The 131,507-nt window shown below is 40.8% G+C and overlaps 3 protein-coding genes across 11 annotated transcripts; all 3 read right to left on the bottom strand.

The window, feature by feature from the left end:
* Positions 1 to 5,080: 5,080 nt before the first annotated feature.
* On the bottom strand, positions 5,081 to 16,235 carry cdk1 (cyclin-dependent kinase 1). The gene is made up of 8 exons (XM_044213061.1): positions 16,118 to 16,235; positions 15,316 to 15,358; positions 14,961 to 15,117; positions 13,960 to 14,083; positions 12,874 to 13,044; positions 12,522 to 12,685; positions 7,514 to 7,655; positions 5,081 to 5,337 (listed from the first exon to the last, which is right to left on the bottom strand). The coding sequence occupies exons 2-8, from the start codon at positions 15,350 to 15,352 to the stop codon at positions 5,221 to 5,223; spliced, it is 912 nt and encodes a 303-aa protein (XP_044068996.1). The 5' UTR covers positions 15,353 to 15,358; positions 16,118 to 16,235; the 3' UTR covers positions 5,081 to 5,220.
* A 1,689-nt stretch (positions 16,236 to 17,924) lies between these two features.
* On the bottom strand, positions 17,925 to 87,925 carry LOC122883923 (heterogeneous nuclear ribonucleoprotein L-like). 3 transcript variants are annotated; one of them, XM_044213058.1, is made up of 15 exons: positions 87,437 to 87,552; positions 63,976 to 64,210; positions 55,187 to 55,305; positions 53,082 to 53,191; positions 51,401 to 51,528; positions 49,623 to 49,708; positions 49,429 to 49,525; positions 43,405 to 43,477; positions 32,654 to 32,725; positions 28,593 to 28,810; positions 24,745 to 24,866; positions 23,886 to 24,087; positions 22,755 to 22,812; positions 22,432 to 22,530; positions 17,925 to 21,281 (listed from the first exon to the last, which is right to left on the bottom strand). In XM_044213058.1, exons 2-15 carry the CDS (start codon positions 64,090 to 64,092, stop codon positions 21,226 to 21,228), a joined length of 1,557 nt encoding a protein of 518 aa, XP_044068993.1. In that variant the 5' UTR covers positions 64,093 to 64,210; positions 87,437 to 87,552; the 3' UTR covers positions 17,925 to 21,225. The 3 variants fall into 3 exon arrangements, with proteins under 3 accessions (XP_044068993.1, XP_044068994.1, XP_044068995.1); XM_044213059.1 differs by lacking the exon at positions 87,437 to 87,552 and adding an exon at positions 68,598 to 68,618; XM_044213060.1 differs by lacking the exon at positions 63,976 to 64,210 and having other exon boundaries at positions 87,437 to 87,925.
* A 15,881-nt stretch (positions 87,926 to 103,806) lies between these two features.
* Positions 103,807 to 121,736, bottom strand: galm (galactose mutarotase). Of its 7 annotated transcripts, none has more exons than XM_044213050.1 (10): positions 121,609 to 121,735; positions 119,329 to 119,522; positions 118,506 to 118,660; positions 118,401 to 118,406; positions 117,500 to 117,613; positions 116,927 to 117,019; positions 115,145 to 115,226; positions 113,554 to 113,704; positions 113,262 to 113,436; positions 103,807 to 104,213 (listed from the first exon to the last, which is right to left on the bottom strand). In XM_044213050.1, the coding sequence occupies exons 2-10, from the start codon at positions 119,513 to 119,515 to the stop codon at positions 104,136 to 104,138; spliced, it is 1,041 nt and encodes a 346-aa protein (XP_044068985.1). In that variant the 5' UTR covers positions 119,516 to 119,522; positions 121,609 to 121,735; the 3' UTR covers positions 103,807 to 104,135. The 7 variants fall into 7 exon arrangements, with proteins under 7 accessions (XP_044068985.1, XP_044068986.1, XP_044068987.1 ...); XM_044213051.1 differs by lacking the exons at positions 113,262 to 113,436; positions 113,554 to 113,704 and adding exons at positions 110,607 to 110,781; positions 110,899 to 111,049; XM_044213055.1 differs by lacking the exon at positions 103,807 to 104,213 and adding an exon at positions 112,670 to 112,699.
* Positions 121,737 to 131,507: the final 9,771 nt, after the last annotated feature.

Raw genomic sequence — 131,507 nt, 5'->3', positions numbered from 1 at the left:
GCAGGTTGCAGTGCATCTCCAGCTTGATGTGCTGTCTGAAGCAGAGAAGTCATCACTGGGACGGTGGAGCTGCATCCTGTAAGCTACTTCACATCGTGCTGGACACCTGCTGGGACGCCCTGACTGGGTATCAAGCTTAATGACAGCTGGCTGAGTGCGCACATCATCTGCAAACATAGTGTCTCACTCATTATTCACAGAAATTTTCTGTGCAATTATAATTTTCACACAATATGATGCGCTCAGACACCCATTTCTTCTCTAACTTGAGCTGAATGTGGCAGTCAAACTTCCATCACGGTCTTGGACATCTGTAGCCTGTCAGAAGAAGCAAGAGCATGAAATGCTGAATAAACAGTGAGACGGGGAATAAAACATGAAAATCACAACAAAAGCTAAATTCATATAATCGCTGCTGCTGAACACCTCCGAACCTTTCTATCTCTAACATCTTTACCGGCTTTGATGGCACGCGACAGCAGGTCAGAGGTCACAGACGGCGTTAGGATGATATTCATACCAGGTTTATGGCCATTTGGCGGGCCAGACTGACGACCTGCACCGCCACACTGTCATAGTCTGAAAATAAGGCTGGTTGTAGATCAGTGTAACAATATTAATTATCTTCTGATATTGATATAGCACAAAAGGGGAAATGTACTGCATGCAAACTTGCACATAGAATAATTCAACTCATTCACCATAAATATGGTCAGATATTTTCAGACCAAAGCTTTATGCAGACTTCAACTATCAGACTCCGTCCTTAAAATAGATAAAGTAACGTGGGTATTAATATTGGCAATTTGTGAGGGAGATTTCCATATGTAATGAAAGTTAAGAGATTCAGTTCATAGATTACTCTCCAGCTTCGACGCAGAATGAATCCAAACGTGACGGAAACGTGCTCGCATCGCTGAGGTGCCAATAATGACGTTAAAGTCACCCTCGAGTGTAATGTTGCGATTTATTCAACAGTTACCAACAAAATTAAAGATACAACAAAAATGTTCAAGTGTTCGTTTTTCTGCTAAGTTTGCTTCTAATTAGTTATTTGATGTTAGAACGGAGGATGGGCCGAACAGTTTCCACGTGATCCAATCATTTCCACCGACTCCAGAGCGTTGTAAAGTCCAAAAGTCAACATTTATTGAAAACACATAGATTAATCATTTCCACAATTCCCAACATGCTTTCATCGAACGGAATATTCTGCTGGTTTGTTGGCGTTTCACCTTTCAAAAGCAACATTTTCACTGCTCTCCGCAAACAAGGAGGCAGCACCTGGAGGACTCATGTTTTGGTGACGAGCACGTCCTAAATGTCTAGTTGACCAATCAGATTGCTTGGTCGGAACTACTTGTTGTATAATAAGGTGTACTGGGGAGTAAAACTAGAGCAACATTCTAGCTGAAGTCGACACACATCCTCCGTGCGTTCTTCTGAGTTTAGTCCTTACATAAGGTTCTCATTAATGAACAGTGTTCAGTAGTCTTTCATTTTCTGCCTGTAAAATGTATTGCTCAAATGGACTGATAATACACCACCAGCTTCAACTGTGGATGGCGTAGGTGTAAAATCAGTGGTGGTGTACCTTTTCTTGTGGAGCTCTGCAGTGTTTGTTTGTTAAGAAGCATACTAGCTCACAACACACAGCTCTGTAAAATGATACTATGATGCTGACTTGCTGCCTAGCCCTACCTGTAGTCTTGTTTTCGTCAAAGTCAACAGCTGGTTTGTTGCTAGGCTTTAATAATACAGCAGAATAGCGTACTGAAAACTGGAGAGAGAGAAAAACAAGTGATGCTGCGTTAGACTGCTGGCTTAAACTTGTATGTTGGATTCCTGTGCTGTAAAAAAACAAATCTTTGTTTAGCCTGTTCAAAGGTTTATCTTCTGCTCCACCTGTGTCCACCTGGATCAGGTGTGCAATGTTCTGTACTTACATTCAAATTTAACAGAGTTAATGTCCTTTCCGGCTCATCGTGATCACACGATGCTTTCTGTGCCAAAGTGTGCAGAGGAGCAGAAGGCTGCGAGCAGGTCAGGACCCAGTTCACACCACAAGAGGGGTGGTGTGGGGGTGGCAGTGAAGGTTGAGAAGTGGGTAGAGGTGGTTAAAAGAGAACACCCCCCCCCGTATGATGTACAGACAATAATCCATTTCAAACACACAGGACATTCTACGAAGATGAAGCCGTGTGCAGTGTTCTATAAGCATGTTAATAAAAGCATACAGAAATCAATTACTGTCATGGCACAGAGTCTGAAGGCCTCTCCACATGCCCCCCTCAGAGGCCCCCTCCTCCCACACCACAGTGACGACTCTCTCCATCCAGGAGGGGCACGTTAACAGGCTTTTCAAAGCAGCCGGGCCAGACTCTGTCTCTCCGTCCACCCTGAAGCGCTGCGCCGATCAGCTGATCTCTGGTGTTCGTCTCGAACTCCTCTTCAAATCCTCCTCCGTCATCCCTGTCCCCAAAAAACCAAGGGCCACAGACCTCTGTGGTAATGAAGTCTTTTGAGCGCCTTGTGCTGTCCCACCTCAGATCCATCACAGACCCACTCCTGGACCTGCTGCAGTTCGCCTACAGAGCCAACAGGTCTGTAGACCATGCAGTAAACATGGCCCTCCAGTACCTGGACTCATCAGGAACCTACGCCAGGATCCTGTTTGTGGACTTCAGCTCCCAGCTGAGCGTGCCTGACACCAGCTGGATCAGACTTCCTGTCCGACAGGAGGCAGCACGTGAAAGGTTGTGGCTGACCCCTCCACCCCGGACACAAACTGTTCCAGACTCTCTCCTCCGGCAGGAGGCTGCGGTCCGCCAGGCCGTCGTCCCCTGTTGTTTTTCCCAAGGCCGTCTTCATGATGGCAGTCTCACTCTCAGCCCGTGTAACAGGGGCATCAAGCACATCGCTATCGACCGGACTGACTGTCCGATTCAGCTTCATTTACATTATTTACTGTCCCGTAGAGTTTGGAGCAATACTTCTTTAATTATAGCCGCATCACACTGTAACATCATTGTTGTCTCTAATTGCTGGAAGTGTTTGTCTGTTTTCTATTTGCTTTAATCTATGAGCTAGCATCCTCCCTGCCTGTCCGTTTCAAAATACAGCCAACGCAAAGAGCAAATGCTGTCCCTCACGTAGAAGCCTCTGCTTTACTTTCAATACATAATGTCACTTAATACATACAAGCAATCTGTATACCTCAGGACAGTACTGCCCGTATGAATTGTTTATGTATTCATTTACGATAAACGATTTACTGTCTTAGTAAAAAGCTGTTAGCTAAGAATTATTTTATATAAGGAACTGCTGGAGCGGTCAGCAACACATCTGCGACTTGGCAGAAGATTTGTTTTCCAAGAAGACTGCGAGCCCAAACATAAAGCCGGAGCTGCGCGGGAACGGCTTGAGAACAACAGTGTGAATGTCCTACAGTGGCCTTGAAAAGGGCTGTTCGCCCGCCATATCATCGCAACCGGGCTGAGCTGGAGCAGTTTTGCAAAGAAGAATGGGGGAAAATTCCAGTGTCCAGATGTGCAAAGCCAGTGGAGACCTATCCACGCAGACTCAAGGCTGGAATTGCTGCAAAAGGTGCGTCTACTGAAGTACTGGCTTAAAAGGGGTGAATACTTTTGCAAGCAATTCTTTTATTTATTTATTAAAAAAATAAAGCAATGTGTAGAAATGTTTCAGTTTGACACGATCCTTTTCTGTTGCTAATAGTAGAAAAAACTAAGTTCACTGTGTGAAGACGTGAAAACGTTTATAGGCACATTTTGCTGATAATACTTTTGTACTTTTACTCAACTAAGTATTTTTACTGTATTGGTACTTTCACTCACTTGTATTAATATAGAATATTACAAAGAGTTCGGTCTAGACCTGCTCTATAGGAAAAGCGCAATGAGATAACTTCTGTTATGAACCGGCGCTATATAAATAAAATTGAATTGAATTATGGGATCTGAGTACTTCTTCCACCACTGACAGTTTCCTCTGGCAGAAAGTACACAAAGAACAGAAGGCAGTCCTGCTCGGCTTCCGGGAGCTGCATCATGAAGTCAGTCCAGTTCTGGGACGGCTGGCGTCACTGATCCTGGTCTACTGCTCTCACAAATCTGCTTATCAACCGGAATCAATAAGTGGAAATGACTTCAGACCTTAAATATGCCTTCAGTTAGATGTGCTCAACACTTCCAACATGTTGTGTGACACTTGTGCTCTCATGTGTCTAGTTGTATTCAGCTGTTCTGAACTTCAAGTTAGCAGCAAAGTAAGCCTGTTTCTGCTGCCAAAGCAACAGAGGAAAACTAGTTTTTATTTAGAATTACAATCTGAGTTTAAATGGATAGAATTGTTCATGTCACCCCACGTTCTCCTCAGGGTATCTGCAGGTCTTGGAAAGTCTTAAAGAGCATGACATTTATTTTATATAAGAGGCCTTAGGTCTGAAATATTGTTTCTTGCCTGCCACAGGCAGCAACGTTGCTTCTAAGATGTTTCTGTATGGGACTGTGGCGACAGTGGATTGTGCTGCAGGAGGCTGTTCCATGAGTTTCAGTCAGCACCGTCAGACACACTGTCACTAAAATGAGCTACAGCAGCTAGGAAGCTCTGTCTCACAATGGGCAAGTGCAAAAACTGAAATGATTTTTAATCCATCAGTTTCTGCCGCTTGTCCAGCTCCTGTTCTTTTAATGAATTATAATATAAGAGAATAAAGAGAGATTCATTCCAGACCATATCAGCCCTACTGGTTTTCAGTCCTACTTTGGACGGTATGACTGTGAAAGGTGGAGTTAAAAAGGTCTTTCAGTCTTCGATGTAGCTTGGCTAACCCTGCAGAAGTGCTATACACGGAGGGCAAGCCAGTGAGGTTTTTCAAACCCATAGCTGAAGACTTTATCTCTTGGATGAACGGATCCAGGCCACGTACCATTAGGGTGTCCTGGCTCATAAAGAAGAGAAACGTTCCAAGCATGTCATGCACTGTACAGCCTTTTACCATTTAGGAAATTCAGACACTTCAGCTTATATTTTCAGGAAAATGACATTAAGTTTAAAGTCTTGAGAATCACAGAAAGTGCAGTTTTATTGAAAGAAAACTTTACCAAAAGGTCTACAACAATTTTCACACACAAATATTTACAGAATGATCATTCACAATGGATATGAATGTGTTGGTATGTAAGGTCAGTATGTGTTTTAGATTTTGTTGATGCTGGCAGCAGGCAGGGTGGATTTGTCCAAGTCGTCAAAGTAAGGGTGAGTCATGGCCTCACGCGCTGAGATCCTCTTGGGAGGATTGTAGGTCAACATTTTCTACAGCAGAGAAACAAAACAGCAGCAGAGGAGGCAGCGTCATTAAGGATATTTTTGTGTGATAACATTTGGTGATTACAACCCGTTTTATAGTGAGGACAGCCTGAAAGACTCAAAGAGGTCCAAGGCTCTAAATGCTGACTGATTGACGTGCCTGTCGTGATTATACAGGAACGTTTTTGAAAGACAATACTAGTCCACATGACTAACACTAGTTAGTTGTTAGGTGTTTTCTTGGGGAAAAGTGCTTCAAAAAACTAATGACCAGATTTAACAAAAGTCCCAATCCTTCATTTTACAGTTTTTCTGTCTTGAGAAGTGGAATTTTCATTAGACGACTGTGCCAAAGCAACTGAGTGCAATTCTCAAATCCATTGTTCATTTTCTCACAACAGTGTGCATTTCTTGTTGCTGCCACACAGAATCAAGCGTACGAATATCTTCAAATGACCCAGTGCCGCACTGAGTTAGTCTCGGTGACCAAAATGGATTACCTGCCTTTCTATTGAAGTGTATTACTCTCGGACGTGTTCATCAACACGCTCATTGTGTAAAACCTCACACTCAAAATATCTGTCAAAAAAAAAAGAACTGACAACATGACATGTAACTTCTTTTACGTCAAGGATAATGGTGATGCACAGTATTTGCACCTGATAATACCAAATAATAATGTCATAAAAGTAATAAACAGGCTAATTTATTGAATCTCATCACATTGCAACTGATATGAAATGTAAATAACAACCATGAAGTTAAAACAGCGACGCTGGGCCTAAATTACACCAATAAGGTACATTATATTATGTCATTAAAATATTTTATATCTAGGCTTTTTGGACAATATATAATTATTTTACTGAAACATATTGCACAATAAAATCTACATTTAATGCAGCACCTCTGAACAAAGGCAATACAGACTTAATGGTAACAAGCAGGCTCCCTGGACCTTTATTGCACATATAACTAACCAAACTATTCAAATCAGAGGTGTTGTAGTGCTTCGGCCCAGGTCTTGAAGAGCTTGAAGTTTATCAAGTCTCCAGCCGCACTGTGCTGCGTTTGAAGCTCCGGCACTGCAAATCTTTTTTCAGCGCAACTAGAAAGCCCCCCAAAGCTTCATCCACCCATCACTACAGGACACCTCCAACTGCAACAAGGCCAGTTATTACTCTGTGTATTCTGACTGAAATCCACGAAGGTTTTATATTAATAATATATGGAGTCTGTGGGCCCAGCTGGAGAAACACTAATGTGCATGTAAAGTGGAGCGTGTGTTCATTCAGTCCGCTGTATATCTGACTTTATTATTGGGTTAGTGTATGAAAGGCTCGTCCATTGTCCCTGTCCCCAAAAAGACCAAACCCCTCATCACGATGCTTCGAGCAGCTGTCGAAACCTTCACCTCCTCTCTTCCTGACCCACTGCAATTTGCATTCAGGCCAAACCGATCAACGGACGACGCCATCGCCCAAGACCTCCACCTGAACTTCCTGATGGGCAGACCTCAGGCTGTGCAGATAGGCACCGCCACGTCCTGCACCCCGACTCAACACCGGCGCTCTCCTGTACTCCCTGTAACCGCCCACAGCTCCAACACCATCAGCAAGTTTGCTCACAGCACGACCGCCATCGGCCCACAGAGAGGAGGTCAGAGCCCCGACATCGAGGGGCCAGCACGTCAACAAAACAAAGGAGCTGACTGTGGACTACAGGAAGAGACAGGGAGAAGGACACGCCCCCCTCACCAGGCCCACAGTGGAGAGTCAGCAGCCAATCAGGACGGAGCTGCCAGCTGCATCCCACAGGACATAAGACTGTTGAATTCTTGGGCTCTCAAGCTCTATATTATGTGTATATATATCTGTGTGTGTGTTTATACGTATATTTGTGTGTACATATGTGTGTACACACACACACACACGGGTACAGCTGACAGGAGAAAGCAACATGAAGTGTGTTAGTGTCTCCAGAACAGCTTCAGAGCTCCTGGCCAGGTGTGTGGAGCTCTGCTGGAGCTAAATTCTTCTTCTACTGCTGCTGCTGCTGCTGCTACTTGGAGAAACTAAGTTAATCTGTACTGACTTTTATCTCACTGACAAGTTGGAAGAAGAGAACCCTGTGTCAAAAAAGGCAGAATTAAGATGTTAAATGGTTCAGCCCTAGTCCTTACCGCCAGCAGGTCCAGGCCATTCTTATCCACGTTTTTCACCATTGATGACAGGTTGCCAGACTTCCATTTAGGGAAGGTGTTTTTGTAGTCAGGCAGGCTCTCTACATCAGGCCACACATCATTGTTTGGGGTTCCCAGAGTCCTGAAAGAGCAGAAACAGACAGAAGGATTCAAAGAGGGAACTGCAGGGAAGGACAGTTAAAGGGCTTTTCCACCTCAGGAACTAAACCAGGGTTACGACCAGAGAAACCAGGGACTAAAGCCTCATTTCCACTGCATGGTACGGCTCGGCTCGGCTCGCTTGTGGTACTGCTCTCGATTTTGTTTTCCACTGCAGATAGTACCCCCTCAATGTAGGCGGGATTCGTAGCTGAGCGTCATAGAGCCGCTGCATGAAACTGCCATGACAAACTTCAACGCAACACAAATACACAAACACAGGAACAATGGAGGACATCGAGGGGATGGTGTTCTCGAAATGAGGCTGAATGTAGTTCCTGTATGATGGTTCCAGGTGCAGAACAAACATATCCTGCTCTGGATACAGTGTTTTCTGATAGCTCAGGAACTTTCAGGGAGGGGCTTGCAGGAAGAGAGAGAGCACGTGCTAGCAAATGAAAGAGAAGGAGTGGTGAGAAATAAAAGTTTATTTGCTAGTGCTAGTCTACAACGACGCACAGTGTCGACGAGTGCTTTTGATAACTGTTCAGTGGGTTTAGCTCGGTGCAGTAATAAAGCAGTGGCAATTCATCTACAGCAGACATGCAGCTGGGGGCGCTGCGAGTAGTTGTTGACAAGTCCTAGTTGTCATGCTTGCTTGACTAACATTGTGCAGTGTGGGGCGCTAAGCAGCAGCGACATGCAGCAAGATCAAGAGGCAGAAAGAACCATGGCTGCGCGCCCCAATGCTCGACTGCAATCAACAGTGTAGAAATTCTTACAGAGTTGTAAGACGTGCCGTGAAGTACCACAACAGTACCTGCACTGTGCATAACCATAGAAGCTACACCTGCCAGTATGCGCTGTATGGCCAGCGCTAACATCTTTGGGCCTGTGCCGGTAAGTCTCGTCCCCAGTAGGACCTCCGCTGTGGAGCCCTCACGGGTAAGTCTCACCCTGCGTCACTGCATGCTTACTACACCAAAGACAGTAGCATTTACACCTGTCACGTCTACTTTTACCGTTTCTTTTCCCCAGCGACCACTACCTGACCGGATCATCATGCCTCCACTGCCCTCACCATCCGGATGAGCAGCTGGAAGGGAGAACATCCATCCTGTACCAGATTTCAGATGAAGAGCGGACCCTTGACTCTTTGATCACCAAGCCGTCCATCTCTCCTGTTGACCATCGCTCTCAACAACATGCCCCCTCTTCTTGACCTGGCTGTGTGCAGTTCACGCCTCGCCCTGTAACCAGCTCTCCGGTTCAGAGGGCACGCTCCCTCTTCACGATCCGGCTGCGAGCAGTTCAACGCTTGTCCATTAATTCCCCCTCTGGTTCAGACCTCCAAACCCCTTCCTCCTGCATCAATGATTATCAGTGATTCCATAATCAGAAACATTAAATCAAAAACCGCTGCAACGTATTGCTTCCGCGGCGCCAAGGTTCTGGATATCGTTGAACAGATCCCATTTCTTATAAGTAAATATCCTCATGCCGTTATCCACGTTGGCACCAACGATACCGCCTATCAACAGTCCGAAGTATTAAAGCGCGATTTTAACAGTCTTTTTAAATTACTCAAGGACTGCAAAAAGTCTGTTTTTATCTCTGGAGCGATCCCCTCTCCACCAAGGTGTAGGGCGTTTTAGCAGGCTGTTCAGTCTCAACACATGGCTACAGACGGTTTGCTACTCACACAAAACCGTCTCCTCCCAGCACTGTTATACATAGTTTTGATATTCCTGTAATCAAAAGGAGTAGGTCTGTCAACCGAAATGCGCACATCTCACACAGAAATATTAATAATCTATTAAAGATTCAGAGAATGCACCAACTTTAGCTCCCAGCACAAATACAATTAAAATGGCATAATCTCTATCCTGTAAGACTTTCATTTTAAATGATTTTATTTCATCTGCAAATCTAGATTGTGTTTTTAACAAACTAACGGCCAGCTTAATGAACTGCCCAGGGTCAGTGGTGTTGGTGGTGGCCTAGTGAGTATAGGAAGAGCTTTAAATGTCATCAAGTAGCTTGTGGTGAATTTTCTTCCTTTGAAGATCTCACTTTTAAACTTGCCGATCTCCATCCGACCATATTTGCTGTCATTTATCGACCCGAAAAACCAGCTGCCAGTTTTTCACCCTGATTTTTTATCCACTCTTGTTTTAAAATTATGACAGGGTTGTTCTTTGCGGTGATTTTAAGATCCATGTTGATGACTCCACTAATGTTGATGCGAGTGATTTTTTTTAACATTGCTACTACTTTTAACTTTAAACAGTATGTGTGCGGACAAACCGTGGTCTTACATTGGACCTGGTATTTACCCTGGGTGTAAAAATATCTTCTGTGGAATTACTGGATCTAGTTTTTAACTGAATCACCAGTTATTCATACAGTCTTACCCCGCTCCTCCTGCACTCGCATCTTTAATGAGCAAAGCGTCTCAAAGTTCTGTGCCTTGTTTGATAGTCAAAGCCTACACCTGTCTGATTATTCCCACGCCAATGATATGGCCGAACATTTCATTTCCACCTGCTTGTCTTGACTAAATATTATTGCACCCCTTAAGGATGGGTCTAAGTCCTCAGCAAGAAAGCAGCCTTGGATAAACAACAATAGTCGCAGCTGTAAAAGGGAATGTAGGAAAGCAGAGCGCAGAAGAAAATCCAGTCTCCCAGTATGTTACACTGTTACGAAGTAGTTATTGTTACACTATAATAATAATAATAATAATAATAATGTTAAGGATGAGAGAACACGCTATTTTTCAGAACTTATTTCTACTCATCAACAGAACCCTAGATTTTTATTAAGACTGTGGATCAGCTGGTAAATCCAGCGCCTCCCTGTTCCCCAGCTGAAAGTGCTGCTGATTGGGAACTGTACCGGGACTTTCGGGGCCGTCTGGAGCGATGCGTTGATGCCGGGTCACAGGGCGGCCTTCTCTGTTGAAGCCGAGGTGGTTGAAGGTGAATCACATGCTGTTTGTTAAATCTGTTGTCATGCTATTGCAACCCTAACCAAAAGCTAACGTTTGCTACATGCTAACGTTAATGTCGTCGCAGTGAGACAACATTCATTTTTGTGCTGATGACACACAGATGCAGCCTGTTAGATCAACAGACCCTGCACTGCTGAGTTCACTTAACGACTGCCTCTGATGTCAAAAGCTTTCCTGCAGCTGAACCCAAACAAAACAGAGATCCCAGCACATGGCAAAACACATTCTGCCATCTGCTGGTTACCTCTTGGATCACATTATGCCTGTTGCAAGGAATCTTGGCATCTGGTTTGATAATAATTTAACTTTTGAGTAGCACACCACAAAGCTTGTGCAATGGTGTTTTTTAAATCATGTTGGAAATATTTCAAAAATTCTCTCTCTTAACTTTAAAAAAAAGACAGACCATTTTACACGCCTTCATCTCGCCACGTCTGGATTACTGCAACATCATTTTTGCTTGACTGAACCAAAAATCTATTGATCGACCAGACTGTACAGAACTCAGCTGCCAGGCTTTTAACCAGAACCAAGAAACGCGATCACATAACTCCTGTTTTAGCCTCTTTACACTGGCTCCCAGTTTGTTTTAGAATAGATTTTACTGATTACTTTTAAAGGCTCTTAATGGCCTCCCGCTACATCTGTGACGTCTTAGTACCGTACGGGCCGGTGCGAGGTCTTTTGTCTGTTCCAGAGACCCGGCTGAAAACTAAAGGGGACAGCGTTTGCAGCCTCTCTTGATTTTACTTGAGTTTGAAATTTTCTTTAAACTGTCTTTTACTTTAAAATGTTTCTTGTTTTTAATCTGTTTTCTTTTAAAACCAGATGGTGTTATGACTTTTCTTTGCTTATTTTGCTGCTTTTGTGAAGCAAAAGTGCTCTATAAATAAAGATTATTATGTTATTATTTCACCTATCCCAGGTTGGTCCCGCCTACATTATTTTACCCTTACTGGTTGTATTTGAGACCTTTGACGAGAACTGATCGTTGTTATTGGGTGAAAAAAATATGATATATCTACCGCAACTACTTTTTGGGAGTAGTTGATGACTACTAAAATGCAGCAGCCGTGACAGCCCTACAGCAAACGCAGTCATTTGACAGGAAAACACATAGCTGTGAAATAAACAGTCGGAAGAGCCATCTTGATACAAAGATAGTAGTTATTCCACATGCACGATTGTTTTTATTTTTGCCTTACTATGCTTGAGGGCCACCGTGACGCGAGACAGGTGTCAATCTCAAAGACAACTGACAGATTCCCTCACAGAGATATAAACATTACACATTATTTGGATAGGACTCCCTTAAAAAAGTTATTTTATCATTGAAAATGTCAATAATTGTTGTAAAGGCTAAATCTCGAGACATTTCCCTCGCTCGTTACTGTGCACAAATGTACTGGCCTCATGAGCCCTTCTGGGGCCGGCAGACACAGAATCCAGCAGGGTGCGCTTTGCAAGCACACAAAAACATTTTCGGACACGTGCTTCACTCCCCTGCTACAATTCCATCCCAGGGGAAACACCGAACTCTGAACGCAACGGCAGCATCGCTCACATGAAAAAGAATGTGGTGGTGGTAAATAGTGCGACCCATGTTGGAAACAGGAATGTAACACTATAAATGCCTTACCGTTGACTTTTGGCAAACATTCTTCCAGTTTGGCCATTTTTATCAGAAGAGAGGGCTACCTGTAAATGCTATTTAAATTTACATTATTTTCTGTAGCCTTAGTTTACTGATCTCTTGTATCAACAACTATTTCACTACTTTACATGTTTTAATTGACAAGGATTGCACTGCATGTAGGTATGCTCTGGTGCGTCTACCTGAAGATCCTGAAGAGCTGGTCTATCTCTGAGTCTCCATGAAACAGAGGCTTCTTGGTGGCGAGTTCAGCAAAGATGGTCCCAGTGCTCCAAACGTCGACAGGGGTTGAGTATCGGGGTGAACCTAGGAGGACCTCTGGAGCACGGTACCAAAGAGTTACAACCTGGGAACACACACACACACACACACACACGGTTTCATTCAGCTCAATGGTCATTTTAGAGCCTTTTTGTTTGTTGCCGTTGTCAAATATCCCCTTATGCATCTTCCACTTAGTGTTGGTGAACCTCCACCACTGTGTCAATGCAGTTTTAGTCCATGAACCCCAGTGGTGTGTGAATGGATTCTCACCTCATGGGTGTAGACCCTGACAGGAACACCAAAGGCCCGAGCCAGGCCAAAGTCTGCCAGTTTGATAACTCCCTTGTTGTCGATCAGGAGGTTTTGCGGTTTCAGGTCCCGGTGAAGAACTCGACGACAGTGACAGAAGTAAATGCCCTCCAAGATCTGGTAAAGGTAGCTCTAAAAAGGCAGTGAAGGGTGAGAATGAACACTGAGATGGACACATGTTTAGAGTTGTGAAACTGAATGGGCAGAAGACAAATGGCACATTAATCTGTTTGAAGAGCAGTGGTTGCAGAACTTTTTTAAACCTGAGCACCCCTTCATAGATTTTTCTTCATGACACCGGCCTTTCACTATAGGTGACTCATGAAGATGGTGAACCTGGAAAACTCATGCACCAGAAAACGTGATACTATGACAACCAGCACGCATGAACCATCGTGTCATCAATCTTCGCTGCAAAATGACTGCATGTTGAACCGGGTTTTTAAGCTTGTAATTCTTACTTTTATTGCATATTTCTTCCGTTTTGATGTGTTTGAAAATGTAAAATAAAAAACAGTTGACTGTTATGGCTAACCTGTTAGCAATCAACCGCCTACTTTGGTGTTTGCTGAAGCAGACAGGATGCTGCTGTATTACAGATTGTTTTCTGAATGAATTTATGAATGACATTTTGTGGCAGCAAAGGTTTAATTGTGGTAAAGAAATTACCTATAGAGCTGGAATCATTACAGACCAAGAATTTACATTTAGATCATTTAAGATTTAAAGAAGAATTTCTTGTTTTTACTGCCAAACATTTTATAACAGACTCTACCAGCATGCTACATTTCAAGAATAACACCCCCCCCAGGGGGACAAACTGCCTCAAAGCAATAGATGTGCCCAGATAGTCGAAGTACATGACGTGTTACTGTTCAAGCATTTTAGGTCACCGTGTTCCTTGAGATATATTATGTGATTCCTTAATCCAATTCAAAATCAACTCAACTGCAATACTACAGCTGTCACACTATTGTCACAAAGAAAGAGACGCAAGATCCCCAAGATTAACTGTTGAGAGAGTTTATGAATCACAGACACAATTACCTTGACCAGCATAGGGTCCATGTACTGGCCTGAGGGGATGGAGTCCAGGTACTTCTTCAGGTCCATTGACAGGAACTCAAAGATGAGGTAGAGACGAGACTCCTGCATCAGGACATCCAGGAGTCTGGCATACACACAAACACACACTAAGTTTATACTGTATTTATGTATGCATTCACACATCTCATAGGCTGTGACTCATAATTCCCATTTGCTCACGTACTGTATGTGAAGGGTTTGGCTGGTTATTTATACTGTAAGCAGTTGCCATGAACAGAAGCTGAAAACATCATCTGGCAACACACCTTGCTGGGAAATCAAACATGTGCGAGTGCAGAATCTGGGTAAATTATTTGGTCACCTGCTATTCTATTGTTTATCTTGCAACTGTCAGGACAGTGGATACAATGATTGTCACTGTGATAAGTTTCAGGACTCGTAAACTCCACCACTGTGTGGTGTTTTTACTCAAACTGGACTTCCTGGATCATATTTCACCTTCTCACTGGAACCTTTAGCAACCCGAAGCCCCTTGAGTTTTTTTAAATCTTCGTTGTTCAGTAACAGAGCAGATAAAATCTACTAGTAGTATGAGTAGAATCAACACTTTGCTGACATAGTGTCAACAAAAACTGATTATAGACCATTATAGGATTCAAAAAGAAAGCATTTTATGCAGGGCTATTTTACCAGATGGCAATATTTGGTGCTACATGTTGAGGTCCTCTTTATGATTTCGAAATTCACTTGGTGACATTATTTAGGAGCATACCAAAACCGACAACGACATACCACTGAGAATCGACACATGCCACTAGAACAACAGTGGCACACCATCACACACTTTTCAATCTCGGCACTGCTGTTATTTTGGGGCCCATTTCACCGGGATGCAATGTGCGACTGTTCTCTGCAAGTTTTCATAAGCTGGAAAATCGGATTTTACTTAACCCGACAGAATTTGCAGACACCCCATTCTGTAACACACAAAGCGAGCGTACCGTACAACGTTGGGATGCTTCAGCTCTTGAAGCAGAGAGACCTCTCTGACAGCGGTGCTGGGAACCCCCTCCTCCTCACTCTCCAGACGGATCTTCTTCATAGCCACAACCTGCCCCGTGGCCTTGTGCCTGCCCTTATACACTACCCCATAGGTACCTGCAAGAACAACAAGGTACCAAAGTAATTCTAAATTGTATTAAGCAAAGCACCTATAATCATGATGGATGAACAATTTGACAATGTAACTATACTATCCATGAAGCCAAAACCTGCCATAATTTCAGCAGCATACTATTGTATTGTAGCAATATGTTTGAATAATTTATATTGAGACAGGAAACCATTAAGACCAACCTTCCCCAATTTTCTCTATTTTCAAGTAGTCTTCCATTGTTGCCTGAAAGAAAAAACATGCTGTCATGTCAAGAGTGCTATTTCAACGATCATTATTAGTTTCCAGTAGCTTCAGCTAATGCTTACCTTTTCATTGCAAACTTAGATTTTATTACTGCGACATGTTAGCTAATGGCATTAAGTTAAAGGACCTATTTTACTCACAATTTAAAATGTGGCCTAAAAAGTATCAAGGCTGTGAAAGGCTAACGTAACGTTAACTTGCATAGACATAACGTTAAGTAACAGCTTGAATTAGGCACATCATAACTAACTGTTAGTTCAACCATTTACAGGAACGTACCATAGGCTCTTTCACCGAGAGATAACGTTACTAAGTTCGTATTAGTAACTGTAAGTCAGGACCAAAGAAAATGAACGTTAACGTTACGTTGCCTACATAATGCTGTATTATAGATTTTCGGTGGCTCATATCTCCTTTTACACAGAACTTTAGCGTCAGTTCACTGTTGACTAGTTAGTGTTTTCGTTTCGCCTGCGACAGCAACGTTTATAGATGGCAATGACATAAACTTGTTACCCAGCCGTTAAAGTTGCTGTTTTCTTCATGCTAAGCGAGCAAGTTAAGGTCTCCAGCGTTAGCTTATTAGCTAATGCTAAATCATCAAGGCTAACGTTAGCTTCTATTGATTTTCTAGTGGCAGCTGACCCACTTCCTATCCAGATTGAATGGCCCACGTTATCAACTACCCTGACAAATCATTTAATTCATATTTAAACCTGTGTAAAAATGAATAATTACCTGGCTGTGCCTCGTTTCGTATCGTATGTAACGTTACTCTCTGCGCACAGACTGCCGCTGGAATGCTGACAGACTCTTTTGAATTCACCGGCAGTACAGCAGCAGTTCAAAACAGACCAATGAGCTCACGCGATGTATTTCAAAACCGCCAATCAGGGAACGGAAGGCTGTCATGTGGGCTGAGCGGGAGAGAACGCGCCGGCGTAGCTCACAAACATTTAGTCCCGAGTTTCGTCTTCCAGGCAGGGATCACCTTCCTCTCCTGTAGCTACAGTGTGTCCTGCTCACAGTTAGTATGGGCAGTAGACGCCTTTAGCTCGATGCGAAACTGCGAACTGAACTTATTGTTCACATCACAATTTAACACTAATGTACTTGCGTAGCCTATCTACACTATACTATAGTTTACATAGAAGAAATGGTGATTTGGAACACGAGAGATTTCCTTGTGAATGTCCAATTAATTCATAACTGTTTCATTCATAACAAAGACTGATTCTGTACTCTACTGTACTCCAGCTGCGCCGTTCCAGACGGACCTCCTCACCACCACACTTCTGGTTCTGTCATGGTGCTCTTCTGGGGGACTGAGAGCAGAAGCTGCCGTAAGGCCCGATGTTTACCTGATACACAACATTACAACTGGGAGACGACAAAACCACATTCACCAAATACACACGCGATACAAGAATGAGGTGTACAGTAGATACATTGTAGAATAGTAATAATGTAATGGTAGTGGTAGCATTAATATTATGGGAACAGAGCCAGTAACAGCTGTAGCAGCAGCTGGCCAGCAGGTGGCCCACTACCACAGATCCGGTCTCCATGCCATGCTGTCCCTCCGCAAAACATTCTGCCAGTCACAGCGCTGCTGGCTGACTGCGCATGTTCCTGACTGGTCCGTCACGATGGGTTCAGGTGTGCATGTGGGCATACTGGTGTGTGTGTGTGTGTGTAGGGGGGGCTCAACAATGCTGGTTGCAAAATATGGAGTGTAGAGTGTGCCACTGCGTAGCGAACTCGTGCTGCCGTGAGTTCACGCGAGACCCGCCTGCAGGCAGTGCTCTTTACTGCCCCCCCCAACCTGCCCTTCAGCCGTGCCAGTTACCGCTCCCTGCTCACCTGAGCCCCCCCCACACTGGAATAAAGGATATTAAATTGATTACTTGAATTTGCATATTCGCGCAGTTCCACGCAGGGCTGGCAGTAGGAGGATGCTGAGCTTTGACTTGGGGGCCATCAATAAATTACTGTTTCAATGACAAAAAAACTTATTAATACTCCATATTAGTGAAAATTATGATTCGAAAAGTATACTGTCATGTGACCCAGTGACTCCAAATCAATACCAGAAATGATTATTACACTGGACAATTAAGACACACCTCTTTTTATTGGATATTAGTGCTTCTTCTATTTTATATTAAAAAATAGCTTCCATCTAATGACCCAGTGACTCAGCAGTATTTTACTTTGAGCTCATCAATATATAAATTAAATGCACATTTACTGAAACCATTTATAATAGCTTTTTCAAATGTATCAGCTTATTCATTGATTATATGCGCTTAAAAGTCTGTAATTATAACAGCGGCACAGTCCAGACTCCACACAAACCAGCAATTCACAAGAAAACCTCTGGTGTAGTCATTTAAAAAAATTACACTGCCTATGCCTAAAGAATGAAAATGGCCATTTTGACGTCACAAAGTGACCGCGAATGTGGTTCAAAAAGTGAACAACATCGTATTTCTGTGAAAACAGCATGCTTAGCTGTCAGTGAAGACGAGTGAGAGACGGCGAGTTGAGTTGTGTGTAGCTGACCTTCCAGCCCCAAACCTGGATTTATTCAATTTGAACATGTACATATAAGTTACAACCACAGAAATTCTTAAATGAATGGAACAATATAGATGTAAGTGCTTTATTAGTGATTACTGACTATTAACAACATTAAACCTTTACAGCCTGAAAATCACGAGATGTGGATACTGTCCTGTGATTAATAACTCACATCAGCTTCAGAATAACAACAGCCCTCATTTATCAACCCTTAAAGGCTTAAAAAACTTAAAAAAGAATAAATAAAACCTCCTTAGAAATACAGTAAGATCCATGTGATGTAAGAGACATACAAACGACATCTAAATGAGCAATAATTTAACAGCAGAATGAGGGATTCATCTGTCGAAACGTTTCACACCTTTTCCTTATTTACATATTATGTACAAAAAGCATGCCTTAATTAACGAGTGTGATGGATCCCGGCGTACTAAAAGAAAAATCTGCATGTCCTATATGAGACACGTGATCTAACAGAGACAATATGCGTTCTGTGCTTCACCAAAGAACTGGCCTCCAAGAAGCCCAGTGTCTCTGCGCCGCCATAAGGAGCCTATGCATCTCCCAGAGTTTAGGTAGCCTATTTAGTCACATATTTTATGTATTATTATAAAAAATAAAATATTGCAAGAAAAAATGAATATGCTGTTTAATATGACAAAGCAAAACGTCCTTTGATATTATGTAATTCCAGTAGTTTTCCATGCGCAGTGCAAATAGGTATATATTTATATCTTTGAAACGAGCAGAAACATTTTCCGCACAGACGTGACGCTGATTTTAACGTACGACAAAGATGGAATTTAAACGTACTAAGTTGGAAGGTAAGATTGGCCTATTTCTCAGGAACCCAAACTGGAGAGCTACTTCCTGGTTCTACTTTGACACACTGGTCTTACAGTAGTTGTGCACTCCATTTTAAAAAGCAGCACATATGTGTAATAGATATCTCAGGAGCATTCACCCCTCTTTTAAAAAGTTAAACTGAACTTGTGTCAGCTCTAGTCAAAGCATGAAGCAAACACTGGCTGTGTTTACATGCAGGCAGAACTCTGGTCTCAAGCCCATAATTCCTCTAATATGGTTTTTGGCTCTACACATATTAAGATCAACACTGGGTTAGGACAACAAGCTGAGCTCATGCTCAGATTCTAATGCCTGACTTGCCATGGAGACATCCTACTGCTTTCACTTCTGGTTTTTAACTAAACACGTGTCATTCAAACAGCAATGACTGGTAATCACTGAAGGACCAGCAACTCTAATGTGACATTAACCTGTTTCTGGAATGACCAGCAGCAAGTGATGCTGCAAAAGGACCACAGACAGGAAGTGACGTGCAGACAGGAAGCAGCTGAGAACTAAAACCCACCAACATGTATCTGTTATATTTAGTGAAAACCCAACATGTAGCATGTACAACACAACGAGCAGGGCAGTGTGGAGAAAACCGCACTACCTCCCACTGAATCCACTGAGTATATGAGCGGTCTGTTTTTACACTGTTGGAATTCTACTCCAGTCCACCAAATCATTTCTCGGCTGCTGGTCTGACGGCAGTAAAGGGGCACAGTCTCTGCCGCTGTGTTTTCACTCAGGCAGTAAAGTCGGTGCCATGTCACCACTGTGTTTGGTGTGGTCATTCTGATGTGGGTGTGTGTTATGAATATTCTGCAGACAATTTTTTTAACTTTGCCTAATACATATATCTTTAGACATGGGCAAAATCAAATTCAAACAGTCCCTCTAATATCATACTGATACCATGTGAGCCAGGGTTCACTGTGTGCTACAGCATGTAATAAGGAAATACTCAGGTTAATATGATCAGTTGTGTCTACAGGCTGCTGAAACTTACTTACCCTTCTGAAATAGTATTATGGAAAGCTGAGATAAATGTTCATGGCATCAGTAGTTTATATGGCTAGTGCATGGACTACCCTCGCTGCTCATTGTTTTCAATTAGCTCAGTGCATTAACTGTGACCTCACACATCGCTCTTTTGTGCTGCCAATAACATGTAGTGCTTCTGCCGTCAAACAGCAGCCTCAGTCTAAAACCCTGAGAGCGGCTGTACTTTGATTACAACCCACACTTTGAAAGACAGGACAAAAAAATAATAACTTTGCTGTTCTTAGAGCCTCACATTTGTCCTGAGGGTGGTTCTAGAGCAAAGGTCATAGAAGCGTTCAAATCAAGGGTTCATCTCTTTGGGAACATGAATGTGACTGGGCCACTTTCATGGCAATCTGCCAGTTACATTATCAGATGTCTTGTGAGCAAAGTTAATACTTTGGCCTGAGGCGCTAAAGGGACGATCACAGAGTGTCCAAAACCAGGGAAAGGTTATCCTCTGAGAAGAATGAATGTGCTCAGTAAATTTCATGACAATCTGCCCATTAGAGTTTGATATTTCTTGTGTCTAGGTTAGAACATTTGGAGATGCTGAAGTTGGGGCTAAAAGAAATGACAGTGAGCTTCATTAAATGGTAAATGGACTGTACTTGTATATATAGCGCCTTTCTAGTCTTTTCTGACTACTCAAAGCGCTTCATTAGAATTCATCCTCTTGGAAACATGAATATTCATGGAAAATTTCATGGAAATCCTGCCACTAGTTTTCCAGATGCTATGTCATAGACCAAAGCGTTAGCTGAAAATTCTGACCTCATGCTGCCGGCAGGGAAAAAGTCAGGTCAGAGGGTCTCCAAAACCACTAAGAGTCTCCGTCTGGGGACCATGAATATCTCTGTAGGCCTCGCTGCTGAGGGCAAACATTTCACAAAGCACTAAATGAGAACCTTAAATGAGAACTTACTGTATATGTTCAATGGCAATTCAAAACAACACACTGTATCTATCCATTTTTTAAACATTAAAATATCATTTCAGTCACCATGTGCACAGATCATGATCTTGAACACTTGAGCAGTGTCCTCCAGATGTCCCACATGACAATATAAACACATTATTAGAGTATGTCAGACAGTCACTAGTCTGTCAGCTTGTTGGGTTGTGATTGGATGGTGGGATGCCGGGTGTGCCTCTGATGTACAGTTTGGAGATAGTGACAGTGTCTTCTCTCTCTTTAACACATTTCTTTCCATCTTCTTTATCTCCTTTAAAGGCCATCTCTCTCATTCCCTTCTTCTTTCATTTCTTTGTGTTTCTCTCTCCTCCTCTCCTCGTCTGTGTGTCTGTCTCTCAGGTCAGAGGTCAGCCACCATCAGGCTCAGCAGCCTCTTCTTGTGCTCTGCAGCTTTTTATAGATGAGACGAGGTGGAGAAACACAGTTTCAGGGTGTATGGGTTGGACCCATCTGAAACCACACACACACACACACACACACAAAGTTAGCCGAACGTTTTTAAAAAATGAACTGATGGTTTTTATAATGCCAGGTTTTAGGGGGTGCTGCAGCCCCCTCAGCATCCCAATTTCCATGGATACTTGGAAAATGTTTCTATATGTTATATGTTTTGTTTATGTAAAAAAAAATCATGTTAAAAAATATACAATTATATTTTTTAAGGTCTCAAATATAAAATATTGGCAATTTACAAAATGGTAATGAAAAACAGCTAGTAGAAAACCAACACTAACACATCATCACAAAATATATACGGAACACCAAGACTGTTAGCTAGGAGCACAACACTGTGTGAGTAAACTGAAACAAAATATAATCTGCATGCTAACTGTGGTTAATGACACTAGATTCAAGCTAGCTTATAGTTAGGGCTGGCTTTGGTGAGTCCTGAACCATCCCTTAGTTATGCTGCTCTAGGCCTAGACTGCCGGGAGACTTCCCATGATGCACCTCTTTCCTCTCTCCTCCTCTCCCTCTGTATGCATTTTTATCCCATTACTGCATGTTACTAACTCAACATCTTCTCTCTCCCGTAGTTCTGTACTTTCTTGTTTCTCTCCTCTCTCCTTCTGTTGCTTTCAGCAGGTATTTCTGCCTCTTGAGCTGCAGGGTCTGGATCTGTGGTTGTGGGCCACCTGCTGCCCCCGTGTTAATGCTCGACAACTGCTACTACAGTTGTTGTTATTGGCTCTGTTATTATTATTGTCATTATTATTCCTTTGACTATCATTCCTATTATTATTACTTTCTTAATATTAATATTACCACTACCATTACATTATTACCATTTTAAAATTCTAAGTGGAATTTGCATTGTGGTCCCCTCCCCCCTTCACTCTCTCTCTCTCTGGATGGCCGCCCACCATTGAGTCTGATTCTGCTCGAGTTTTTCCTTGCCACTGTGGCCAAATGCTTGCTCATGGTGGGATTTGTTGGGTCTCTGTAATTAATATTATAAAGAGTTCGGTCTAGACCTGCTCTATAGGAAAAGTGCAATGAGATAACTTCTGTTATGAATTGGCGCTATATAAATAAAATTGAACACTGAATATATGAATGCTTGTAGGACTTGTCTGGCTTGTCTGTCAGACAGACTTACTGGGTATCCTGATCTGGTAGTGGTTGAGAACAGTAAGAACCTCCACAGCCTCCGTCTTACTGTCAAACTCCAACAAGCCAGAGATGGTCTTAGAGGAGGCTGACAGAGCGATACACAAGGCAAGAGGAGAAGGATAGACACAGAGGGAATAGAAGGAGGGAGTAATGTGTAATTAATAAAATGATATCACTTTCAAATTCATCAGTTCACACAGAGAAGTGAAAGAATCAATCTTTTCACAGGCTGACTACAAAAGGAGAACATGTACTTTATAAACTTGAACAAGAACCTAATAAAAAGTTACACATTTATGTTCTACTTACGTTTGGCATCAAACATCTTGAATTTGACGAAGCCAGGCACGTCATGCTCCGTGCACAGCTGTCAAAACACACGCACACACACACACACACACACACACACACACACACACACACACAAGCAGCTAACGTATGAGAACAGCTGCATTAGGCAAGACTTCGATGTAAAACGTGAGTCATCCTATGGCCTGATCTGGAGGTGGGCTTCAACACAGACAAGACTTCATCTGTCCCCAGCAGGACATTTAGCCGCTGCTCCGCCCTGCATCACGATATTTCTGATATCAGTTCAAAACCATTTCCAAAGCTGATAATATGAAATAGTGCCATGCTCATTTGGCTTGATTATGAACCTGCAAGAACATGTTATTCAGGATGATACTTAAAATAATTATATGGACATATATTTTAATCCAATATCTGCTTTTCACATATATTAAAAACCATTATGTAATATCATGTATATCATATAATATGTACATTATAATATTTATGAAGGTGCATTTCTAATATGCAATAAATACATTTCTAAATTTCTAATAAATGCAATATATACTCATAAGTAAGGAAAATTACATATTTTTGGCATATTTGTCTTGCACAGTGGGTCAGTGATTACGGTGAGTTTGACTCAGCCAGTCAGCTGGAATGTAAGACACAATGTGTCCATGCTTTATATGTGAACACACACATATATATATGTGTGTATATCTGTTAAAATATATTGGATATTTATGAAGATGGCCATTTTTGTTATATTTAGAAATATAGGTACACATATGTGATTTATATGTTTTGGATGTTGGTGAGAGACACACATTGACATATTACATATGTAATTCAATCAGATTAATATGAGATGTTGATACATTAATTAATACATTCTTAATGTAAAAGTTAGAGTTTTGTTTGAATCCAACCCTGGATTGACAAATAAATCAACAGCCATTATTCCATAATGTAAAGAGTGCAATGGACTTAACATTGTAAAGCCCAAGAACTGTTTAAGTTGACTGACATTCACTCCTTCCAAAGAGACAGAGGGAGAGGGACAGGTGTCTTGTAGTGAAGTACTTTCATTGTATTTTAAACTAAAACTTAAAACAGGACATTTATCAGACAGAAGTACCTTACCCTCAGTAAATGGTCCTGTGATATGCATGGAGGAACGTTGTAGTAGTGTAGCACTGCAGACGGAGGCTGGATGATATTTTTGGAGGCCTGTCCAGCGCTGCTGAAGCGGTTGTTCCTGGTCATGGCAAAGTCCTTATAGCTACTGCTGCCATCCTCTAACTCAAACACCTGACTGGGGATCACTGCGTGCTGCTTAGACACGCTGCACACAACACAACACATGTGTAACCTATCCCATCAAATCCATGCATGTCAAATCTGCTTTGCATAAAAGAGCAAAAAGGCTCCAAACTCCCTCTTAGGAATGTTTATACAAGCTCATACATACTGATGAGGCATTCAAGTGTTATTAATCCAATTTATTAGCCTACAGAAATCTGCAGTGGGAATTGGCCTTATTGTTTATATAGTTCATATATTAAAATGTTAAAATTATTTGTTGATTAAATGATACGTTGACTGACCTCAAATTGATCAACAACAGTTTTTTTTATTTATGGATCTCCAACACACATGTTAAAGTGAGAAAACTTGTTATCAACATGGTCCCAATTATTATTAAAGTCATTTATCAAGTGAAAAAGCCAAACTTTCTCTGACTCCAGATTCTCCAGTGTCCATTTAATACTATTTGGTTTCTGTGAACTGGCCTTTTCAGTTTGCCAGATAATCAGTAATCTTCTCTCTATTTCTAACACTGATTTAGATAAATGAGACACATTTTGGCTCTACAATTTAGCAATACATTTGACTCACATTTGCATGAGCCTTTACAACAACACACATGGTGAAAGATATGAAACTTCAGAAATAATAAAATAACGTATTGTGTGTGTGTGTGTATTGAGCTACTTCTCACCAGACATTGAGTCTCTTGCCAAACACCTTGATGCTGTTGAGGTGTGTGATGGCTCTGTCCACAGCATACTCATCTCCCATCTCAACCAACGCGGTACCAGGAACACTCTTCATGAACTTTACCTACAACCACACACACACACACACTCACAGTTAACAGCTATCTTATAAAAGAAACATTATGATTGAGCTGTACTCACCTTTTCAGATCAGAATCAGAATCAGAAATCCTTTATTGATCCCCGAGGGGAAACTCTTTTGCTACAGCAGCTCACTGTCACGTCAGTGCACACAGGATATAACACTAATAAACACATTTGTAATGTGCATCCAGCATGGCAGCAGCATAGAAAGAGCTCCCCGACATTGAGATAAAAAGCCCTGTATAATCAATATTTAAAAAAGTGTGGGACATTGTAAAATCTTATTAGAAAGGATGCTGATTATGACTAGAGAAGACAAAGGAAACTGTTTAATACAGAGGAGGACAGTGAGAAAACTAAGCTAGCGGCAGAGCTAGCTGAACCAGTGGCAGACCTGGCAAAGCTAGCGGGAGAGACCAGCCTGAGTAGCTGATACGAAGAGGAAATAGAACAGGTCACCCAAAGCAGTGGAATCGGAGGAACGTATTCAAAACATAGACGCTACATTGGAGCTCCTGGAACTACAAAAGCTGTTTGGAACCATACTGACGGACCAAGAGGGACGTTCGAGAAGGGAAAATATTAGGATTCACGGGGTGAAGGAAGGAGCGGTGGAGAACGCTCAGTCGATGATGGTTTTCGTTGAGACCCTCCTCAGGGAGAAACTGGAACTACCCCCGTCCTTTGAACTCAAGCTTGAAAGAGCTCATCGTGCTCTGGTTTCACGACCACCCAAAGATTTCCCACCAAGGTCCATTGTGATGAGACTATTCAGTTTCAGAAATAAAGAAGAACTTATCAAGATAGCATGGCAGAAAAAAGGCTTCAAGTACGAGGGGAGGACAGTGTTTTTAGATCAAGACTATGCACCGGAGGTATTGAGAAAACGGAAGGAATACAGAGAGGCAAAAAAAGTACTGAAAGAGAAGAAAATACGCTTCCAGACGCAGCGAAACTTCTGGTGTTTTACGAGGGAGAACCCTGCACCTACTTTATGTTTAGATTTGAGTATTTCACACAGGTTTTACGTTGATAGTGTTATATCCTCAAAGCAAGTTAAAAAAAAGTCAGGGCCACCTTTACGGAGCTGTTGGGGACATATGGATCTAGCTAACATTAGCAGCGAGGGCCCTATGCCCCCAGCGGTTAGAGGTCATCCCTCTGAGCCGACTAGTCAACAGGGCTCGGATTAGGTCGAAAAGCAGACCTCACTAAAGGAAGTTCCTTTATTTTACTGTAGAGTGTTTACTCCAAACTTTTGTTAGACTTTGAAAAATGGTGACAAAAAAATGTGATTAAGGTAGCCTCTTACAATGTAAATGGAGTGTTCAATCCAATTAAATGGTGTACGATACTAAATAAGATGAAGAAGGACAGGGTAGGAGTAGTATTCTTACAAGAGACAGAGAATGAATGGATACAGAGAATGAACATGAAAAGCTTAAGAGAAATGGTTTCAACCAAATATATTCCTCATCATATAAATCAGGAAGGGGTGGCTATTCTAATATCAGGGAGTAGAAACTATCTGAAACTGGAGATAAAGTGGATAGATACATCTTGGTTAAGGGGAGACTAGAGGGAGAGTTGGTCACCCTTTTTAATACCTACACCACCCCAGGCTCAAATTGGACATTTTACAGACAGGTGTTTGATCTGATGACATGAGAGATGAAAGGCATTCTGATAAGTGGAGGAGATCTGAATCTAAGACTAAACCCACAACTAGACTCCTCTGCAGGAGGAATACAGAAAACTACAATTAGTCCATAGTCCAGTATATAGAACTTTACATCTGACAAATGAAAAGAAAGCAACGCTCTGGAGACTGAATTTGAATGTACTGAAAGGACATATGAAGGAGGAAATCGAGGAAATCAAGGAGGATATCTTTGCAGAATTGTTGTAATTCAGCCACATTGGAGGGTTTTCGGGCATGAACTGCCTTTTTAAGGTCATGCCACAGCATCTCAATAGGATTCAGGTCAGGACTTTGACTAGGCCACCCCAAAGTCTTCATTTTGTTCTTCTTCAGCCATTCAGAGGTGGACTTGCTGGTATGTTTTGGATCATTGTCCTGCTGCAGAACCCAAGTTTGCTTCAGCTTGAGGTCATGAACAGATTTGGTAGACAGCAGAATTCATGGTTCCATTTATCACAGCAAGTCTTCCAGGTCCTGAAGCAGCAAAACAGCCCCAGACCATCACACTACCACCACGATATTTTACTGTTGGTATGATGTTCTTTTTCTGAAATGCGGTGTTACTTTTACGCCAGATGTAATGGGACACACACCTTCCAAAAAGTTCAGCTTTTGTCTCGTCAGTCCACAGAGTATTTTCAAGATGTTTTCTGGCAAAAATGAGACGAGCCTTAATGTTCTTTTTGCTCAGCAGTGGTTTTCATCTTGGAGCTCTGCCATGCAGACCATTTTTGCCCAGTCTATTTCTTATGGTGGAGTCATGAACACTGACCTTAACTGAGGCAAGTGACCTTAACTGTTCCATGTTTTCGCCATTTGTGGATAATGGCTCTCACTGTGGTTCGCTGGAGTCCCAAAACTTTAGAAATGGCTTTATAACCTTTTCCAGACGGATAGATCTCAATTACTTTCTTTCTCATTTGTTCCTGAATTTCTTTGGATCTCGGAATGATGTCTAGCTTTTGAAGATCTTTTGGGATACTTCACTTCAGGCAGGTCCTATTTAAGTGATTTCTTGATTGAGACCAGGTGTAGCAGTAATCAGGCCTGGGTGTGGCTAGAGAAATTGAACTCAGGTGTGATAAACCACAGTTATGTTTTAACAGGTGTGGCAATCACTATTTCACACAGGGCCATGTAGGTTTGGATTTTGTTTTCCCTTAATAATAACAACCTTCATTTAAAAACTGCATTTTGTGTTTACCTGTGTTATCTTTGACTAATATTTAAATTAGTTTGATGATCTGAAATATTTAAGTGTGACAAACATGCAAAAAAATAAGGAATCAGGAAGGGGGCAAACACTTTTTCACACCACTGTATGTGTGGATGTATATACAGCATCTTGAAATCAGTCATTTGATTATATTCTATATTTCCTGGGTTGTTTTTTTTCATGTTTAAAAAAACCGGAAAGATGAAGTGTTTGGTGGATATATATATATATATCAATAAAAAGAAAACTGAAAAAGAAAAAAGAAGAAGAAGTCAGATGCCCATATGAACACTAAAACAAGTCTTGTTTGCTATAACCATTCCTTCATAGTGGCCATTAAAACATCCCTTCCTAATGCACGATCAATGTAAGTGATGTAGTCACAATCCACAGTCCTCCTGCTGTGTAAAAATACATTCCAAAGTTAATCTGAAGCTAACATGAGGAAAATGTTTTTTTAATTTGTATTTATCAATTAAATGAGGTGGAAATTTTCACAGGGTCCTTATAGAATTTAGGTATAACTGTAATCAGAGCTGCATTGAGGTTTTATAAAATTACCATGTTTTATGGTCCAGTTCAGTGTTTCTTACCATATTGGAACAAGGATGTCCAAAAAAGTTACATAGTTCTACAGTGGATCATCAGTCATTCATGTGTAATTCCTGCACCCCAAACAGCAGTGACTGGTGTGAAGCCACATTTACAACAGTGTCTTTTGTTTCTATAATAGATATGAAACAGCAAAACCTGTCAAACATGTTAAGAATACACACACACACACCTACCTTCTCAATGTTGCCGTAGAGGCAGAAAAGGTTGAAGATGCGGGTGCAGTTCATCTTGGATGGATGGAGGCCGCTCACCATGGCAACAGAGCTGGGGGCATGGCCAGAGTATGAGGAGGATGACTGGGGCAGAGGGTAGGACACCATGTCTGGAACGTCCACTGAGGTGAGCTTGTACCTGCTGTTGCCAGGCAGAGGCAGCAGGGGGCAGGGGGGACCTGAGGAGGCAGAGATAATAGAAGCTGAGATTCTCAGTTCAACAAAGTTTACTGAAATGAATGTCATAAGAACAATACTGCCTGTTATAGTTAGATGTGGCTGTGCTGTCTTCAGGAGGGTTCCCACAATTTGCAAGAAATCCTTTTACCAGGAACCTGACCTACACTGAAATTAAATGTGTTGTATAAAGTAAGAGTATTATAGGATGCAAGTTAAGCATCACACTGTTGTCACATGACCGTGGCCGTTTACAGTATAATTAGTTCTGCATGCGCATTTCCTTCAGTCCAACTGTAACCAAGACACTGAGAGCTTTTATATACCTTCTGCACCATGATCTTTGTATGAGGTTCTGCTCCTGGGAACCCCAGGGATGACCTATATCTGACCTAAGCTGAGGGGACACAGCCTTGATGACTGACAAGCTTGGTGATAAATTCCTCAAGTGTTGTGCCGTTTTGTGACACCACTCTCTCATGTTCTTTTATCTTGGTCATCTCAGTGCTGACATATAAGCCCAAGACAAGACAACTTTATAGTTGCAAGATCCAACTGCAAAGGCTTTGCCTTTATCCACATAGCACATGTCCAGTTTGAGGTTTCTCAAGCCAATGTCATCAAAGCAACTTCAATTCTGCACAAAGCCCAGGCATTAAATGCCAGGCCAGCAGAGCTCCTGGAGATGGCCATTCGTAACCTGAAAGCTGGGGAGAAACAGCTTGTGCCCACCAGGGAGCAGGAACACCCCACAGATTTGTGAGTTATATATTTCAAGTTATAAAACTTGAAAGGAAATGGCGTTCCAACAATCTGGAAGAATCTCGTTTAGTCTGGCAAGATAGTCTTAAAACATATAGGAAGGCCCTCCGTAATGCCAGAGCAGCTTACTACTCATCATTAACCCCAGGTTTCTTTTCAGCACTGTAGCCAGGCTGACAGAGTGAGCTGTCGCTCAGTGCTTGCACCATGTATTCCTATAGTACTCAGTAGTAATGACTTTATGAATTTCTTTAATAATAAAATTTTAACTATTAGAGAAAAAAATTCATCAATCAATTCAATTCATCAAGTCCTGCCCTCAACCAGTACAGATTTATCTTCAAACACAGGAACCTTAGAAACAACTGTAAAAACTGATATATATTTAGACTGCTTTGCTCCTATCGACCTTCTCGAACTAACTTCGACGATTAATTCATCTAAGCCATCAACCTGTCTCTTAGATCCCATTCCAACTAGGCTGCTTAAAGACGTTTTACCCTTAGTTAGCACTTCTTTACTGGATATGATCAATCTGTCTTTATTAACAGGCTATGCACCACAATCCTTTAAACTAGCTGTAATTAAACACCTTCTTAAAAAGCCCACTCTTGATCCAGGGGCTTTAGCCAACTATAGACCTATACCTTTTCGCTCTAAGATCCATGAGAAAGCAGTCACCAATCAGTTGTGTGACTTTCTAAATAACAATAGTTTATTTGAGGATTTTCAGTCAGGATTTAGAGTGCATCATAGCACAGAGACAGCACTGATGAAAATTACAAATGACCTTCTAAACTCCATCAGATAATGGGCTTGTCTCTGTCTTGTTAGATCTTAGTGCTCCATTCGACACCATTGACCATCACGTCCTATTACAGAGACTGGAACATTCAAATGGCATTAAAGGAACCGCACTAAGCTGGTTTAAATCCTATCTATCAGATCGATCTCAGTTTGTACATGTTAACAGTGAGTCCTTCGTGCACGCCAAAGTTAGTCACAGAGTTCCACAAGGTTCTGTGCTTGGACCGATTCTATTTACCTTATATATGCTTCCTCTAGGCAGTATTATTAGGAAACACTCCATAAACTTTCATTGTTATGCGGATGATACATAATTATATCTATCGATCAAGCCAGATGAAACTAACCAGTTAGCTAAACTTCAAGCATGCCTTAAGGACATAAAGACCTGGAGGACCTGCAATTTTCTGATGTTAAACTCTGACAAAACTGAAGTTATTGTGCTTGGTCCCAAACACCTCCGAGACACATTATCTAAAGATATAGTTGCTCTAGATGGCATTGTCCTGGCCTCCAGCACCATCGTAAGGAACCTCGGAGTTATCTTTGATCAGGATTCATCCTTTAACTCCCACATGAAACAAACGTCAAGGACTGCCTTCTTTCACCTACATAACATTGCAAAAATCAGACACATCCTGTCTCAAAATGATGCTGAAAAAATAGTCCATGCATTTGTTACTTCTAGTTCGGACTATTGCAATTCCTTAATAAGTCCCTTAAGAGTCTCCAGTTGATCCAGAATGCTGCGGCACGTGTACTGACAAGAACCAGGAAAAGAGATCATATTTCTCCATTATTAGCTTCTCTGCACTGGCTCCCTGTAAAATCCAGAATAGAATGTAAAATCCTTCTCCTCACCTACAAAGCTCTTAATGGTCAGGCACCATCGTATCTTAAAGATCTCATAATACCATGTTATCCCACTAGAACCCTGCGCTCCCAGGATGCAGGGTTACTTGTGGTTTCTAGAGTCTCCAAAAGTAGACCGGGAGCCAGAGCCTTCAGTTATCAAGCTCCTCTCCTGTGGCATCAGGTCTAATTTGGGTTCAGGAGGCAACAAAAATCTTGGGTCATCTGTGTCGATTTCACTTCCTCAGCTACAGTGGTAACTGTATCTGTTTATGTCACCATGCGTGCTCACCGGACAATAGAGTTTTTCAAGTCAAGGGGAGAGTCCAAAGAAAATGTGAATAGTGCTGGGGAGAAATGAAACATGAGATTCAGCCCAGCTCCCCACCCCAATACATTTTGTGCTGTCCCTTATCATGTTGTAACATATGTTTCATTATTGCCACTCAACAGTGAGTTTGTGATATTTTTCTCAGTATTATAGGCCTACATATTACCTGTTAGTCTGTGCATCCTGTCCAGAGTCTCTCACACCAAACTACAGGACCCATACAGCCAAAAGTGTGGAGGCGCGCATCATTCCTCGGATGACATCGTACCCCATATAAGGACACCTTTGCTGCGGGGCTTGACTAGCCTATGACTCACTCAGGCAGCTTTATCATAGTAGACATAGGTATTTAAGTAAGTAAGTATTTTAATGCACATGCCTGCAATACTGTAAATATCGGCATGGACGTTACGTTTCACTTCATTGTTATTACTAATGATGGTATAATACCATTTAAACCTTGGTACTGGAATCTACTTAATGGAGCAAATATTTTCAAAATAGCAACCAATGCTTAGAAGAAGTGATCGGCTAATTACAAAATTGCTAGGAAACTTAACTAAATATTGAATATTCCAGTCGTTCACTATTTTAGTATGGAAGATTTAAAATACCTGATTAAAAACAAATGAAACAAAGAAATAAAGTGAAATACAATACACACTGTTATGTGTATTTCCTTTTTATGTATGCATTTACTGTGTTATAATTAAATGAAAAACATTTAAAGGAAAACGTTTTGTCTTTATTAACTGAAAGAATTGCCTTTCATTGGGACATGAATTTTCAATGCCATGTCAAAATCAAATCTGTATGTGTGTATGTATGTGTGTTGTGAGACAACTTAAATTAAAGACAGAGTCTAATTGGCAGGGATCAGTTTCCAAATGCAGGTACATACTGCTACACCTCTGGCCATTACACATGACTGGCAATCTACACCTATGCTGAGTGAATGTGTGTGTGTGTGTGTGTGTGTGTTTAGGAGAGTGTCAAGTTTCACCTCTGAGTTTGGGGACTGTAGATGAAGTAGCAGCCTCGTGTAAGGCAGCAGATTCAGTTACCAGTAAGTGTGTGTGTGTCTTAGTCTTACCATAGCCGTTATCACTGTAGGATGATGGGTGTTCTCCTAAAATGGCCTGCCTCTGCCTGCCCTTTCCACGGTCTGAAACACACACACACACACACACACACACCACACATTATTAGATTGTGTGCAGGGCTCACAGTAATTCACTTAAAAACAATGGGTTTCTTTCACAGATGAAGACTTTGCATTTACTTCTTATTTACTTCTGAAGGCTCCACAGTATAATTGAAAAAGGTATTTAATCCAGAACAAGGCCACATCAGTGTCTACTATATGAAACTGCCTCTTTAGATGGCTGTTAGTCCGAGACAGAGCTAAAATGAACTCTTGGGGCTGGATGATTACAACAGACAGTTTGGGTAATAGTTTTACTGTTCACCTTTGTTTTCTCTTCCAAACAAGTTTGACTAACCTGGGGGTTTGTTTACAACCAGTCTGACTGTCTGACTGCTTGTGTTTCTTGGCGCATTAGACCTACTGTATCTTTAGCGATGTTGATGTGTTCCCAGATCTCAGCAATTAACTCGGTCATTACAATGTTAATTTTGTTGAAAGAAATGACACACAAAACAACAGGAATAAGACCCAAGTTGTTTAAAAGACAGCCACAAGGTTACACCACAGTAGCATAATGGCACAAGATCATGTTTGAGGTTGAATCTTGAAGGTAAACTGTGATGTTGTAGCATAATGTGGAGGGGGAGCTGTCAGTTATTAGTCAAGCTCTATAACATGGAAACGAGGAATACTAACAGACCATTCCTATAAGCAACCCATATAACCATCTTATTAACCGTAATCAGATTATTGTGTAAACGTTGCCAGGGGTTTGAGCGCACAGCACAGTCAAAGATGCCAGAAATACAAGATGCATTCAAAATTCCTTGCCCTTGAACAACATGCAAAAATACAAGAATCAAAGGGAAATCCCAGTTTCACACAACTTGGGTCTTATTTTCATGATTTTGTCTATCATGTCTACCCATCCAGCCAAACATTTTCAGACGTTGCCTTGGCAACAGGCTAAGTAATCCATACATCCTTCGCAGCCACGTACTCCAGCTCCTCCTGGGGATCCCAAGACATTCCCAGGCCAGATGGGATATGTAATCCCTCCAGCATGTTCTGGGTCAGCCCTTGGGTCTCCTCCCAGATGGACATGAAAACCTCTGGAGGGGGGCTACCAGGAGGCATTCTAATTAGATGCCAGAACCACTTCAACTGGCTTCCTTCGAAGCGAAGGAGTAGCAGTTCTACTTCGAGTGACTTCCAGATGTCTGAGCTCCTCACCTTGTCTCTAAGACTGAGCCCAGCAACCCTACGAAGGAAACTCATTTCCTCCGCTTGTATCCACAATGTCATTCATTTGGTCACTACCCAAAGCTCCCGACCATAGGTGAGGGTCGGTAAACTGAGAGCGTTGCCTTCCGCCTTAGCTCTCTTATCAACACAACGGTCCAGTGCAACACCCACATTACTGCAGAAGCACCAGTCCACCTGCTGATCTTGTGTTCCATCTTACCCTCACTTGTGAGCAAGAACCTTGACATACATTGCTCAACAACTGAAAATCCCCCTTGTCCAGCAGAGTACTATGCCATGACCAGCTTGAAGGGCCATGACAAACCAAAGGAAGAAAAAAAAATACAAAACATAAATAAAATTGCAAAAAGAGATGTAACGTGGAAGTCAGTGGTGTAAGTGAGTGGAGGTGTGGTAAATGTGGTGTGTGGATGATAAAAGAACCAAACAAAGCGCATGGAGAGAGTCTCCCCAAGAGGGCTAAGGTGGCAGCTTATGTAGTGACTGGGAACATTGGGCCCAGGTGCTCCCAGTCTGCCCAAGTGAATGGCCCCGCCTACCAATTTCCTATACCTGCAAGAAACAAGGCACAAGCAACCGGGCCAGAGGGCCGTCACAACAACCAGTATGGTGGAGGTCACAGGTCAATGAAGCCAACATCTGCAAAAAGCAGAGATGCAATTCTGAGGCCACCATACTGGAAACAGACCAAGCACAATCCTGGCTGAGCTCAGTGGCCACTGCGAATGTTGTTCTCACCTAGCTAATAGCTGAGATCTGAGACACAATAACTTGCCACTTTTTTGGTACAAATATCTGCCATACAGCATCCCAAAAACAGAGCCCTTGGAGTGCACCAAATCCCAACAGTTTTAAACATTATCCAAGTATACTGGAATAGGGATGGACAGCAAGGATAATGCTGCAGGAGTGGTTTGAGAAGTTTTTATGGATGTTTTCATAATCTGAAAACTTGTCACAATAGAATCCACTGTAACAGCTGTGAATCCAGCTGACCACAGCCTGTATTCTCTGTGGTGGAGCAAATGACATTTTTCAGCCACTGTTGAAGCCAACAGGGGGCATTTAGTTATACATTTTGTTCTTTGGAATATTTTGGTTGAATAAAAAAAACCACACGCAATGAAGCCCCAACAGAGATGGCCTTATTTAACAACTCATATAATGTACATGATGGCTCAAGAAAAAGATGGACTTTTAAACAGTGTGTAATTTCTGTCTCTGTGCTGTTATCTATAATTCAGAGATTAGAATTGCAAAAGCAAATTGAAATGGTTATTTTCCAAAGGAGTGTGAGGCAAGAAAGTCAGGTCTGCTGCTTCATTCACAAACACTCTGTAGTCCCTCTACAAAGCACTACAGATAGCTACTTGTTTTGTCATTTTTTGTGTGTTGAAAGTATGTGAGTTCATTTCAAATTGCATTCATTTCTATAAACCACATTCATGAGTAATGATTCTACAGCCCGGAAAAATAAAACGTCAAGACACTCTATGGTAATGATGGTGAGTAAATAAGAAATAAACAGCTTTAAGGTGGTTTTATTTAGAGAGAGGCAGGTATAATGATACAGAGAGGGTCATGTGAGCAGAGATATGAAAGAGACAGTACCTGTGAGGCATCAAGCTTTCTCTTTTTTCTCCCTCAGCACGAAAGAACATCAACCTGCATTACATTATCATCATAATGATAAAAACATCACCATCACTGTGGCTGTCAAACACATTTAATCACTGTGTCTCATCCACAACGCAGTTAAAGCATTACAAACTGCAGTAAATATGCTACATACAAGCTATATACTACAATGGAGGCACATTGAAATGACACTGACTTTTTTCCCAGCTCATAGGAAGAGAGAGAAGTATCCCTCCCCTCACCCCTCACACACTGGTCAGCAGGTCAGCAGTTATGTGGCAGAGTGCTGATGCACTGCTGTGTTGTGTCCTGAAGACAGGCGCACGCACACACACACACACACACACACACACACACACACACACACACATCAACACACACAACTATTTAGAGGAGAGATGCTACAGCAGTGAAAAGTGAGAAGGCCTGGTGATAGTTCAGACAGCAGGATGGCCATCCAAACTGACCTTCGCACCTCAGATTAGCAGCACACACAGACAGCGTGCATGTTTCTGTGGTATGTTCAGGGAACCCTGTAAGTCACAGAGGCAGCTGAGCTACTGTGTGCATCAGCTAGTTGATGCCACCAAGACCAGCTTCGTCATTTGATGTGACCATTTGATCTTCACTGCAATGAACACGACCAACTGAGACGAAACACTGTCATTAAATGTTTCAGCTCTTCAATTATACAGTCATAACGTTTTATAAAGCTCCAAAAGTGTGTCCACTTCCCTCAGCTAGGGACGCAAACTAGACACAAGAGTTATTTGAGCTGGTCCTGAACCTCCTTGAATATGGGGACCTTCAGCTCAAGTCCTTGAGTTTCGGAGATATTCAGGAATCTTAAATATGCAAAAAATAAACACATCAGACAAGAACCAAATCAACAGCAACCTACAGTCACTTTGCGACTCCAGTAGAGCCAGAGGGACCTGCTGTACATGTAGACTTTTAGCTGACTGTACGACAAAAATACAGCTGTACAGTGTTTATATGACTATGGCTTCTTCTCCGTCCTTGGCCGTAACTTTGTGAAAGCTGATCTGAAGCAACATGAGCCATACAATGCCTCAACACACACACACACACACACACACTGTGGATAATGTCAGTGACAGTTTCAAATACTGAAGCCAAAAGAGGAGAGTAAAGGAAGAGATAGAAGGAGAAAAGGGGAGGAGAAGAGAAGAGTAAAAGAGAGGAGAGCGTGACAAAAAAGGGAAGGAAGCTGCGGAAGGCAAAGGGAGGAGAAAATGGATGTGGGTTGAACAGCAAATGAAGGAGTAAGTGAAAGAGGAAGGAGAGAATAGACGAGATGATGTGGATGGAGGAAAGAGGATAAAGAGATTGTTGAGGAGTAGGAGGGAGAAGTGGAGGGAGAGGTATGTTGGAGGAAAGATGAGAAGGAAATGACAGAGGAAGAGGATTAGCAGAAACAAGATGATGAGAGTGCAAAAGATGAAGAGGTAGCAGCAGCATGAGAAGGTAAGCAGAGAGGTGGAGGTGGATGGAAAGGTAGATGAGCTGAAAGGAGAAGCGGAAGATGAAGAGGAGAAGAGTGACATGGTGGTATGAAAGCTTTTACTAAAGAGATGAGGATGAAAACAGGAGACCTGTTATTTTGTCCTCTACACTGTAAGTAAGTTAGCATGAACATCTTAGACAACAGTATAAAAACATGAAATATTATAAGCCTCATAAAATACTAAATACAATGGCTACGGAAGTTTTTATTGGACTTTATTATTTGTAACCCACAGACGACAATCCACAAATGTGTACCATAAAACACAAATATCTCACTATCCACAAACATGTATTTTTTTATTTGAGTTGTGTAAAGTCAGAGCCTCAATAATACAGAGCGATTTGCAAATACGCATAACTTACTCTGTAAAAACATATTTTAATTTCACATAAATAATATAGGTTTTACAAATGTAAATCGTTTCACCACAACAAATACATGTAAAGTGATATATACACATTTGTGGATCCATTTTTGCACGTGAAACGAGTTTTGCACATTTGCAGATTGCAAATCTGCAAATGTGGGCCACGTGACATTGGTGACTTCCCTCCTGTTTATTCGTCCAATTCGTACTGCAGCAGATCTGTACAAAGGAAATCTGTAAATTGAGGTGCAGTTACTAGCTACACCAGCAGGTGGCGAGATCCCCTCACATGAGCTGATGGGACTACAGTCTGTAAGCTACTGGAAGAAGGCTGAACAAGAGTCATCGTACAACAGGAGAAAACCAGCTGGCTTCTACCAGGAGATGAAAGACAAGGTGGAGCATCTTTATTTAACCCAACGGTCATGATTCAGCATCGGGTTCATTACTGTCATCTCCAGGTGAGTGTGCTGTGCTGTGCTTGCTTACTTACTGGCATTACCTACAGTTTGCTAACGTTAGTGTTAGCTAGCTGTGGCAGTGGTGTTAATAAGATCTGGTATCACCCCCAACCCTTTTTAGATGTGGATCACCCACTCAGGGATTCTTTGAGCAATTTTTCTGCTGTTACTCTGCCTGAACTCGCAGTCATCATGTCTCTTATGAGAGTATCCTCCAGCCCTCTGGACAAAATCCCAACTAGGTTTTTATTGGAAGTTATGCATTTTATTTTGCCCCTTTTGCTAATTATTTTAACAGCTTGCTGTCTACTGGCTGCGTCCCAGATTTCTTTAAAACTGCTCGTGTCCAGCCAGTCCTAAAAAAACCTGGGCTTGATCCCACCCTCCTGGACAACTATTGTCCAATCTCCAAACTGCCTTTTATTTAGAAGAGTCTCAAAAAACTTGTATCTAAGCAGCTTCTCGCTGCTGTGGGGAACAATAATACCTTTGAAAAGTTCCAATCTGGCTTTCCTCAGCACCACAGCACTGAGACAGCTCTCCTCAAAGTCACCATTGACCTTTTAATGAATGCAGTTCATGCATGCAGGCATGTGTTCAATTCTTGTGCTGCTGGACTTAAGTGCTGCCTTTGACACAATTGATCATGGCATTCTTTTAGAATGCTGGGTGGGCATATCTGACACTGCACTAGACTGGTTCTCATCATATTTGTCCAATAGAAAATTCTGTGCCAGCATTAATAACTTCATGTCATCCTTTTCCTATATCAAGTACGGTGTGCCTCAAGGTTCAATTCTGGGACCAAAACTGTTCTCCTTATACATGCTTCCCTTGGGTGATGTCATCCGCAGACATGGTATTTCTTTTCATTGTTATGCAGATGACACTCAGTTGTACCACCCTGTCAAGCCCACTGACCTTAGTACGCTGAGTTCTCTGCAGGACTGCCTATCTGACATAAAAAATTGGATGTCGATAAATTTTCTTCAGCTCAACTCAAATAAAACTGAAATCCTTGTTATTGGGCCCCAACATATCACTAAACAAATACTGCCATCCACTGGTAACCTGTCACAACATATCAAGCCTGTTGCAAGAAATCTTGGTGTTCTGTTTGATAGCAATTTATGTTTTGAGCAACATATCACTAAGCTTGTCCAATCATGTTTCTATCACCTCAGAAATATTGCAAAAATCTGATCTATTCTAAATCTTAGTGATGCAGAAACTGTTGTACATGCTTTTATCTCCTCACGCCTTGATTATTGTAACAGCCTGTTCACTTGTCTTAATCTAAAAACTTTGACACGACTGCAGACTGTACAAAACTCAGCTGCTCGGCTGTAAACCAGGACTAAGAGGTACGATCACATCACACCTGTTTTAGCCTCTTTACATTGGCTCCCTGTTTGTTTTAGGATTGATTTAAGATCTTATTGATTAAGGCTCTTCATGGGCTGGCTCCAGACTATATTTTAGACCTTATAATCCCTTATGAACCTTTACGTAGTTTGAGATCTTCGGGCAGGGGTCTTCTGTCTGTTCCTGAGTCCAGGATGAAAACTAAGGGGGACAGAGCTTTTGCTATCAGGGCCCCGAGGCTCTGGAACAACCTGCCCGAACTGTCTGTTTATTTTATTACTTTATATTTCATCATTCACTGGTATTTTATTTCTCTTGTTGTGAAGCACTTTGTACTTTGTTTTGATAAGTGCTCTATAAATAAAGTTTTATTATTATTATTATTATTATTATTATTGTTACTCAGAAAGTGACACTAAGAGATTTTGAAGCCACAAATTGTGTTTGTCCTCATTTACTAAAGAACCACACCAGGTTTTGTGCAGGTAAAATGGCAGAGAAGCAGCACAGCTGATGTTGTCATTAGGCTCCTTCAATATGCAATTTATGTTTTTTCTGTTTAGAGGTGCAAAATATGGGAGGGGGAATGGACATTTATATAAATAGCCACTGAACCTGATTTATCACCGCACACTGACCACTGCAGCAGAGGAAACTGTGTCACTCACAGAGTGAGAGAGACTAGCCAGACAGTGAGGGAGAAAAGGTGACTGATGAGACAACTTTGGTCAGTCTTTGTAGTTGAGACAATGAAAACACTTCAGTAACAGGAGCAAAGATCATAAGGTCAGTGGAGCTCTTCATTAAGCACCACCAGACAAGACAAAAGAGCAGAAATGTAATAGCCTGTTATTTTTTACATGACTGCTTGTTCCTGACTTTTAATGGCTCACAGCAAGTCTAGTCTAGTGATCGCAACATTGGGGGTCCTTTTTATTTTTAATCACTGACCCTTTTATTGAGTATCAGGCTATTAAATGATTTATTTCCTCACATACAGTGTTCCTCTTGTGCAAAGAATGCACGCTTGCAGTTCCAAAAGTGTCGCCCCCCTTGCGTGAAGCATAAATCTGGCTTTAGTAAATATCCTCCAAAGAGTCTCACTTGAAGAGAATATACTGTATTTCATGTATTTGGTTAATATGCTGGATTCAAAAAATTCAAACAATCGTTGTATACAATGCCCACCTCTCCCTCCCCCCCTTTCTGTCTGTGACGAGCTTTCATTTAAAAAAAACACTCTAATAAACTGTGTGTGACCAGTGATTCCCATTACAACTCAAAGACAATGTTCAGTCATGAATTTTCCCTGTCTGTGCCCTTGCAATGTGCCTCCATCGAAAACATATAACACTGAAAATATGCATTTATTTAGTGAATATTTCATATATAACAGAGTTGGGACCAGTTCACAATGCTATCAATCATTTCATGAATCATTTTGAAACAAGACAGTCTAAGGCTGCATCAGTGAGCCCTACAGGCTCCAGTGTTCATTATACACCCCATAATATCTCATCCTTAAAGGTTCCCTGTGGAGTTTTAGACCTCTAGCAGTGCTATGGAGCCTTTTTTTCTATGAGCGGGTCCACGTTTTGTTTATCTCGTGCACGAGGATGCACATGCACACCCACGCGGGTGATGCAATACACAGTCCTACCACTGGCGTCACAATATCTCGGTGATTGCTATAGATATCTTGCTCTGGAACAGTGCTGGTTAGAAACATAGACAGAGCGTCATCACTGTCCTTGGCCTCACCGCTAGTGAGACAAAAAACTGTGTCTTCCTTATTTAAATGCATTTTTTAATAGTTTGACTATAAAGAAGTTTTATATGTCACATATTTTCATTCATGTTGTCTGAAAGTTAATGACTTCCTGAACTGATTGAATTAAGAATGAACTGACCCCAACATTAATCTCATCACACAGTTTAAGACTTCAGAAAGAATCCTCAGTTACACACCACATACAGTACAAAGAATGCAAGAAAGCATTTATGGTAGTTCACTGTACACAGGACCGTGCATAGATTACAGTGATTGTCATTGGTCATATTACAGTAGGCTGTTTGGCTTAGTGTTAAACAAGGCACTGATACATTCCAATGAGTCTTTATATCAAAAATATACCAATCAACATTCTAAGAGCTACATTATGTGAAACGCACATCCACGCACGTGTCTGAATGTACAGCTAGTGGAATCAGGGGATTCAGATTAGGGGTGTCACGATATACTGGTTTTCACCATTATCACGTACACATTTACAAACGTATGAAAAAGGCGTTACTTTTCAAACTTGCTTGACTTTGTGTTTAATTTTTCTCAAAAATCAATCCTTTACGCATTCACTGAAAGTGAATGTGGAGTCACGGGAATGGTCAGAGGAAACATCTAACCTCCCAACAATTCTCAGCAGACATGATCCTGCTGTACGTTGTTTTTTTCTCATTACTGCATTCATCCAGTTTGTATTACATTAGTTTAGCAGGACAGCCTTCCATAAAATATCCAAGTGATAAAAACAAGAGGGACTTTTATAGGTCAGATCAGTAATATCTTATTAATGGAGTAAGGTGAAATTAGATTTTTTGGTTTGCACTGATGTAGCCTTGCTTTTAAGGGTGTTTCCCTTTGTCTCTCTCTCACACACACACACACAGGCAAACACAGACACACACACATGCATGTTGGGACGTTAACACATGCATACACACACTGCCTCCACACTCTCTGTCTCCCAAGTTCATTTACAAAACCAACTCCAAGTCTATTCAACTGTACCTATCCACTGTAACTGTCTAGATTTATAGTGCAGTTTTTCTGCAGTTTGCTGTGCGTTTGCACAAAAGAGGATGTCCTTTTGAATTTGGCAGTGAAACGCTAAGTGAAATGTTAAATATTCATTTTCAATTATATTTTTAATGATGGTTCATAATATTGCCTTATTTGTAGTATGGAGATATTATTATTGTGATGTTTCGTGCCACAATAAAGGTCCACTGAAAATCGTGACAGCCCTAATTCAGATGGAGTAAAGTGACAGAGAGCAGAGATTAGACCAGACTTTTGACTATCAACATGTTAAGTCTGGTCCACCATGTTGAGCGTTTAACCAGAAAGATCTTTTAATCAGATTTTGCAGTGAAAACAAATCAAAAAAGGCAGTTTAGTGCATGCAGTAAATGTTCACTTGTTTGTTGGAAGACCTGCATGATTGTCATTAAAGAACCACTGAAATCTAGAGTCTAGAGGCCCCGTAGAGCTTAATGCACAGTGTGGACCAGACATCAGGCCCTGCGAGACTACTTCTCCAGACAGAGGAGAACATTAAAAACTGTGGGTGTAGTAGCTAGATAGGAAGGAAGTGCTACTGGAGTCCTGCAGACAGAAGAGGGGCTGAGGCCTCCTGGGCATGTTGACGCAGCAGCTGCATGGTGGTCAGCAGGAGTGAGATCCATCTCTTTTTCTCCCTCCCTCTCTCCCTCTCTCTCTCTCTCTTTGCTGGGTTGCAGAAGGTGAAGATGGAAGAAAGCTGCTATGTATGGTCAGCCTGACGTCCATCCCTCTTTCTCTGTTCTCTCTCTCTCCCTCAATGATTCTCTCTCTCCTCATGGTAAGCGGAGGTGCAGGCTTGTGAGAGGCCGGTGATTGGCTGGTGTGAGAGTGTTTTGATTGGAGATGGAGAGACGGGAGGCAGAGGAGTCTTGGTGTGATGGAGGTCTACGGTCCAAACGGTTTATGGCTACACTCTTAATCCACAGATGGAGACTGACCCGTAATGACTGAAGATCTGGACACAGTTTCACAAATTACTGTGAAAACTAAGACCATTCTCATCTATGGGTGTAATGTGAATCAAGGATGGCTGGAGTGGAGGGAAATGTGCCACAACAGAGAATTCAGACTAAAAACAGAGTCCTACGGTCCACATCACAGGATCTGCCGTATTGGAAATAATAAGGGTCACCCCAAACGGCCCAGTGGTCACAGCCTGACTTTAGTGTAAATATTAAATAGAGACAAAAGAGAAAGAGAGACAGAAGGAGACAGTGTATGTCTTACCTCGTCTGACCAGGTATGGTTTAGTGTAGTCCCAGCTCTCGTTGTCGTTCTTAATCACGTTCAGGCGCGTTGGCTGTGACACAAAGATGAAAGAACTCATCAGGAACCCTTTAAATGTATCCCAGTTATACATGATCTGCATTCTTGGTCCACTTCTATTCACTATATACATAAATAATATCATGTCTGCCACTCCACATTGTACAGTACTATTTTATGCAGATGACAATTTTATATGCAACAGGCTCTAAATGTGGACACTGTAAACCTAGTCTGCTTTTGATACATTTCAGATCTCTCTCATTCAACATAAGCTTGTCTGTTGAAAAAAACAAAAGGTATGCTATTTTCAAGAACACAGAGGAGAATTCTGCCCAGTGCCCATATCCAAACCCGTCAGGATTCTCAAAGTGACATTTTTGAATGCTACAAATATGTAGGTATCTGGCTAGATAACAGACTCACTTTTAAGACCCATGTGGAACACCTGACCAATTTTCACCTGCAAATTGAATATCAAAACTGGATTTCTGCACAGAAACTTCAATCTGTGATATTGTATATACAATAGTTACTCTTTTTTTGCCACTTTGTTGTCGCATGAATGCTGCAAAGTGTAACAGAGGCACTTCAGGGCAGCAGAGCGCCAGAATAGTACCGCCAGCTGGATTTCCAATATGGCAATGTCATCTCAGACTGTAAAGTAGTGTTTACAGGATATAACACTATTTAAGATGAACACATTCTTCCTCTAACCTTAACCATGGGGCTGCCTTAACTTAACCATAATCACACGAGAGGGAGAGAGAGAAGGCTGCACAGGTAAAAGAATGGGAGAAATATAAGTCAGATTGTTTTTTTATCTTGCTTTATGGTTTGCAATGTTTTGTATGATGGAATGCAAAACTAAGTGAAAGAGACTCACAACCAAGGTACGCTTATTCCATAGTGAGAGAGACTTTATTATGCTACCACCGCCTCCAATACAAACTGTTACAAAAAGTAAAAAATAAACTCACCAGTTGAAATTTGTTCCTACATAACCAATTTGTCACTAATTATGAGACGCTGCAGAACTCTGCAACAAAATGATAGCTCAGGATCTAATGATAACTGATGTGTAGAATAACTCAGTTACCATTACATCCAGATTATTTTGCTGTCGTGATAATTAAGAACTATAAATAATAAATGAAGTTACCGCTGCTGTGCCTCGTGCGTGATTATTTGGAGATGCACACGTGATGTACAATTCTATTGATGGTAAACATGTAAAATTTTACAAAAACAGCAAAAGTAACAGCAAGATACTCTTTTGTCGCACAGGAAGAGTCCCTGAACTCCCTTCAAAAATCGTGCAGTTTTAGCGATTTATTGAGTTAGGAGAAATTTATATACTCTGAGAAATGCTGTCAGCTCAAATTCTTAATTATTTGTTCTTGTGATTTTAGCATTAAATTAATACTTCAACTTATTTCTTTCTTTATGCAAAAAAACAAAACAAAAAAACAACCCACATGTATCCTCAAACTGCCATTTTATAACATTCGCCCATCCTTTTCTTGGCTTCCTACTGCACGTTACTCAAAGTATGTTTCATGTTCCCCGTGTACTGTACCTCCCGGTTTCAGTCAAAATTTTGCAGTGCCACAAGTTTTACAAGTGCCTATTACTGTAGGACTAGCATCATCAGCACCGTCATTGGGGATCCCTGTGAAGGTATTACTGGAGCAGAACAACCGAGCGCCTGTGACAGTGGAATCTGTAGCTGTAGAAAATAGTCACACGTGTGTGTCAGTAAATCCTGTGCTACCAATCACAAATTAAGAAACTCATACGCTCATAGTTTTGTTACAGTTGCTGCAGTGAATATGGTGCAAAACACATTCACACACCCGTATCAAAAATGTAAAGTCTTAAAATGTGAACTTATTTACTAATTGATTCATCGTGGCTATATACTTGGAAGCAGAAATGAATAACCATCAGCAACATTCAGCAGATTGTCTACTTTGGAACAGCCAAAGTTTTCAGTCTCCTTTTTCACCTCTTCATATCTCCTTTACATTCATTCGATAAATCCGTTGAGACAACATGATGAGTCTGTGTTGCTGTTTCCTCATGTAAAAATGACGTCTCAAACAACACCATTGTTTTTCATCTGTTATCACAACAATTTGCCAATTTTTCACAATGCAAACAGGAATTTGTAAAAGGACCTTTTAATTCACGATTTAGTTCATTAGTTTAGTTCCTGAAACTATTTGGTCGAAGACAAGCATCCGACTGCTCAGAGGACAACAGCAATTGATCTATCACAATTAGAGCAGCTTGTTGCAAAGTCAAGAACGCAAAAAAAACTAGAGGCTGACCGATTTATCGCTCGGTATCGGCGTATATGTTTTCCGATATGAGCCGATATTTTCTTTTCAGTATATTAGGCAGAAAGAAGGGCTTGTGTTAATATATTAATGTCACTACAAAGTTTATCCAGCAGAGTGCGCTGTCACTACAGTGGCAAGCAGTGTAACACGAGAAAGAAGAAGCAGCTCTCAAGAACTCACGTCATGTTCTAGGATCTAAGAGATCATGAGCCTGGAGGGACAGCCCAGGGCTTGTACCCTTTTCTATCCATAAGTGGTGGTCTTATGTCTTATTTGGTCTAAGGTGGTGAAAGGAGAGGCAGAAGGGACCAGGGGACTGCTGAGCTTGAAGGATGCATGTGGACCAAGGCACAAACAAATAAACAAAGAAACAAACAAAACTTGTGCGTGGTGTGTGTCACTTACATTAAAGTGTGTGCGTGGGGCAGGGCTGTTTGTTGCTGTCTGGACGGACTTCAGTGCTACTGCATGATATCTTTGTCTGACAGATTGGATGCCTGTTATGGTGGTCATGGTTGCTGATGTAGAATGGGAGTCTGTGTACCAGTTTGAGTGCTTTGTACTGAATTATTTGCAGGCGTTGTAGCTGGTTGCCAGAAATGGTGATCCAGGCAGGGACAGAGTATTCAAAGAGTGGTCGGATACATGCCATGTAAACTTTGACGACTGTAGAGGGTGATGCACCATGCTTTCCACAGAGGCCTTTGAGATGGTTAAGTCTGTTATTTGCCTTTTGTTCCAGGTCATTGATGTGTTTTGTCCATGTCATGTTGCTCTGAAGTGTTACTCCGAGGAATGTTACTTCTTTATTGATATTGATCTTCTGGTTGTATGGTGTTTGGTTGGCACTGTTGCTGAGCTGGAGGTGTGAAAAGGATGCATTGTGTCTTGGCAGGGTTCAGTTTAATTCTACATGAGTTTGACCACTTTTCTATTTCTTTAATGCATTTTTAATTTTTAATTTTTTTTGGCTGCCAATTCATTACAACACCATGCTAATAAAATACAGCTGGAGTGAAGAAATTAAACTGCCACCTCACTAATGGTTAAAACTATAAACCAGCACAAAAATGACAAAGACCAACATAAACCATGTTCTGAACAGACACATTACAAACACTAACAAACAGTAACATTTGCATTTTGGAACATGAGGCAGCTAAACTTGAACTGTTTGTAGCACTAGGTAGTGCATGCTGGGCCGTCACTATCACTACAATACTCTCAGCACCAGCACATGTAGTAGAGTGCCGTGTTACCACCTTGGCAACTATGTCACTAGATTAGTGACTTTTCAGACCCTCTTAGCGACTTTATTTCTAAAAAGCAACTAGCAACAGCCCATCAGGGAAAAGGCGAGAAATATATTCATTGCAGTGCATGGTGCGACAGGCAGTCAGTGTGTGGCGTGTGGGGCAACTTCACTCTTTCTCTCCGGATCTCTGGATCAGGATGTTATAACTTGGAAATATGTAAATAGTTTGTTTGATCTTCTCTCTCCCTTTAAAAAAAAAAGTTTTTACTTCAAATGTCCACTATGGGGGACATCGTGTAGTGAGTTTGTGATTATTTGGCCAAATCTTTCTCTATCTACTCTTAAATTAAGGTGATCGCTCCCTCACTGCACTAAGCTGTATGCAAATGAATGCATGATGACGTCATTTAGCAACTTTGTAGCAGAGGCGCTGATTATCTCTTGACTCGGCAGCAGCGAACCATGAATTAATGTTAGTGAGCGTTACATTAACAGCCAAATATTGCTACAGATGTTCTGATTAGCAAGAAAAAAGCGTTTCTGATTGGTCCTTTGAAATAATGGTTCAGAATCGGAACAAAGCTGCAGCATGAATCTCATGGCTTGATAGAGTAAGTTAGAGAATATGTGGTTTAGTAGAGAGCAGTGGTGGAATACAACTAAGTACATTTAGGACTGTACTTTAGTACAATATAAAAAGGTACTTGAGTATTTCCATGGCATTTCTGCTACTTCAGCAAATGACTGATACTGAACAGTACGGATATTTATTTATTTAGCGATTTTATTTTTACTTATTCTTTATTTTCTCAGTGTTCATCTCTAGAATTGGTTTACAATGTATGTTAAATTATTCTTATTCTGATCTTAAACAAATAACTTTATTAAAGAATATTTAAATTAAATATTCTTTAATAAAGTTATTTGTTTAAGAAAACAGCCTTCTGAGTACCTTTGCATAGGAATATCAGTGCAAAATTGGTGCAAAATCCACATAGAAAAGGTCTATTTTCATTCCAGCTCAAAAATTCAACATATCAGCCGCCATACTGGTAATTGGTAAATTCATCTAAAGTCGGTATTGGACCCTATATTGGTCGGGCTCTAAAAAAACATTTTGAGTTTTGGATTTTTCCAGCTAAAGGCAAATGTTTTTAGCTGGGTCAAACCCCTTTCATACAGGGACAGCTATATTGGCCCACTTTGTACCCGTTCATATTCAATTCAATTTTATTTATATAGCGCCAATTCATAACAGAAGTTATCTCTCTTTCCTATAGAGCAGGTCTAGACCGTACTCTTTATAATATTATTTACAGAGGCCCAACAAATCCCACCATGAGCAAGCATTTGGTGACAGTGGCAAGGAAAAACTTCCTTTAAGGAGGCAGAAACCTTGGACAGAACCAGACTCAATGGTGGGCTGCCATCCGCCACTGCCGTGTTAGGTTTTGAGACAGTTGTCACAGGTTAATCTCGTCTCTTATCAATGTTAGCATTGTAGATCCATGACATGATTGCCAAATGAAGTTTTCAATTTTACTTATTTTCTTCTGTCCATACACATGCCAACACATGCACACTTTGTCTTTCTCTTTCTCTCCCTCCTTTCTTTCTCTCTCTCTTTTTTGGGGACTTGGTCGATTGACATTTAAACATCACTATCAACAAATGAATTTTCATGCCTAATATAGACGCCTGATCTCCAAAGTCCGACACTGCGTGATCCAAGTTCAATGCCGGTCGGAGGAATATCGCGAAGGATAGCCAGCTGACGTGTGTTGACCCCTTCAGATAAATCATCTAGTCAGTGTGTCAGTATTAATGGGGTACCAGTCACAATCAGGTGGGGAGTTCTGTCTAAGGCTAATGTTCAGTGCTGGGCCCCATTCTTTTCTGTCTGTACATTCTGTTTCTGTCTGTATCAACTGCAACATGGTGACTGTTTCCATTGCTACGCAGATAACACACAGCTCTATATCTCAGCTGCCCCTGATGATCTGAACCCTGTCCACAATCTTGTACATTGCATCTGTGTTATCGGGAAGTCCAAACCAGAGAACTTCATTTCACATCTTCCTCCGCATTCTCTCAACATTACATCTGTGGCAAAAATCTAGGGGGTAATCTTTGATAGGTCATTGTCATTGTCAAGGTCACACCATTTCTCTTGTGGGACAACTGTGAAAAACGTATTCATGCTGTTATTTACACTTGTCTTAATTACTGTAATGCAATGTTCACGGGCTTTCCTAAGAACCTACAATTTAATTTATTTCTGTGATTTCCTGGAAGAAACCTTGCACTTGCAGCACATCAGTGCTGATATCAACATTACAGAATGACACCAGGCATGTGACTGCTGACATGTTTTGTGTCTCTTACTCTTGCATATTCAATCTTGAGCGTACAGCAGCCAGCGTAGATGTCAGCTCCATTCAGAGCAGCTTTGGCCTTCTGAGCACACTGAATGGACTCAAACCTGGAGGAGTGGGGTCAAGGAGAGAACACTGCACATTCCAATGCACAGATACAACAGCATGTAAAGACACACACGTTCACACACTCAGTAAGGATACTCCACCATGGCCTGGATTCCATTTCGTTTAAAGATGACGATCCTCAGCACACTGCCAATGGGGTTACACACTGTGTACAGAACATCCTGGACCAAAAAAGGAACGAAAGACAGAAATTCAAAATTTAACACAATCTAAAAGTTTCTAATGCTGCAGTGTGTCTTAACCTGCATGAAGCGCAGCCTCGGGCCACTGTGCATTTCATGAGTACCATAAAGGTATTGCAGTAAGAGAGAAATATAGCTCCATGCTGACACATCTCCAGGTCTTTTTTTAGGGATCTGGTGAATTCTCAAAATTCATATTCTTGACAAACTATTTTTGGTAACAGCTGTTTGTTTGACATTTTGTAAATCAACAATTCACTCCCAGATAATGCAAACACACCTCAAGAGAGTTTCAAGCACATAGTACTGTTTGTGTTTTATTACTCTTGTCCCACAAAGTACCTCAGACAATGTAACACTCAAATAAGTTACAGCTTACAGAAAGGTTGAAAATTTCAAGCAACAAAAACTTTACCACTATATATTGCTATAACAAGTAACCTTGTATTTTGGTCAATACCGTCTACAAAAAAGCACAATTTTCTTTAAAAAAAAAACTAACAAAAAAAAAAACGGCATTGTGTCAAGCAGGAAATTCTGCCAAATTAAATTTTGTATCATTTTGGATTTCCTAAGAACATTTTTTGTAAAGCCCTCCTAAACCACTCATCCAGTCTCCCTCAGATTTGGCAAGAAGTGTTCCTGATTCCCACTGAGTGATAAACTTTATGAAGCATGTCTTAAAAACTGACTGAAAAATGAATCTTTGCTCATCTAATGAACAGGTTACTGTAGTGTAGCTTGCAAAATTATATGAAATTCAACCCATAAGGTTGCCACAATGGAAAATAGTAGAAACTATTAAATGAATTACTTAGTTGTTATATTATCTACCTCAGGTTGATGGTTGAAAACCATTTTGAAAAAAAGCTATGATCCGCCGTTCAAATGTCAGCTCATCTTCTTGAAACTAGGCAGCTTCTTTACATTTGTTTCAAATTATAGTTGTCAGTGGTACCCCTGTAATTTGTTCATGACTGGCTGATGGGCTTCCTTTTCTGAGAAAAAAAATGGTGTGAAATTTGGTGAGCTGTGTCTTGTACTGTATTGGCCCACTGTCCTAACAAATACCATTATGTTAAATGTAAATATTCACTAAGACCACATCGATTGTGCTTTTAAGATATAATTTACATACCACATTTAGCAACATATAAAAGGCAGGCAAAACATTTCCTTGACAGTTATTTGAATCCAATAATATATACTGAGAGGCAGTATAGAAAGAGATAGATAGCCTGATGGTGGGGAATGAGAGATGAGGAAAAACCCCAAAGGAGTGAGTCTAGACAGACACTTATTGCTTTTAAGGGATGCTTAATAAATCTAGTTTGTACAACAAACGACCAACAGTTTTTTAGACTCTTCAATGTGTTTTTCTACATTCCAGGCAGCCATTGAAAATCAACTGGTAGGGAATTGAAACTAGCTCCAGATCAACTCATTACAATGAACATTTATTTTCCTTTTGTGTTTACTGTAAAAGTTACATCAACATTGTGATGTAGTGCAAATTGACTTGTGGGTAGTAAGATCATGCTGATAATCACCGAAAATGTAACTATCAAAAACATATAAAAAAATATGATAGATGCCCTGGAGAAGTTTTCCACTAATGATATGATAGAAATAAGTCCACATGTCCAGATGCCAGTGTGTGTGTGTGTTTACCGTGGTTATAGGATAGAGGGGGTTCTGTATGGACAGCAGGAGGACCTTGTTGCCACTGTTGGGGTTGTCAGCGTTGGTCGGCCTGGTGATTCTCTTGGATGTGGAGTAATTAAAGTATGCCTGTTGGCCTAATGAACAGATGGATGAAAATATGAACACATACAGTATGCTACATACAAGCATGTGTAACTAATCAATCTCATATGTACAGTTGTGGTCAAAAGTTTTGAGAATGACACAAGTATTGGTTTTCATAGTTTCAAGTTTGCTGTTTCAGTTTTTATGATGGCACTTTGCATGTACTCCAGAATGTTATGAAGAGTGATCAGATGAATTCCAATTAACTGCAAAGTCCTTCTTTGCCATGAAAATGAACGTAATCCCAAAAAATATTTCCACTGCATTTCAGCCCTGCCACAAAAGGACCAGCTGACATCATGTCAGTGATTCTCTCATTAACACAGGTGAGAGTGCTGACCAGGACAAGGCTGGAGATCACTCTGTCATGCTGATTGAGTTAGAATAACAGACTGGAAGCTTTAAAAGGAGGGTGATGCTTGAAATCATTGTTCTTCCTCTGTTAACCATGGTTAGGGTCAAGGAAACACGTGCCGGCATAATTGCTTTGCACAAAAAGGGCTTCACAAGCAAGGATATTGCTGCTAGTAAGATCGCACCTAAATCAACCATTTATCGGATCAACAAGAACTTCAAGGAGAGAGGTTCAACTGTTTTGAAGAAGGCTTCAGGGCGCCCAAGAAAGTCCAGCAAGCACCAGTACCGTCTCCTAAAGTTGATTCAGCTACGGGATCGGGGCACCACCAGTGCAGAGCTTGCTCGGGAATGGCAGCAGGCAGGTGTGAGTGCATCTGCGCGCACAGTGAGGCGAAGACTTTTGGAGGATGGCCTGGTGTCAAGAAGGGCAGCAAATAAGCCACTTCTCTCCAGGAAAAACATCAGGGACAGACTGATATTCTGCAAAAGGTACAGGGATTGGACTGCTGAGGACTGGGGTAAAGTCATTTTCTGTGTTACGCCAACAGTAAAGCATCCTGAGAACATTCATGTGTGGGGTTGCTTCTCAGCCAAGGGAGTGGGCTCACTCAAAATTTTGCCTAAGAACACAGCCATGAATAAAGAATGGTACCAAAACATCCTCCAAGAGCAACTTCTCCCAACCATCCAAGAACAGTTTGGTGACAAACAATGGCTTTTCCAGCATGATGGAGCACCTTGCCATAAGGCAAAAGTGATAACTAAGTGGCTCGGGGAACAAAACATTGAAATTTTGGGTCCATGGCCAGGAAACTCCCCAGACCTTAATCCCATGGAGAACTTGTGGTCAATCCTCAAGAGGCGGGTGGACAAACAAAAACCCACAAATTCTGACAAACTCCAAGCATTGATTATGCAAGAATGGGCTGCCATCAGTCAGGATGTGGCCCAGAAGTTAATTGACAGCATGCCAGGGCTCTTTGTATAAACTTAATGTAATTGTCAATAAAAGCCTTTGACACTTATGAAATGCTTGTAATTATACTTCAGTATACCATACTAACATCTGACAAAAATATCTAAAAACACTGACGCAGCAAACTTTGTGAAAACCAATACTTGTGTCATTCTCAAAACCTTTGACCACAACTGTAAGTCTTTACAGTGAAAGGCCTAGGAATCAAACCTGCGATGTATACAGGCTCCTTGGCTCCACAGGACACACAGCGGTCAGCGCTCTCCACTGCTGAGAACTCCACCAGTGCCTGACGCTTGAATGGCATCATCATCACATAACTGAGAAAAGATAGGACATACGCATGCTGCTCATTCAAATCTTTTCCACCTAATGGACTTTCACTGGACACATCGCCTCCTCTGCCAGCCACACTGCAGGTCCTCCACTCTTTGGCAACATCTCAGAACAGCTGATTGTGTTTCAATCCTCAGTACTTAATATTCAACAGATCTGAATAGGAATGGGTCAGCCTTTCCAACCCCAGTAAGGAGGTAAAGGAGTTCACTGCCTTCTTTTCATTAAAGACAAAAGTAATGAATGATGAAACAATGTGAGCGTGAAGGCCTTTAAAGAACCAGCCAAATCAGTGCAATAAGATAATACCTGTGTCTATATGTGTGTGTGTGTGCGTGCGTGCGTGCGTGCGTGCGTCTTCTACAGTATGCTTTTCTCTGCAGCTCCATTCAGGTGAAAGAGAGGTTAATGAATACTGCACCATGCAGGGAGTGTAAATAATGGAGAAGGAGTCGTTTAGAGTGGAAACTGCAGTATCACAAAATGTTTACTTCAATTATTCAGCATCTGTAACTATCTTTGCACTAAAGCTACTGAAAGTGACTTCATGTGGTTTAATTTTTTACTTCATGTGTCCCCTATAAATACTAATTTTCAAATGTTCAAAAAAAGGTTAGTATATACCGAACACTGAAAAAAACAAACAAGAAATACAATGTTAAAGTACTGGTTATGGTGGTGAGTGAGTGATGAGTGAGGTGCTTCTGGGAAACTTGGAATTGTAACAGCCAAGTTATAATGATTTGTTTATTATTTAGTTTTATATGTGGGACTTGGAGTGAATTTATTGATGATGATATAGGTATTTATTGTGTATTTATTGCCGATAGTATGATGTCACATACTCACCTGGACTCAACTGCATATTTGCTATCTCTACATCAAGGACCACAATGGAAACAATACTTTGAATCTATTGTTTCATCCTTGATATCCTTTTGTAGAATTATTAAGTTGATAAACTTCATAATTCATATGATATGTGTAAAAGTTGAACTGGAAATTCAGCTGATTATTTCTCCAGTGAAAACCTGCCACTCAGCTGCTTTCAAAGAACTACAAAAACACTCAGTCCACTTCGAATCGTATTGGGTGAGGTTTCTTCTTCCTCACGAAGAATCTTTGGCTGAGTGCAGACACCGGCTTGCAGAGGCATCAAGTCAAGTTACTAATGGACTAACGTTCATTAGCGACAGCTGATATAATCTGCGTAGTGGCGACGTTTGTCATTTTAACCACTGAAAGCAATGGTCCATGCCAGATAAAAATGAGCAACATAAATGTGTTGTTCATTAATCTTTGCTAATTAGGAGGAGGGAGGAGAGATAAAAGATTTGATAACAGATTTGTTAGCCACTGAGTAAATCCAGTGTATTTTGCCAACCTGAGTGTCAGAACTAAAGAGTCACTTGCACTGGTGTACATAAATAATATTTCACGTTTGCACACTATAATTTTCCCTTTCATATGCAAGTAAAATGCTCAAACTGTAGAGTCCTGCCAGTATCCTTCTGTTCTCTCTGGTGCTGTTATGGGTCTCGAAAGCTCACCAAGACTAAACTTGACTGAACTTGTCTCTGAATGTGTATCAACAGATGATAGTATAGGGGCCTGCAGACTGAACAAGGCATGGCTGTATGTTTGCTCTGACAAGGCTAATAGATTTTTGGTAATACTTGATCTCTTGCTCAGCTATAACCCAGGTTAGGTAAATTGGCAACTCTAAAACTGTCCCGATGGTGTGAATGTGTCTCTTTCTGTACAGATGTGGCTACCACGTCTGTGATTGACTGGTGATGTTTCCATGGTGCACACTACCTCTCATCTAATGCATGCTGGGATAGATGTAAGTTCCAGACCCCCACAACCAGGGCAGATGAAGCAGTTTAGAGATTGTATGGGTAGATACAAGAGAGAGAGAGAGAGAGAGAGAGAGACAGAGCACACACACACACACACACACACACACGCTGTCTCACCATATGGGTCCAAACTTCTCCAGGGCATCTATCAGGTCTGCTTCCACCACGGCCTCACACAGACCCCTGACATGGACCACAGGGCTGGGAGAGATACGATGGGAGTCCTCGCCATTATCCTGCAATACACACAGTCAACCACAGTTACACACCATGGCTGTGCTCACATAAAGCTGATCTGCAGCTTGCTGCATTTGCACATCTGAGGTCCCAACACAGAGGCCTCTGTCCAAAAAATGCAGGGCCATGGGGCAGAAAAGCTGAACCTGGCACAACTTTAGCCACAATGAAATGCAATGTCATACAGCAAGGTGCTGTGTTGCCAATCAAATACATCCAAGTGCACATTCCTGGTAGATACAGTACTTTGTAACATGAACAACACCATTCTACTGTTCCCACTGCAATTGTCTAGGCAGAAGATAAAATGAATGTCACAAAGATAACTTTCCAGAGTTGTTCCTGTCTCATAGTATTATAAAGAGCTGTGCGGTGTTTTAGCATCTGATAAACCTTCAAACACAGTAATCTGTTACTGAAATTGGACTCCCTTGATCATATTTCATCTTCTCACCAGTACCTAAAGCAACACGCTCCCACAAACGCGTTTTTGTTTTTTAATGCAGCACTGTTTTCTGTGTGAATGCCTGCTCTGTCACCAGCGGTATAACATTAAGACCACATTTAGATTATGTGACACTTAAGGCTGTGGTGGTGTAATAATTCACTGTTGTTGCATTTCTAACTGTGAAAGATTGAAGACTGATCTGAGTGGGTAAAATGTATGTCTATGTAAAAGTAAATTAATTTTTTTTATTTGTTGTTGCAATATCCCAGGGAATTCACATAACATGGTTTTTTTCTATTACTGGAAAAAAATATTGGAGCCACCTGATATATTGGCAAACTGCATCGGGTTATCGCAGATATATCTGTATCAATCATAGACTGTATAAAATATGGGCGTAGTCTCTGATGTCACCCCTGGGTTTCTGTGAAGAGCCAGTGTGAAGCTCAGTGTGGTGGCTCTGGCTGATGCCATCTTGGCAGTGTCTGCTCCGCAGGACTTCCAGCTAATCCAAAAATGGGCAAAGAGGTGGAGCGTGGGTAGAGCTGAGGCGGGCCGAATGAAGCCTGATTGCTGAAACCAGCCACCTGTGACGGCACCCACCTGTCACTCAAAGCGGCCACGTCCTAAATTATGCACATGAAGGGGGAAATTAGCTATAGAGAACAAAATTGTTGTTTGTACCAGGCTATAAACGTGTTTATTTCTGCTGGAAAGTTGGGCATTTTAACATGGGGCTCTATGGGGATTGACTCACTTTTGGAGCCAGCCTCAAGAGGCCATTGGAGGAACTGTAGTTTTTGGCACTTGAGCGTTGGCTTCATTTTTCAGCCGAGGAGGTTGCCGCTTGGTATCAATTTATATTAGGGCTCGAGACTAACGTCGTCCCAGGGACAATAGAAAATGTGATCTTCCGCAGGACGCCTTCAGGATGAAATGGATTTTTGTATGTGTGTATGTATAACTATCACTTAGCAAATGACAAACTGAACCGAGCGCTGACTACAGCGGAGCGCGTCTTCTCATGCTGTGACTATAGTTACTATCACTGGCTGACTACTCAGCGCGAGACCTATGAAAAATATGAAGATTCTGAAATGTTCCCGCGGTACCGGTCCATCTATGCCCTCAGTCACAAAGGGCCTGCAGGCAGGACCTCGCAAATGTGTTGCGCTGGTTACAGATCGAGCACATCATTTGATTGAAAAAGTCTTGCCAGCTGCTTGCTGCTAGCTAGCTAACTTTAGCCAGGCGCTACCCTGGCTATGTGTGAGTATATTATTTTTCCCTGATAATACGACATTGTGAACAATAAATCCATGTTGAAATCAGCAGGAGAGCTAGTTAGCTGACAAAACAAACAACAATGTCGGCCTACAGGGCAAAAGCCATGATAGCTTTCCTAGTTGACAAATGATTGCCAGCATGGCCAGTAATGTTCACAATATGATTTTATGTAAGCCTGAATGACATTCATCAGTTCTCTGTCTTATCAGTCTCTCTTGACGTGTTTGTGTTTGTATGGGCCATGTGGTCGAGGCGACGTAAACGTACCTGCTGTGTTACTAAATTGTGTCCTATTTAATTTTTTAATTCTGTTTATAATTTTTTCATGGCCACTTCATGACTGACTAAAGTAACATAACTACCCCTCAGCAGCGACCAGCTGAAACACTGAAAACTCAGATATGAGGATATGGTCATCTGCTATGTCGCACCTTGATTAATATTCGAATATATCAAATATATTTGATATATCGCACAGCCCTAAAGCAAACTACAGTGTAACATTTCACACAGTCACCATTTTTTTGTGGTTATAGTGGACGGGCTGAGACATTGATGACAAGCAGGAAATCAGTGGTCACTAAAGAGCAGCAGTGCTGGCAAAAGCCCACGCTGCGACTCAAGAAGGCTTTTTTGGACTGTCAGTTATGAATATGGAGTATTCCTGAGAACTTGGGACATGGAAATGAAGACAGGAGAGAGAGAGAGTACAAACTTTAATCTCTTCCCTCATCTGCTTGTCTCATTCTCCTTCTCCATCCCTTCCCCCATCTTCCCTCTTTTTGTCCTTCTCTTTCACATTGACATTCCTTTTAGTCTATTTATAGAGACAGATGGCTCATCTGAGTGTTTGGAGAGGAAAAATGGGATGAGACTAACTTTTCCCTCTGTTGACCAGGCTGCGGGCTTCTCTCTTTCAGACATGTTAGCATTATTGTTGTACACACATTGTGTAGGTTTTTAAAAAGGAGAACACTTAGCATTCACATTACTTATAGTACTCTGATACTGTGTTGATTACCTGGATACAGATTTCTGTAGATCTGATATTTTAAATATGCAGCTGTAATTTCAGAGGTGGTTATTATATCTACTCTATTATTTTCAATTAGTTTTATTGATAAAGCTCTACTGTTGTTACATACCTTTATATAATCCCCTTTTCTCCATCCTGATTCCTTACATCCAAACCCAAGTGTTCTTAACTGTACCCTATTCATCAAACAATACACAGGACATGTTTAGCCTTCAGGGTGAGTGAGTGTGGGTCCTGGATAAATCTTGTTTTTGCGGACCTCCAGTGGTTTAACTTCTCACTTTGCTGCAGTGTACTGCAGGTGTGTCAGTACACTGTGACATCACCGTTGGGTGTGGCTACAGGTGCAACAGTGATGCTGGCTGTGTTCAGAGGTGAAACAGACTTTCAACCAGAGAGTGCAGCAAAACACAGGCTGCTGTTAAATTACTCTTTAAGGGAACCTCCAACAACAGTTGTTGCTTCATATAGATCAGTTACATTCAGTGTAGAATATTTCTCTTGTGTTAAGATACTGTTGCCTGTTTTTCTGAGGATAGCAAGTATACTTCACTAGCATTCAAGCAAAACTACAACATGCTGGGTTGCATAGATTTAGGATGGTGGATTAGCAATGCCTCTGTTGTGTGGAAGGGTCTAACGCACTCTCTGCTATTAATTATTGAGCAGGTAGCAATCATTCATTTTGAGGGATTATTTCTCCCAACAACTCATCACAATCACTACACCTTTATGTGAATCTCATGAAAATGCAGTGATCAATGACATTTGTAGTGTTCATACGGTATCTTTCTTCCACTTCTGTTTTCTTGTAAAATCCTTCTGACTTCTGAGTCAGCAGTGCAGTCTGAAAATACCATCTCTCTCTCTGTGCTGCAGCCTGCAGAACACTGACTGGACAGCCGCCATCTTCTCACTGCTCTCAGCCTAACATGAAGTCATGCTCTTAGTGCTCTTGCAAACTAATACAAATAGCTAACACTTTAACTCCCCTGGCAACAGGAAGTGTTCCTGGTTTGGATTTAGAACAGTGTTTAGATAGATCCTAGGACTTGAAAGCCTGGTTTCTCATTAATAACAAACCAAGTGGCTGAGTAGTTGGTGTTGCAATTGGTGTTAAAAAAAAATGTACACCATAAAGTGCGGATTCAAGGTCACAATTACCTTTAGGAAGGGTTACATAACTGTCACTTCCACCAGAAAACTAACTTAAAGGTGGGGCATGCAATTCTGGAGAAATCCAATACCATGACAAATACCATGATTCACAGCGAACGACACAGCAAGTAATGTAACTAACGTTAGCTAGGTTGTGGGTTAGCAAACTGTCCCTACAGTTGCTGCTGCTAAGCTAACAGCCAGAGAGGACAAGACGTCTCCCAGAGCCAGCACAGCAGCTCCAGACAGCGATACTCACAACTCTCCTGCTGCTATAGCTAACATCACAACAACAGCACATCTTGGCAAACTAGAAAGTCAGCTGAATGTCCGTGGGCAAGTCATTTAACGTCACCTGACACACAAATCATGGCTGGAACAGTGTTGTGTGTCTCGGTCCGAGCCTCTTTGTTAGTTTCCCATTCACAGAGCCAGGGCTGTGTTCAAACACCGGAGGTTTTTTCAGCACACACACTGAACAGACAGCTTGCGGACCATGAGGAGATATTCGCTGAATTTGACAAAAAGATGTGTTTTGAATTAGAATCGCATACCCAAACTTTATCACAAAGGCTTCAATCATAATTCCTAAAAAGTGCATTAACTGTGGTGGGGTCAGCCAGTCCTTCTTTATCCCTGGGTCCTCTCCAAATTGAGGTTGATTTGATTCTTCATGACTTCCCACAATTCGGGATTTTTTAGTTCTTCAATACTGGCTTTACGTTTATCTGGAGCTGTCATCACAAAATGTGAAAACCTGCCAAAGTGCCGGCCTTTACTGACCTAGATCATGACCAAGAATTTTCAAGTTGATCTCCATACATGAACAAATGACTCCTTTCCTTAAAGGCACCAATAGAAAAAATGTTGTCAATATTTAGTTCAATTCAAGTCTGTTTCATCAATTATAGGTCAGTAATAGTTACATAAGACTGATTAACTGATTAACGAAGTCAGTGTCCTGGAAAATGAATCTCTGAAGTTCAGTCTTGTTTTATAAGAGATTTTGGCAATAGTTAGAATATCTTTAAGTTGGTCCATCACATTTAAATCTAATAATACTGTTTAATACTGTCCATCTGCAGCAAAACCACGCTGTCTGTAGTCATAGAGTCATGCCAGCCAATCATAATAATAAATAATAAAAATAAAACTTTATTTATAGAGCACTTATCAAAACAAAGTACAAAGTGCTTCACAACAAGAGAAATAAAATACCACAGTGAATGATGAAAATCATATGATCAGTACAAAACCAATCAAATGAGTGCTGATCATGGTCTTGACTCTCTACTCATGTTGCCTTTATTTCACAATAAGAGTGCACTGGTATTCAAGATAACCCAAAATAAAGTACCTTAGTACCTTCAGCGGAAGATTCATCCCACCAAAATGCACCACAGAGCGCCACAGGAAGTCATTCCTGCCTGTGGCCATCAGACTCTTTAACTCCTCCCTCTAAGTGTCAGTCTGTATGACCCTAAGTCACTAAACTGGACAATGGATAATTAACATCACTGCAATACTTGAAATAATTGTGTAATATTCTCTGTTGCAGAGACTGGAACATGTAATTGGCATTAAAGGAACCGCACTAAGCTGGTTTAAATCCTATCTATCAGATCGATCTCAGTTTGTACATGTTAACGGTGAGTCCTCCGTGCACGCCAAAGTTAGTCACAGAGTTCCACAAGGTTCTGTGCTTGGACCGATTCTATTCACCTTATATATGCTTCCTCTAGGCAGTATTATTAGGAAGCACTCCATAAACTTTCATTGCTATGCAGATGATACCCAATTATATCTATCGATCAAGCCAGATGAAACTATCCAGTTAACTAAACTTCAGGCACGCCTTAAGGACATAAAGTCCTGGATGACCTGCAACTTTCTGATGTTAAACTCTGACAAAACTGAAGTTATTGTACTTGGTCCCAAACACCTCCGAGACAAATTATCTAAAGATATAGTTACTCTAGATGGCATTGCCCTGGCCTCCAGCACCACCGTAAGGAACCTCGGAGTTATCTTTGATCAGGATTCATCCTTTAACTTCCACATGAAACAAACTTCAAGGACTGACTTTTTTCACCTACGTAATATTACAAAAATCAGGCACATCCTGTCTCAAAATGATGCCGAAAAATTTGTGCATGCATTTGTTACTTCTAGGTTGGACTACTGCAATTCCTTATTATCCAGCTGCCCGAATAAGTCCCTTAAGACTCACCAGTTGATCCAGAATGCTGCGGCACGTGTACTGACAAAAACTAGGAAAAGAGATCATATTTCTCCAATATTAGCTTCTCTGCACTGGCTCCCTGTAAAATCTAGAATAGAATGTAAAATACTTCTCCTCACCTACAAAGCTCTTAATGGTCTGGCACCATCGTATCTTAAAGAGCTCATAATACCATATTATCTAGACTAGAACACTGTACTCCAAGGATGCAGGGTTACTTGTGGTTCCTAGAGTCTCCAAAAGTAGAATGGGAGCCAGAGCCTTCAGTTATCAAGCTCCTCTCCTGTGGAATCAGGTCCCAGTTTGGGTTCGGGAGGCAGACACCATCTCCACATTTAAGAGTAGTCTTAAGACTTTCATCTTTGCTAAAGCTTAATTAGGGCTGGCTTGGGTGAGTCCTGAACCATCCCTTAGTTATGCTGCTATAGGCCTAGACTGCCGGGAGACTTCACATGATGCGCCTCTTTCCTCTTTTTCTCCCTCTCCATCTGTATGCATTTTTATCCCATTACTGCATGTTACTAACTCGACATCTTCTCTCTCCCGTAGTTCTGTGCTTTCTCGTTTCTCTCATCTCTCCTTCTGTCGCTTTCAGCAGGTATTTCTGCCGCCGGAGCTGCAGGGTCTCGGTCTGTGGTTGTGGGCCACCTGCTGCCCCCATGTTCCTGCTCGACAGTTGCTACTACAGTTGTTGTTATTGGCTCTGTTACTGATGCTGACATTATTCTTCCTATAGCTGTCATTCCTATTATTCCTAATATATTAATATTAACACTATAATTACTATTCTACTATATAACAAAAAAAATTCTAAGTGGTCTTTGCATTGTGCCTCCCTAACCCTATCCCCTTTTCCCACCCCCACCCCCCCTCTCAAAACCTAACACGGCAACGGCGGAACGACGACCATTGAGTCTAGTTCTGCTCGAGGTTTCTGCCTCTTAAAGGAAGTTTTTCCTTGCCACCGTCGCCAAGTGCTTGCTCATGGTGGGATTTGTTGGGTCTCTGTAATTAATATTATAAAGTGTACGGTCTGGACCTGCTCTATAGGAAAAGCACAATGAGATAACTTCTGTTATGAATTGGTGCTATATAAATAAAATTGAATTGAATTAATACTGCTGTGCAATGTACTCTGTTTTCTGTTTAATTTATTGATATTTATTCATACTTCTATTACTGCTGTGCAATATTCACCATCTCATTATCATCTAATAAGCTACACTTAACTTGACAGTACTCATTATTGCACTATTACTTATTACTTATATTATTACATTGTATTATTATACCATACATACTTATCATCAACCGGTAAATCCACTTTGTACTTTACACTTATTTTAATTTTATACTTATATCCACTGTGTACTTAATTTATCTGACCTGTATTATAGTGTATTATATTTTGATTTGCCTAGTACTTCTATTCCTGTGTGCACTGACGTGATAGTGATCAGCTGTAACAAAAGAGTTTCCCCTAGGGGATCAATAAAGTATTTCTGATTATGATTCTGATAAACAAATCAAACATCTGTGTCCAAAGAACCAAACTAGCTGGATGAGAATTAACAGGATCATTTTAGATGTCTAACATCATGTTGACCTGGATTAGCTGTGGATCATGTTTGAAGAACAGGGCATTGGGCCACATTCTTCACACTCAATTAAATTCTTCAACATTCTTATTTTTATTAAAGAATGTTGATATAATTCAGATTTTTAGATGAGAACATGCCAGTTATTGAGAAATCACTTTGATCTGTTGGTGTACTTATCTCAAGTACTTTTCACAATGAAGAGTTACCTATACTTATAAAATATACAACTAAACTTAGTTTAAGATACGTGAGCAAAGATAAATACACTCAACTAAAATATTCTGACTGTTAAAAAAACAATGGATCCGTTTGACATTAAAATGGGAATTTGTCATTTGAACACGAAAACTTATTAAATGACTAACTCATTTTGCTGAAAGTTTTCATGCAAGTAATATTTTAGTATGGTTTTCGTTTGATTGTCTTAAAAGTCTCTTGCGGGGGAGCTAGTGAGCAAGCCTCTGCATAACTTGAACTAAAAATATATATAAATTATAGTTTTCAAAACCAAAATAAGTTACTTTGGGTCAATAGAACTAGTTAATCCGAAAACATGTCTGGAAAAAACAAGACTCGTGCGACAGCGGCACAGGCTACAGCAAGGCCTATTTCTCCAGCTACAGCCTCGGCATCAAGTAGCAGCCGATCAGCGGATACTCCTCTGCAGACAACTACAGCCAGGGACATTACAGCTCAAAGGCTGGAGCTGCTATCGTCCATCAAAGAAGATATTGCTAACCTACTCCAAAGCGAAATTCTTACAGTAATGGCCGAGGAGTATGAACAAATTGCAAGCTGTAAGAGTAGAGATAGCTAGCAATAAAACAACATTGAGACAAACACTGCTGTGCTGAGAGCCACCGCGGGGGAGGTGAAAGACCTGGAAGAGGGGCTTACCTGGTGCACGGACGATGTCAACACCATGTCGAATATGATGAAAGCAATGAACACGGAGCGGGCAGCATTGTGTAAAAAGTGCGAAGATCTTGAAGGGCGCTCATGCAGGAATAACATCAGAATTGTAGGAATCCCAGAAGAAACTGGTAACAGTCCTATGGCCTTTGTTGCTGCACTCCTGAAGGAGGCCTTCCAGCTTGGAAAGGAGCCTCTCCTTGATAGAGCACACCGGAGCCTGCAACCGAAGCCAAAACCAGGAGATCCACCGTGGACAATTTACATTATTACATTACATTACATTATTATAATGGCTGTGATGATCAATCCTGCGCCGCGCCAGAGAATGGAGACAGTTCAGTGCAAGGGGGGTGACTTTTGCTGTCTACCTGGACTATACTGCCACTGTTGCCCAGGCGGCATTCAATGGCGTCCAACAACAGTTTTGTGGGATAGAGGGTTCAGCCTCTTCTACCCGGCCCGCCTTTGCAAAACCTACAATGGCGTTGAAAAGGACTTTCAGACACCGGAGAAGAATCAGGCGTACATCAAAGGGATCACCTAACAACAACCGGCCATCAGTTAAATATATTTCATTGTGTTTTATCTCATCTACATTTTATTTTATATGCAGATCAGTACTTTATTATTTCCAGTATTTCTTTTCAGTTTTCTTTTCTAATCACTATTATTATTATTATACTTAATTATTATACTTATTTACTTATTTTCATTACCTGAAAACACTTCATAGAATGCACAGTAGTTCAAGAGATCATTTTATGAGAGGACCAACAGGTTACTAGTACACCTTGACACAGTATACCTCATCACTGACTATTCCTACAACTGTGCCTTTACATTTTATAATATATGTTCTGCAGGGTTTAGCTTGTCGCTTAGTAAACCTCATCACAAGCACATATGTGCAGATGTTTAGCTATTAGGGACAACTTTTACCCAGCTTGTGTGGGAGATTGGGGTAGGTTTTAATTTAATTCAGACCAGGTATGTATTTTATTTTTTGTATTTTTGATGTCTTTTTATTTTCTTTTGTTGTTGTTTTTATTGACCGTTTTTCAACATACAGGGGTAATGTTTTCAGATGCTTCTCTTCCACTAATGATTTAATCCTAGTTCTACATGCAGGAAAGACTTGATATGAGGTGCCGCTGACTGCCATGTTTCCTTTGTCAGTTGAAACACATCTGTGTATCTGACCATCATTGTCTGGGGGTGGGGGTGGGTAGGACAGCTTTTTCATTCAAACTTTCAATCTAAAGCAAGGAGGGCAGCAATTCTTATTGGCAAGAATGTACCATTTACTCTATCCCACTCTAAATCAAACCCAATGGGGCAATACGTTATTGTCACTTGTAGACTGTATAATATACCAGTTATCCTGGCAAGTGTATACGCTCTAAAGTGGGATGACGGCATTTCAAAAAAAAAATTATTTTATCTCCTACCCGACCTAAACTCCCATTACCTCATAATGTTTGGGGATATGAAATGTGTGCTGTCTCCCAGACTAGACTGTAGCTCCACCAGCCTAGCTCCACTCTCCGAGGATGCTCTGGCAATTCATCAATTTCTTAAAACATACAGTGTCTCAGATGTATGGCGTTTTTGCAATCCAGGGACCAGATAGTATTCCTTTTTCTCAGCTCTCCACAAGTCTTTTTCCCGTATTGACTACATGTTTCTAGGCAACGAGCTTCTTCCATTGGCTCAGAACTGCGACTACCAGGCAATTGTCATTTCCAATCATGCGCCATTAACGATGCCCCTGGCATTTTAACTCCCTTCGGATGAACAATTTGTATCCTTCTTAGAGACACAGATTGTTTTACACATCATACCCCAGGGATGTCTTCATCCACCGTGTGGGAATCAATGAAAGCATACCTGAGAGGCCAAATAATCTCATATAATGCCTATCTCGGTCTCATGTATGAAAACGCAAAACAGGGCGCCTCAAGGAACTGACGGAAAAAATTAGAAAACACTTGCATGTTATGGATTCATTCAGTGAGAAAATGAACAGTATAGTAGAGAAAATTGATAACACAGGCATAGTACTTAAAGTTAGGGTTGGTAATGTCTTTCAGAGGCATTTTTGTTATATTTGTTGAAATTCTCTTTACATCCCAGACAGCAATCAATAAATCAAATGCTCTGAAATTTAAAAAACAAAAAAAACGGTTATTTGTGGCTGTCGCAAGCATGTAATAAGCCCATTCAATGATTTAATTTGGCCCAAATTAAATGATTTGCTGGCCTACCTGCCTGTCTACCTACCTACCTGCCTAGATGCGTGCACTCATTGTGCATGAAAATGTGTTTTGGGAGAGTGGCGTTGGAGGGAGGCTTGAAGGGAGAGGGTGGCATTTTTTCGGTTGGATACTTTCAAAATCTAGCTGTGTCTTGCTAGTTTCTCAAACGTTACCTACCTTACCTAGGACATGAACATTGTGTGTTGGCTCATCCACATTGTATTCCACATATTCATACGGCTAAGCTGTATAATGGCAGGGAAAACCCTGTTATTGACCACTCTCAGATCAACAGCTGCTTCTATAGATTCTATAAAAACCTATATACATCAGAGTCACTGAAAGATGATACTCTACTCAATAACTTCTTTCAGAATTTAAAAGTCCCTACGGTTAACCCTGACACAGCAGCTGAGTTAGAAACCCCATTTTCATTGGCGGAGATCGCAATGGCAATTAGAGCCATGCAGAGTGGTAAATTGTAAATTTGTAAACTGGATAAAAATCATTTATCATTCACCTGAGGCTTGTGTCCTGACCAATTGCATACATTCGTCTCCTTTTCCACTTCGTAGAGGGACAAGACAGGGTTGCCCACTTTGTTCCCTCCTTTTTGCCCTCACACCAGAGCCTCTTAGGAATCATAAGGATATATATCGTGTTACTTCAGGTAGAACTACAGTATACACAAGATAGCCTTATATGCGGACGACATCTATTTTTCCTTACAAATCCTGAGATCTCGGTCCCAGCTACTTTGTCAATTATAAATTCATTTGGTTTAATATCAGGCTACAAAGTAAATCACACTAAATCTGAAGCTATGCCCCTAGGGAATTTTGGCAGTACAAGTTCATTTGCGAATTTTCCTTTTAGATGGGCCACCTCAGGCTTTGTTTATCCTTGAATAAAATTGTCATCCAATGTTGAGGATTTGTGGAAACTTAATTTTGCACCCACAATTGGAACTGTTAAAAATGACCTGGAGAGATGGCATGACCTCCGCCTTTCTTGGATAGGTAGAATTAGTCAGATAAAGATGAACATAATCCACATATTACTTTATCCCTTACAGATATTACCCTTATGGATATCAAAGAAAGTAATTTCGGACCTGGAAAAGGCATTCTCTCGATATATTTGGCATAATAAAAAGCCCAGGATTAGGATGAAGACTTTACAACTACCAGTAGAACAAGGAGGCTTAGCCCTACCTAATTTGAGATTTTATAATTGGGCTTACCATACCTGCATAGTTTGGGAATGGCTACAATCTCATTTAAAATCAGAAATGGGCATAGATGAATGATTCCCCACTTCCTTCTCCTTGTTAAGTAAACTCACAAACTATGCAGAAAAAAAAGATAACCCCTGAAATTAAGGATAAACCTGTCATTCGCAATAATATTAAAGTCTGGCAAGATATGACAAAATATCTAGGAAAAAACATTCCATCATATACATTAATACCACTGACTAAGAATGAAGAGTTCACCCCAGTAGTTAAAACTAGTGTTTTTGATATATGGCATGCAAAAAGGATCCGGCTTATTGGGAATTTATACCAGGACTGATGTCCTTCCAGCAACTCCAGCAAAAATTTGACATTCCATCAGAATTTTTCTTTTTTGGGTACCTTTAAGTCAGTCATTTTTTTCAATCAAAGATGAAAAATCTCCCCATAGACACTCCCTTTTTTAGCAATAGACTTATTTTTATTGAAGTGAAGAGATACAAAACATTTTCTCTCACATTCCTACTCACTGGTCTATTCTGTAGATCCCTCAGATATACGCAAGATCATACAGAAATGGGAGTGGTGATGAATATATCGAGGATGACTGGCAAGAGGCAATAGCTTCTACCAGAACCACTTTTATCTGCAACCAAATGAGAGAAACTCAATATAATATACTTCACAGATCCCACATAACGGCCTTTATACTTAATCAAATGAATAACCAGACCTCCCTGGATCTCAAGATTTTGGAGTAATATCGCACAGGAATTGGGTAAGATTCTCTCACTGAAAGTTACCAAAGATCCAGGCCTCTTCATACTGAGCTTGCCTTCCAAAACCCTGAGTAGATCTGACTTCAAACTGTGTGACAAACTCCTTCTCCTGGCTAGGAGATTTATTTTAAAGCAGTGGATAAGTGACAAGCCTCCCTCAGTCACCCAGTGGTACCACGAAACTTATAAAGTTTCACCTTTAGAAAGACTAACTGCATGACTGAAGGGAGATGATGGTTTGTTTGAGAGAACATGGTCAGCCTTTTTAATGTATCTACCCCCTTCCCTAAGAAAGGGGAGATATGCTTTAACCGGCAGCAGCGGATGGCCACCTACCCTGAGTCTGGTTCTGCTTGAGGTTTCTGCCCCTTAAAAAGAAGTTTTTCCTTGCCACTGTCGCCAAGTCCTTGCTCATGGTGGGATTTGTTGGGTCTCTGTAAATAAAATTATAAAGAGTACGGTCTAGACCTGCTCTATAGGAAAAGTGAAATGAGATAACTTCTGTTATGAATTGGCACTATATAAATAAAATTTTATTCAACTGAATTGAATAGATTGGAATAATCCCTCTGGTCCCTAGGTGAACTATTGGCACATGGGATGTAAACCTATTGTTACCCCCTTCCTTAGAAATCCCTTTTTTCCTTTTACTAATTATCTTATTATTATATCTATGCCCTTTTTTACAATGTTATGCGTCGTTTGCCTGTTTTTCATGGATTTGTCTCATTTCTCCATTATTCATCACCTAAATGAACAGTATTGGGTTTTTAAAATGGATAGAGTTATGAGATCATGTGTATGACTGATGGTGCACATGGAGGGGAGGATATAATGGTAGGTTTAGGTGGGTATCATATCATATCATATCATATCAATATTAGGATGCTGACATTTTGGGTGGATCCTGATGACAACGGGATAGCACAGAATTGGCTGGTTTTGGAAAAATCCTCGTGTTTTTAGCTCACTGCCAGCTTTAGTCTGCTCTGGGATGCCACTGGCTGGACCAATTTCGAAATTCACAAAAAATTCAGGAACTCTCTTAAGATCTGGAACCAATTTAGACTAGCTTTTGGCATGAACGGATTCTCTATAATGGCACCATTAGTGGGGAACCACGTCTTTCCACCATCACTGCTGATGGAGCCATCGCTGTTTAGGAAGCGGGCAGGGTGTATTCATTTAAAGATCTGTACATAGAAGCTACACTCACCTCCTTCGATAAAATTGTACATAAATGTAATCCCCAGAACACTTTATTAGATATTTGCAAACTTGCAGTTTTATGGTAAATGGACTGTACTTGTATAGCGCCTTTCAGTCTTAGTCTTTCAGAAAGACTAGACACACTACATATCACATTCACCCCATTCACACACTGATGGCAGGTACCAACTGCTCATCAATTCAAAGAAACAAACTAATCATTCACACACACCGAAGGCACAGCCCTCTGGAGCAGTTTGGGGTTCAGTGTCTTGCCCAAGGACACTTGGACATGTGCTCTACCACTATGCCACAGCCGCCCAGTTTTATATCTTCAATATCTAGCAATTTCCCCTTACAGCCCTCAGATACACTCAGATTTTATTTTTGGAACTAAAGCATTGGGTCGAGGTATTATTGGACAAATTTACAAGAAATGTAATGCAAATATAATAACAGCTCCTTGCACTCACTTAAAGCCCCATGGGAGGAGGATATGGAAGTTGAGATATCAGACCCCTTATGGCTAAAATGCACTCCTCCTCAGTCTGTATGAGAGATATTATTATTCAATTTAAAATACTTCCCTGGCTCCACTGGTCAAAGGCTAAACTGTCACCGTTTAAGCCTGACCTGGACCCTACCTGCAACTGATGCAAACAGGAGTCTGCCACCCTCATACATATGTTCTGGAGATGTCCCAAGCTTAACACATACTGGCAATCTATTTGTGATATTCTTTCAGAGGTCATTGGCAGGCACATACGATTTAAAGCCTTTACAGAAATATTTGGGCTGGTATCTGAGGACAAAATCCTTAAAAAAGCCAATAGTAACATTGGGAACCTTACTTTCCCGAATTTTAATTATTTTTAAATGCAAGGAGAGCTGCCCTCCATCACTCACATCAGTGGCTCAACTCCAAATTTTACTTTAACGTGACAACCTTTTATCTAATTTGTGGAAGATTTGCACTCTACAGCTACCCCATCAGTATGATATTACTATTATTACTATTTGTATTATTGTTTATTACTTTTTGTTCTATTATTGTATTTGTATGTCTACTTTACCAAGCCTACTTTGGATCAGCTTGATTTGAAATGTTCTCCTTCATGTTCTGGGTGAGTGTGGGAATAAGGGTGGGATGAGTGTCTGTATGGGGAAGGATCATAGAGGGAGGGTAGACTATTGGGGTGTATGGGAAAAGATGGGAGTGAAGTTATTTTGTTTGTATTCTTGTATGTCTGGACGCTCTTTTGTAATGAAAAAATGTTTTAACAATTCATTAAAGTGAAAACAAAAGTCTCTTGCACGTCCATGGGGGGAAAACCTCACCTATCATGCAACATCGTAGTCTAACCACATTCACTGGTAACATCTAATTGTTTAACAGAGATGAAAGTGTGGAAACAGTGGAAACATTGAGCACAATAAGATTTATGTCCACTGGATCAATTGGATTATATTAGATTAGATTTAGAAAAGGTTAAATTTTAGATTAGATTAGAGTAGATTAGATTTAGATCTAATCTACATACAAATGCATTACTAGCTAGAAGGTAGAGTTTGGTTGTAATATAAATGGGAATCTGACACCTTGTTTTGACTTGTAATTGCGGTTTTGAGCTCTTCATTGTAATTCTAAAAATTCCAGGACACAGTAGTGATGTGCATCATTGATCTAATTTGTGTGTGATAAAAAGAGGAATGAACTGGATATAAATCCGCATACACCATGCACACCAAACACACCATCCTCACACTGTTTTCATCAACTGTGTCACTGCCTCATGACCACTTAAGAACTTATTGAAGCTCCTCCTCATGTATTGTAACCTTTCATGAAAAAGTGAGTAGGCTTGGGCGGTATCAAGGTATTACAGTATATCAGGTATGATTTTCAATACCGTCAAATATACAGATGTCCTCCTCTTTCTATGAAATTGATATCGAGATGCTGTATTGAGGTGATGCATTGTAGTGCACAGCACGTGCCACCTGAGGTCAGTCTCTGCTGGCTGAGTTAAGAAAGATGGCGACAGCGAGTGGTGGGCATAATGTTACAGGACTAGTAAAAAAGAAAAATGCCTCCTGTTTGGGAGTATGATAACGGTGAGCCAGCCAACACGGACAAAGCTGTCTGCACTATTTGCCTCAATAAAGTTGTGACTAAAGAGGGTAACACCAGCACATCATCTCCGTTCAGCCCACTGATGTGTTGATATCCGCCGTGGCTGCAAGTGTCATCGGGTCCTCCAGCAAGAATCTATGGAAGAAGGGCGCTTATGTCCTATCTGTTCATTATTCTATGGGCCATAAGTATTTAAACCCTACAAGACTTGTCTAAGAAGGCTAATTACATATTAGACACATAGCGTTGTAGGCTAGACAAAGTCATACATGCTACAATGACTTCTATCACCAGCAGCTCAGTCTTTACCGTCGTATACCGTAGACCCCGCTGAAATGTCAGGAAGGTATGAAAAAACAGATATCATCCAAGCCTTACAGTGAGTCTGTTTTTTAATACAAATACAGTGGTGTGAAGAGGTGTTTGCCCCCATTCTGATTTCTCTTTTTTTTTTTGCATGTTTGTCACACTTAAATGTTTCAGATCATCAAACTAATTTAAATATTAGTCAAAGAAAACACAATTAAACAAAAAATGCAGTTTTTAAATGAAGGTTGTTATTATTAAGGGAAAACAAAATCCAAACCTACATGGCCCTGTATGAAAAAGCGATTGCCCTCCCCTGTTAAAATATAACTTAACTGTGGTTTATCACACCTGAGTTTAATTTCTCTAGCCACACCCAGGCCTGATTACTGCCACACCTATTCTCAATCAAGAAATCACTTAAATAGGACCTGCCTGACAAAGTGAAGTAGACCAAAAGATCTTCAAAAGCTAGACATCGTGCAGAGATCCAAAGAAATTCAGGAACAAATGAGAAAGAAAATAATTGAGATCTATCAGCCTGGAAAAGGTTATAAAGCCATTTCTAAAGCTTTGGGACTCCAGCGAATCACAAATGGCGAAAACATGGAACAGTGGTGAACCTTCCCAGGAGTGGCCGGCCGACCAAAATTAACCCAAGAGTGCAGTGACGACTCATCCAAGAGGTCACCAAAGACCCCACAACAACATCCAAAGAACTGCAGGCCTCACTTGACTCAGTTAAGGTCAGTGTTCATGACTCCACCATAAGAAAGAGACTGGGCAAAAATGGCCTGCATGGCAGAGGTCCAAGATGAAAACCACTGCTGAGCAAAAAGAACATTAAGGCTCATCTCATTGTTGCCAGAAAACATCTTGATGATCCCCAAGACTTTTGGGAAAATACTCTGTGGACTGACGAGACAAAAGCTGAACTTTTTGGAAGGTGTGTGTCCCATTACATCTGGCATAAAAGTAACACTGCATTTCAGAAAAAGAACATCATACCAACAGTAAAATATGGTGGTGGTAGTGTGATGGTCTGGGGCTGTTTTGCTGCTTCAGGACCTGGAAGGCTTGCTGTGATAAATGGAACCATGAATTCTCCTGTCTACCAAAAACTCCTGAAGGAGAATGTCTGACCATCTGTTCTTGACCTCAAGCTGAAGCGAACTTGTTACAGCCTGTCATGTCCTCACCAGCCTGTAATCACCCACATCTGCTCCTAATTACACTCCTGCCCTCAATCAGCCCCAATGACACTCAGTATAAAACCACTCCACTCTCCTCACTCAGTGTCCGACCTCTTTCGTGTTTAGGACTCCATGCACCAGACTACACAAGTGTTAGTTGTGTCAGTTTTCAGCGATTTCCCCTGTTTCCTGTGTATCTCTGGTCACCAGTCTTCCGTGGCTTCACCAGACCTCCAGTGACTTCCCTACACCCGTTTCCCCTATCCTAACCCTCTCACTCCTGGCTGTTTCTCAATAAAGTGTATACCAGTCATCCTCTGTGTCTCCCTCCTGTCTGTCAGATGTAACAGAACTTGGGTTCTGCAACAGGACAATGATCCAAAACACACCAGCAAGTCCACCTCTGAATGGCTGAAGAAGAACAAAATGAAGACTTTGGAGTGGCCTAGTCAAAGTCCTGACCTGAATCCTATTGAGATGCTGTGGCCTGACCTTAAAAAGGCAGTTCATGCTCGAAAAGCCTCCAATGTGGCTGAATTACAACATTTCTGCAAAGATGAGTGGGCCAAAATTCCTCCACAGCGCTGTAAAAGACTCATTGCAAGTTATCGCAAACGCTTGATTGCCATTGTTACTGCTAAGGGTGGCCCAATGAGTTATTAGGTTTAGGGGACAATCACTACTTCACACAGGGCCATGTAGGTTTGGATTTTGTTTTCCTTTTAATAATAACAACCTTCATTTAAAAACTGCATTTTGTGTTTACTTGTTATATTTGACTGATATTTAAATTTGTTTGATGATCTGAAAACATTTGCGTGTGACAAACATGCAAAAAAATATCAAATCAGGAAGGGGGCAAACACTTTTTCACACCACTGTATGTGGAATTTTAATTGCTGACTATTTCACTGAATCTCAGACATTCAACTGAAAATGAATTTGTATTTCGAAAAACAAGCCATTTTTCATTAGACACTTGCTTCCATGACCACCTTGTCTATGCTCTATAGTAATGTATAAATGCATATGCATAAATGGATATACTTAGTGCCTTTATATAATGTTCACATAGCATTTAGGCTTATTGATAACTGCAAAGCCTTCAGTCATCACTGTATTTATATGCAATGTTAACCTCAGACTGGCATTCAAATGATTCTACCATTTACCATTTCTGAAGCTTCAAAGTTGCTCCCTTCAGTTCTAGCACACATTTTTCTGACAGCTGGGCGTCATCCAAAACACTAAAGTCCAAACAAAATAAGAAAATTTCAATCAATGCTCAAGCCACTCTTATCTGACTGCCAATGTAATGGCAGGAATGTTGACAGGTTTTCAATGTAGTGAGTCCCCTGGACCCACAGGTGATCCAGGTGAAGTTGTAGTGTTAAACTCATGTTAAGGGATGAGTATCATTTGGATTTAATTGATACTACTACTCTTATCGATACTCTTATCAGTTATTTTTCATTACTATGTCATGGTTTTGGGTTTGTGTTCAGTTATTTCCTGTTTTGTTTTGGTAAGAGTTCTCCCTCATGTGCCTAGTAGTTTTCTTCCTGTCTTTGTTTGCTTTTCCTGCCTGTTTTGATTGTTTGCCCTGCCCTAATTAGGTTCACCTGTGACTTGTTATCCCCCCTCACCTGTGTGCAGTTAAGTCTGTATGATTCCCCTGTCCCTTTGTCAGATTGTTATTGTATCATATGTACAGTTGTGGTGAAAAGTTTTGAGAATGACAAGTATTGGTTTTCACAAAGTTTGCTGTTTCAGTTTTTATGATGGCAATTTGCATATACTCCAGAATGTTATGAAGAGTGATCAGATGAATTCCAATTAATTGCAAAGTCCTTCTTTGCCATGAAAATGAACTTAATCCCAAAAAATATTTCCACTGCATTTCAGCCCTGCCACAAAAGGACCAGCTGACATCATGTCAGTGATTCTCTCATTAACACAGGTGAGAGTGCTGACCAGGACAAGGCTGGAGATCACTCTGTCATGCTGATTGAGTTAGAATAACAGACTGGAAGCTTTAAAAGGAGGGTGATGCTTGAAATCATTGTTCTTCCTCTGTTAACCATGGTTAGGGTCAAGGAAACACGTGCCGGCATAATTGCTTTGCACAAAAAGGGGCTTCACAGGCAAGGATATTGCTGCTAGTAAGATCGCACCTAAATCAACCATTTATCGGATCAACAAGAACTTCAAGGAGAGAGGTTCAACTGTTTTGAAGAAGGCTTCAGGGCGCCCAAGAAAGTCCAGCAAGCACCAGTACCGTCTCCTAAAGTTGATTCAGCTACGGGATCGGGCACCACCAGTGCAGAGCTTGCTCGGGAATGGCAGCAGGCAGGTGTGAGTGCATCTGCGCGCACAGTGAGGCGAAGACTTTTGGAGGATGGCCTGGTGTCAAGAAGGGCAGCAAATAAGCCACTTCTCTCCAGGAAAAACATCAGGGACAGACTGATATTCTGCAAAAGGTACAGGGATTGGACTGCTGAGGACTGGGGTAAAGTCATTTTCTGTGTTACGCCAACAGTAAAGCATCCTGAGAACATTCATGTGTGGGGTTGCTTCTCAGCCAAGGGAGTGGGCTCACTCAAAATTTTGCCTAAGAACACAGCCATGAATAAAGAATGGTACCAAAACATCCTCCAAGAGCAACTTCTCCCAACCATCCAAGAACAGTTTGGTGACAAACAATGGCTTTTCCAGCATGATGGAGCACCTTGCCATAAGGCAAAAGTGATAACTAAGTGGCTCGGGGAACAAAACATTGAAATTTTGGGTCCATGGCCAGGAAACTCCCCAGACCTTAATCCCATGGAGAACTTGTGGTCAATCCTCAAGAGGCGGGTGGACAAACAAAAACCCACAAATTTTGACAAACTCCAAGCATTGATTATGCAAGAATGGGCTGCCATCAGTCAGGATGTGGCCCAGAAGTTAATTGACAGCATGCCAGGACGAAATGCAGAGGTCTTGAAAAAGAAGGGTCAACACTGCAAATATTGACTCTTTGTATAAACTTAATGTAATTGTCAATAAAAGCCTTTGACACTTATGAAATGCTTGTAATTATACTTCAGTATACCATACTAACATCTGACAAAAATATCTAAAAACACTGACGCAGCAAACCTTGTGAAACCCAATACTCTTGACCACAACTGTAGAGTGTTTCGGCCCTTTCCCTACTTGACATAAAACATAACACACTAAATAATTGCTTTTAAAAATATATATTTTAAAAAAGAATAAAGTCAGAACAGGATTAGAATTGAATATTTTAAATATAACTACATGTTGTTTCTAGAGCAGCAACAGTAAAGTTTACAACAGCAAAGTCACTTTATAAACTCAATATATCAGTGGAAACAAATCTAAAATGTCAGTAAAACAAATCACATTCCTGACATAAGACGGTGTAGTCCCTCATTCGTCCAGGAGTGTTCTATCGTAGAAAAGGTTTCACCTGATTAAAATATGATTGGCTTGACCAAGGTGCTAATACACTGTGGCAAACGTTGGGCAGATTGAATCTCAGACCACCATTTCTGTTCAAAGAGGGGTTTTCTTTTTTCACAAAATCTTGTCAAGATGCCCACACAAAAACAGAGCAATGTAGTTTACTCAATTCAATGCAGTGAGGGAAAACTGCAAAGAACGGTACATAGGTGAGACTAAACAGCCACTTCACAAAAGACTTTATCAGCACAGACGACACGCTAACTCAGGATTGCAGAGCGCCATTCATTTGCATCTAAAAGCTACAAACCACACATTTGAAGACAGTGAGGTGAAGATTCTAAGTAGAGAGAAGAGTTGGTTTGAAAGAGGAGTCAAAGAAGCCATTTTTGTGAAAAAAGAAAACCCCTCTTTAAACAGAAATGGTGGTCTGAGATTCAACTTGCCAACTGTTTACCACAGTGTATTAACACCATGGTCAAGCCAATCATATGCTAATCAGGCACTTAACAGTGATGAGGGAGGTGCAGCCAGAAAACAATAGGCCTGATTACTGATTACTGGGCCATCATGGAAACAATTAGGTCAGTTTCAGGTGAAACTAGGCAGGGTAATCAGCAGATACTCAGGAAGACTCCTTCCTGAGGGCAGGGCTTAAGTAACACAGAGTTCCCGGACCATTTTTCACAATTGAGAATGACTTCCGGATGGGAGCCGAAACGTCTTGATTCTGAAAACAGTGTCCAGATGACTACGACTGAAACCTTTTCTACGATATTCCTGACATCAAAATTACTGAGTGAAGTTTAGAAAGAATGAAGAACAGACAGTATCAGTCCTTCCTCCTGTCCTCTGTTGTCCTCCCTCTGCTGCTGTTATGATTTACTGCAGGTAATTTACCTGGCAGTGGGAGGAGGGGCTGCTTTGTCTCAGCCAGCAAGAAGTTTACAAGAATTTGCCAAATTTTAAGATACGTGGCAAACTAAGAAACAGAGACGAGACTACATACAGACAGCTTTCGTTTGAGCTTGTAACAATTTGCTATTAGCTGAGCTAGCTTGCTCTGCTTGTATATAACACAACAGCAGTGGATGAGAGCAGATTAAAATATCACTTTCTATCAGGTTTCTTTTGTTTATTTCTATGATTTCAACACAGATTTATTGTTCACAGTGTAGCATTAGTATAGCTAGTGAGTTTACTGTGTCCTTTTGGATTTTAATGCATCAGAGACGCAGGACGCATACCTAGCAACATCACTGTAATGGTGCATGTTAGACTGTGCAATATATCATGGCTGCTACAGATTTGTGTAAATTCTATATAGGATTTTTTTTTTTTTTGATACATTATCTAGAGTCTGTCATATGTTGTTTTTTCTTCAACTCCACACAAATATTGACCTCAATGACTAAATGTCTATCTTGCACATAACACTGAAATAGATATTTGGAATCTGAATTTAGATTTTTCTGGCTTTTTTTCTCTTTTTTCCCAAATTGGTCTAGGAGAAGAGGTAGTTGGAGTGGAGTCCCTTCCACATCCTGTCACATTAAATCAGAACACAATGTAACACAGCGTACAGTACAACATTACACTAAACATCACAGAGTGTCTGACAATACAGCATGGCACTACACAGAATTTCTCAAAGTTCAACCTGATACAATGCGCCAAAGGGCATCTGTTTGGTTTTAACACTGATCTTTGGTTATGGTGTTTGTGTGCGTTTGCGCTCTATTTGTCTCTTTCTCTCACACACACATATGTCCAAAACAGTACTTTTATGCACAGTTATGTACAACTTACATATCATAATCAGCTTTTCTAAATATAAGAATACATTTTACAAAATAGCAGAGAATGTGCAACTTTCTTAATTAACAGATTCAAATGTAAAATTCAGATGTAAAATTATCTGTAACTGGACAGACATAACTGTGAGGAACTCTGGGTTGCCAGATAATCAGGTTTCCCATCTCACGCCTTCCATCTGTCATGGACATGCGCCAGAAAACATGCAAACAACAACTCCAGGTAGAGCTGATACTGATGGACAAGAAAGGTTATTCTAGTGTAAATAGAGTTAAAATAACATGTTATTTGAGATTGCTAACAATCAGCTAACAAGGCTAAGAGTCTACAGCCATGCTAGTGGCTCTGTGAGACTGGCACAGTGGCACAGTGCTGATGTTTGGCAACATTTTACCATGTTCACCATCTTTGTTTTTCAAGTTTACCATGTTAGCGTGATAACATTTGCTAATAAGCACCAAACACAAAGTACAACTGAGGCTGATGGGAATGTCATTAGTTTTGCAGGTAGGCTATTTTGTTATAAATCAAAGTATTGGTCAAGTTAAAATTTTGACCTGATAGTGGTGCTAGATGAAAAGTGAGAGGATCACCAAAGTTATTACAATTGTGTTATAGTAGAGCATGTGAATGTGTCTGAATTTTCAAAGGTCAAATGTTCAGCTGTGAAGTTATTTCAAGGCTACCTCATGTCAGTCACAAGTTTGGTCTGACTTTGAATGGAATTATTTAGAATACAACAATGCATTGCAACATGTAACAATCTTTCCATTGATCCAACAACTCTGCTGTCACAGCGACACTTTCTCTGACTGAAGTCAGTCCTCCATCAGTGTCTACACAGGATGTGTTCAGACACAGTGCTGTAGGTCACCCATGAATACACATTCACTGAAGTTACATGCGTAAAACAAAAGAAAATTGCACTTCAGGTCACAGTTATGTGTGCAAAGTGCAACTAAAATGCAATCCGTTACTTGGCCTGTGTAGACAGTGGTATTGATTCAAATCTGTTCCATCAGATGTGGGTGAGACGCCTCCGGTGTAGACAGGCTGTTAGAAACCTAGTTACATCTATACTGGGGAAATCAAGTTTCTCTAATCTCCTACCCTTGTTAAGGAAACCGGGTTCTTGTTTTCATTACATTTAAGAAATAAGATTACTGCAGAAAGCTAAGTGTAACCAGGTTACTGAAGTGCATGTAAACACACTAGCCTACACTGATTTAGTCATCATAGGCGACCACCATCTTGACTGGCTAACCAAGGAAAACCTTGGGTGGATTTCTGTACTGACAACTTTAAACAGATTTTAATCTGAGGCCCCGTTTACACCTGGTATTAACATGCATCTTGGGTGATCCGATCACAAGTGGACAGCTATAAGTGCAGGTGTGAAGGCATGCACGACGCATTGAGATCCAATCGCTCAGACCACATTCGGAGGCCTTATGCGGCCACATCCTTTCAGCAGTGTGTACACGAATGTGTCCTGGGCCACATTGAAGGACTGCCTACTCAACTGACGTCCTCATTCACGCACCAACTGTGTCATATTAAAGTGCGAAACAACAATAAGAAGCCACAACAACAGGCAAAATGGATTCACCATCAGGATGGAGTACACACGAAACATGCTGTCTGATGTCCTCCGGCTGCTCTGCTGCAACTCTCAGTGATTTGCGGAGTTTCCTGATGGACAGATAGCTTTACTTATTGCATAGATAACCGCCATAGACTGTTAACCGCTAACTGTAGCTGCTGTTAGCTAGTTAACTCAGTTAGCCGTGCAGCTAGCAGTCCTATTAACGCTAGCTGACTCTGCACAGACTAGGAGTTCGGAGCACCGGGGGAGTGTTGGTGTTTACACCACTAGCAAAGGAGCTGTGGACTGCCGGGAGGAGGATGTTTAATAAAGCTTTATTTAAGCCTTAAAGCTAATAGGACCCCCAGAAACACTCCGCTCCGACAGCGTCTCTCGTTTTTCCAACCTAATTCTGTCTCATTTGTGTTCTGAAACAGTAAATTCATCATCGTATTCAGGTTAAAAACAAAACATTTGGTCTTTGCCAACGGAAATGATGTACGTGTTTATTTGCATATATAGCGGGGAAGTGAGATCCGATCACAAGTGGTCAATCGAGACGCATGTGGAGACGAATTCTAATGCCAGGTGTGAATTGACATACTTAGAGCTGTCCACTTGTGATTGGATCACTCAAGACGCATGTTAACGGCAGGTGTAAACGGGGTCTGAATCAAATTAGTGCTGAAGCAACCAGACCAAATATAACAAAGCTAACAAGCCCTCTGTAGCAACTCTAAAAGCGTCTTTGATGTGAGTCTGAGGATCCAATAGCCATTCAAGAAATCATTAGATGTTTTATGGATAATTTTTTACAATACTTGTATTGCTACCCTTGTGTTTTGAGTAATTTATATTTCTTATGTTGTTTCTCTTTTTATGATCTTGTTTTTAAATTGTGAACTGCACACTTGTAAAACAGGACTGCTATGCCTCAATGTATCTTTCCGACTGTAAATAATGGTTGAAGGAATGAACATCCCTAAGTAGCCCATCCATCTTCTTAATCACCCACTAATGATCAGATGACGTGTGTGTAACTGTGTATGTTCATGCATACCTGAGTGTGTGTGGAAACTAGACTACATGCATGTAATGCTGATTACACAGCAAGGTATCACCTTCACTCAGGCTTGTGTGTGTGTGTGTGTGTGTACTTGTACTTGCTACATAGTGAGGACTGAAACCCATTTTTTTAACCTACAGAGTGAGGACATTTTTGGAAAGTGAGGACAATTTGGCCGGTCCTCACTACTTCAAAGGGTTTGAAGGTTAAGACTTGGTTTTAAGGGTTAGATTTTAGGTTTAGGTAAGGGTTGGGATTAGGCATTTAGTTGTGATGATTAGGAGCTAGGGAATGTATTATGACAATAGGGTTCTCACAAGTATAGGAAAGTGCGTGTGTGTGTGTGTGTGCCAATCTAGTACCCCTGCATCCTGTAATGGAGAGACAGTGAGAAAGGAAACACGGTGAACTAACGCAGTGTGGTTGACAGTGATAGCCACGTGTATGTTACATCCTTCTACTGGAACCAAAAAACTTCTGTTTACTATGTTGGTTATTTATCTCTGCACATAGTTGCATGTACAATACACATTTATCTCTGTTACTCTCTTATACATAAACTCAATAACACATATAGAACCCCTGAACAGACACACAGCAGACCACAGACCCTGTTTAACAACATCTGGCCTAAGAAGCTATAATAGAAAGTTTCAGTTTGCTGTGTGTCATGCAGCTGGTAGAGAAGTAGTGCTGACAAAAAATTGAGAACAAATCTTTTGTACCGATCTCTTTTGAGTTCGATACGTACCGGGTCTGCACTGGTACGTAGTGCCTCCAGGAAATAGCCACAGCCATGAGGCTCTGAGTCTTGTCCAGCTGCTGTTCAGTAATACAATCTCTCATTGAGGGTTTCTTTCATTGTTCTTTCTGAAAAACTATCCGTAATCTAAAAGCATCTACGACTGACCATGATATTAAAAGTTGCACCCTCCAGTTAAATAACTACTAGAACATGTGATTGCTGCTTAAAATATGTAGTTGAAACATTTGAAACAATTTTAATCTCTTAACCTGTTAAGAATGTAAACAAGTTGAAATGTTTTAAAATGTTCATTCTTTACTTGTGAGATGTTGTATGAGAGTTGAAGCACTTGAGGAGTTAAAGAAGTGACAGTGTAAGCAATGAAAGCAGTTGATGTTAGTTGAATGTTAATCAACTGTTCCATGTGTTCACACTCCATGTGTTGAGCCTATTACACAAGCACTGGTCATGATCACACCTCATGCAACACAGCTAACCGCAACACTTAATGATAGCAGACTTGACATATGGAACTTATTATAATACATTTTTTTCTGCCAGGCACACAGTGACTGATTACTCTACCAACCCTAAACTTATATAGAAAAAACTACAGTATTCTGGGCAGGCGTATGGTTGTTGCTTGGGATTTATTAGGGTGTATTAGATGTACATTAGTTTGCATGGTGAATGTGTGCTGCTAGGGGGTACTTAGCGTGTGCTAGGATGTTCAATGTGTTAGTAGTAGTTACAGAGGTAGTACCCTTAGGCTGAATTCAGACCAAATCATGCGTTGCAGTGATTAGCCGCAGGGTTGTGCAGCGGTGTGTGGGGGTGTGGTTGTGTTTATTTGTGCTTTGGATCGTAAGCGCTGTGAAACAATCAGAAAATAACGTTTTATTTCTCTGAATCACCGGCTTTCTCGCTACCGGCGCTCCCTCTCCTCATTCACTCTCGAGGTCGTTCGACCACAGCTGTCTCTCTCTCTCTCTCTCTCAAACAAATGAACACAAACCAAAGGAAGCTTCGTGGATCTCTATTTTCAGCATTGACTGTAAGCCAGACACAGAGATCGAAGCTGGGTACACGAAATAAACCAAGCAAAGACACAACCGGGAGAATATCATAGTTGGTGAACTCATGAACTCCGCCTGGATAGTTGGTTTCAGTGATATTTCAGGCTGACTGTGGAGCAGTTTGACCGGTCTGATCGCCGGATTGGCCACCGCAGCCGTGACGTTGGGTTGTGTTTCTCCAAGAGTTGATTGTGTTTCAACTTTTCTGCCACAGGTTGCTGCACACCGCAGCATAAACCAACTACCCCCACTCAAATGAGAAGCGGCTGATTTGGTCTGAATTCAGCCTTAGTGCTTTTAGTCATAACAGCAGTAGTACGAATAGCAGATAGAGAGCTGTGTGTATCTGGGGCTGTGTTAAAGTGTAAAGTGTGTTAGAATGGCAAAGTGGTGCCATTCTAACACATGCTCTAACATGCCTGTAGCAAAAAAATATACAGATCTCCTCAATGAGCCAGAGATTTTAATATATCATATGTGTATGTGGCACCAACAGGGTGAAAGAAGTAAAGCATATAGGGAAAGTACCAAGGAGAAGTATACATGATAAAATTAAATTCAATTAAATTTTATTTATATAACAATTCATAACAGAAGTTATCTCATTGCACTTTTCCTATAGAGCAGGTCTAGACCGTACTCTTTATAATATTATTTACAGAGACCCAACAAATCCCACCATGAGCGAGCACTTGGCGACAGTGGCAAGAAAAAACTTCCTTTAAGAGGCAGGAACCTCGAGCAGAACCAGACTCAGTGGTGGGCGGCCATCCGCTGCTGCCGTGTTAGGTTTTGAGAGAGATAAATGGTAAGTAAATAATTTGTTCTAGTTTGTCCAGCAACTATACTAATAAACAGTCATGGATGCCCTAGTAAATATACTCTCGATAACAGAGCCAAAATGAAAGTATTTTGGCGAGGAATGAGGAAAATGTAAAAAAAAAAAAAAGTGCAAAGATCCACACTCAAATGTGCATTTTGTAGATGCACCACGCCCCAGACTGTAGGTGTAAGTGTCCACTCTACAGCTGTATTATAGCAAAAATATAAATAAACGTTAAATTAAAATACATATCAGATCAAATTTGGCATTGGGAAGTAGGGTTGGGTCGGTTTCCAGTTTTGCTGGTCCAGTCCAGTCTGGTGTACAAGCTTAAACCGGTTAAATTTTTATGCGAACCGACTGAACCGGCATTTGTCATTATGAGAAGTTCTAGCAAACTAAAAAGTAGCCTACAACAGCAACCTGTGCAGAAGGCGCTATATCCAACTTGTATTGCATTAGTAAGCAATATGACAATGTGATTAACATAATATTATGTTTGTTTAGGCCAGGGGTATTCAATTAATATTCAAAAGAGACTGTCTCCCGTCTCATCTCTCCCGTGTGTGTGTGTGTGTGTGTGTGTGTGTATTTCACTCACTGACTTGAGTCACAATGTTTAACAGAATGCATAGATTTGATTGGCTGAGTAGCATGCAATTGGAGTTTCCCAGGCCACTAAGCAGTGCTGTAAAGGCTAGAAAAGCTGCGCCGGTTAAAATAGAAACGTTCCGTCAAAATGTAAAAATTTTCAATAATTTGAGAATTCTCATTAATTTATCGGTTATAGGTCCGGATAGGACGGTGTCTGGGTCCGGACCCGGACCACGGTCCGCCTATTAGTGACATCGGCTTTAGAAGAAGAAAAGTTAAGTTGAATGGTTGTTGTGAGAAATAAAAACATGATGTGTCACTCAGTTGCCCTGATTGTGGTGCCGCTACTCTCTCAGTCATGGGCTCTCATTAGGTTCCACTCGGGAGCTGCTGAGTCACGTGCAACACCTAGTGGTACTATTCGGTATTACCGGTCCAGTCCGGTATTTGGCATTGCTGTCCCTCGCTGCTGTTCACCAAAAAATACCTCCAGCATGTAACTCCCCCAAAACCACAAATTGTCATTTTTACATTTCTATTTGTGTACAGATTAAACGAACAAAAACATGAAATACGACATGTTAATCAGTGAGCTTTAGAGGTGTTAGTAGGTGTATTTTTTTACTTTGGACAGAGCCAGGCTAGCTGCTTAACACACAGACATGAGATTGATATCCAGCTCCTCATCTCAGTCGCAGAAAGAAAGCAAATAAGTGCCTTTCACAAAATGTTGAAGTACTCCTTTTAAAGCAATGTAGACAGCCATTACTGTTTATCCCTATGAATTAACCAAACCCTAAAGACATACAATACCAATTCACCATTGGTGTTCAGGGTCACATTATAAGAGCCTGGCACAGACACTTAAAGCAGATACAGAAACTGCATTTTTGACAGGTGTGTTTGCTGCCCTCATTGACTGATACAAGTATCATTTCCAACAGAACTCTGGGACCTGTATTACTGAGACACATTTACAGTTACTACCAGTAACCACAGGTGTCGCCAAATCAACCATTGACCTGTTTCAAACTAATTTACAATATGAAAGCTGTGATGTGCATTTTGAGATCATTTCCTCTTGTGTTCATTGTGACACATTTCACTAACCAAAACAAACACAGGGCTCCAGATTAACTTTTTACATTGTTGGCACTGGTGCACCTATCCTTTTCATTTCGGTGCACCCAATAATACATTTTAAGCATTACCTTTTTTGTCAGCTCCATACACATTGGTAATTTCTTAATGATTATAAACAGGAATAAAGATGCAGATAAATGTTTTTTTTAATGGACTTAAATTGTTGTTGTTGTGGGGGAGTTGTTTCTTGGAAACACTGTGATATTTAAAGTTTCAATTCGGAAAGTCGATGCTCCAACAGCAAAAGCTCTGTTCCCAATAGTGATGCGTGGATCGCGGTTATATCGGGGCCTGCGGATAATAAACGGATCTGACGGGCCGGGTCATAAAAACGAACATTGTGATTAAAGCGGATGGGTTACAGGTGGGTGAAAAATGGTGAAGCGTCTCCCCATTAAGAGAGACGCTGTGCACATTTACGCACGAGGCACAGCAGCATAACTTCATTAATTATTTAAATCTCCAAACAGGATCGATCAGGATCTAATGTTAATATTCTGTGTTCTTCACACGCAGTCCAGGTTCATACAGTGAAAGTGTTTGGAGTAAAGCAGCCGTCCTCCTGATAAATCCTGAGCTCCATCACAGCTGTCTCAAAATGTATTTCAGAAGCTAAAAGTTTGATTCTGTTTCCTCTGTTCTGTCAAGTTTATAACTACAGTTTTTAGTTTTGCTGCTTAAATGTCCCATGGTGTTGACATGACTGCGCCATGGAAACGTTTAAAATGACTGACAGCAGCCTCTCTGATCATTAAAGTAAATTGTTAAAGAAAGCACAACAATAAAGAAATCCCCTGGAAAGCTTGCACTGCTCGACATCATTTAAAAGGCAATTTAGGCAATTTAGAGAGAAATGTCCATGTGGTGCGGGTCTCTAACTCTGAGAAAAGTGTTCGGGTGGATGATTTATGCGTAGGCTACATGCGGTTGCGGATCACCACTGCACACCCAGTGTTTGTTAAAAAATATTTGTATACATTATTTTTTTAATCAGACCTGCTAAATTTCAGGCGCACCAGTGTGACCAATGAAAATGTTTTGCGCACTTGACAGATTTTTGGTGTGGTCGCACCCTGGAGCCCGGAAACACCACACCTGCGACGTATTCAGGGTGGAGAGCCCTGTAGGACTCACAAGTTTATCTGCAATTTGCGAGCAACAATCATTTGTGAAACATCACGCTGGCCCCATAAGCAACTTGCATGTCAGCAGTGCTCACAAATCGCTTTTGTTAAACGGGCCCGAGACTGAAATCTTAAGGATTATAACTTTACAGCAGAGCCATTCTGTCTTCAGACCGTCTAACACATTTAACATTACATTGCTTTACTAATCGCAATATGGGCTAACTGTAGCGTAAGTATGCATTGTGCAGGCATATTAGGTTAGAACAAAACTCAATCATAATCTAAAATAAATCTCAGATTGGGCTCAAGATTGCCAGATACTCAGTATTAAAGGACTAAGATTGGGACTTTCCAATGGCAAATGGTTTTAACAGTTCCTCCAAGCAGGGGCTCTGGTTTGGGCCCTTTGGGCCCCTGAGTGTGTGCCAGTAGGTTGGTACAGTAACCCTTCCAAGTGTTCTGAAACTCAACACAGTTCACAGGGAGCCGGGAGGAAATGTCGCAGCTAACTGCTAACAGCAGGTAACAGCTTTAACCCCACACAACTGAGTCAACATTTGATGCGCAGCACTATTTGTTTTAAATTCGAGGAAAATAAAAAGTCATTATGAAAAGTAGGACATAATACATGGGACAAAATTTGCAATTATATAGGCCAATTTCTCAGTGTGTACATGCTTTCTTATCAGGTAATCTCTTTAGCCTTGCTAGTTCCATGTCACTGCTGTTAAAAGTGGCACCGTGCTGACATGGAGCCGGCGAACCTGTGGTGTGTGACAGCCAGGAGATGCTCGCTCGCGGACACAATGACACGCGGGCGCGCACACGCACGCGGCCGCCTGTGATGCTGTGCTGCACGGTAACGTTAGATAATATTTTTGCTCTCCTCACCCTTCGTCCTGCTCCGTATTGGCTGGCGCTCCACCGGGCCCGGTTGTCCACCGCTGACTCTCCGTTACCGGGCAGCGAGCCGGAGTCCGAATCCTCCCCCTCTTCCAGCTCCTCTTCCCCCTCCTCCCTCTCCTCCGCCTCCCTCGCCTCCGTTTTCAGCCGCTTTGCCGCCCTTCCGTACTCCCCTTCCTCGCGCTGGTCGGCTCCTTCTACCGTCGACATGCTCGCGGCTGCGGTGGACCTGTTGGAGAGTCTGTGTCTGGAGCTGCTCAAACTGACACGTCCATGTGAGCAGCTATCCCGTAGTGTCTCCTCGTTAAGCAGCCTCCGTGGGTCTGTCTGTGGCTCCTGGTCTACCTGTCTCGCGGATCCACTCTCAGTCCCCGTCTGTCTTTCTGTCGCTCTCCAACGCCAGTAATTTTCTGTGTGGAGGTGTGAGTGGACTGGACACTTCCCGCCCCATGCTGTTCTCTGATTGGTCAGCCTGGTCCTGCACCTTGGAGATAAGGTGTGTGATTGGCCGGTGTCGATGCGTCACCAGACAGCTCTCCACACGCTGCAGAGGAGTGCGCAGAGAGGGAGCGCAGAGGGGAATGGTGGGCTAGCTTGATACAGAGGAGACAGACTTAAAATTGCAGAGCGTAGGGGGAAGAAGAGAAAGAGAGAGAGAGAGAGAGTCAGTAAGAGCGTTTTATTTGCTGCATCATCAAAGAAATCAATAGGCCTTACTATAGGGACTAACCTTAGAACATTTTTCTAAACAGCTTATAACGTCCCCCAAAAAAGGTCAAGCCAAGTTTATGAGGGACAAAGGTAGCTGCATTGATTGATCACACACCCAACTGTAAAGATCAGCGGTTTTGGCTGATGGTATGGTGATCAATGTGAATTTCTAAGGGTGTATTATTCTTATGCTGTGGGGAAAATTAAAGGGGTACAGTACTCCAGACATTTTGTATTGAGCTCCCATAAATTTAGGGATTGTATGGAAGATTTAAAATGCCTACATTTAAAAAACCCAAACAACAATAAAGTAAAATACAATACTTATATGTATTTCCGTTAGATGTATGCATTTACACACACTTACACTTTTATTGTATGTATCATAATTAAATGAAAAACATGTTTGAAGGAAAATCATTTAGCATTTGGTCTTTGATAACTGAATGAATTGTTTTTCATTGTGACATGAATTTTCCATGTCAAGTCACAACACAGAAAACAAAGTGAAGAGATGTATTGCATTTCAGTGTTGTCCAGAAGAGCGAAGCTTAAACCTGCCAAGACTAATGCAAAGCACTGCTATTAGTTTTCATGAGGAGGTGCAAGGGAGCTTTTTTTTTAATTAAATGGAAATGCATTGTCAATGCCAAATGAAAAATAATCAACTTTCCATTGACAGCCTGGGTGTGGAACGTATTGCAGAGGTCAGTTCCCCAAAGTAAAAACAGATGTTCTCACTTCCTTCTGTTGGAAGTTCGTTTGGTTTTATTTGTCCAGGTTTTGAGATATCTGTCGCTGAGATTTGAATGGAATCTCCTTTGTGGTGCTCACAGCATTGAAAAGTTACATTTGAAATGTTCAACAGCAACAACTCTTTTAATAAACTCTTGCTGGATACTGTCAACAGTTTTCTTTTGAAGGAAGTAACCTGGTAGAATGTGTTTCCAAATCAAGCTCTGCCTGTCATTTTCAACCTCAAGTATTATTTCTTAAGGTGAAAACTGAAACTAGTTTCACTTTTATTTATCAAATCATGGCATCTTCTCAACGGCATCTGACTCAGTGTGGTCTGTAGTTGCTTTCCTGTAACTACATGGGAATGTAGAAGGTGTCAGCAGTTGTAATGTTACTGTTCACAGCAGGCTGTAGCCCTGTACAATACTAACATGCACTGAATTCTTTAATAATATGTACACACTTTCACAGTCTGGTGGAAAGGCTTTTTTTTCTGTTCAACATCAAACGGTCAATGGACCTTTTTTACAGCAGACATTTTGACAAGTCACAGCAGGAATATTACATGTGTAATTATTAAACTTAATAAAGGCTGCATTCCAGTTAGGTGCATGCTGGCTCACTGAGATGTATTACTGAGACAACCAAATGAAAAAGAGCCATCAACAAAACATGACTCAAGGAAACTTGAGGTTGTATGAAATGATGTGGTTTCATGTCAATGAATTTGAAGCAAAAGTGGTTTACCAAAAGATAAATTTTAATGATCATTTCTGGGTTATGTCGTGGCCACAATGGATGGACAAGACCAGTACAACAGATGAATAACATGATCTCTGCGGATGGATACTAACTTATCACCACTAATTACAAATGTATAGCTAAGCTACACTCAGAAATTAGTGGCTTTAATTTGTTCTCACTTTCCCACGTAATGTTGGTGTGATGTAAAGAATCACATCATGATTACATCATGTTTTGCTTCTTATTGTCTGCTAAAATCAATTTTCTTTGTGCATTGCATTGTGGTACAATAGTGTGCATGATGATGTTTAGCCAGTTTGGTGTGTAGTATTGGAACATAGCTGATGTGAAGCACTGCACAGTGTGTGAGTGTGTGGTATCGTCACTGCCCTGCAGAGGATGCAAGAAACAGCCTAACGAATGACTGAATGGAACGTCCATTTCATTTTGAAGTTAACTCTTGAATGAGTGGGACATTGGGAAGTGAGTCGGGAGCCAATTAACAGAGAAACAAAATAAGGAACATAAATTGTTTAATGGACATCTCCTGCATGAGAGACTCTCTTACGAGAGAGAAGTTAATCATCAGGTCAAAATTTTAATTTGTCCAATACTGAAAAATGAACGGCATTCCCAGCAGCCTCAGCTGTACTATGTGGTTAGTGCTATTTAGCAAATGTGAGCAAGAACTCTCTAAACTAAGATGGTGAACATGATAAACATACCTGATGTAATCACGGTGGTAGAAGAAGTATTCAAATAATTTACTTTAGTAAAAGCAGCATTACCTTACTATAAAAATACACCATTACAAGTAAAAGTCCTGCATTCAAAATTTTACTTAAGTAAAAGTATGAAAGTATTATCAACAAAATGTACTTCAAGTACTCATTATGCAGAATGGCCCTTGTTAGTATAATATTTATATTATTGGATCATTACTGATGTATTAATATGTAAGTGGTACTTTAATGTTGTAGTTGGTCGAGGTGGAGCTCATTTTTACTATTTCATATACTGTTTGGTAGTTTAATGTATAATAATGCATTATATTTTATAAACTGATCATATGGTTTTAATCTGAAAGTAACTTGTAACTATAGCTGTAAAATAAATGTAGTAGAGTAAAAAGTACATTAGTTCTCTGTGAAATGTAGTGTAATAGACGTTTGAAGTAGCATAAAATGGAAATACTCAAAGTACAAGTATCTCAACATTGTACTTAAGTACAGTACTTGAATTTACTTTCCACCACTGTGTGATCCAATAGATGTTGTGTAATTCAGTAGTGCATACTAGAACTCAGTACAATATTCAATATTTCTTCACTCCAATATGGAGGCTTTATGCGCTCTCGCATTCTGGTTTCCTCTTGTAACTGCACCCTCACTATACTAATGTTTAATTTCTGTTCTTGTGGCTAACTGTCATTAAGTGTGTAGCTTGTAGCTGTGTCAGAAAAAAAGCGGTAAAAGTTTGGTGGCATTCAGGAACTACTGTATCCTATTGTGCTCCATTTAAGTGTGATAAACTGTTTGGCCTGTTTGGGTCTCCATTACTTGCATAATGTTGCTTTGAAAACTCACGGTTGGTTAAAGTATTTAAAGTTTAAAGGATAAGTCTGGTGATATTCTATATATTTCTTATAGTTAACTAATCCCATGTGCAGACTCAAATCAACAATGGAGTGATTAGGCGCCATAGAGCTCCATTGTTGTCCAAAAACTATCCACACATCACTGATCCGCACTGTAATTTATTTGGACTCAATCCCACACACACCGTCCTGCTGCCAGAAGTACTTACTAGAGCACCAAATGTGGATTAGTCCGTGCTGAAAAGAGTCCCCAAACAGAGCCTTTTTAAAAAATGAAACTATATATTTGTGAGTAATTTTTCAAGATTTATATCTTCAGTAAGAACCAATGAGCTTGGAGTGGAGAAACACAGGCAGGGAAGGGAAGTTAGACGGTATCGAGAGACGGACTAAGACATTGTTGGTGTGGGTCTTTTCATGGAATTTGTTGACAGTAAAACCAGTCTTGAATACTGCCAGCTTAATCCTTTAAAACTACTAACTGACATGCAATATAATACTAAGAGCTTATTTAAGGCTGAGTGGTACTAATCATTACGCGTTGATCTGATCTGTATAAAAAGTGTGCCTCTTTAACACAACCCTTGCAGAAATCTTAAAATGTGTCAGTGCTGCAATATTTCAACATGCTACAAGTTGGTCGGTGGCTCAAATAAGACATTTGTGTGACACTGGTCTAAGTGTCACAAGGTCGCAACCATGTTATGCGTGCATGTTTATGTATCTATGTCTGTGCTTGTGTGGCTTAGTCACAAATGGAATTATGCAATGTAGCAGAGCCATTTCCTGTTCCTCCTCGTCTAACCCTGTAGACACACTTAATCTTCCTCTTGTTCTCACACAGACGCTGTGATTCAGATCAGCTTTCAGGCAGCTCGGCCTGTTGGACAACACTGTGGCTGAAAGATGACACGTTCAAATGATCCGTTCACTTAATACTTTCAAAAGGGTGTGACACACACACACACACACATTAATAAAGGGTGGGGAGTGGAGAGGGTAATGTCAGTAATTATAATCAGCTTACTTACATACAAAACTGAGAACATTTAATTATTGTTAGTGAGTTTTCTTTCCTTGGCAGCACAGCCAGCCAGCACGTTTTCAATTACTGCCACTGTTTAAGGACTACGGGTGCTAACCTTGGGGTACATCTAAATATACATAATGTGGGTATTGTTCTAATATAACGAAGGCACTGAGTTTTAGTTTATATGAGAACAACAGAATATGAGTACAACAGCCGGAGCCGTGCCCTCCCGTGGAGGTTAAAAACAACGATCTGGCGACGAGTGGACTGAAGCCTGGGGTTGATATACTGCAGGGTGTAGATGGCAGGATGAGATGCAGGTGTGTCGTTGCCTCTGTAAAGAGCTTGAGTGTTCTTAGCCCAGTTCAGTTTATTGTTCATAAACTGGACTGGGCTAAGAACACTCAAGCTCTGTACAGGAAGGGCCAGAGCTGCCTCTATTTTCTGAGGAGGCTGAGGTCCTTCAACATCTGCCGGACAATGCTGAAGATGTTTTATGAGTCTGTGGTGGCCAGTGCTATCCTGTATGCTGTTGCATGCTGGGGCAGCAGGTTGAGGGTGGCGGACACTAACAGACTCAACAAACTGATCTGTAAGGCCAGTGACGGTGGGGGTGGAGCTGGACTCTGGCGGTGGTGTCAGAGAGGAGGATGCTGGCCAAACTACATGCAATCTTGGACAGTGTCTCCCACCCGCTCCATGACGTGCTGGTCAAGCAAAGGAGTACCTTCAGCGGAAGACTCATCCCACCAAAATGCATCTGATTCTGATTCTGATTGGAGTGTCCCGGGGCTGTGCCCCGCCAGCACACCCACACACACATACATACATACACAATGCAGGAGAGGGACCAACAGGGGATAACACATAGAAACGCCTCAGGTTCCGGCGTGGCCATAACAGGATTACTAGTATCCAGATGTGTGGTCACAGGCTCCTCCATCAAGTACATCCACATGCAGTGGGTTTCAAAATTAGCTGAATTATTTCCAACTGAACTAATGATAATAAGGCAGGTGTGAACTTGTGATTCAAACTCAGATGTGGACTAAATCATCTGTATCGAGACCCACCTGGAGAGGTGATCACAAAAATATAGAGGTTCTCCAACTTTTCAGAGAGAAACTGAAGGAGAATGATTTTCATCTGACTGTAGAGCAGAGCCATGTTAATGAAAATGGGTAATGCACTCGCATTCAGTGATAAAAAAAAAAAAAAGATTTCAGTGGTTTTTGTGATCTCTAACAAAATTCTTGGTGTTTAAAAGAGTACTTTTAAGTAATAATTTGTGAACACACTTTTTCAGGACGAGATGATATGATTTACAACTGTGGAAAAAAAGGCACATAATGCATCCCTTACTGCCTGTCCATTCTGACTTGCAGTCAAGAGGCCTTGTCTCTTAACTTCCTGCTGCCGTTGCTGCTTGATGAGACAGCCATAGTAGAGTGTTTAAGAAAGAGACTGGGCAAAAATGGCCTGCATGGCAGAGTTCCAAGATGAAAACCACTGCTGAGCAAAAAGAACATTAAGGCTCGTCTCACTTTGCCAGAAAACATCTTGATGATCCCCAAGACTTTTGGGAAAATACTCTGTGGACTGACGAGACAAAAGCTGAGCTTTTTGGAAGGTGTGTGTCCCATTACATCTGGCGTAAAAGTAACACCGCATTTCAGAAAAAGAACATCATACCAACAGTAAAATAAGGTGGTGGTAGTGTGATGGTCTGGGGCTGTTTTGCTGCTTCAGGACCTGGAAGACTTGCTGTGATAAATGGAACCATGAATTCTGCTGTCTACCAAAAACTCCTGAAGGAGAATGTCCAGCCATCTGTTCGTGACCTCAAGCTGAAGCGAACTTGGGTTCTGCAGCAGGACAATGATCCAAAACACACCAGCAAGTCCACCTCTGAATGGCTGAAGAAGAACAAAATGAAGACTTTGGAGTGGCCTAGTCAAAGTCCTAACCTGAATCCTACTGAGATGCTGTGGCATGACCTTAAAAAGGCAGTTCATGCTCGAAAACCCTCCAATGTGGCTGGATTACAACAATTCTGCAAAGATGAGTGGGCCAAACTTCCTCCACAGCGCTGTAAAAGACTCATTGCAAGTTATCGCAAACGCTTGATTGCAGTTGTTGCTGCTAAGGGTGGCCCAACCAGTTATTAGGTTTAGGGGGCAATCACTTTTTCACACAGGGCCATGTAGGTTTGGATTTTGTTTTCCCTTAATAATAACAACCTTCATTTAAAAACTGCATTTTGTGTTTACTTGTGTTATCTTTGACTAATATTTAAATTTGTTTGATGATCTAAAACATTTAAGTGTGACAAACAAGCAAAAAAATAAGAAATCAGGAAGGCTGCTGCTGTTATAGTTTAAGGTTTTGTCATATTTTATGTTTTATTTTGTAGTATTCTCCTCCCCTTTTGTGTCTTGTGGTTTTACTTCCTGTCTTTGTTTGCTTTCCCTCCAGTTTAGATTGTTGGCCCCTCCTTGATTGTTTGCACCTATGTCTTGTTGTCTCCCCTACCTTAGTGTATTTGGTCCAGGTCTTTTCCTTTGTTCATTGTTGGGTCATTGTTCCTGTCATATGTGTGTTTTCATTGTACCTACAGTATGTCAAGCGGCCAGATAGTTGTTTCTGGTGCGTTCTGTTGGAAGTTATTCTTTGTCTCCCTTGGACTGTGTCTGGATTCTGGACTTTGAACTTTGCCTGCTCCCTGTCGGATTTGTTTAGCCTTGTTGGACTTATTTCCTGGTTTTGATCACTACCAACCTGTAACCCGTTTTCCATTACCTCAACCTGTATCTGCCTGCCTGTGAACTAATAAATAAATACAGAAGTCATCCTACTACCTCATCCACTTACCACTTCCTGGTCTTCTGCATTTGGATCCTTAAACTGTGCACCGCATAACAGCTGCAGTCCCCACTAACGTTCCACTTCTGTCTGCAGTTGCCTTCTTATTACACCCTGCTTCATGGTGACCTTCTCATTTGGAGCTAATATTATTTTTCAGATATTAGTAGAATATTTTCTGAAATACACAATTTAAAGAAATGCTGTATTCATCTAGTAGATAATCTTTTACTTCTTTAAACAGCATTTAATGTTGTAGTCATTCTTTATTGTTGACTAAATATAACTGTGGAATGAATGAGTGTTTTGTTCATGTCCAGTGTCTAAATTCATATATTGCCAATAAACAATGACTGTGTCTGTTGTACTGGTAATAAGAAGTGAAGATGTCTGTTTTAGCAGTGGCTTTACAGAGAAATTGCACAAGGTAAACCAAGCTCCCATTGCTCCATCTCTTGCTGACATTCAACATCACTCTGATCAGTGGTGGAATCTAACTAAGGACATGTACTTAAGTACAAAGAGTAACTTGTACTTTTATTTCCTTGTATTTCCATTTTATGCAACTTTATACTTCTACTCCTGTCTGACAGCTTTAGTTACTTTACAGATTGCAATTTTCATATCCTTCCTGTCCAGTGAAAATCATGTCATCTCTAAATTTGGTGATTTTTGAATTTAGTGGAGTTTAATTTTTCTGAAACTGAAGGATTAAGTGTTTGTTTATGGGTTGAGAAAATTCTCCTTCTTAAACTAAACACTATCTGCAGCTGGCTTCTGATCACACCCTGCCTTTACAATGACTTTCTCATTGCAAAAGAATTGAGATGTAATAGTTTATGTGGGTGCAGGTGTGCTGGGTTGCCTTGATAACATCCCACAGCTGGGTGTGAGGTGAAGAATGCTGCAGTCTCCTTCTTCCTTCACCAGCAGTCTGCAGATCACCAGAAACCCCTAGACTCAGATATGCGTCAACATGTTTTTGTCTGTAATTCTTCAATAAAAAGTAAAAAAAACAACAAAAAAAAACATGTGACCTCCCCATTAATGTTGCTACACCATGAGCCATGTGTAACACACTTTGTTAAAGTCATTATGTCAGCTATATAGAAATATGTAATACTGTTCTGAGGCATACAATGAGATATGAGCAGAAAATGCTGCAGTGTTTGTGAAGCCACTTTGTTGTATTCATTTTATAGGAGCAGACTAAGCCCTACTGCAGAATGGCTTGTTGGTTGGATTTGGCAGATTGTCACATGAGAAGTTGGGTGTTGCCTGATTTTATTACTGGTAGGGAACTGCAGGCAGAGGCAAATTTAATACAGGTTATTTTAAAAGACAAGGTAAGTGATCATATTCTCAGGCAAATCAATATTTGATCCTCTGTAAACTGTACAATTCACAATCATCTTGAATGAAAACAGTTAGCTAGCTATAGCCTCAGTGCCCAACTCTTGCAGTGACAGACATATTTACACTATGATTAATACAGGTTATTTTAAAAGACAATGAAGGCAGGCATGGTGATTACATTCTCAGGCAAATCAATATTTAATCCTCTGAATATGGAAATCTGTAGAATTCACAAAGACAATCCAGATCTACAGCATAAGCCAAAAAAGGACAAAGAGACTCGTATTTCAGCAATCATTTCTCACAATTTATATTGTATTTTCTCAAATAAGTAGTCAATAATAATAAAGGCCGGTCCCCAATACAGGCCAGGGGGAAAAACAAGGGTGGATAAACTCCAGGTGCATATAATGTGCATGCCAACTAATGTACATAATGTACATTTCTAGTGGTGGAGGAAGTATACAGATCCTTTACTTAAGTAAAAGTGTTAATACTACACTGTAAAAATACTGTTACAAGTAAAACTCCTGCATTGAAAATGTTATTTAAGTAAAAGTATGTAAGGATTATCAGGAAAATGTTTTCATTGATTTCTCCTTGTGGGTTCATGCAGCCTGATGATGTAGGTGGTGATGAAATAATTCAAGTGACCTGTCAGTCCATATGATTTTATGTTTACACTCACTGCTTTATTTGCAAAAAGCCAGTTTGAACAGGAAATGGACCTGAACTGAGAGGAAACAATGTTTTTTTTTTCTTTCTTTGGTCTGGACCAGCGGAACTGAACTACAGGTGCAGCCTTCTTTTCATGTTGCCAACTGTGCACTGAGCTTGCTGTTGGTTTCACTTCATTTAGGTTAACAAGTACACACAGACAGAAACTAAATCAGTATACTTCAGGGATAAGGGTTATCAGTTATTGTCCATCACCGTGGAACAGTAAACAGTTACTCGCAATCAGCAGCACGCCACTCTCCTGTTTTTTCTCTCGTCTAGTTGAGAGTCAGGGCTCTCTTTTTCAGGAACACCCTGATCACACTCACACAGCTCCACACATTCACCACATTCACAGTCTGATCTGCTGACCCGTGAGCAGCTCCACTGCAGCAGCTGAGAGTTATGAGCCTTGTTCAAGGTCACCTCGGTAATGGTAAACCTTTCGGCCACTACGGCTTTAAGGTAACAATACTGGTCACAATAATAGGCCACAATAACATGGTTTGATGCAAAAATTTGACCATGTTATTGTTTTACAAATTTATGTCGTCCTATTTAATGCAGAACAGTGAAACAGTTCATTGCATTGAACATCAAGCTGATTATGTTATATGATTTTGCATACATTTGCCATGTCATGATACTCTGTATCTCAATGGCAGAAAAATATTCTTATCCATATTGTAATATTTGTATTAATATTGGTTTCAACCATGTCCATACTGGCCGTTCGCTGTACACAGCCACCACACATCATTGTTTGCTAACGTGTTAGTAAATAATTACCTACCTGTGGTGGCTGCGGTTTAAAGGTTAGAGGAAGAGCGGGTCGTCCACTAATCGGAAGATCGGCGATTCGATCCCTGGCTCCCCCCAGCCCGCATGTCAAAGTGTCCTTGGGCAAGATACTGAACCTTACATTGCTCCTGAAGGCTGTGCCCTCGGCGTGTGTGAATGTGCATTAGTTATTCTTTCTGATGAGCAATTGGCACCTTGCATGGCAGCCTCTGCCATCAGTGTATGAATGTGTTTGTGAATGTGACATGTAGTGTAAAGCACTTTGAGTGGTCGGGAGACTACAAAGGCGCTACACAATGACCTAAAAAAAGCTAAAACTCAGTACAGCTACAGAGTTGGATAAAATTCTGGCAATGCAGCATATATACCATTGTATTTTGGAGGGCTGGCCATACTTCATTAACAGACTGGTTGACTCGCTCTCCTTGTGACATAAAACAAGAAATTAAGAATTTAACCATTTATCAGTTGGTGAGACTAATGCAACCGCAAGGGGGCACAAGCCAGTGTCTTCTTGTGCCAGTCCCAAGTCTGGATAAATGCAGAGGGTTGTGTCAGGAAGGGCATTCGACGTAAAACACATGCCAAATTAAAAATGCGAATCAGGAAAATGACTTCCATACCGGATCGGTAGGGGCCCGGGTTAACAACGGCCGCCACCGGTGCTGTTGACCTACAGGGTACCAGTGGAAATTGGACTACTGTTGGTCAAAGACGAAGAAGGAGAGGAGGAAGGTGTATTCGTAGGCAGAGAGAGAGAAGAGGAAAGCTAAGAATGTAGGACTGACAGTAGGGACTTTGAATGTTGGGACTATGACAGGGAAGGCTAGATTGACATGATGCAGAGAAGGAAGGTGGACATACTGTGTGTCCAGGAGACCAGGTGGAAAGGTAGCAAGGCTAGAAACTTAGGAGCAGGGTTCAAGTTGTTCTACCATGGGTCAGATAGGAAGAGAAACGGAGTAGGAGTTATCCTGAAAGAGGAGTTTGTGAGGAATGTTCTAGAGGTGAAAAGAGTATCAGACAGGTTGATGAGTCTGAAGCTGGAAACTGAAGGGCTGATGTTCAATGTTGTGATTGGTTATGCCCCACAGGTAGGATGTGAGTTAGAAGAGAAGGAGAAATTCTGGAGTGAGTTAGATGAAGTGATGCAGAGCATCCCCAGAGGTGAGAGAGTGGTGATTGGTGCAGATTTCAATGGGCATGTAGGTGAAGGGAACAGAGGTGATGAGAATGTGATGGGCAGGTTTGGTCTTCAGGACAGGAAAGCTTGGCCAGACAAAGAGATAGAGATGGGAAGGATGTGCAGCAGGTTAGGGTGATTAAAGATAAGGATGGAAATGTATTGACAGGTGCCAGGAGTGTGATGGGAAGATGGAAGGAGTACTTTGAAGAGTTGATGAATGAGGAAAATGAAAGGGAACGAAGAGTATAAGAGGTGACTGGTGTGGAGCAGGAAGTAGCAAAGGTTAGCAAGAGTGAAGTGAGGAGGACGTTGAAGAGGATGAAGAGTGGAAAGGCAGTTGGTCCTGATGACATACCTGTGGAGGTATGGAAGTGTCTAGGAGAGGTGGCAGTAGAGTTTCTGACTAGTTTGTTTAACAAGATCTTGGAGAGTGAGAGGATGCCCGAGGAATGGAGGAGAAGTGTACTGGTGCCAATTTTTAAGAACATGAGAGATGTGCAGAGCTGTGACAACTACAGAGGAATAAAGCTGATGAGCCATACAATGAAGTTGTGGGAAAGAGTAGTGGAAACTAGGCTAAGGGCAGAGGTGAGCATTTGTGAGCAGCAATATGGTTTCATGCCTAGAAAGAGTACAACAGATGCAGTATTTGCTTTGAGGATGCTGATGGAGAAGTACAGAGAAGGTCATAGGGAGTTGCATTGTGTCTTCGTAGATTTAGAGAAAGCGTATGTCAGGGTGCCGAGAGAGGAGCTGTGGGATTGTATGAGGAAGTCTGGAGTGGCAGAGAAGTATGTTAGAGTGGTGCAGGACATGTATGAGAGCTGTAAGACCGTGGTGAGGTGTGCTGTAGGTGTGACAGAGGAGTTCAAGGTGGAGGTGGGTCTGCATCAAGGATCTGCTCTGAGCCCCTTCTTGTTTGCTCTGGTGATGGACAGGCTGACAGATGAGGTTAGACAGGAATCTCCATGGACTGTGATGTTTGCGGATGACATTGTGATTTGTAGTGAGAGCAGGGAGCAGGTGGAGGAAAATCTAGAGAGATGGAGGTCTGCTCTGGAAAACAGAGGAATGAAGCTTAGCCTCAGTAAGACAGAATACATGTGTGTCAATGAGAGGGACCCAGGTGGAACGGTGAGGTTACAGGGAGCAGAGGTGAAGAAAGGTGCAGGACTTCAAGTACTTAGGGTCAACGGTTCAGAGCAATGGAGACTGTGGAAAAGAGGTGAAGAGGCGAGTGCGAGCAGGTTGGAACGGGTGGAGAAAAGTGTCAGATGTGTTGTGTGATAAAAGAGTATCAGCAAGAATGAAAGGAAAGGTGTTGAAGACGGTGGTGAGACCAGCGATGTTGTACAGCTTAGAGACAGCGGCACTGAAGAAAAGACAAGAGGCAGAGCTGGAAGTAGCAGAGCTTAAGATGTTGTCAGTTGGTGAGACTACAGTGTGACCTCCGTTCATTGGAAATGGTACATTTCTCTCAGCCCTACTGTATGTATGTAATGTAATAAGCAGCTGAATTTCAAAATAAAAATCTTGCTTCCAGCGCAGTTTCACATGATTCATGCACAGCCCCACTCTCTCTCTCTTACTGTTACAGAGTGCAGCTAAAAGCCAGGTTCTCCCTCCCACTCACCACCTCGTCAGTTTTCTGTTCCTTCCTGCAGGCTCTCTCTCCCTTCACATCATTGCTTCTTTTCAACATCTTTTTTAAGGCATGTGTTGTTCTTTGGATAGATTTATACCTACATATGTTGGTACTGATTGGTGTAGATGATCACATTATTCTAGAGCGACTTACGGTGTAACAGCATTGAAAATCAATAATCATGTATTATTAAGACTGTCAGCAGTTGTACAGTAAGGAGCAGATGGTTGGGATAGTGGCAGTGTCAGGACAGTAAAAAAGCTAAATAACATAATTACACACATAGATTTTGAGAATGGTCACAAATGGTCACTTTTTTTGCACTGCAACTTCCCTAAAAATTAAAATTCTGACTGTTGACCCTGAAACTCTGATCTGTCTATATGGTTTCATACAGTATTATGACACAAGGCATAACAATAAATGCTTTGGGATTTGCAATTACAATATGTGTTGTAAACTAAACCAATCCCCAGTCCAAGTATTCCAATTAATTTTGAGTAAGTTTTTTCCATAATATGACTTGAAACCTTTTGTGTGGAAGTTCAGAGATGCCAACATTAAAATGAAATTGTAAAGAAAAAATTCCAAATTTCATTTTTGACAATGAATCACTACTGCCAAAATGAAAATGAAAGCTCTTCTGCCAAATACTTTTCAATGTGTACTGCTAAGTATAACATTGCCATAATTATAATTAAAAGTGAATTTGAAATTTGTATCCCTGAGTTAACTTGAAGTGAGTTTAATTCAAAGTCCACTGACATCACATTTAGTCATTAGCAATATATTGTTCCACATATGTATGTTATTTGAGTAAAACTGAAAATGAAATAATAACAATTTTCATTTTCACATCCTCGTATGGACATTTCATTTTCAAAGACTTAACCTGCTGTACAGTGGACAATATTCAAATGCAATAAGCGAGACAGCGCCCCCAGTCTATTGCATCTACATGTCACCGTGCTCTTTTGGTGTCAACAATTACAAGTTAGGGCGTCAGTTCTTACCAAGTTCTACCTACCGACCTGGGCCAGCTTTACGCACCAACCGGAAGTAGCAGTGTTTGTCTGTCACTGGGACAATGACAGCAGCTTGGCTGGTGTGGGAAATAACCACTTTGGCTGAGCAGCTTGACAGCAACCTCATCTCGCCAACAGAGGCTCATGACAGAGCTGAGCAGTTAAAGACCAGCTTAACAGGAGTAAAAGTCAGGGAAATCGCGGAGCTTTATGGGGTGTGTCAGAAAACCATCCATCGGAGGATGCAACAACAAGGATCGTTAGCTAGTAAGCTCAGTTAGCCATGCAGCTAGTAGTCCTATTGCTCGCTGACTCTCTACAGAATGGGAGTTCGGAGCACTGGGGAGTGCCCGGGGCAGGAAGGACCTGGCGGGGGAGTGGCACCGGAATGGGCACCAGAACTGGGCTTAACAGCTTTCAAGTGAACATGACCAGGACCGAACACAGCATCCGAGACCGACGGAAGCCAGTTTGATGACAGGGAATACAAGTACCTAGGTGATTTACAGCGGCTTTAAGGAGTGTCAAAGGAGAACACAAGACAAGTGATTTACAGAGCAGCTATGTGCTGTAGCAGACAAAAAAAAAAAAAAAAAATATTTAATTGTTGTTGGACTTTAAGTAATAATTTTAGCTTCTATCAAATGTACTGTAATGTCAATATATTTTCATTTAAATAATGGCAATGTTTTCCCAGGCTTCAGTTGCAAAATCAGTCATCCATCAAAACCATTTGTCATGATATAAGATCTGATTGGCTGAAACACACCAATCCATTGCTTAGGTTTTGGGGCTAGAATGCCATGTCTGCCTAGGATAAGTGAATTTGGGCTGTATTAAGATTGCATTGCTTGGAGGTCCAGTCAAAAAGGAGCAATCCACCTATTCAACTCTGACACTTAAACTTGAACATGCCTGAACAAAAGACAGTCCTTGATGTTTTAATTATATCATTTTCAATAATATATGCATTTTTTTATTTTTACACTTAATAGCAGCTTTTTTGTTAGTAATAGTAAAATGTATTGAGTTAGTCACTTACCCATCCAGCTTTATATGAAATGTATTAACTATGAACTCTTTTTGTTACTGTGCTTCCACCACAGCCCAATGGAGAAACACTGTCCATGGAGACACAAATTGGGGATTTTATACTAAAAAGACTGTAATTGTGGAAGATACCCACTTGATTTGATTAATTCAGACAGCTGAAGCCTAATATAAGCTTCAGATAAACTTTAGAAAACATGTGCACAAAATGAGGACTGTGGCTTTTGTGCCCCATCACACATTTTGAAGGGATCTCTTAATGGCCAGTATGAACAGGAGGAATAACAGCAAGCAAAACCTGTTTCAATGTTCATATGGGCACCTGCCTATTGTTTTAAGATAGTGAGAACCTATCCTTAGAGACAAATGTGGTAGAAGAAACAGAAACTCCAAAAGAAGAGCCAGTTTATGGTAGGAAATAAACCAACTCAACTACCTCAGAGGTTGGTGTTATCAGTGATTCTCCCTCTGTGTCTGTGACACTGTTACCAATGTGAATCAGAGCCCTCACTCCTCCCTGCAGGAAATTCAGCTGCAGTTTCATGATGCTGACTGTGAAGGCTGTCTTACACTTTGCTCCCTACAGTCAAACAAAGAACATCAGGAAGCCAAACAGCCAATGTTTGCTGGAGATCAGTTTTCTGTTCTCACAGCTTTTATGAAATCTCAGCTATTAAAAGCCTCTCTGAGTGATGGATTAGAGGTTGCCATAGCAATACAACACAATCTTGGCAGAGTAGTACGATGCCCTCTCACCCAAACCTGCCTCCTCACTTAATGTTCTAGGAATAGTTCAGCCTGTGTAAAGATGAGGAAAGATGGACTACAAGCAATCAATGGACGGGGACCGATGTGATGGTAAAAAGAACAAATTGTAAAAAATGGCAATAAACTGCTTGAGTGAGTACGCTCTTTATTACTTTTCATGTTTAATGTAAGAATGGCATTGCAGAGGATCATAAATCACATTAGTACATTGGCATCAGCATCATGTCACCTTACATGCACAGGCTGTAATTACTGTGCATGCAAAGCAGGCAACCATCATATCGCTGTGGTAAAGTTCTTCACATTACCAAAATATACATCAAATGACACAGTTCCACAGTCGGGAACTAACCTTGCTGCTGAACTGTGTGGAACATGATCATACTGTATACTGTCACTTCATTTTCTACTTAAAAGTACCCAGTTTTCTTCTTTTCTGTCCTACTGTTTGTAGAGGTCAGACAGTGGTGAAGGTGAAGCGAGTGACATGTTGGTAATCCTCACCAGGACGCAGAAGACAGTCAGGAAACGAAGTCTGAAGACACACACACACACACACACACACACACACAGAGAACACCTTGTAATACCCAGTAATATTAGACCGGTTGCTCAACCTTGAGCTCAGAACCTTACATAGGGTTCCTGGAAATACAGACAGGGCTGCAGGAGATTTGACAGGTTAACACACTGGTAATAGGGGTGAAAACTTAAAATGATAAACATTACATACAACAATACTGAATGATGTGGTACCTATTCTTCAGTACCATTGTTCTTGTTCATGTAAGCTACAGTTACATCTCTCACCTCTGTCTTAGCTGTCAGTCAAGCACAAACAAACCCCCCTTGAGGCTAGGAGGCTGAAGGAGAATTTCTGATTGTCAAGTCAATTTTATTCATACTGTATATCCCAAAAATCACAGTTCACTAATTTGCCTCAGAGAGCTTTACAATCTGTTCAACATACGGCACCCTCTATCCGTAGACCCTCCTCCAAATCTCCAAATATGTTTAATCTTCTTTTCAGTAATAAAAACATATTAACAATATATATGAAAATCTCTTTGATATGATTTTTGACTGCAAAAAAGGTTGGGTTTTACCATGGTACTTTTTTTTTCCATTTTTGTTTTAACAACCAACGGATGCTAATGCTAACGTGAGTGACACTGAAACTTGAAGCTTGAAGCTAATCCAGAAGGCACAATCTCCATCTGGCCCACCAACGACTCTCCCTTGAGACAGCTCAGACATCTTTCCAGCAAACATGACGAGACGTTCCGGAAGATTTCAGTGATTGAAATGACAACAGGTGCAACTTCTAAACAAACTGAGAAAGTGTCCTCTGCAGTTGAACAACTTGTTATGGATGTTAATCGACATAAAGAAATTCTGAAGGACACGAGTTGAATAATAACTCGAGTTCAAAAGTGTAGCCTATAATTTTGATTAAATAACTAAATTGAAAAAGGCATCAGTTACATACAAACTGTTAAGGTTTGCCCTGATGTTATTTTGTTGTTTTCAATACCACTAATGTTTTTAACTGTTTTACTCTTAGAGATATAATAAGTTATTATGACAATATGAGTAACCAATCTCTAAACTATGTTGTTTTTCTAAACTATTTTTTTATTCTATTGGGAAATTTCTTTATTTATAAACTTAAGTTTTTAGGTTCACAACCCTCTTTCCCTCTTTTTTTGATTTAATTTAACTCAATGCTTAACTCTCTTAACTCTCGTACAAAAAATAAAAACAGCAACAGGTTCTTAGAATATTACAGAAACATATGATAAAACCCCTGGAAGTCAAATTAGTTGCTCTTTGATAATGTCTGTCCTTATTTATTTATTTTAAGATTTTTATTTAGTTTTGGATTATTATTATTATTATTATTATTATTATTATAATTATTTAATTTTCTACTTATTTAGAATATTTGTCTCTGATTGCATTCATTTAGTTTGATTTCATCTCTTCATTTAAACTCTTTAAGACGACGAGACGGAGCAACGGCAACAGGCAGCACGTGCGTTGGTGCATGCGCACTTAAATGTGGACTCTTAAACATCAGATCTCTGTCATCTAAAGCTGTACTGGTGAAAGATTTAATATCAGAGTATCATATTGACTTATTCTGTCTTACTGAAACCTGGCTGGGTCAAGAAGCCTAAATTTGTTAGCCTAAATTAATCCACTCCACCCAGTCATATTAATACTCACATTCCTCGAGTCACTGGCCGAGGAGGTGGAGTAGCAGCCATCTTCGACTCAAGCCTATTAATCAACCCTAAACCTAAACTAAATTATAATTTATTCGAAAGCCTTGTTCTTAGTCTGTCACACCCGACCTGGAAAACACGACAGACAATTCTATTTGTTATAGTATACCGCGCTCCTGGTCCTTATTTTGAATTTTTATCTGAATTCTCAGAGTTTTTATCAAGTCTAGTCCTTAAAACAGATAAAGTGGTTATTGTAGGTGATTTTAATATTCATGTGGACGTTGAAAATGATAGCTTTACTACTGCGTTTATCCCATTATTACATTAGAATGGCTTTTGTCAGAGTGTACACGAAGCCACTCACTGTTTTAAACACACCCTCGACCTTGTTGTGATATACAGCATTGAAATTGAACATTTAATAGTCTTTCCACAGAATCCTTCATTATCGGACCATTATTTAATAACTTTTGAACTCCTATTGCTGGACTACACGCCATTAGGCAAAAACTCCTACTCTAGATGTCTATCTGATAGTGCTGTGGCTAGATTCAAGGAAGCAATCCCATTTGCATTTCATTCAATGCTATGTCTCAATATAACAGAGGACTCCTATGCAAATCGCAGCCCCTCCCAAATTGACCATCTTGTTGATAGTGCTGCTCACTGCGAACGACACTCGATTCTATCGCCCCTCTAAAAAAGAAGATAATAAAACAAAGAAGGTTAGCTCCATGGTATAACCCCCAAACCTGCAAATTAAAGGAAACATCACGAAAACTTCCAACAATCTGGAAGAATCTCGTTTAGTCTGGCAAGATAGTCTTAAAACATATAGGAAGGCCCTCCATAATGCCAGAGCAGCTTACTACTCATCATTAACCCCAGGTTTCTTTTCAGCACTGTAGCCCAGCTGACAGAGAGTCACAGCTCTATTGAACCATGTATTCCTATAGCCCTCAGTAGTAACAACTTCATGAGCTTCTTTAATGATAAAATTTTAACTATTAGAGAAAAAATTAATCGAGTCCTGACTTCAACCGGTGCCGACTTGTCTTTAAACACAGGAAACTTGGAAACAGCTGTAGAGCCTGATGTGTGTTTTGGCTGCTTTGCTCCTGTCTACCTTCTTCAGCTGACTTTGACGATTAATTCATCTAAGCCATCAACCTGTCTCTTAGACCCCATTCCAACTAGGCTGCTTAAAGACGTTTTACCCATAGTTAGTACCTCTTTACTGGATATAATCAATCTGTCTTTATTAACTGGCTATGTACGACAGTCTTTTAAAGTAGCTGTAATTAAACCGCTTCTTAAAAAGCCCACTCTTGATCCAGGGGTTTTAGCCAACTATAGACCTACAGTATATCTAACCTTCCCTTTCTCTCTCTTGAGAAAGCAGTCATCAATCAGTTGTGTGACTTTCTAAATAACAATAGTTTATTTGAGGATTTTCAGTCAGGGTTTAGAGTGCATCATAGCACAGAGACAGCACTGGTGAAAATTACAAAAGACCTTTTAATTGCATCGGACAATGGACTTGTCTCTGTCTTGTTAGATCTTAGTGCTGCGTTCGACACCATTGACCATCACATCCTATTACAGAGACTGGAACGTGTAATTGGCATTAAAGGAGCCGCACTAAGCTGGTTTAAATCCTATCTATCAGATCGATCTCAGTTTGTACATGTTAACGGTGAGTCCTCAGTGCACGCCAAAGTTAGTCACGGAGATTCTGTGCTTGGACCGATTCTATTCACCTTATATGTGCTTCCTTTATGCAATATTAAACTTTCATTGTTATGCGGATGATACATAATTATATCTTTTGATCAAGCCAGATGAAACTAACCAGTTAGCTAAACTTCAAGCATGCCTTAAGGACATAAAAATCTTGATGACCTGCAGTTTTCTATGTTAAACTCTGACAAAACTGAAGTTATTGTATTTGGTCCCAAACACATTCTAGATACATTATCAAAAGATTTAATTGCTCTAGACGGCATTGCCCTGGCCTCCAGCAGCACCGTGAGGAACCTCAGAGTTATCTTTGATCAGGATTCATCCTTTAACTCCCACATGAAAACAAATTTCAAGGACTGACTTCTTTCACCTACGTAACATTGCAAAAATCAGACACATCCTGCCTCAAAATGATGCCGAAAAATTAGTCCATGCATTTCTTACTTCTAGGCTGGACTACTGCAATTCCTTATTATCAGGCTGCCTGAATAAGTCCCTTAAGAGTCTCCAGTTGATCCAGAATGCTGCGGCACGTGTACTGACAAGAACTAGGAAAAGAGATCATATTTCTCCATTATTAGCTTCTCTGCACTGGCTCCCTGTAAAATCCAGAATACAATTTAAAATCCTTCTCCTCACCTACAAAACTCTTAATGGTCAGGCAATATTGTATCTTAAAGATCTCATAGTACCTTATTACCCCACTAGATCACTGCGCTCCCAGGATGCAGGGTTACTGGTGGTTCCTAGAGTCTCCAAAAGTAGACCGGGAGCCAGAGCCTTCAGTTATCAAGCTCCTCTCCTGTGGAACCACATCCCAATTTGGGTTCGGGAGGCAGACACCATGTCCACATTTAAGAGAAGGCTTAAGACTTTTCTCAGCCCACCTGTATTGTGTTGTGTGTGCACTTGTTTGTGCCTGACGTAATTTGTACAATTTCATTCAATAAAGTTGAAAAAAAAGAAAGAGGGGGAAGAGGGACGGGATAAGAGCTACGATAACCCAGCTTGGATCTTAGGCTGCTCCACTACCCAGTCTACTCCTGGCTAATGTCTGGTCGCAAGAAAAAAAAAAGGATGAGATAAGACTCAGGCTAACTCAACAACAGGAAATCAGAGACTGGTGTGCCTTGATCTTTACTGAGACCTGGCTGCATCACAACATCCCGGATGAAGCTATCGCACTCGAGGGGTCCTGAGACATCAGGAGAGACTGGAAAGAGACCTCAACACCAACAACACCAAAGATATGCGGTGAACGATCCAGACCATCACAGGCTACAAAAGCAGGAGTGTGTGAGGCCACGCTACCAGATGAGCTAAACACATTTTATACTCGTTCTGATCACCCCAACAAAGAGTCAGCTGTAAAGTCTACTCTGACTCCAGAGGACCGGCCACTGTCAGTATCCACAGCGGATGTGATAAGAACCCTGCTGAGAATCAATATGAGTAAAGCTGCTGGGCTGATAACACCCCTGGCCGTTTACTTGGTCACTGAAAAAAAACGCGTTAAAAAAAAGAAAAGAAAAGAAGATTGTCATTGAAAAACACATAAGAATGCAAAAAATATCCAAATAAAAAGATTTTTTTAATGCCTGTGTTTTATTTTTCAGTGGAACTTTTTTCAGTACCAGTACAACTTTGTCCAATACAAGTGTTTCAATGATAATATTTCCTTTTTCAGTTCAGGTTTTGTTTCCAATGCCTAAATTTATTTTCAATGCCAAAATTTAAAGTCACTGTCCTGGCTCCACAGAAATCAACAATCTTGCAGACTGGTGCACAGAGAAAACCAACTGCTCAACGTCAGCAAAACCAAGCAGCTGATCGTTGATTTTAGGAAAAAGGAGGCAAAGACACACTTCCCTGTCTACATCAGTGGAGCTGAGGTGGAATCAGAATCAGAAATACTTTATTGATCCCCGAGGGGAAACTCTTTTCTTTGTGCAGGTGAGTAGTTTGAGGTTCCTGGGAATCAGCATCACAGAGAACCTGTTATGGTGCTCTCACATCTCCACCTGGTCTCAGAAATGGCTGTATTTCTTAAGGAAACTTAAGAGGCAAAATTCCTGTACCAAGTTCTTATTAATTTACAGAGGAGCAATAGAAAGCATCCTGACTGGAAACATGACAAGCTGGCATGAGATGTGCATGGCCAGGACCAGAGGGCTCTGCTGCAGGTGATTAAAACCACTCAGAAGATCACTGGTACCAACCAACTGCCCAGCCACAGCCTGTTCGCCCTGCTGCCGTCTGGCAAGAGATACAGAAGTCTCCGCTGCCGTACCACCAGACTACAGAGCAGTTTTTCCCTCAGGCTGACTCCTCAACTCCACTTCATCGTCCACACTCCAGAAGGGGGCTACAATTTTAATTACATTGTGCAGCCCTGTGTTGTAGAATGACAAATAAATGTACCTTGAACCTTGAAATGGTGTTGGACTTAGACTGGATACAGTGTTATATGATGAATGTGTTGCGAATGAATAACTCTACAAGATATGTATATATACTTTAGATATGGTGCCTGGAGATTCATTCTTGACCATAGGAACACATATATGTGGTAACATATTATAAATGCAAGGTTCATTTATTTAGCTTATTCTGGAGCTTTCGACCATATCCCACAGCCCTCTTCAGTGAATATAAGTAAATCTTGAATATTTCACCACACACAACCATTTACTTTCTGTGAAAACCAAGGCTCCAATCCCAAATGTTTTCTTTCACTCCAATTCCACTTCTATGATTGAAACACTGTGGTACCATTTATAAAGTTGGAACTAATGGCTACTTTAATGTTCAATAAATAATGCTTTTAGTTTACTGTTAGATTATGAGTTAACTTACATTAAAAGAAAATTGCAATTTCAACCTTCTCAATAATATAATAAAACCCAACAACAGGATCACTCCATACAGAGAGTTTCTACCCACTATCATCATACCTGGTTGACAGCATCAGGCCAATTCTGTGTCTCTAGACAGAAGGAGCTGTGCTTCCTGTACCTGGCCCCGCCCTTTCCTGTCATCGAGCCATCCAGGAAGTTGGCAGTATAGAATTGGACTCCTGGTTGGCTGGTAGAAACCTCCAGGACACGTCCACTGGCTGGGTGACACACTCTGAGATGAAAAAAGAAGTTTTCCTGCCAGACTTTATTAAAGGCAATTGTATGTGTGTTGTGTGTGTTGTGTGTGTGTATAAAGTGTGTTTGTGAGAAAATGACTTCTGCAGCAAACCTGGCAGCATGCCTCTCTGTCCAGATGTCTCCAGGTGATGACAGACAGAAATTGTGGTCAAACCCTGGACCTGGAACTTCCTTCAGCCGAGGGCCAATCAGAACAGGCTTTCTGAGGTCAAAGGGCGTGCCTTCCACTCCTCTGATCTCTCCTGTGGATGGATTATTGAATGGTGATTGTGTATCACTGAACAAATGTAAGATAATGAAAAAAAAGAGAAAGGAAAAAAAGACAAATTAACATAAATCCAGGTTAATGGCAACAGCTGTGCTGCGATCGGATATATCGCCGTTTATAACGTGTGATCACACAGAAAGTTAGAGATGACAGAAAGTTGTTATGTTAACTTCACTGTCACACAGCCCCGCTGTGAGTAAGGTCACAGTCAATTACTCTGCCGAGTGTCAGCCTGTTACCCCTCTGTTCAGTCTCCTCCTGCTCTCTGAGATGTTACACGTTAACCAGCAGTCATTCATTCATAACCAAAAAAAAGGATGAGATAAGACTCAGGCTAACTCAACAACAGGAAATCAGAGACTGGTGTGCCTTGATCTTTACTGAGACCTGGCTGCATCACAACATCCCGGATGAAGCTATCGCACTCGAGGGGTCCTGAGACATCAGGAGAGACTGGAAAGAGACCTCAACACCAACAACACCAAAGATATGCGGTGAACGATCCAGACCATCACAGGCTACAAAAGCAGGAGTGTGTGAGGCCACGCTACCAGATGAGCTAAACACATTTTATACTCGTTCTGATCACCCCAACAAAGAGTCAGCTGTAAAGTCTACTCTGACTCCAGAGGACCGGCCACTGTCAGTATCCACAGCGGATGTGATAAGAACCCTGCTGAGAATCAATATGAGTAAAGCTGCTGGGCTGATAACACCCCTGGCCGTTTACTTGGTCACTGAAAAAAGCGCGTTAAAAAAAGAAAAGAAAAGAAGATTGTCATTGAAAAACACATAAGAATGCAAAAAATCCAAATAAAAGATTTTTTAATGCCTGTGTTTTATTTTTCAGTGGAACTTTTTTCAGTACCAGTACAACTTTGTCCAATACAAGTGTTTCAATGATAATATTTCCTTTTTCAGTTCAGGTTTTGTTTCCAATGCCTAAATTTATTTTCAATGCCAAAATTTAAAGTCACTGTCCTGGCTCCACAGAAATCAACAATCTTGCAGACTGGTGCACAGAGAAACCAACTGCTCAACGTCAGCAAAACCAAGCAGCTGATCGTTGATTTTAGGAAAAAGGAGGCAAAGACACACTTCCCTGTCTACATCAGTGGAGCTGAGGTGGAATCAGAATCAGAAATACTTTATTGATCCCCGAGGGGAACTCTTTTCTTTGTGCAGGTGAGTAGTTTGAGGTTCCTGGGAATCAGCATCACAGAGAACCTGTTATGGTGCTCTCACATCTCCACCTGGTCTCAGAAATGGCTGTATTTCTTAAGGAAACTTAAGAGGCAAAATTCCTGTACCAAGTTCTTATTAATTTACAGAGGAGCAATAGAAAGCATCCTGACTGGAAACATGACAAGCTGGCATGAGATGTGCATGGCCAGGACCAGAGGGCTCTGCTGCAGGTGATTAAAACCACTCAGAAGATCACTGGTACCAACCAACTGCCCAGCCACAGCCTGTTCGCCCTGCTGCCGTCTGGCAAGAGATACAGAAGTCTCCGCTGCCGTACCACCAGACTACAGAGCAGTTTTTTCCTCAGGCTGACTCCTCAACTCCACTTCATCGTCCACACTCCAGAAGGGGGCTACAATTTTAATTACATTGTGCAGCCCTGTGTTGTAGAATGACAAATAAATGTACCTTGAACCTTGAAATGGTGTTGGACTTAGACTGGATACAGTGTTATATGATGAATGTGTTGCGAATGAATAACTCTACAAGATATGTATATATACTTTAGATATGGTGCCTGGAGATTCATTCTTGACCATAGGAACACATATATGTGGTAACATATTATAAATGCAAGGTTCATTTATTTAGCTTATTCTGGAGCTTTCGACCATATCCCACAGCCCTCTTCAGTGAATATAAGTAAATCTTGAATATTTCACCACACACAACCATTTACTTTCTGTGAAAACCAAGGCTCCAATCCCAAATGTTTTCTTTCACTCCAATTCCACTTCTATGATTGAAACACTGTGGTACCATTTATAAAGTTGGAACTAATGGCTACTTTAATGTTCAATAAATAATGCTTTTAGTTTACTGTTAGATTATGAGTTAACTTACATTAAAAGAAAATTGCAATTTCAACCTTCTCAATAATATAATAAAACCCAACAACAGGATCACTCCATACAGAGAGTTTCTACCCACTATCATCATACCTGGTTGACAGCATCAGGCCAATTCTGTGTCTCTAGACAGAAGGAGCTGTGCTTCCTGTACCTGGCCCCGCCCTTTCCTGTCATCGAGCCATCCAGGAAGTTGGCAGTATAGAATTGGACTCCTGGTTGGCTGGTAGAAACCTCCAGGACACGTCCACTGGCTGGGTGACACACTCTGAGATGAAAAAAGAAGTTTTCCTGCCAGACTTTATTAAAGGCAATTGTATGTGTGTTGTGTGTGTTGTGTGTGTGTATAAAGTGTGTTTGTGAGAAAATGACTTCTGCAGCAAACCTGGCAGCATGCCTCTCTGTCCAGACGTCTCCAGGTGATGACAGACAGAAATTGTGGTCAAACCCTGGACCTGGAACTTCCTTCAGCCGAGGGCCAATAAGAACAGGCTTTCTGAGGTCAAAGGGCGTGCCTTCCACTCCTCTGATCTCTCCTGTGGATGGATTATTGAATGGTGATTGTGTATCACTGAACAAATGTAAGATAATGAAAAAAAGAGAAAGGAAAAAAAGACAAATTAACATAAATCCAGGTTAATGGCAACAGCTGTGCTGCGATCGGATATATCGCCGTTTATAACGTGTGATCACACAGAAAGTTAGAGATGACAGAAAGTTGTTATGTTAACTTCACTGTCACACAGCCCCGCTGTGAGTAAGGTCACAGTCAATTACTCTGCCGAGTGTCAGCCTGTTACCCCTCTGTTCAGTCTCCTCCTGCTCTCTGAGATGTTACACGTTAACCAGCAGTCATTCATTCATAACCAAGCTGCTGCACTGCAGTGATAACATCCATAGTTTTATAATTGCTGCGTCGTCTGAAAAATTCAACATGAATCTAGATTAATGACAAAAGCTTGGTTGTGTATTCAGCTGTACTACCATTTAAAATAAATGATCACAACTTCACTGCCACACAGCCCCTCAGTGGGCAGCTTATGTCATTGTTTTGGGTTGAAAACATAGAGGGCTGAAACGGAAAGAAAAAGATGCATTTTTTAAATTGAACTGGCTTAGTGCTGACGTACTCTGGGACAATACTGTCCAATCTCTCCCCCTCAAACTATCCTCCTGTTGGGGATTTAACAGACAGAAAGTCCAGAGGCTGGGAAAATAGGCAGGACCAGCTTGACAAGACTTGAATACAGCCCTCTACTTTTAACTGTGCATGACACAGAATTGATTCCATATTTTTAAGTTTTGTTCTAATTCGGCCCTTGAGGTGGATTTCCATTCTAGCACAGATTCTGTGATATAAATAAACAGTCATTAGCTCCTCTGTCTCCAGGGGAAACCAAAGCTAATTGCAGAGTAATGAGAACGTTTGTCTGACAGTGCATGAAAGAACACACTCCCACACAAAAGTACAAGTGTTCATGCTTCCACACTTTTGTATTAACAGTGGCATGACAGCAAACATATACAATAATAAAGGTTTATACTGGACAAACCATACAGTAAAGATGGACTCAACATAGACACAAAGTAGATGAGGACTAAAGAGACAGAGACACAAAGACAGAGGCAGAGCCAGGAAGACTGCGGCACAGAGAACACAGAGTTTAGTAGAAAAAGAGCATTCTGCTGTGGAGTTAAAAGACAAGTAAAGATCGAGAGGAAACATAATGTCTATAAAAATATTACAGTTATCAGTCACTACTACATGAGGCCACAACAAGACAGCTGTTGTTTTGTTTATAATGTAGAAAGTCTAGTACCATTCTGCATGTCTTCCTTTATTCACCGTGACCTACAAGCACCGTGGAGCACACACTTTGATCAGACTGCTTTACACATACTTCCCACTACATTTAAATAAATCACTTCCCATTGCTGGGTTCATTTTGTGACAGAACGTGTGATGTAAATCTTACCTGTAGGAATCGATGTGTCATCCACAGGCAGGTAGGACTGTGCAGTGATGGACACCTGATGATCGTAGATATCTGTTGCACCCTACACACACACACACACACACACACACACACACACACACACACACACACACACACACACACACACACACACACACACACACACACACACACACACACACACACACACACACACACACACACACACACACACACACACACCAGAGGGACAAAAGTGTGTCATCAGAGATCTTTCAGTTCATCTGCCAATTCTTCCATGCATGCATTCAACACTTTGGTCCTGAGCAACATATCTTTACAACTGCTGACTACAATGAAACATGCTATGGGTATTCATGGCCCTGTACTCTACTGTCGTGCCACCATCAGGGCAAAAGTTCCACTTGTACAAGAAATCGAGAAATATCAAAATCTAATGGATGGATGGACTTCAAACCGTCCACTTTCATTCTTCCCAGAGGAGGAATCCTCTTTGGAAACTCCATGAGTTGACTTCTTTGTGTCCTGAGTTGGACACTAAATGTTTTAACTTGAACTAACTTTCTGCCTGTCAGCAAAAGGCTTCTGTTTTTTTGAATTTGTACCAAAGTACTGTCTAATGTATACAGAGGAGTAGAGAGTGAAGTCAGAGGCCAAAGAGGTTAGAAAGTCTGTGACCGAAACATTGGCTTGGGTATAAACTTAGTGCTGACAGTGCGCAGGAGTTTACTACCCTCTTTTTACAGGATTGATCAAGTTATTAAAAAAGAACATTAGAATGATTTGTGAATTTCTCAATAGTTTTCTGATTGTTTTGATACAGTAGTTGTTACTTGAATAGAAGTGTAGTTTATTCCTCTCAAACTAGCAAAGCAGTATCCTCTGCCTGACCGCCTTACAGATGAAATAAAAATGCAGTTGCAGAGTTCATACCTGTTCATTGTAATGGAGGAATGCGACCTCATGTGATGTAATGACTCTGTCCACCCCCCTTTACTTTTAATGATCTAGAAGGCATCAACATACCTGTGTGTTCATGTAGAAGTGCTTGCTATCTAAGTTGCTGAGATATTTAACATCTTTAGGTGAGTTCAGAGCTAATATGACAGCAGCTCACATCTCATACCAACTCTTATGCACCTTACTACTGCAATGACCCGCAACACAGCGTAAAGTTAGAGACACTCATTCCTCTGAGGGACTTTAAACTAGCTTATATTTTCAATAATAATTGTGATTGTTTGAATTAGTGTGGCTGTGTATGTGTGTGTTTGTGATGATTGTTTTGTGTGAGTGAATTGTCTAGTTGTGATCTGAGATTTGCTGAATAAATAAAGCCTGCCTAACTAACTCATATTCCTTACCTAACTCATAACTCAACCAACCTCCTCTCTCAGCTTTTCCTCATTTAGTGTTGCCTTTCTCCAGCCTCAGTGTGCACACCGCACCAGCAGTCACACATGCCACAGACCGCCTTCGTAGTTCAGTTTTTTGTTTGAAATTGTACTTTTTGCAGTGTGTATGATGTCCGTGTGTATTTTTATATTGGCACCTTGGGCCATGAGAAGCATTTCGTTCTTGTATACTCTGTATGTGGAAATGACATATAAACAAACTTGATCTTAAATCTCCTTCATTCTACATTAAAGATGATCATAATTAATGGTGAATCGAGTGAACCTTTTTCATATTTCTCTTTCCTCCTGTATTTCTTCCATCTTTCCTACAACAAATACAGCACCGATACACAGGATGATCACACAGCTGATCATGAGCCCTTACCTGTCCAGCCAGGTTGAAGTAGGAGTGGTTGGTGAGATTGATGGGGGTGGTTTTTGTAGACCGGGCTTGGTATTCAACAGTTAGTGTTTCCCCCTGAACACACAATTCAAATTTTACTGAACATCCGCAAACCATTTATTTATATGCAAAATCAATTTAATGTCTGGGCTGAAAAACAGTGGACATTTTAGTTTTTTTTAAATCTGACAAAGTTTTCTAAATTCTGTGAAACAATTGAACAACTGACAACATCAGTACGGTAATTTTGCAATGTGTAAGACAAATTTCTTCAGGGAAAAAGACGGCCTCCTAATTTAGTACTTTATTACTCAACATCTATCAAATCTGGGACCTTTTTCATCCAAGGCTGTTTGGTTTTACCAAAAGTGGTTTGGTTTCCAGAGCTCTGTGCTGACCAAACAGGTGGTTTGGGGCTCATTAAATATAATCATTCATGAGCCAAAATGCTTCAGTCAGATCACCAAAGCAAACCTTCGTAGAACAGAAACATGTTTGGGATGTTTCGAAGGTGATCAGCGCACAGCTGTGAAGTTATGAATCAGGTGTGTTTACCTGTACGGTGTAGGAGACAGAGACCTGGACCTCTCCAGGATAACCCTGGTCTCCATCTGGACTAGTGAGACTCAGCTGTACACCACCTTCCACTGCTGTAGCAAGCCAGATAGCCTGAAGAGACAAACGCATACAAACATGCAGTATTATACAGTATATACATATAGGATTATAAAGTAGTTATTGTTACAAGAGATCAATAACAGGTAATGTGAAATACCTGCATAAATATGAAGCTTCAGCAGTCTGACAGACAAATCAGGTGGATAACTTCCTCCTACCTTTGTCACAATTCTTTAATAACAAAATTAATCTTTATGCTTTGTGTTTAATAACGTGAATATCGACCGATATATACTCACTGGATTTTTCTAACTCTCAAATATCAATATTGATAACGCCTCAAAAATTCTGTTGCTGTGCTTTCGTGAATGTAGCCAAGGATGCATTTTAGTTCCACGTGTGAACAGGGCCCGTATAGTGGGCTAGTACCTCTTTGTCTGCTCTCATTTCTTTTAGTTGGAAATGTATGTACAATGGCAATAACTGGCAACTGCTTTTTGTTTTTTTAAGCCGTGCTAGTGGCAACAGCTATTGGATGGATTGCCATGAAAGTTGCTACAGGCATTTGTGGTCACCAGGGGATGAATCCAATCCACTTTGGTGATCCCGTTACTTTTCCTCTCGCACCACCAGCAGGTAAAAATGTTCTAATCTCTGGTGAATGTCTAAACATCTACTAGATGGGCTGGCACACAGTTTGGTACAGACATTCAGGGTCACCTGCAGCGCTGTCTCTCTGCCTGCCTCTGTCCGTGTGTGTGGCCACGCTCTCCCCTCTTGGCTGTAATAGGTTACATTAAGATACTTTGAGTCTGTAGCAACTCAAACCCACATTTACCTGCAACTGGGTGGTGAAACAAGAACAAAGATGGGAAAACAAACTTTTAAGCTTTCAACAAGCTCATTCAAGTTGATGAAACAACACATCTTCACTCAGTCTTACCTTGTTGAAGCCCCGCAGGCCTCCATGCAGTGCATTAGGTCCATTATTGACATCTAGTTGGAACTCTCTTCCCTCCACTACAAAGCGTCCCTGTGCGATCCTGTTGGCCACGCGGCCCACTATAGCTCCCAGGTACCGCTTATCTGACACATAACCTGACAACACAACACGCGTTATTACTAGCTTACATTCACCTCACTTACTGTCTCATCTCTTTCCAGAAGCATCTCCCACTAAGTTCATATAGTATTACTATGAATGTTTTATACATGTTTCTTAGCATATTCAAGTGCTGCCTAAAATGTTTTTACTGAAATTAAAAACAACCAAACGAACACTGTTGCTCTGGCATGACATAATGCAGCAGCTCAATTCTGAAACTCTACTACCAGAAAAACAGACCTATGTCATACATTTTATTTGGTTTTAACAAGGCAATACCTTTTTTCTGTGATTTGAATGTGATCCTCAATGCAATTTGTTTAATAAATGCAAAAATAATAAACACGAGAAACAGCCTGGGGTTAAATAAAGACTGGTAGCTACCTATCATCTTACACACCATGAATACTGATGCAAACATTTTCTATTTTAATTCTGAAAGCCACATGTAAGCATCCTGTTACTACAAAAGTTACTTCATTTCTTGTTGCACAACATCTTCCCTCAAATCTTAATGTGTGCGGTGGCCCTGCTCACATACAGTGCTACAACAAACATCATTTTCAGTTATGTAATTCTGAAATCTAAATATTTCATTCATTTTGACACTTTTATGCAGCCTAGTGCTATGTGTGGAAGAAAACAGTTATTTCCATCCTACCTTCCAGGTCATCATAGCCCAGGACTACATCTTCCTTCTGACCATCTTTCCCTCTGCTGCACACAGACCTGATGATGGCACCCAGGGTGAGAACCTCCACGCGCACCTGGGAGGACTGGAGGACCCACAGGTCCACACTGCCCAGGCCGGGCACCTCTCCCCACTGCTGATGGCTCACCTGAGTCATCCTGGACCTTACAACAACCACAACAGGGCAGTACAGAACAGGACGCCACCTTCTATATTACATTTATTTAGCTGACGCTTTTATCCATAGTGACTTACAATAAGTGCATTCCAACCATGTGGATACAATCCAAAAATTAACATCATGGATAAAATGTTAAAACGTGGAGGCTATATAAACATCTCACCATAACAGGTCATATATATATATATATATATATATATATATATATATATATATGCGCAGATACCACGTCCGGCTTGTGAAAAGCGTCTCTGCCACCGCCATCTTGCAGCAAGGTTCTGGCCAGTTCACATAGAAAATGCCAGACTTTTGCGCTGCTTTTGGATGTTCTAATGAAAGAAATGCCAAACTCATGCAACAGGGAATGACATTTCACACGTGCAAAGGTATTTTACTGTTTCAAATGTGTTAAATTTTGATATATCACAATAAGTAAACCTTCTTTTAAGCTAACATAAAGTTAAGTGACTGTTCTGATACTAAACTATGCCACTTTGTCAGGTAAAAAAAGATGAACATTTTTATTGAAGTAATATATCAGTAAGATGCTGAAAATTATATTTATATTTGTTAGTTTTTATAAATAACGTGCAACTTACAATGTAAATAAGCACAATATGAATATTTCACTATAAATGTGATTAAAAACAGAATTGTGAAGCCTGCTAGAAGTCTTCATTTCCAAACTTTTTTACAAAATTTTATTATGGCAACCATTTTACAATGCAGTAAGAAAAAATAAAATACTTAGAAACTAATTACTTTGGGTAGGTTCATCTCAAATATTAGCTATACTATAGAAATCGTAGAAAAGGTTTCGGTCGTAGTCGTCTGGACACTGTTTTCAGAATCAAGACGTTTCGGCTCCCATCCGGAAGTCATTCTCAATTGTGAAAATGGTCTGAGAACTCAGTGTCCAGATGACCACGACTGAAACCTTTTCTACGATGGAACACTCCTGGACGAATGAGGGACTACGCCGTCTATACTATAGAAACATTAGTTACTATTTACAAAAGATTGTAGCTATTTTGGTGGCATTTTTAATAGTAAAATGGTTTTAAGTATCCTGTATCATAAGTTCACGTCTGGCATTAGTAACCAACCAAACAGCTGGACTAGCAGTTCTTGTGATTCTGTGGACACGCGCTCCTTGACAGGCCTACAGGCATTAGGCGCGCTTCCCCGTACCAATATGGCGGCCGCACAGCGACCAATGCGGTCTCTACTGTATACACCATGTATATAAAGAACGCATGTTGCCCATGGTATACACTCACCGGCCATTTCATTAGGTACACCTTGCCAGTACCGGTGCCGCACCAGACTCTGTGTCTAAACCCAAACCATGATCTTTTTTCCTAAACCTAGCCAAGTGGGTTTGGTTCCTGAACCTAACCAAACCGCGCCTGTGCCATAGCGTTAACCACGTGTTGGGAAGCCTTTCTGGCAAAAAGCCCCGAGGGCTTACGTTAACGTCCCATTTGGGTCACAGATGTCTGTGTCGGACCCGTGGCAGAGATTCAGAGCTGCTGGGAACGTTCCTCAGAGATCGCGGGCCATACTGACATGACAGCACCACGCAGCTGCTGCACATCCAGATGGTTCTGTGCTGGACTGAGATCTGGTGACTGTGGAGGCCACCGGAATGCAGTGAACTCGTTGTCATGTTCCAGAAACCAGCTTGAGATGATGTGAGCTTTGTGACGTGGCGCGTTATCCGTCAGAAGACTTCTTCTTCTTCTTCTTCTGTAAACGCTAGAGGTGGTTGGTTGTGCTGCGTTCAGAGTCGCTTCAGTCAGCTTTCTTCCCCAGTCTCATGCTCGGTTTGAACTTCAGCAGAACGCGCAGCTGAACAGGTGTACCTAATAAAGTGTCCGGGGAGTGTACATGTATGGTGACAGGTAAACAGTCTCTCACACACACACACACAACTTCGGGAAGTCGAATAACAAGTTGCCGGCATGTTAACTGCTTGCCAACTGGTTTGAACCATACAGTAAGTTAACTGCATGAGAAATGTATCGATGCTAGTTGCAACAACTGCGGTTCATTAGACTGTCTCTCACCTCAGACCGGTTCGTCCGCCCACAGCCTTCGGACCTTGACATGTTTACGTCCGACGTTCTTCCTCTTTGTGTTTATTGGCGGATCGCTAACCAACGTAAAGGGTGCATACCGCCACCTACTGTATCGGAGTGTGTCGAGTCACGACATGGATTGGTTAGCCTACAAAAAGAAAGAAGCCTTACACCCATAATCCTGTCACCATGAAACGACCCATCAACCCCGTTTCCTTGACCTGAAGGCCTGCCCCATGGTGCTTTTAAACTGCCTACTATATCTCTAAGTGTCTCCCTCTGTGAATTCTATTATATTTACTACAGTGCATAATAATTTCTTCCGGAGTATTACACCACTGACAAAGATTTGAAGAACTTTTCCCCATTAAATATAACTTCTGTATTCTATAGTAACGTCTCCCTTTAGTGTCTGAATTTGTATTCCTTCTGTCAGGTGTTAATCATGGCTGCTCTGAGACTTCGCTTCCCGTACCATAAGCTACTCTTATCACTTCATTATCATGGCCTTTTACAGCCTTCTTTGCTAATGTAACTGCTTGTTCATTTCCTTTAACCCCCATCTGAGCAGGGGCCCAACAAAACTGTGCAGCTATACTCATCCTTTGTAGTCTCAAGAGCATTATGCATATTTCTACCAAGAGATCTTCTCTGACAGTTTGTATTGATGACAAACGCCTGAGGGCTGCAGCTGAATCTGAACAAGTGACTTTCCATTGAAGACCAAGAATGACTGCGATAATCCCTCCAGAAAATATGGACAGTTTCAGTCTATAATGTCTGTACCAATTCCCACATGCCCATTATCAGGATTTTTAGATCCATCTGTAGATATTGTCAAATATATAAAAAAAGACTTCATAATCTTATGAATGTTATCTGTTTCTGACCAGTTCTTCTTTTCCTCAAGTAGCTGTAAACATGTGGATCTGAGAGAGTCTATGGAGGAACATTACTTAATACCACAGATGGACTGTAGTTGAACATTTTGTTTCTGTGCTCTTTTTATGTGAATTCCACGTGTCCTTTTCATCAAACTATAACCCTAAATATTTGAATTCTGACACTAGTTGTGTCCATACAGAAATAAATCTATGTTCTTTGGTGTTTTCTTTCATGTAAACAACATCTAGCATGATTTAGCAACTGAAACCCTGAAACCCCACTTGGATATAATGAAGCACTTACATCCCTCAATGAGTCATTTATTGTAATGTTGATAATGATCTGATGGTCTGATTACATTTCCTTGAGGAAATCCATTTTCTCTTTTAAACTCACCTGAGAAATCTGATCCCACTTTAACCCTGAATGTATGGTGTCTATCTAATACCCAATTATACACCTTTCCTCCAATACCAAGCTGACTTTAATTAGTAGCACTTCTTTCTACATAGTCATATGCTTTTTCAATATCTAAATATACAACTGCCATTATTTCTTTTATAAAAAGATTTTTTTTAACTTCATTAATCATCTTCACTATGGGATCAATAGTAGATCTACGTCTATGGAAACCACTTTGACGTGGACTTAGCAATCCTTCATTTCCGACTACCTATAATGATAATGCGTTTGTATGAGTATTTTATTCCTGTTATTTATTCCAGTTATTACCTCAAGTTGGTCCACTGCAGAGATGAGTGGAATCAAATTAGAAGAATATGGGAAGTCAATTTGTTCAGTATTTACATTTTTTATTCATCATTCCATCAGTTATATCCCCCTATAGGTGAAGGTCTAACAGCCTGACAGGCTAACACTGGGACACACAGGAGGCGGAAGCAAGGTTGTTTCTATTTTTATTTTTTATTTTTTTTACATTTTATTTTATTTATATAGCACCAATTCACAACAGAAGTTATCTCATTGCATTTTTCCTATAGAGCAGGTCTAGACTGTACTCTTTTTATATTATTTACAGAGACCCAACAAATCCCACCATGAGCAAGCAGTTGGCCACAATGGCAAGGAAAAACTTCCTTTGAGAGGCAGAAACCTCGAGCAGAACCGGAGTCAGGGTGGGCGGCCATCCGCCAGAGAGAGAGAGAGAGAGAGAGAGAGAGAATAGTAATAATGTAATTGTAGTGGTAATATTAATAAATAATAATAGGAATGACAGCTATAGGAAAAATAATGTCAGTATTAGTAACAGAGCCAATAACAACTGTAGTAGCAGTTGTCGAGCAGGAACACGGGGGGCAGCAGGTGGCCCACAACCACAGATCCAGACTCTGCAGCTCCGAAGGCAGAAATACCTGCTGAAAGCGACAGAAGGAGAGAGGAGAGAAACGACAAGTAGCCTGGCTGTTCAGACCAGAAGTGTATTTCTTCGCACCGGTCAACAAGCGATTCTGCTCCTCTGCTCTTTTCTAATCACAACAAAGAGCTGATCTATAATAACCTGATGAATTTATAACTTAAAGCTTTTTATGTGTTCCTGCGGGGTGTTGCTTCTTCTGCAACAATGAAGTTAAAAGGACCGCCTTGTGTGATGATCTGCGGGAGGGGCTCGTCTCTTTCTGTCTGTTTAGAGACAACTGACAAATATGTGGAATAAGTACTTAATTTAAAAAACACAATCACAAACAGCAGTGATCTGATTTCTAATAAATATAGTGGATGGGCAGCCCAATTAGTTAACATGGATGGCGAAAGGAAGCGGGCAGCGCTTCGGGGCACTTTGCGGCACTTCCGCTTCCTGTGTGTCCTCGCGTAATGCTAGCTAATGTTAACTTTACTGTAGCTGTCTGTCTAATGTCAAGCGCTGTGGGTTTTAATAGCATCCCTACAATGTACTGTACTGTACTCTTTGACTGGATTAAAATGTAAATATTTAGCTAATGTCTTATAGTGTAAGGATGATAGAAATTTCCTTTTACGGTAAGTGTTGCAATATAGGGCCCCTATAATTATTAAATGATGGGGAAAAAGGGTTATCTAAAGCTAGCTAGCCATATCCTAAAATTACCATAGATAACATTACATGAAACACCACCACACAAAGTAACCTAAATCTGTAGCTAATGTAAGTTATATGTTGTAAAATGAATTCATTACTCTATCACGAAAGATTCATCACTCATGACTGAGTCTGTCTCCATTTGACCATGTGGCTGGATGTTATCAATGTTATCAATAGCACCTTTAAGTGACATAGGAGTTCTCTGGACTACCTCTACCATCTCACAGACTTAGTAGCTGGTTTTTAGTTGGAAAATGCATAGGAGTCTTAAAGTCTCTTTTTTAGGCGTTTCTCCTAACTCAGCCAGTGAGGAGCTACTTTTAGTAGCTGTTGTTGTTTTGTGAATGCAGCCCCTGTTCATCACTACTTCTTCCTGACTGGTAGGTGGGAAAACACTTCTCTATGCCAAAGAGGCTTTAACAGTCCCACTTGCTAGACATGGCAGCAGTACCAAGAAAGCAAAAAGTGGACAGTGAATGCAGAGAGATTCCAGACATGATGGCAAAATGACAAGTATTTAAGGGAGTGTTAAATTACTCTGTAATCTCATTCGATCAAGAGTGCTTACATACTTGGAGTTTCCTGTCAGAAATCGATGCAAATTACGGGGACGTAATCTACCACTCAGGTGTGCGCTGGCTTAGTTGTGGGACAGTTCTGGAACGGTTGTAGTTGTGGAAATCTAAAATTGACCACTTTTTTGAAAGAAAAAGATCAGAGCCTTGTTGAACTGAAGTGAGCAACTCTGAATGGTTGGCCGACCACGCTTTTTTAGTTGATCCCACTGTCCATCTGAACATGTTGAACAAAAGCTTGCAAGGAAAAGATGGTGGCGCAAATGTGTGCATGAAATAATTTGTTGTGAAGTTTTGAATTTTTGAAAGGCAAATCAGTTATGCTAATGCTGCACACTTCTCAACTCAGTGGGAAATTATCTGAAGTTTACCAAACACTAACATTTCTGTGAATATGGGGAAATATGTGACTGTGCTCCCATCACTGATCGCAGAATGTAACCAGCACTTTCAAGATTTCACTGCCATTGAGAAGGATATTAAACCTTTTCCAAACCCCTGTAGAAATCTGTCTACAGGGGTTTGGAAATGTCCAGATTTCCCCAGATGAGGCTCCATGCCAAACGGATGCTCAGTTCATTTGGCTCTACATACATATTCTCATAACACTAAACAAGAGCAGACTGAGGTCCACGATAAATGACAGTCACCTCTATGATATACTTTGAATCTCCACTACAAGATTTACACCTGACAGTAATTCTTCAGTCCAAGGCCCAGGATCACTGTTCCCATTGGTAAACTGTGCTGATTTCATAGTGTTGCAACTCCTGCTATCTACCGTGCCAAAGGTGTAAGCACTGAATGGGTGATGCCCTGAAACGGAGCCAAACTTAGATACAGATTTGAACAATATATTGATTTATATGGGTCACCTAGATTGTTGATACTCTAACTAGAAGACAGTGTTGAAACTGCTGTTGAAAGAAAGTTTTGTTTTATCGTTTGTTCCACTGGGAAGGGTGAGGAGGTTATATTTTTGTATTGTGTACTTATCCATACCTAGGACAGTTGTTTTGCCTCTTAGAAAAGCTGGGAGGGCTGTAACACTGAGGGAAAGACACTAGGTCTTGGCCCTGTATGTATGCTGTTGTAAGGGGAGGGTTGTCTCTGAAAGTTTTAAGGGACAGAGTATGCTTTGGTCTCTGTCCTGAACCTGTGCTATTTTTAGTTACAATAATCAATAATTACAAGCCCATATCAAATCTGCCGTTAAAGTAAAATAATTGAAAAGGTTGTCTTCCTACAACTTAACAGTCTATATATTTACAGTGGTACGAACTTGGGTTCTGCAGCAGGACAATGATCCAAAACACACCAGCAAGTCCACCTCTGAATGGCTGAAGATGAACAAAATGAAGACTTTGAGGTGGCCTAGTCAAAGTCCTGACCTGAATCCTATTGAGATGCTGTGGCATGACCTTAAAAAGGCAGTTCATGCTCGAAAACCCTCCAATGTGGCTGAATTACAACAATTCTGCAAAGATGAGTGGGCCAAAATTCCTCCACAGTGCTGTAAAAGACTCATTGCAAGTTATTGCAAACGCTTGATTGCAGTTGTTGCTGCTAAGGGTGGAGCAACCAGTTATTAGGTTTAGGGAGCAATCCCTATTTCACACAGGGCCATGTAGGTTTGGATTTTGTTTTCCCTTAATTTAAAAACTGCATTTTGTGTTTACTTGTGTTATCTTTGACTAATATTCAAATTAGTTTGATGATCTGAAACATTTAAGTGCGACAAACATGCAAAGAAATAAGAAATCAGGAAGGGGGCAAACACTTTTTCACACCACTGTATATATGACTATATATGGCTTTTGTGTTTTACTACTTTGTTTGTTTCCCATGTATTTGGCATGTGGATGTTTTTGCTTTTGCAGCTGGAGAAGTTTAAATAATCCCTAAATGCAAATGCAGTTGCCAAGAATGCCTTCCCTACTACTGTATAAGCATCTCAAGTAATGTGTGGCTTAGTGGTTGTTTTTATTTAAAGTCATCATTTTCAATCATGATCAGCTGAGAAAAACAAATTATTGTTCCTCTATGAGTCACCCTTAACATATTATATGTCAATATATTGATGAGAATTAAAGAGAAAATAGATTAGACACCAGTTGGGGGAAGACATTGCATATCTTTATTCTGTTCTCTGTAGAACAAAGCTCAGAAAATATGCCCTCTGAAAAATATACAGATTTATTCACAAATGTTAAGTGATATTTATTTATGTATACAGGATACATGTCAATACAGATATTACATGAAACACTAGAGCAAAACTGTTGCCTCATGTCCATTTCCAGATTATTCATGTTATGTAGAACACACATGTTCACCCTTTGCCTATGATTACCCAACTATAAATTCACACTCAATTGGTTAGAGCATTGTTGTACTTATTGTATTAGAATCATTGTATAATGTATATACAAATGTTTCATGGTTACGGTTCAACATGTTGTGCATGTGGCTTCTATTGGATTCCTCTGTCAGAAGAATGTTAGCCATTTCTATTGCTGTTATGTTGGAGCCACATGGGAAAGCAATTTGCTAAATGGCAAACAGGGCAGACTAAAAAGTAACAAAATAATTACAGCAAAAAGTTTGAAAATTGTTTTAATCATTCACCAACATGATTTTCTATGATTTGAAGTACTTACCCTATAACTACTGGTGGAAGCGTAGTTGCAGTAGAGAAGTCTAGGCACCTGTCAGTTATTTTTGATGTAGTTATCATGGAGATTTTCATTAAAATTTGGCTGCAGGTTCCTAGCCCGCACGCATACAGCCTACCGCAGCTAAGCTGTATTCACATTATCCCTGAAAAACAACTTTTGTTGCGCAGCTCCTGCATTATTGTGTACGTGGTGTGTGTTTTTTCTATTCTGCACTGCTGACAGTTCAAATATTTGGATTTTGACCCAGAGCTGCGGGAGCATTTGTGAGTGCAGCCAGTGGCTGAGGGCTACTGCTTGTGCTGTGATTAAAGTTAAATGAAAGAGTAACTTTAATCAGACTGAAAAGCAGTGTGTGATTGTTCTTTGTGGTTAAAAGTTTGAGGTCTGTTGGACCTCTGACCACACCCAGCATCACTGGGTTAGAAGTGTGCTGCACCTGTAACCACACCCAATTGTTCTTCAGGATGTATTAACCTAAGTACACTTCTACATCACAGCAGTAAGGTTAAAAGTTAAACCAGTGCTGTTATGTTACTCTTTGATAAGATGTGCTTGTGAATGTAACTATACAATAAAAATCATCATCACATTAAGACCAAAATAAAAACATTTTTTGGCCAAATATCAGCCTTCAGAATCAGCTACCAGGTTTGATCCAGAAACACAGTTTGAGTCTCTGTAGTGATACAACTTCTGCAACATTGACATTGTAGCTTGCTGGTCTTTGCAAAAGTAATTTTATCTGGTAATCAGAACTGATCATGATAGGTTATAACATTTTCTATTAAGGCACACATATTCACCATTAACTAGTTGCTTATTAGCATGCATATTAGTAGCATATTAGCCTTTTATTAGTCATTATAAAGCACTTATTCTGCATGACCATATTCTACAACTATTAGGCCATTAACTAAGAGTTTTCCCTCAATAACCTCCTAATTACTGCTTATTGATAGTAAGTAAGGAAGCTGTTGTAAATTAATTACAATCTTAATATGCTTTGCTCAGTATGGGCCTTATAAGCTGGTAGTACCACAAGAATAGTCATTCTGCCTTAATAACACTTAATAAATATGGTCTATTCTTTTGTAACAACACTCAAAACTACAAGTGTTAATAGTGTCCAAATAACTCTAAATTAAGTCTTTCCAACTCCTAATAAGCAGCTAGTTAATGGTGAATATGTGTACCTTAATATAAAGTGTTACCGAATTTGCAAATAAGTAGAAACAAAAACACTAAGTATTTGCAAATTGCTTGTTGTCAATAAGTTACAGTAGCTCCCACAGTCTCCCTCACTCTCCTCAATAATCCTGCATTTGCAGCACAACACCCAGGTTTTTCAAGTATAATGTGAACACGACTTCAGGCTAGACAGAGCAAGATTCCTTTGCATGTGATTATAGGCAGTACCAGAAGCTACACTGGTTCCGGACCATGACCATGGTCTTTCCCCAACGATAACCAAGTAGTTCTTTAACCACATGACAGCAATGATTCTCTAAGCTTAACTAAGTCATTTTAAAAACTAAAATCATGATGTTTCACCACTAACCAAGTCATTTTTTGTAACAATTGTTGATTTGTAACAGTTTTGGCAGACACTGACAAACAATGTTGTCCTGCTGATAGAGGTGTCAGAAAACACTTAATTGTTGTATAGTTTGGTGACCTTGTTTGGCTGGCAAGTTGAATTTCTATTCTTCGTGCCAGAGATGAACTGTTTAAAAATGTATGGTTTTTGGATAGCATATTCATTGTGGCCAATGAGGATACACCCCGTTTAGATTAACACATTAAGTTAACACTGTTTGCTGCTGGTTAACCTAAACACGGAAACTTGCATATCAAAGTGACAATTGTGGGATGGCTTTGCCAGGTTGAGTGTATCCACTAATTGCAATGCCACCATTCAAACAAATTATATTTGATCCTACATTCTGGTGTGATAAAGCCTTTATGCTGCATTCATGTCATATCAGAGCTACTGTAAGTACCAGTTTCAACTTGTGGATATCATTCTCATCAACATCCGGGTCATAATCACAACCAGCAATTTCCACCAAGTGCCTGAAAAAGCAAACAACTTTGGATGCCTCACGTCACCCAAAGTCCGTCATTCAATGTAACTAAACCCAAATTTAATGAATATAATGCTATGTTGTCAATGCACAGTATTTTAATCCCTCATACTATCAATTCTGCATACATACAACCATCTTGAGTTGTCCTGTGACCCTAACGCTCGCAAGACTCTTTCTAATCTCTACCGTCTATCACATATGAGATGACACAACATTAGCATGCTTCAGTCTGACACGTGCAGATGCAAAGAGCAACTTTAGTTAGGGCTGCCAATTAAGGTTTTGGTTACACCTGTCTTAAACTATGTTTAAAATTGTATGTACACCTGTCAACACAGTGACATGATGCAAATATTCCTATAGACATCCCCAACTTATGTACAGTACAACTCTTACTAAAGGAGCTCAGGACCGTTTGAAAGAGACAACATCCAATACACCATAAAGGTTCTTGGACTAGGCCATGCCATGCAGATTTACTGCTTGTTAATGTGGCTCCATTAATGGTTTTATTTGACTCTGCTATTCAGAATGACAATGACACAATGACTGGATAGTCTGGTTTAAAGTGCTTTGATGGTGGATGATGAGTTGGTTATGTAGTAAAGATTCTGGTGGTGGGGGAATCTTTGGTCATCTTGACCAGGTTTCAGCCTGTCAGAAATACCTCAGTCTTAAAGTTAATTTTACACCATTGATTTGCAAAGATGCAAAGAAAGCAAGCCCAAAGTATTTTTATATCAACAATCTTAGTCAGTGATTTTATTTGTAACTGGAGTCATTAAAATTATAATTTAATATTTTAAATCAAACAATATTGCTACTCAATCCCAAAACTGTATGTCACTTGTTTTGGTAAAATGGTACTCTGCAGGAGAAATGTTACATCTTGGATTTATAGTGATGACAACTGAACTAACCATCAAAGCTGATGGACAATGTTTCCCAAATGTCGAGTTTTTAATGTCGACATATTATCTGCCCAGTGAGTTCACCAGTGTTTTTGTTGCTGCTGTTTACTTTCCTCCAGACGCAAATTCAAAAAATGCACTACAGAAACTGTATGAGGTCATCAGCATTCACATGACAAAACAACCGGGTGGTGTTTTTATTGTAGCTGGTGATTTTAAGAGCCTCAGAACTATTTTACCTAAATTCCACCAGCATGTCCACACCCCCATCAGGGGAAGTAATACCCTGGATCATGTTTATACCATAGGTTTATAGAAACATTTCTGGCAGCTACAAAGCTCTCCCCGCCCCCATTTTGGTCATTTTGGTCCATATTTCCCTGCTTCTCCTGCCTACTTACACCCGGCTGATAAAAAGGGTCAAACCATCAGTAAAAACAGTTAAAGTGTGGACAGATGAAGCTACAGCAGCTCTACAGGACTGTTTTGAGTGCACAGACTGGCTCATGTTCAGAGATGGAATATACATCAACAGTGACATCATACATCAGCAAATGTGTTGATGATGTGGTGATCACAAAGACAATAAAATCATTCCACCAACCAGAAAGCCTGGATGAATGGAGAGGTGAGGGCTCTACTCAGAGCCAAAAAAGCTGCTTTTCGGTCAG

Source organism: Siniperca chuatsi, linkage group LG11 (genome assembly GCF_020085105.1).
Source record: "Siniperca chuatsi isolate FFG_IHB_CAS linkage group LG11, ASM2008510v1, whole genome shotgun sequence".
In the NCBI taxonomy this organism is placed as follows: Eukaryota; Metazoa; Chordata; class Actinopteri; order Centrarchiformes; family Sinipercidae; genus Siniperca; species Siniperca chuatsi.
The sequence above is the reverse complement of the archived record's forward strand: the minus strand, read 5'-3'. Positions and strand labels throughout refer to the sequence as shown.

Excerpts from the sequence above, each read along its gene's own strand:
- cdk1 (XM_044213061.1), bottom strand. The coding sequence starts at position 15,352 with ATGGAAGACTACTTGAAAATAGAGAAAATTGGGGAAG. Across the intron at positions 14,084-14,960 it reads AAGCATCCCAACGTTGTACG|ACTCCTGGATGTCCTGATGC; the intron begins GTACGCTCGCTT and ends TGTGTATGCCAG. Across the intron at positions 5,338-7,513 it reads ATGGCCTGGACCTGCTGGCG|AAAATGTTGACCTACAATCC; the intron begins GTAAGGACTAGG and ends TCTCTGCTGTAG.
- LOC122883923 (XM_044213060.1), bottom strand. The coding sequence starts at position 87,658 with ATGTCGACGGTAGAAGGAGCCGACCAGCGCGAGGAAGGGGAGTACGGA. Across the intron at positions 55,306-87,436 it reads AATACGGAGCAGGACGAAGG|GATAATGGCGAGGACTCCCA; the intron begins GTGAGGAGAGCA and ends TGTGTATTGCAG. Across the intron at positions 22,531-22,754 it reads CAAGATGTTTGATGCCAAAC|CCTCCTCTAAGACCATCTCT; the intron begins GTAAGTAGAACA and ends TCGCTCTGTCAG.
- galm (XM_044213050.1), bottom strand. The coding sequence starts at position 119,515 with ATGACTCAGGTGAGCCATCAGCAGTGGGGAGAGGTGCCCGGCCTGGGC. Across the intron at positions 117,020-117,499 it reads CTGTCTCCTACACCGTACAG|GGGGAAACACTAACTGTTGA; the intron begins GTAAACACACCT and ends TTGTGTGTTCAG. Across the intron at positions 104,214-113,261 it reads GGCCTGATGCTGTCAACCAG|ACTTCGTTTCCTGACTGTCT; the intron begins GTATGATGATAG and ends GTGTGTCTTCAG.